The sequence below is a fragment of the Capricornis sumatraensis genome, chromosome 7 (genome assembly GCF_032405125.1).
Source record: "Capricornis sumatraensis isolate serow.1 chromosome 7, serow.2, whole genome shotgun sequence".
NCBI classification, from domain to species: domain Eukaryota; kingdom Metazoa; phylum Chordata; class Mammalia; order Artiodactyla; family Bovidae; genus Capricornis; species Capricornis sumatraensis.
In genome coordinates, this window is record NC_091075.1 from 63268014 (window position 1) to 63373984 (window position 105971).

General features: G+C 38.4%; 1 protein-coding gene across 1 annotated transcript; it reads left to right on the forward strand.

Moving 5' to 3' along the window:
• The first annotated feature begins 1427 nt into the window (after positions 1–1427).
• SLC30A9 (solute carrier family 30 member 9) lies at positions 1428–89137 on the forward strand. Its single transcript, XM_068974916.1, has 18 exons — positions 1428–1632; positions 12770–12922; positions 26977–27039; positions 29214–29313; positions 31801–31893; positions 32534–32616; positions 35470–35528; positions 39365–39432; positions 41849–41951; positions 51648–51703; positions 53887–54022; positions 57114–57153; positions 57988–58059; positions 58630–58737; positions 61157–61322; positions 76154–76283; positions 79218–79331; positions 86064–89137. The coding sequence occupies exons 1-18, from the start codon at positions 1521–1523 to the stop codon at positions 86106–86108; spliced, it is 1701 nt and encodes a 566-aa protein (XP_068831017.1). The 5' UTR covers positions 1428–1520; the 3' UTR covers positions 86109–89137.
• The last annotated feature ends 16834 nt before the right edge of the window (positions 89138–105971 follow it).

Sequence of the window (105971 nt, forward strand, 5' to 3'; positions counted from 1 at the left end):
CCAGAAAAAAGGAGAGTAGGCAGAGCCCCCCAAAGCTGTCACTTCTGCCCAAGTTTTCATGGGCTGTTAAGAAGCAAATAATTCACATGTAGACATCCAAGCAAAGTGCCACAGCAGAAGCAAGGAAGACAATTCAGTTCAGTTGCTCAGTCGTGTCCAACTCTTTGTGACCCCATGGACTGCAGCACGCCAGGTCTCCCTGTCCATCACCAACTCTTGGAGCTTACTCAAACTCATGTCCGTTGAGTCAGAACACAACTTAAGTGACTGAACCACCACAACCATGTTAGTCAGGGATGTTTTCACCTAAAAGTGTAGGCAAAATGTAGCTTCTTAGTTTAAAAGACTTATATAAATAAAAAACATGAGATAATTCAGTCTATTAATGATTTCAGTTGAGTTCAGTAGCTCAGTAGTCTCCAACTCTTTGAGATCCCATGGACTGCAGCATTTCCTGTTCATCACCAACTCCCGGAGCTTGCTGAAACTCATGTCCATCAAGCTGGTGATGCCATCCAACCATCTCATCCTCTGTTGACCCCTTTCCTCCTGTCTTCAATCTTTCCCAGCATCAGGGTCTTTTCAGATGAGCCAGTTCTTCACATCAGGTGGCCAAAGTATTAGAGTTTCAGCTTCAGCATCAGTCCTTCCTAAGAATATTCAGAACTGATTTCCTTTATGATTGAATAGTTTGATCTCCTTGCACTCCAAGGGACTCTCAACAATCTTCTCCAAAACCACAGTTTAAAAGCATCAATTTTTCGGCGCTCAGCTTTCTTTATAGTCCAACTCTCACATCCATACATGAATATTGGAAAAACTATAGCTTTGGCTAGATGGACCTTTGTTGGCAAAGTAATGTCTCTGCTTTCTAATATGCTGTCTCCATTGGTCATAGTTTTTCCTCCAAGGAGTAAGCGTCTTTTAAGTTCACAGGTGCAGTCACCATCTGCAGTGACTTTCGAGCTCCCCAAAATAAAGTCTATCACTGTTTCCATTGTTTCCCTATTTGCCATGAAGTCATGGGACCAGATGCCATGATCTTAGTTTTCTGAATGTTGAGTTTCAAGCCAACTTTTTCACTCTCCTCTTTCACTTTGATCAAGAGGCTCTTTAGCTATTCTTCGCTTTCTGCCATAAGGGTGGTGTTATTTGCATATCTGAGGTTATTGATATTTCTCCCGGCAATCTTGATTCCAGCTTGATTCCAGACATTCAAACAAAGCACCACAGTAGAAGCGCGGAAGACAAGGAAGACGCCAAACTTCCTGCGCAGCCACGCCCTCCCCCGCTGGTCAGGGTCTGGCAAGGTCTCGCGATTGGTCCTGCTCGCATACGCCACTTCCGCTGTCTCCGCGGCTAGGTGTCTAAATGATGTTACCATTTCCGGGTTTCCTGAAGCCGCCTGAGGCGGCGCAGGCGTCGGTATACGGTAGTGTCCGGTCTATGGAGTCAGTTGGTGGCGGCGGCGGCGCGGAGGCAGCAGGCGGTGTCCGAGTGGGGGCCTTTGCCCCGCCAGGATGTTACCGGGCTTGGCCGCCGCCGCTGCGGCCCACAGATGTAGCTGGTCTTCCCTGTGCCGGCTCCGTCTGCGCTGCAGGGCGGCGGCCCGGGGCTCCAGCGACCGCCAGGGTGAGTGTCCCGCGCCGACCACTGACTCCGCGGAAGCGGGGCTTGAAGACAAGGCCGGGCTTGGAGCCGGGTGCCTCGCCTCGGGCAGTACTCCGCCTTGCCCTTCCCCGACCAAAGAACCTTCCTTTTTGGCCTCCGTCTTCGCAGTTCAGGCTAACCACCCTGCGGTGGCCCCTACAGGCCTCCTTGATCTGGTGTCGCGTACATTTCTGTCGCGGCTCCCGCGGGAACTTGGGGCAGTTCGCGGTCCCGGTGGCATCCATGAAACCGACTACTTCGTTTCAGATGAAACGTTACGTGAGCATCTTAGTGCATGGCGGTGACGGCCCGCCTCCTCCCCCAGTCCGTAGGAAATTGCTGACTCCAAGTTCCAGGGTGTTTTAAGCTCACCGCCTTACCTTTATTGGGCACTTGTGACTCAGTAGATTTCCTTTTCGTGCTGCTCTTCTCATATGCCCAGCTTGTTTTATTAAATTTTCTGAGAGGAAGTTGGGAGTTGCTACTTAACATTTACGAATAATTATTTAATATGAGACTCTGACAGTCCCGCAATTAATTGAATGAACTCAGTTCGGTTGAAAACTGTTTTTGGTGAAGAAATGTTTACTGTTTTACTGTTTTTATAATTCTTTTCCAACAATCGTTTCTGACTCAAATTTCAATGGGCAGTTTACAAAATATCATTGAACTTGCAAGTCTGAGTTAGACTTACCTCCGTTTTTGCCATAGCACTAGTCTCTTGCAGGCCGAGAGGAACAATGAGGGAGAGACAGAATCAAATCCACCCCTGACTTAATCCCCCAGATTCTTGCGGGTGAAAAGAGAATTTAAAGAAACATTTCCCCAAAGTTTATGTTTGAAAAGTCTTGTGGCATGTTTGTGACTTTGCAATAAAAGTTAGAAGTGGTAGACATTCAAGTTTATAAGTAACATAAGCTTTATTAGAAGCTCTTTACTGTGCAATTATTTTGGAATATGGTCCTATTTTTGATTTGTAATAAATGTAGAAACTGGCTCTTAAAATTTCAGAAGGGTTCATTTTAACAGAACTGTTTTGGAGACTTTCTGGTAGTGATAAAAACGTGTAACTGTGGAGTTTTCCTGTAATGGGAAATACACCCGATTCTCTTGTGAACAACATGAGTCATCTAGTTGTACCATACTCCAAAATCCTCAGCTAAGCTTTCTAGCATGACTGCTTCTATTGACCAAGTAGTTTCAGCATTTTACACCTAAATTAGGTGGAGTGGCTCTTTGTTGTTGTTTGGTCGCTAAGTCATGCCCCACTCTGCAACCCAGTGGACTGTAGCCTAAATTTAGTCTAAACTGACATTAAGTGGTGGTAAAAGGAGGTGAAATACTGTAATTTGTTAATTGATTATTCTCTGTTGAAATTTATGTGCTCTTCTCTCATCCCTCTGCGGTAAGAATCACCTGTCCTCACCAGTCACAGTGACTGCAAAGTTGTTTACAGTATTTATTACCAAAAAATAAAAATGTGTTCTCATACTTAAAAATAGTAGATTGAAAAATAACCTTGTTGGTGAAAATTTAGCTTCAGTAATACCTAAACAGTTTTTAAAAGGGCAACCATAATTGTTATAAAACTTCAAAAGGATTATTTAGAAAAAGTACTTATTAAGTTGGTTGCACATAAGAAAGAAATATGGAAGAACTTTTGGGGAGAAATTTCTAAAAATAAACGTTGTTACTTTGTCAAGAAATAAAGTTTAGTTTGTGCTTCTAAAACGCCAGTGTAAATTTGAAAAGAGTAGTAGAGGAAGAATCTTAAGGGAAACAACTGCTTCTTGCTGCTGCTGCTGCTGCTAAGTTGCTTCAGTCGTGTCCAACTCTGTGCGACCCCATAGACGGCAGCCCACCAGGCTCCTCTGTCCCTGGGATTCTCCAGGCAAGAACACTGGAGTGGGTTGCCATTTCCTTTTCCGTTGCGTGCATGCATGCTTAGGCGCTTCAGTCATGTCCGACTGTTTACAACCCTGTGGACAGCAGCCCACCAGGCTTCTCTGTCCAAGGGATTCTCTAGGCAAGAATATGGGAGTGGGTTACCATTTCCTTCTCCAAACTGCTTCTTATGCATGCTCAAAGATGAGAAATGCTGGTGGGTCAAATTAACACTGTAAACATTTAAAGGCAACAAGGAAAACAATATTCGAGGGCAGTTCTGTCTGAAAGAAATATAATGTGTATCATGTATGTAATTTTGATTTGTCTGATAGCTGTATTTTAAAAAGTAAAAACAGATGAAATTAATTTTGTTAATATAGTTTATCCAGTGTATTCAATGTTATGATCAATATAAGAATTATTGAGATATTTTACTTTATCTTTTTGAACTGTTTCTGGAGTCCAGTGTGTATTTTACACTTACAGCACATGTTCAGACTATCCGCATTTAAGGTACTTAGTGAACAGCGACTACTGGACAGTGCAGTTATAGAATTAGTATTCCTAATTTATAAAGAATTTTTACAAGCCAAAGTACATTCCAGTAGAAAAATGGGCAAAAGAGATGAATGCATTCATAAGGGCATTCGAGTGACCAATAAAAATGCAAAAATGTTCCATACTTACTAATAAGTATAGAACTATAAATCTAAAGGATTTACTACGAATTGCTTGCATATTAGCTAAGTTTTTCATAGTGAAACTCCATATTGAGGGTGCAGGAAAGCAGAAACTTACTACTGACTGGGACATACAGTTAGTTGGTCAGTGTTTTGGAGGTCAGTTATTCCTTATACTAAAAACAACCTTAAAGGGTCTGTGCCTTCTCACCCAGCAGTTCTACTTAAAGGGATTTGCTTTTAAGAAATAACCAGATACTTACTAAAGTGTGCACACAAGTTTATTATTAATAGTAATAAATAGGTAACACTTATAGTTATGAAGAGTATATTACAGTTATGAAAAGTATATGGTATAATAAATATACCACATTATGGTATATTTATTAAGGGCTGGTGATAGATGCAGCCATTAAAAAAATATAATTTAGAAGAATATTTAGTGACTTGGGTAAATGTTCTTGATGTAAATGTCTCACCTGTTTTTCATGTATTGGTACCTTGCCTTGTTGACAAGGATTTGAGGTGGGGGGATACTCCCTTAAAGACTACAAATCAACAGATACAAGCTTTTGCTGAAATCCAAGATTAATAAAAGTATAGGTTTTACATGAAAAGATAGAAAGTAACCTTTGTATTTTTAAATTTTGGTTTGTAACGTGCTGGTACACCATATGAAAAGTAGAGTGGGGATTGAATCCCTTAAATAACTAACAGGAACATTGACAGTTGTAAAAGACCATTTTGGCAGAGTGACAGCAGGATTCTGTGTAGGTCAGATTAGTGATAAGGTTGCCTGTGAAGTGAGGTTAGCCACAATATGTGTTTCATGTATAGAGTTTTTGTGAGTGAGGATCATTCAGGAAGAGGTATCAGGCATTGTAGTTGCTGATTGTGTTGTACTGAACAAGACAGACTTTCCACCATTTTTGGAAATGAGGAATGAGAAAACATACATAAAGACTGTAAAAGAAAGAAGCTGAGTGGTAGTCTAGAAGCCTGCAGGGGCCATTTTATTAGTTATGCTGGCCTGGGACTCCAGCTTTTCTAAGGAGGTGGTTACTGAGCCAAGTCATGACAAATGAAAATGAGCAAGCCAGGTGAAGATCTGGGGCAAAGAGCAATCCAGGCAGAGCAAATAGAAACCCTGAAGACCAGACTTGTAGTATTCAGGAGCAGAAAGAAACATGCTGTGGCTGGAGTATGGGTTGGAAGGGGAGGGATGGGTGAAGTGAGATTTGAGAGGTATCAAGGAGACCCCGGTTCGATTTCTGGGTCAGGAAGATCCACTGGAGAAGGGATCAGCTACCTACTCCAATATTCTTGGGCGTCCCTGGTGGCTCAGCTGGTAAAGAATCCGCCTGCAATGCTGGAGATCTGGGTTCAGTGCCTGGGTTAGGAAGATCCCCTGGAGAAGGGAAAGGCTACCCACTCCAGTATTCTGGCCTGGAGAAGTCCATGGACTATAATCCATGAGGTCTCAAGAGTCGGATATGACTGAGCAGCTTTCACTTTCATAGCCTTTTGGGCTGTAGGTTTAAGGGGCCAGAAAAGGAAATGTTTTAAAAATATCATTCTGACTACTGTGTAGAGAATGGATTGGAAAGGGGAAAGTATAAATAAGGAGCTCAGAAGAGGGCTATTAGAGTTAGCCACAGAAAGAAGATTGCAGTTGGGCCATAGTACTTAGCAGTGGAGATCAGTTCAGTTCAGTCGGTCAGTATGTCCTACTCTTTGCAACCCCATGGACTGCAGCATGCCAGACTTTCCTGTACATCACCAGCTCCTGGAGCTTGCTTAAACTCATGTTCATTGAGTCAGTGATGCCATCCAACCATCTCATCCTCTGTCATCCCCTTCTCCTTCTGCCTTCAATCTTTCCAGCATCAGGGTCTTTTCCAGTGAGTCAGTTCTTCACATCAGGTAGCCAAAGTATTGGAGTTTCAGCTTTAGCATCAGTCTTTCCAAAGAATATTCTGAGAACCCCATGAACAGTATGAAAAGGCAGTGGAGATGGAGAGATGCAGATGATTTTGAGGCATACTTTGGGATATAAATTATAGTGTGATAGTACAGGTAGAGCATTTAGGACAGTGGCACTTGGTGGATCCTTAATATATTAAATATTCTCCCCTTTTCTAAGAAAATATTAAGAATTAAGCAAGGAAGTAGAGTTGTATGCCAAGATGCAGTGCAGAAAGTTGCATATTCTTTACATACTCAAAAAAAAAAAAAAAGGATTCCTGGATGCTTAGTCTATTCTGGTGAAAAATCACATCAGCAGTAGTCCTGAAGGTTGAGGCTGCCTGGTGTAAGTCACCAGACAATCTTTTTGCTTGCCTGATGATTAGGCCTGAAAGGGATTTTCCTGCATTTTATTTTGCTTGCTGAAAGTTTAAAAGTAAACTAGAGACCAGTCAGTGTGCTCCTATTAGCAGAAATAATGCTAGAAGTGATTTAACAATGGATATATTTTTAATTTAAAATTTTAGGCATTGGGGAAAATACAGAAAAGTTATTAAGCTACAGAGTAAAAATTATGCATAATCCAGATATTTTACCAGTCACATTTAATAGTTGAAATCAACCTGTATTTTGCTTGTTTTTAAAAATGCAACATCATGGTTCAGTTATACACACACACACATATATTATCAGATTCTTTTCCATTGTATGTTATTACAAGTTATTGAATATAGTTCCCTGTCCTATACGGTAGGTCCTTGTTTATCTATTTTATGTATAGAAAGTTAGTCGCTCAGGTCCGACTGTGACCCAATGGACTATAGTAGGGCTCCTCTGTCGTGGGAATCTTTATGCAGGAATACTGGAGTGGGTTGTCATTTCCAGGGGATCTTCCTGACCCAGGGATCAAACCTGGGTGAGTCTCCTGCTTTGCAGGCAGATTCTTTACTGTCTGACCCACCAGGTGTGTATGTTAATCCCAAAGTCCTAATTTACCTCCTTTTGTAACTGGAGCTTCCCTTGTGGCTCAGCTGGTAAAGAATCTGCCTGCAGTGCAGGAGACCTGGGTTCGATCCCTGGGTTGGGAAGATCCCCTGGAGAAGGGAAAGGCTACCCACTCCAGTATTCTGGCCTGGAGAATTCCATAGACTGTATAGTCCATGGGGTCACAGAGAGTTGGACACAACTGAGTGACTTTCACTTTGGTAACTACAGGTTTGTTTTCTATATCTGTGAGTCTGTTTCTGATTTGTAAAGAAGTTTATTTTCGTCATCTTTTTAGATTCTACACATAAGCAATATGATATTTGTCTTTCTCTGTTTGACTTACTTCACTCAGTTGGTAATATCTAGGTCCATCCATTTGCAGTGGTCTCACGTATAGAGACTGATCTCTGAAAGACAGGTACATGTTTATCTCTTGTCCTGAAACTAGCCTAGAGTAAAATATTTCAAACCGTTAAGAAATCTTTTTGTTTGTTTTTTAGTTATTGTTATTGCAGAAGCAACATACATAATAGATAGAATTGTCGGTTTGCCTGGCAGAAAGAGAGTCTTTTGTATTGTAGTCTGAAAAAGAAGGCCAAATTTCCTCCAAAAGCCAGAGTAAGTGGTAGGTGACAAACCAGATTGGAGAGGACAAGGGGTGATCAGTAGCAATGTCATTAGGAGCTGCAGAGACAGTAACAGTAAAATAAAAGCAGAGAAAAGTGATTGTTAGGGTTAGACTGATAAGATACCTAGCTCTGCAGTCTTGATGAAAAAACAGCCCTTGTATATACAGCAATGAGAAGTTCCTTTTCCAAGCCCATAGAGTAATGAGCACTGAACTGAAGACTAATCTGTAGCTTAAAATAGCTTATTTTAGAAGTCATCTTGAAGAGAGGGTATAAATGATGGGTGATATTTTTTTTACTATCTTTTTGCCTCCTAGAATTAACAAATTCAGTAATTTATTCAACGAACAGTTGAGTTTCTAGTGCTGTGTTTTAGGTATTCTGTGTATTTTATTGAGTCAGATGTTGTCCTATATATTCTGCAACTTCCTTGCAGTTTCGGTCTTGTATTATGCCAAATATCTACTTTGAAAGTTGCTGATATCTGAAATTCTTCTAAAGTTAAAATTTAATAACTTTTTGAAACAGTGAGCAAGGAAGCTAACAAGATTGCTAAGGTAGTATCACAAGGACACAGGAGTTGGGAATTCCGTGGTGGTCCAGAGGCTAGGATTATTCACTTTCACTATCGAGAGTGAGGGTCTGATCCCTGATGATACTAAGATCCCCATGCCTTGGAGCAAGTAAGCTGGTGAGCTCTGGAGCCTGTGTGCCCAACTAGAGAGCCCATGTATGGCAGTGAAAGATCCTGTGTAATGCAACTAAAGCCTGACACAGCCAAATAAATAAATATTTTTTAAAAACCCAGTTATGGTTCAGTTCAGTCACTCAGTCGTGTCCGACTCTGTGACCCCCTGGATTGCAGCACGCCAGGCCTCCCTGTCCATCACCAACTCCCAGAGTTTACCCACACTCATGTCCATTTAGTCGGTGATGCCATCCAACCATCTCATCCTCTGTCGACCCCTTCTCCACCTGCCTTCAATCTTCTCACCATCAGAGTCTTTTCAAATGAGTCAGCTCTTCCCATCAGGTGGCCAAAGTATTGGAGTTTCAGCTTTAGCACCAGTCCTTCCAGTGCACCCAGGACTGATCTCCTTTAGGATGGACTGGTTGGATCTCCTTGGAGTTCAAGGGACTCTCAAGAGTCTTCTCCAACACCACAGTTCAAAAGCATCAATTCTTCGGCACTTAGCTTTCTTTATAGTCCAACTCTCACATCCATACATGACTACTGGAAAAACCATAGCCTTGACTAGATGGACCTTTGTTGGCAAAGTAATGTCTCTACTTTTAAATATGCTGTCTAGGTTGGTCATAACTTTCCTTCCAAGGAGTAAGTGTCTTTTAATTTCATGGCTGCTGTCGCCATCTGCAGTGATTTTGGAGCCTAGGAAAATAGCCACTGTTTCTACTGTTTCCCCCTCTGTTTGCCATGAAGTGATGGGACCAGATACCATGATCTTAGTTTTCTGAATGTTGAGCATTAAACCAACTTTTTTACTCTCCTCTTTCACTTTCATCAAGAGGCTCTTTAGCTATTCTTCGCTTTTGCCGTAAGTGTCATGTCATCTGCATATCTGAGGTTATTGATATTTCTCCCCGCAGCCTTGATTCTAGCTTGTGCTTCATCCAGCCCAGCGTTTCTCATGATGTACTCTGCATATAAGTTAAATAAGCATGGTGACAATATACAGCCTTGACATACTCCTTTTCCTATTTGGAACTAGTCTGTTCCATGTCAAGTTCTAACTGTTGCTTCCTGACCTGCATACAGATTTTTCAAGAGGTAGATCAGGTGGTCTGGTATTCCCATCTCTTGAAGAATTTTCCACAGTTTATTGTGATCTACATAGTCAAAGGCTTTGGCATAGTGAATAAAGCAGAAATAATGTTTTTCTGGAACTCTCTTGCTTTTTCGATGATCCAGCAGATGTTGGCAATTTGATCTCTGGTTCCTCTGCCTTTTCTAAAACCAGGTTGAACATCTAGAAGTTCATGGTTCACATATTGCTGAAGCCTGGCTTGGAGAATTTTGAGCATTACTTTGCTAGCGTGTGAGATGAATGCAATTGTGCGGTAGTTTGAGCATTCTTATTGCCAAACTCAGACTTAAATTGAAGAAAGTAGGGAAAATCACTAGACCATTCAGGTATGACCTAAATCAAATCCCTTACAATTAAACAGTGGAAGTGAGAAATAGATTTAAGGGACTAGATCTGATAGAGTGCCTAATGAACTATGGACAGAGGTTTGTGACATTGTACAGGAGACAGGGATCAAGACCATCCCCAAAAAAAGAAATGCAAAAAGGTAAAATGGTTGTCTGAGGTCTTACAAACAGCTGTGAAAAGAAGAGAAGCAAAGGAGAAAAGAAAAGATAGACCCATTTGAATGCAGAGTTCCAAAGAATAGCAAGGAAAGATAAGACAACCTTCGTCAGTGATCAGTGCAAAGAAATAGAGGAAAACAATAGAATGGGAAAGATTAGAGATATCGTCAAGAAAATTAGAGATACCAAGGGAACACTTCATGGAAAGATGGGCTCAATAAAGGACAGAAATGGTATGGACCTAAGAGAAGCAGAAGATATTAAGAAGAGGTGGCAGGAATACACAGAAGAACTGTACAGAAAAGATCATCATGACCCAGATAATCATGATGGTGTGATCACTCACCTAGAGCCAGACATCCTGGAATGTGAAGAAAAGTGGGCCTTAGGAAGCATCACTATGAACAAAACTAGTGGAGGTGATGGAATTCCAGTTGAGCTATTTCAAATCCTAAAAGATGATGCTGTGAAAGTGCTGCATTCAATATGTCAGCAGATTTGGAAAACTCAGCAGTGGCCACAGGACTGGAAAAGGTCAGTTTTCATTCTAATCCCAAAGAAAGGCAATGCCAAAGAATGCTCACACTACCACACAATTGCGCTCAGTTATGGTATGTGGACTGAATCTAAAAATTATAACACTGGAAATTGAGAAAATTGAGATTATTGGAAATTGAGGCTATTTTCATGATATCAAGCTTTTTTTTTTGTTTTACTTGCAGTGGTGGTATACCTGTGTTTTAAAAAGTTCTTATCTTTTAGAATGCATACTGAAAGTTTTATGAATGAAATTATTTTATGTCTGAGATTTGCATCAAGTTAATATGTCGATGACATATTGGTGAGGTAGAGATACAACAAAGTTGTCCATGAGTTGATAGTTGTTGAAGCTATGTAATAAGTACACGTATGTTTATTGTACTGTTTTTTTCTACCTTTGTATATATTTAAAATTTTCTATAATGAAATGTTTTTAAAATTAAGGAGAACTTTGAACAAGATCGAGGAGCAAGTTACGAATATATTGACATCTTCTGAGGCAAGACTTTTAGACTGTAGTAATCCCTCTTTAAACACCTTAGCACAATGTCTATAGAGGTTATTTCATCAGTGGGTTAAAAAAATGTTAGTGATATATTGTTTTTGTTTGGTAATAATCACAAAAGATACTTTGATCAGGGCTGACAAGTCAGAACACCAGTGGTGGTGGTGAAGAAGATGCTTTCCTGGAGGGTGGTTTTCCAGGGAGAGTTTGCTTTAGCCTTTAATGATGTATTTATTTTAATATGCAAGAAGATCCGTTGATATATTTGCTTTACTCAGCCTTTAATAAGTAATGGCAAATGACCAAAAAAAAAAAAAACAAAACCAAAAAACCATACTGGGCCTTCAACAAATATTTGCCAAAAGAAAGATTTAAGTTGCCATCAGGAAGTTTTTCAAGAAGACAAGTTCTAAGCCTGAAATTTGCGTGAATACTTAAGGGTGCCTTATGTCCCTCATGCTTTTCAGATTACCTTCGGTATTCACAGTAATTGATGTCCCTGATGAATTCTCTGAGCCATTAAAAAAATATTTATTTTCTTTGATTTCACAAGGCAATCTATACATGCAAATACATGAATTAACGTCTTGGGAAGATCATTATTAAGCAGTTATAAAAGTTTGAACTCTTACATGCTTAACTTGACTGTTTCTAATGATATAATTTCACTATTTTACCTACATTTTAGAAAATGTATAAATTGCACCTAAACAAGGTTTTCAAGTTTCAGTCCTCAGCATAAAAAGTAACAGGGAGACAGGGCCACACAAGAGTAGAGACAAATATACTTTTCTACCACTTTGATGCAAATGTGGGCTACATTTTTCTATTTCAGCCCTCCAAAGCCCACAATCAACCCAGATGCAGAAGCTAAAGCGCTTTGTAATTAGATTTATATTCTTCTCTCAATTAAAATTCCCATATACTGAGGAATCTCTGTTGAGATTCCTAAATTCAACCTGAGTTTTCCAAATCTGCTGACATATTGAGTGCGGCACTTTCACAGCATCATCTTTTAGATTCTCGGAAATAAATGTTGATTTATTTATTTGGTTTAAAAAAATCAGTGACAGTATGAAGGACTGATTCATATAATTCACATATTGATTGTGAAGTGGAAGAGGACCTGGTTTCAGCTAGCAGAAGGAAGACACAATGTAATTTTGAGTAGAAAGCCCTCATGACCTTTCTCCTTTCAGACTTCTTATTCTGAAAGGTATATTATGCCATTTTCTTTTAGCATGCAACCAACATACAAAATAAAGAGTACCTTCATATGCCAGAGACCTTCAGAATAGCTGAATAATATAAATGTTCTATTTGACTTTATGTAATTAAAAAATTTCTATATAAATTTGCAAATGAGAAAAGAAGGGATATTATCTTTATATTTCCTTTATAGAATATAGATGCTGTATACCTAAGGGCCAGTGAAACACCTGTATGGAAAGGGTGGCTTAACATTGTGCATTTGGGTATCTACAGAGTGCAAATTTTACTGTTATTTTGTTCTCTTTCTAATCATAGGTAGGCTTTATTGGATATAAAAATCCTTATCACTAGTTTGTTTGAAATTTAAATTTTTTTCTTTTAGAATGGCAGAGTTTAGTGACATTTGGAAGCTTTTCAAACAGTGTTCCATGCTGTACACTGAATCAAGTAAAGTTGTATTCCACAAGTGTTCAGAAAGAAGGACAGGGATCACAAACTCAGAAAATGGAAAAAGTACCTTCATTTGATGAAGCAGGTATGTATAAATCCTTTAAAATAGTTTTTTTTCCCCTTTATACGGGAATAGTTTGCATGAGATTGTTCCTTGAATGCTTGATAGAACTTATAAGTAAAACCATCTGAACTAGTGTGTTTTTCATGAGGAGCTAACTTAATTTCTTTTAATTTTTCTATTTCTTTTTGACTCAATTTTGGTAAGTTCCATTTTTTTCCAGGAATTTATCCACTTCAACTAAAATTTTAATTTATTGATATAAAGTTTATTATATTCTCTATGTACATTTTTAAATAGCATATGTACTCTTTTTCATTCCTAGTGGTGTTTGTTTACTTGACTAATTTTGCCTGAGCTTTGTCAATTTTACTATTTTTACTAAGTGATAATTTTTTGACTCTCAATCTTTATATTGTATTTTTGTTTCCTATTTCATTAATTTTTACTCTTACCTAATTATATTCTCCTTTCTGCTTCCTTTGTATTTATTCTGTCATTCATTTAAAAAAATACATATTTACTTGGCTGGGCTGGGTCTTAGTTGTGGTGTGCGAGCTTGCTGGTTGCAACATGTGTCTTTTAGTTGTTGCATGCAAACTCTTAGTTGTAGCATGTGGATCTAGTTCTTTGACCTGGGATCAAACCTGGGCCCCTGCATTGGAGCTTGGAGTCTTAGCCACTGACCACCAGGGAAGTCCCCTGTTAATCGTTTTTTGATGACCTGTTAGCTGTTTTGCTCATTAATCTTTAATTTTTAAATTGTTTTAGATCCTCATTAGTTATCTAATATAGTATTATATGTAATACTATATGGTAATATATATATGTCAATTCCAGTCCTCCAGTTTTCCTGTCCTTTGACTTTAAGCTTTTTTGTCCTAGTTTAGTTTAGTATGATTATATTTGCTACAGTCGTTGATATATTTGGACATACTTCTGCCGTTATATCATGTGCTTCCGTGTGTGTGTGTTTAATTACTTTTTTTTGCCTCCTAATAAAATCTTATTTTTCTTATTCCATTATCCCCTTTCCGTCATATACACAAACATATACACACTTGCTTGGGAGGTATATGCTTTATGTATGTGCTAAGTCTAAGGGTAATTGGAAAGTTTACTTTCCTTCTGAAACATATAAATGGTTTGGAATGTCCACTCTGGTCGCCCATTCTGAACTTACATGTTATTTGCTGGCTGGTAACTTGTATCTGTTCTCCTCTCTTTTCGTTCTCTAAAATTTATACCATTATTTGTTTAAAGTTTTAATCTAAAATCTTTGTTAACCATCTTTTCTTATGTCTCTGCTTTTCTTTCTGATGTGTTGATACATCCTATAGAAATTTCTTTAGGTGAGACTCTTTCATGGTAAAGGCACATTTAATACATACCTTATTCCATTGTGTTTCGGCTGACACTGTTACTGCTGAGAAGTCAGATATCATGCCTTTGTTTTCATGTCTTTTCTGTTTGCTTTTAAAATTTAACTTTATTTTGAAAGTCTTTTTCTTTGGTGTAAAGTTTAGTTTTACTATGAAATGAGTAAGGTCTTACCTTGCCTGAGATTTGTTGGGCTTCCTGGATCTGAGAATTGTCATTTTTCTACAATTTTGGAATTCTGCAGTTCTCTGTCACTGTCCCTGGGCTTCCCCAGTGGCTCAGCGGTTAGGAATCTGCCTACAGTGCAAGAGCCACAGGGGGCCTGGGTTCCATTCCTGTGTCAGGAAGATCCCCTGGAGGACGGCATGGCAGCCCACTCCAGTATTCTTGCCTGGAGAATACTATGGACAGAGGAGCCTGGCGGGCTACGGTCCATAGGGTTGCAAACAGTCTGACACAAATGAACTGACTTAGCATACATCCTTTGAAGTGTGTATTATTACCACTTCTCAATTCTCTGTTCCCCTTTGGAACTCTGTTAAGAAATCTGAAATATTTACTGCATAATTTTCCGTGTCTCTAAACCTCTCTGACATACTTTGTATTTCTTTATCTTTCTGGTGTGACTCCTGGATTATTTTCTTAGGTCTACGTAGTGTGCGAATTCTCTTTTAGTAGTTGCCTCTGATCTGCTGGTTGGTACCATGCTGGGTTTTTAATTTTAATGATTATATTTTTCATTTCTAGAAACTGTATTTTTATTTTTCAGCTTGCTTGGTTGGTCTCGTGTGTTTTCAAACTTCTCTTTTATTAGACATTAAACATAGCTATTTTATATTCTATGACTGAAAATTCTGCTTTCTGAAATGTTTTGGTTTTTACTGTATTTATTACCTTTTTCCTCCATTTCCTGCTTTCATTCATGATGATCTGTTTTTAAACTAAGAATTGTTCATTTTCCATGTAGTTTAATATCTTTGAACTATTTGATGTCTCTGATTGAGGATGTGTTCCTGCATAGAGAGTTTGCATTTTCTTCTCTTAGCTGCTGGGACCACATTAAATTAAATCCTCAGCTTAGGACCACGTTAGCAGCATGAATTCATACTGTAAACTTGTGTGAGTTGCCTTATCCTTAGGATTTTCAGAGGAGTTTTTTATTCTCCACTACTTAACACAAAAGTCGGGGCAGGCTTACTTCCTTGCTGACTCCTTTTCTGTGTTTTTCATTGTTGTTGTGTAATCGCTCAGTTGTGTCCGACTCTTTGCAACCCCATGGAATGTAGCCTGCCAGCCTCCTCTGTTCATGGGATTTTCCAGGCAAGAATCCTGGAGTGGGTTGCCTTTTCCTTCTCCAGGGGATCTTCCCAACCCAGTGATCAAACCCTAGGCATCTCCTACATTGGCTGGCAGATTCTTTACCACTGAGCCATCAGGGAAGCCCCATGTGTGTTTTTTAGGTCACAGTTATGCCTTGTCTACCTTTGTTTCTGGGTATCTCCTGTTACCAGAATTCTAGAGAATTTTGCTAGAGATGGAGACTCTTAACAGGAGATACCCAGAAACAAAGCTAGACACTTGGCATAACTGTAGAAATCATCAGGGAAAAAACTGACTTTGGTGTGCTCTCTTATTCTATAGAGATCCTGCTTTCCCTTCATTTTTGCCCCCTTCAGATCATTTTGGTAGCTTAGCAATGCACTTGAAAAGATACTTTTTCAGGATATCTAGTCCACTGTGCAGCATTAAAAAGAAGTCTTTATTTATTCGTTAATTTATTGAAGAAGTATTTATTGAGGACTTTTTATATGGCAGCACATGAGAATGAGTTGATATTTTTTATTACTGAAACAGAAAATTAAGCAAAACAAGTATAGGAAGTACTCTGGTAGAAGAAGTACTATGTGCTGGAGGGACACCTGGGTCGAGTGGCTGGGAAGGCTCCCATAGGGAAATGATATCTAACTAGTGGCCTGAAAGCAGGCATTGGTGTGATGAATGGTGGGAAAAAGATAACACTGCACCAACTCCTTGTGACCAGACTCGTGAGCAGAGCACCTCATGGTGGGGTTTGTAGTTTGGAAAGGGGTGAAACTCAAGAGGTAAACAGTAGTCAGATCAGGGTTTTGTTCAGGAGTGTGGACTGTTTTGGAGGCAGTGGGAATCCGTTGGAATATTTTGAGTACAGGAAGTATTTAATCATATTTAAGATTTTAGAAAGATGACTAGATGCAGACTGGAAAATAGATTGCAAAGGGAGGGACTGAAAACGGATGTGAATGAGGCTCTAGACTAGATTCGTGGCAATGATTTTCTTAAGGGAGTAGGTGAATGCAAGGTATTTAGGAGCTGAATAACTGACTTGATTGAATTTGGTGGACTATAAAGAGTCAGTAAAGGACAATGCATGGTTATTGGATTTGACTGGCTTTTGTGTTGGTGATTTCATTGACTTCTAAAAGTAGAAATACCAGAGCTGGAATGTGTATTAATGAGAAGTTGAGGGTTCAGTCTTGGACATCTGAATTGTAGGTGCCTCTGGGGCATTTTAATAGATAACTACTAGTAGGCACTTGTCATACTACTTTTCTAGTGTGAGACATCATCTCTTTGGCTGGATTGCTGCAGTAGCCTCTCTGGGCTCCTTGCTTCCACTCTCACTTTCTCATAATATTTCAGTCAAACCATTTTCCTTTGGCTCTTAGAAAATAAGAAAATACCAAGCTTGTCCTTGTTACGGGGTGTTTGTTCTAGTTGCTTTAACTTTCCAAGATGCCCTTCATCATCTGGCTGACCCCTTTTAGTAATTTACATCTTACATGACATGTCAACTCTGCACACCCAGTCAGTCCTTGATATTACACTAATTTTAATTCTCTGTGTGGACATCACTTATTACTGACTGATATTTTCAGTATCTGTTTTATTTATTTTTTCCCTTGTTTCCAAACCTCATCATAGCAGGAACTTCAGTGCTTAGCTGCTGCTGCTGCTAAGTCGCTTCGATTGTGTCCGACTCTGTGTGACCCCATAGACAGCAGCCCACCAGGCTCCCCCATCCCTGGGATTCTCCAGGCAAGAACACTGGAGTAGGTTGCCATTTCCTTCTCCAATGCATGAAAGTGAAAAGTGAAAGTGAAGTCACTCAGTTGTGTCCGACTCTTAGTGACCCCATGGACTGCAGCCTACCAGGCTCCTCCATCCATGGGATTTTCCAGGCAAGAGTACTGGAGTGGGGTGGGGTTGCCTTCTCCATGAGTGCTTAGAGTGGTTTGCATATAGTTCAGTTCAGTTCAGTTGCTCAGTTGTGTTCGACTCTTTGCGACCGCATGAACTGCAGCATGCCAGGCCTCCCTGTCCATCACCAACTCCTGGAGTTCACCCAAACCCATGTCCACTGAGTTGGTGATGCCATCCAACCATCTCATCCTCTGTTGTCTCCTCCTCCTCCTGCCCTCAGTCTTTCCCAGCATCAAGGTCTTTTCCAGTGAGTCAGCTCTCTGCATCAGGTGGCCAAAGTATTGGAGTTTCAGCTTCAACATCAGTCCTTCCAATGAACACCCAGGACTGATCTCCTTTAGAATGGACTGGTTGGATCTCCTTGCAGTCCAAGGGACTCTCAAGAGTCTTCTCCAACACCACAGTTCAAAAGCATCAATTCTTCTGCGCTTAGCTTTCTTTATAGTCCAACTCTCACATCCATACATGACCACTGGAAAAACTATAGCCTTGACTAGACGGACCTTTGTTGGCAAAGTAATGTCTCTGCTTTTAGTAGGGGTTTAATAAATTTTGTAAATGAGTAAATGCATAGAGTTCTAACCTGGGGATAAAGATGTAGGAGTTTTTAGCTGTACCCAGGTGGTAACTGAAGTCATGAGTGTGTTTGAGACAGTACAGGGGGAGAGTTTAGATTGGGGAGATAAGAGCTGGTCTGAAATCCCCAGAGAGTAAGGGACAGGTGGAAGAGGAGAAGCTTGCAAAGAACAGTTGAGGAGGAACAGCCTGGAGAGGTAGGAGAAAAGCCAAGGAGAGGATGGTGTTAGGAGAAGAGTGTTTGAAGAATAATAAACATTTCAAGACCATCTTTCCTTTAGTTGGATGTCTTTCACAGGAAAGATTTTACAGATTGCTTGAGAAACCTGTGTTTATGTTTATCTAGGGAGAGTCGGAGAAGGCAATGGCACCCGAATCCAGTATTCTTGCCTGGAGAATCCCATGGACGGAGGAGCCTGGTGGGCTGTAGTTAGTGGGGTTGCAAAGAGTCGGACATGGCTGAGGGACTTCACTTCACTTTTCAGTTTCATGCATTGGAGAAGGAAATGGCAACCCTCCAATGTTCTTGCCTGGAGAATCCCAGGGACGGGGGAGCCTGCTGGGCGGCCGTCTATGGGGTCGCACAGAGTTAGACACGACTGAAGCGACTTAGCAGCAGCAGCAGCAGGGAAAGAGCAAATTATCCAAGATGGCAGTGGTCAGGCTTTCTCGCCCCACATCCTCTCACTCTTGCCCCACGTTTTGTAGATAATGATTGTATAACAGCTGAGATCACTTATAGCACTGTGCATGCACATGACAAGGTAACCACTTGGCCACAGGCTACCATGCTTTTGTTTTGTATGCATGTATATATAAGCTCCCGCTGAAAAAGCCCTTGGGGCTGCGTTATGGTTGCATTTTGGTGGTGAGGCTGTGTTACGGCTATGTCCGCTGGGTCAACCACGAGAGGAGAGAATGCAGCATGTCTGCTGCTACGGCTGCTGTGCCAGCCTGGAGAGAATAAACACGTCTGCAGTTTCTACGGCTCTTCTAGTTTTCTTCCAGCCTCTTAGCTCGCACTTTACCTGCCTTGGGTTCAGTGAACAGTGTGCACAGTGAGATACTGCAAGACAGTTTATCATGCCTGTTTTTCATCCTTTTCCCCAAGCCGCATCCTCTCTTTGGGCTTATTATCCACTTTTAGTGAGTCTCTTCCTTTTCCTTGTGATGGAGAACTCCTGGGGTAGATATTGAGAGTCTGATATTAGAGGATGAAGGAATGGAGAGGATCATGAGTCCCTAAGTTCCAGAAATAAGCACATTTATTTAGAACATTGAGATGGGAGAAGAAACAGGCCGTAGAATAATGTAATTAAAGGTGAAACATGTTATAATGCTATTGTGAGGTGAACATTGACTCAGGCAAAGATATTTAATGTTGGTTCCACTTTACAGAGTGCTTGAAATTGAAATCTGTGACTCATTTTCTTTTTTCTCTGCTGACTTGTGAAATTTAAATATTAGTTTATTCTATTAGATTAGGACTACATTGTTTACTGATGGTTTTGTTTTGGGCTCAATTTTTCAGAATTTTCTTAGGCCAGATTAGACCTTGTTAGGCATCAGATTGGAGAAGGAAATGGCAACCCACTCCAGTATTCTTACCTGGAGAATCCCATGGACAGAGAAGCCTGGCAGGCTACAGTCCATGGGGTTGCAAGAGTCGGACACAACTTTGTGGCTAAACCACCAGCCATCAGATAGACAGCAAGTAATTGCTTGATTGAAAGATAATTTGTATATTTAAGAGTTTGAGATTGACTTTTGAATAATTCAAATCACATGATAAAGTCAGAAACAGCTCATTAAGAGGCAGAGACTTGCTAAGGAATCGTTAAGTTTTTAAGGAGCATTCAGATGTTTTAAATTTTAGTAAAATCAGTTTTAATTTTGCTAATGACAGCAGATGTGTGGCAAACAGCCAGCGCTTGAGCTTAAAACAAAATGTCTGGAGATATTCATGGATAGCATGTCTGGTTGCTTATTGAAATCATCAAGATTCTACTCCAGTGATCCAGTGTAAATTTATTAAGATGGTGATATGTAAAAAAAGTATTCCTGTATGTGTTTGAGCTTTTTGCTAGTATTTCTTGTTTGTGAGTCTTAACACTATATATTTAGTAATATCTAGACCATTTGTGGTAAGAAGAATATCCAAAAATGTCAGTATTAGAGCACCTTATTTTATGTGATTTGTTTGAATGACTTTGATCATTGTAGAAAGAATGGCTGTCTGTGAAATTTTAGATAGTAGATTTTAGTTGGTCACACACTAGATGAGTGTTCAAAGGTTAATATTCTACCACCCCATCCCTTTACTTTTGTCTGCCCAAGACTCTATTCCCCAAAACAAAATTTTAAGTAATTAATACATAGATTCTGTAGATAAAGATGCTTTAGAATTTGTTTGCTGTATAGCCAGACAGAAATGAAATATCAGTCATTTAACTGATCAGCGTCAAATATTGGAAGCCATAGTTACTAATTAAATAGAAGTGTTTTTAGGTCTCTTTTTTGTTTGTTTTTAACCAGTGTGTCATCATAACTTACTTAGAATCTGATGAATAGTGAAAATAAAGCCTTTTTGGATTTTCTGTACATGTTTTAGTTATGAAAACATAATATACCATGTTAAGTCATTTCCCCAGTGGCTTTCCCTGAAAAATAATTGAGAAATATACTAAATATTACAGGTAAGTTTTTTTGCTTATATTTTGAAGAAAATTTTGTTTTTGTTAAGTGCCTATTCTGTTGATATTTAATTTATACATAGTAGCGTTCAGTTCAGTTCAGTTCAGTTGCTCTGTCGTGTCCGACTCTTTGCGACCCCGTGAATCGAAGCACGCCAGGCCTCCCTCTCCATCACCATCTCTCGGAGTTCATTCAAACTCACGTCCATTGAGTCGGTGATGCCATCCAGCCATCTCATCCTCTGTTGTCCCCTTCTCCTCTTGCCCCCAATCCCTCCCAGCATCAGAGTCTTTTCTAATAAGTCAACTCTTCGCGTGAGGTGGCCAAAGTACTGGAGTTTCAGCTTTAGCATCATTCCTTCCAAAGAAATCCCAGGGCTGATCTCCTTCAGAATGGACTGGTTGGATCTCCTTGCAGTCCAAGGGACTCTCAAGAGTCTTCTCCAACACCGCAGTTCAAAGGCATCAATTCTTCAGTGCTCAGCTTTCTTCACAGTCCAACTGTCACATCCATACATGACCACTGGAAAAACCATAGCCTTGACTAGATGGACCTTTGTTGGCAAAGCAATGTCTCTGCTTTTGAATATGCTAGCTGCTGCTGCTGCTGCTGCTAAGTCGCTTCAGTCGTGTCCGACTCTGTGCGACCCCATAGACAGAAGCCCACCAGGCTCCCCCGTCCCTGGGATTCTCCAGGCAAGAACACTGAAATGGGTTGCCATTTCTTCCTCCAATGCATGAAAGTAAAAAGTGAAAGTGAAGCTGCTCAGTCCTGTCTGACTCTTAGCAACCCTGTGGACTGCAGCCCACCAGGCTCCTCTGTCCATGTGATTTTCCCGGCAAGAGTACTGGAGTGGGGTGCCATTGCCTTCTCTGTTTCTTCCAAGGAGTAAGCATCTGTTAATTTCATGACTGCAGTCACCATTTGCAGTGATTTTGGAGCCCCCAAAAATAAAGTCTGACACTGTTTCCCTGTCTGTTTCCCATGAAGTGATGGGACCAGATGCCATGATCTTAGTTTTCTGAATGTTGAGCTTTAAGCCAACTTTTTCACTCTCCTCTTTCACTCTTACCAAGAGGCTTTGTAGTTCCTCTTCACTTTCTGCCATAAGGTGTTAAAAGAAGGTAAATCAATGGATTGGCAGAAATTTGGATCAGATAGCAATAGCATTGTTGAAGGAATCCTCTGAGGTAACCATTCAACTTCTCACTTACTGGTGTGATAGACTGAATATACAAAGAGAAAACTGAAGAAGTAAGTGGACTCAAAAAAAGATGTGTCCAAGAATTGAAACAGAAGGTACTGGCCTCTGGGTTTGTAAGCAGGCACTGGCAGCCAGAAGTTTGGCTCATTTGGGATAATGGATCTGTAAGTGCTACATGCATAGCCAGACTCACCGTGTGAATTTACCCATCTACCCTTCTATATGAGGCTGAAGCTAGCGTCTTCTATTTGTTATCTGGGGCTCTGTGTTATAGGAGGCTGTAGGGTAGGTGGAGGCAGCAGAAAGAACAGGAACTTAAGCGTTTCTGCTGGCTGGCATACTAAACTGGAGCATATTTATTTCACAGTGGCAGTGTGAGATCTGGTTCAGGACAGAAGGGTTGGATTGAGTTCTGGGCAATAGATCATGAAGAGAGTAAAGCAATATATCCTATTCAGAATAAGACTGCACATTCCAAAATTTAGAAGTACATGAAGAATCATATTGTAATATATAAATTAATCAAATCAATATATTATATACCTTAACCTTCTGTCAATTATATCTCAGTAAAAAATGCACAGAGAATTCTAGCACAAGAAAGCCAACAAAATCAACAATCAAATATAAATTAACTCCAGATAATTTTAAAATAACAGCCCAAATTACTTCAAGTAAGTTTAACATCCTCAAAAGAATAAATGAAGTACCCATATTATGAAATACAAACTGGCAGAAATAAAAGCATAACAAGTAGATCTGGAAGAGCCAATGAGAATGCCTAGAAATGAAAGTGTAGTCATTAAAATAAGAATATAATATATTGAATAGCTATAGTCAAGTAGAGAATTAGTAAATTGAAATTCATTCTGAATGTGCATAAGAAAGTAAAAAAGATTTTCCAAAAAAATGAAAAAGCTTTTGAAAGGCATGAAGCTTTAGCCTATATTCAACAGGCATTTCAGAGAGAGAGAGAGAGAGAGAGAGAGTATGGAGGAATTATATATAAAGAGATAACGGATGAGAATTTTTCAGAATTTGAGAAAATCAATCTTCAGATCAAAGGTACACTTTTAGTACTAAACAGGATAAATGAAAAGAAATCCATAGATTTCAAAACTGAGAAAGAAACAACCTAACTTAGCTTCCAAAAAGTCAGGCTGTTGTTAGTACAATTGTTATTATTCTTTTGAAGTAGATTTTTTATCTCCAACAATAAGCAGAAAATAAAGGAGGAATGATTTGAAATACTGTCCATGAAATGATCAGAGGAAAATAAGTGTTCTCTAGAATTTTACATGTTCTAAATAATCATTGGGGCTTTAAAAGGATTATTTCATCTAATAAGTACAACCTTACGGGCTCTTGGGCTTCCCAGGTAGCACTAGTGGTAAAGAATCTGCCTGCCAGTGCAAGAGATGAAGGTTCAGTCCCTGGGTTGGGAAGATCTCCTGGGGAAGGAAATGGTTACCCACTCCAGTATTCTTGCCTGGAGAATTCCACAGACAGAGAAGCCTGGCGGACTACAGTTCCTGCGGCCGCAAAGAGTTGGACGCAACTGAGTGCGCAAATAATCATTCCAGGGGAAAGGCAAAATAACATTTCACATGTAAAGATGATTTATCATTTACTACTAGACTACCCATATTAAAAAAAACCACAACTGTTCAAATACGTGTTTCTTACAGATTGCAGAGTAAACTCAGGGAAAGAAGGGCTGGGACAGTGAAGAGCAAGAAATAGTTCAAGTGTGTTAATAAAGTTATTGATAGTAAAAGTAAAGTTTATATTGAATGCTAAAATTTTAGAGTAGTAAGATAAAAGAAATCTGAGTGGTTAAAGATATTTTTCTTGTTCAGAGGAAGGTAGAGATGGTGAATAACCTTACAGATGATTAGAAAGATTTATAGGAAAGCATGTATGTTAAATTTCTAAATGAAATCATGAAAACAGTAGAACTTTAATCTTGTAAATTCAAAAACCAGCATGGAGGTGGGGTGAGAGGAGAATATAGAAAATTTTATCAATCTAACAGATGGCCAAAAAGGCAAAATAAAAATAAAAGCAAGAAAAAAAAGGATGGTAAACCAAAGACAGACAGTAAGGTGGCAGAAGTCTAAATCAGGTAACCAGGTTAGGTTTCATGGTGTTGCCTGTCATTTATATAGATGCATATTCTAAATATGTAGAAATAATTATTTTCCCTATTTCATTACTTCCACCTCTATAAAAATAAAATCATTATTTTATTTTTGATAAATAATGATTCCTTGATTCCATTCTCTTTTCCAGCTCTTACTGAAAGTCCAGATATTGCTTTTACTGTCTCATCTCCCTTTCTCACCTCTACCTCATCACTACTCTTTCTGCTGAAACTGCTGTTGTCAGAGGTTACCAGTGATCTCCACATTGCTGATCCAGTTTTCACTTCTATCCTCTTTTCCTGAAAACATGCAAATATCAACTTATAAACCAAATATTATTTTAAATATAGAGGCAGTGTAGGAAAGTGGTTAAAAGAATTGACTAATAAAATGTCTTGGGTTTTAATCCTGACTGTGCTTCCATATTTAAAATACTAGCTATGTGACATTGAGGGAAGTTCCAAATAAGGTGAATAAGATGAAGATAATAATAGTACTTACCTCAGAGCAGCTTTGTGAGGATTAAATGAAATAATGCATGTAAAGGACATAGTACTGTATATGGCACATGGTAAGTAGTTCGTAAATGTAAGCTATTATTAATAGGCTCAAAAATGTTATTTTATTATTGAATGAGGATATAAATTAATAAGGGAAGCTATTTTAAGGATGAGGTTTTTATTACAAAATACTTGATACGTGTATAAGAATATATGTAATCAACATCTATAATTTTCCACCTAACCTTGTAATTTACCACCTAACCTAACCTTGCATTTTTGATCACATTCTTAGTATCCTTAATACTTCTTTTCATAGTTCCTTTCACCCTTTGTATACATGTGACTGTCCTGAATTTTGTGTTTCAATCTCTTGCATTAAAAAAAAAAGAATAGATTTAGACAATTGTATATGTCCTTAATTGTTTAGCTTACTTTATTGTGATAGTTTATTGTATGTATTCTTCGGTGATTTATTTTTTCATTAAAATTTTTTGCCATGATTTATCTTAGTTGTATATGTGTCTAGTTGATTAATTTTCATTGAGATAATTACAGCATGTACTTTTGAGGGCTGTTGTGTGAATTAAATGAGTTGATGCACATTAAGTGCTTAAATAGTGCTTGCAGTTACCTTAATAGTAAAGGTGCAAAGAAAGATAGCCATTATTATGTTTTTTCTTCTTTACTGATGTACAGAATGCTGCTGAATGAATATAACATGGTTTCTTTGTCTGTTCTCATGCCTGTGGACGTTTGGGTTGTTTCCAGTTTGAAATAACAAGAACACAGTACTGCTTTGAATGCTCAACTTTTTATACCCTTGTACAAGTTTCTGTGTGCCAAGCACGTTGACCTGGAAATAGAATTGCTAAGTTGTAGGTTATGCTTGTGTTCAGCTACATTAGATAATGCCAATTTGTTTATCAAGATTATTGTACCTGTTTGTATTTCAGCCAGTAGTGTATGAGTTACCATTGTGCCATACCCTTGCCAACATTAGGTATTATCGTATTTCTCATATTTCATAATCCAGTGGTTGTTAAATGGCATCTTGTGATTTCATTTGGATCCTGTTAATAACGAGGCTATCATCTCTTCATATGTTTATTGGTTATTTGTATTTCCTTTCCTGTGCAAGTTTGTTCTTGTATTCTGCCCCGTTCTGTCTTTCTAATGGGTTATCTTTTTCTTAACACATTTGGAGGAACTCTTAAATATTCTTCATACTTATCCTTTGTTGATTGTATCTGTTGGAAATACAGTCGCCCAATTTGAAGCTTTCTTTTCTTTATATATTGTTGTCTGTTAATCATGCGTGCATGCTAAGTTGCCTCAGTCGTGTCCTATTCTTTGCGACCCTGTGGACTATAGCCCGCCAGGCTCTCTGTCCATGGGATTTCCCAGGCAAGAATACTGGAGTGGGTTGCCATTTCCTCCTTCAGGGGATCTTCCCAACCCAGAAATTGAACCTTCATCCCTTGTGTCTCCAGCATTGGCAGGTGGGTTTTTTACCACTAGTGCCACCTAATGATATAAATGCCTTAGTCTTTAATCATTAATTTTCCTGGAATTGATTGTTTATGGTATGAGGTAGATTACAGTTTTTTGAAGTGGTGAGGGTTGTACCATTGTTCCAGTAACCATTTAATAGTCATCCTTTCTTCATTGAAGGGTATCTCTGGAACAGTTTGGGGGTGGAAAAATCAACAGCATGTGCCCTTGTTTTGTTCCTTGTTTTAAAGGGATGCATCTAAATTTTTACCATTGAATACGATGTTTGTTACAGGTTTGCGTTACCCTCCATGGAAATTCCTTTTGTCCTGATTTTTCTTAAAAAGGTTTGAAACTTGCATGGGTGCTGAATTTTATTAAGTGCTTTTTGGTTAGCTCCTGAAATGATTCTACAGTTTTTTTTTCCTTCAATCTGTTAATGAGAGGAATTAATAGATTTTCTAATGTTTAACTGGGCTTCCCTGGGAGCTCAGTGGTAAAGAACCCTCCCTGCCAGCGCAGGAGATGCAGGTTCAATCCCTGGGTCAGGAAGACCCTCAGGTGAAGGAAATGGCAATCTGCTCCAGAATTCTTGCCTGGAAGATCCCCTGGACAGAGGAGCCTGGCGGGCTATAGTCCATGGAGTTGCAGAAGAATCAGACATGACTTAGCAACTAAACAACAATGTTTAACTACTCTTTCATTCCTAAGATAAATCCTCGGATTTATCTTGGTCTGTGATATATTATCTTTTTTATACATTGCCAGATTGTTTTAGCAAATGTTAATTAAGTTTATAGGGTTTCTGTGAAAACAACTACTTAAAATAACTTTTAATCTTTACAGCAGAAAATATGGGTGCAGAACTGAAAGCTCCAATTATTAAGCAAGAACCTCTCCAAGTAAGAGGTAAATATATTTTATTCTATTTTTTATTATAATGGTGCTTTGAATTAAATATAAAAATTAGTTTATATAGATATATTTATAAAAGTATATTCATTTTTACTTTAAAAAAATATATTGACCATAAGGATTTATTCTATTTATAAACTAATTTTCTCCTGAAATTTGCATTCTGGTCATAAATTTTATAGTAATCATAATTTCAAAAGCCCAAAGAAAGGAGTAAAGGCAAATAAAAATTGTTTTATCATTTTTAGAAAAGTAATGTGATTAATGAACTAGAGGCCAATACCTGTGGCATGTTGAAATCGAGATAGTTTGGACATTCTTGATTTCCATTTCTAGAAGTAATTAAGTAAGGAAGGAATTCTTGTTTGCAGTTCTTTTCTTTATAATTGGGCTATGGCTACCATGTCCAAAGTAGCATATTTCATGGAGGTACTAATTCTGTGAGTAGGATCACCATGGCTTTGGCGTCAGACAAAAGTAAATTCAGTTTGTAGCTTTAGCATGTGCCAGCTTTATGGCTTTGGGCAGTTTACTTGATTTTTCTGAGTCATAGTTTTCTCCTCTATGGTGGTGCTGAGAATGGCACTTCTTTTTTGTAGGATAACTTTGGAGATGAAACATACTGTACAGTCACAATTAAGAATACTTAATGTTGTGTTACCATCAATAATCTGGGCCGGGACAGGCCAACAGGGATTTCTTGATACTTTGAAGAAATTATTAAAAAGTAATTTAAAAAATTAATCTTTTTGAAGAGAGATGTATTTCTCCTCTCTGAGAAGCTTATTTGAATTTAATATTTTAGGGTTATTAGAATAAGGTGGTTTAGAGACTTAAACTTATGCAGAAAGAAACCTGAACTTCCTTATATACTTTTTTCAAATAAAGTTTTGATTTTTATATTGAACTTTATTTTTGAAATGTTCTTATTAACTATGATTTGTGAATTTTGACTTTCATAGTGTATGTTTTAAGAGTCTTTTTACTTTCTTCAGTGGTGGATAATTTAGTCTTAATTTATTCTTTCAATTTGTAAGTATAACAGAAGACTTAGTAGTTACTAGATATGAGAATAGAATATGAAGTAACTTGGCAACAATTGGAAACAGAACACATGAGTTTCTGCTGTTTTTCTCCTGCTTTTCCAAGATATGCTTATGTTATTTATCTATATCATGTGACTGAAAGTCTAACTTTATAAAAATGAACAGACCAATGTTGGCTGTAATTTTTAATCTACAGAGTGTAACTGATGCCAAATTGGTATTTTGTTATTGATGTCTGTCATTTTTTATGAACAGTTTGATACTTGATAATAGGGGAATAATTTAATAGAAGTCAGTGTTTTGCCTATAATCTATAATTAACTTCCTATAATTTTTAACTAATAAAAATGTTCCTTATATTTATTTCACCTGTGTTACTTTATGTGAAATCATTCAATGAATTTCAGACTTTTTTGACTGCAACCCACATAGGAAGTACTAATGATTTAGTATATATATAGAGAGATTATTATATGTAACTGAAACAAAAGTTTTCACAAAAACTGCTGATTCTTCATTATATGCAATACTCTTTGATTACTTTTTTTTTAATGCTGGTTTCACCAGTGTTTGTAAAACACTGAACCAGCATGTAATTGTTTAATTGAAACTTCAGTTCATTTTCACTTAGATTTTCCAAGCAATTTAAATTGTACTAGTACAATTTAGCAGACCAGTGATACCTTTGCAGGGTGTCCTTTAGACAAAGGGTTGATCTTTTGGCATCAGTCAGGAAGATCCCCTGGAGGAGAGCATGGCTGCCCACTACTCTAGTATTCTTGTCTGAAGAATCCCATGGACAGAGGGATCTGGTGGGCTATAGTTCATAGGGTCACAAAGACTATGTCACAGTCGGACATGACTGAAGAGACTGAGCATGCAAGCACGCACTGATGAACTATGGAGTTAAAAGCTGGGTGGTTGCCAGTTTAATTCTGTCCTATTTTGTACTTGAAGTAGACTTTATTTTCCCCTGATGCCATCCAGTGCATCAGGAAAAACCTGTTTTCTATGCAACTCACTAGTGACCCCACTTAAAAGTTAGCATTATGTTCATCTTCAAATGTGACTTCCAGTGTGCATATTTAGTATGTGTTCTTTTTTCTTTTTTTTTGGTTTTAGTCAAAGCAGTTCTTAAAAAGAGGGAATATGGACCAAAGTATACTCAGAATAATTTCATCACTGGAGTCAGAGCAATGAATGAATTCTGCCTCAAATCCAGGTATGGTAATTTTTTTTTAAATGTAATGGTTTGTTCTATCTAATCTAAATAACCAGTTACTTCTAGAATTTGTTACCTCCTCTTTTCTAGGATGCACTATATATGTGACTGTGACTCGCAAGGAAATTTGTTTGCCATTTGCTGATTTTTTTTTTTGAAGTTAATTTCTAACTTCTTTCACTGATAAATGAAGAAAAGTATTGCACCTTTTGAAATACACCAAATGGATTGAGTACATAATTAAAAAACTTCTCCCCCCCCCCCCCGGCCGGAAAAATAAATAAATAAATAAATGTAATGGTTTGTTCTATCTAATCTAAATAACCAGTTACTTCCTAGAATTTGTTACCAGCTACCATCCATGTGGAAACTTTACTATGGTTCCTTCCTAAATTGAAGAAATATTTTTATTCAGTTAAAAATATATATTTTTTAAATGTTAAAATTGTTCGCTTATTAAACTGAAGACTGCTCCAGCTTGAGCAATTTCAGTCTTTCTTGGCTCCTTTAACTCAAAAAAGCAGGTTCTTCAAAAATCTATGTGTTACACAAGAACCTTAGGAATTCTATTGTTAATATGTAGCAGAATTATCAATAAGAGTATTTGTATATTAATATAGCTTTAAAATTTGGGGTTTTTTTGGTAGAGCAATTTTATTATGTCTCTGTTCACATTCCAGCTGTGGTTTGTGTTGAGTATAAATTATTTTACTTCTTTCTGGTATCTTATTATTTTCTTCTAACTGAAGAGATTATTGAGGTATAATTTTTTATAAATTTAAATGTTTTCCCCTCTTTTTTATGTTTGTCTAGGAAAGCTATATATTTAAGTGGAAGATTTCTTGGCAATTTTTTTTTTTTTTTTTCCGGAATGAAGGTCTTTATTTTGAGGTATAAATAGGTTGATGACATAATTTAGCAGTCATTCGGGGACAGGTCTGTGGGTGGAAGGAATAAGTAATAATTGTATGGAGCACTTATCATGATTTAGGGTCTGCAAGAATGAAGGTTTACTGTTAAGTAAAACCAACCTGTCCTCACGTTAGAAAGCTATGAATATGATAATAAATTGGTATTACATAAAATAACACGTGCATGCTCAGCTGTGTCTCTTTATCAACTCATGGACTGTAGCTCACCAAGCTCCTGTGTCCATGGGATTTTTCAGGCAAGTGTGCTGGAGTGGGCTGCCATTTCCTTCTCCTTCTTGGCAATTTAGACATCAGATGATCTAGGCTCTCCCTCCACCACCCCCACCATGGTACATCTTCTAGAGTATAAAATGAAAGTCCGTTAGTCATGTCTGACTCTGCGATCCCATGGACTATACAGTCCATGGAATTCTCCAGGCCAGAATACTGGAGTGGGTAGCATATGGTATACTATCAATAAATAAGGATTCCTATAATCAGTTTTATAACTTTTGTAAATATTGAAACAACAACCAATTATAATAATGATATAAAACTATATTTTGTTTCCCATACAAAAACTTTGTGAGTAAAGTAGGTTAGGTATAGCTATCTCCATATTATAGGCCAGGAAATACAATAAAGATGTTAGCAATGACCTGGTTCATTTAGTGAGTCAGTGACAGAGTGGGAACCAGAATACATACCTTTTGCTGCCTGATCTAGACCTTTACTTTTTTATTTTTTGGCTACAGCACACGGCTTACAACATTTTAGTTCCCTGGCTAGCGATTGATCCTAGGCCACAGCAAGAAAGCCGGGATCCTGACCACTAGGCCACTAGGGAATTCCTCAGATTTTTGCTTATAGGTCTTTCATTGCTATTATAAAATTTCCTTAGGAAGACCAATGGTCAAATTTAGAATGACTGTTTAGCAGAGTGACTTGATGCATGCATGTATCAACCTTTCAGAATTTAAGAGAAAGGAAAATAATTAAATAGCATGAAATTGACATATACTCTTTATAAATTGATATCTATGAATCATGTTACCACTTAGTATTAGTCTGGACATGAGTTTGAGCAAACTCAGGGAGATAATGAAGGACAGGGAAGCCTGGCATGCTGCAGTTCATGGGCTTGCAAACAGTCGGATATGACTTAGCAACTGAACAATGACAGTTAATCTGGATATAAACAAATGACTGTAAATATTAACTTTACATTCTCAAATAGAGGAGTAATACTCTAATCTGTGTTCTTCCTACTCTTTTTTTCTTCATACATCAGATATTGCAGTGGTGTATACATAGCAGATAAAGGACAAGCACTGTTTAAGGATTTGACTCACTACATATTATATTATGGTATCTATATTGAGTCAAGAATAATTCTTAGTTTTTCAACTCTTTCTAAACCACTTTTATGTACAAAATGCCATCTTTAAACTGATTTTTACAGGCTCTCCAGCTTTAGCTCCTAAAATGAGACTTACTTAGTAGTTTTTACCTGCCCTTAATAATCCTGAACTATATGAACCTTCTCTGAATAAATTCAACATGTTTCTTTCTTCAGTGATCTGGAACAGCTTCGAAAAATCAGACGACGAAGTCCTCATGAAGATACTGAGTCCTTTACTGTATACTTGAGATCAGATGTGGAGGCAAAGTAAGAACATAGTTCTTTTGGGATTAATAAAAACCCATTTTAGACAGACTCAGAATTTTTAAAATGACATGTTTTAAAAGCAGAATATATACATATTTTTAAAGTATTTACTTTTATTTATTTTTGGCTGCACCAGGTCTTAATTGTGACACGCCAGATCTTTGATCTTTGTGGAATGTGGGATCTTTATTTGTGGCATGCAGAATCTTTAGTTGCAACATGTGAACTCTTTAGTTGCAACATGTGAACTCTTTAGTTGTGGCATATGAGCTCTTTGTTGCAGCATGAGGGATGTAGTTCCCCAACCAGGGATCAAACCCAGGCCCCCTACGTTGGGAGCACACGGACTCTTAGCCACTGGACCACCAGGAAAATCCAAAAGCAGAATATGTTTGCAGATTTGTTTGAGAGTCACTAGTATGTATTAATTAGCAAAAAAATCAGATTTTTTTTTTAGAAAATTTGCTGTTGAATTTATTCTTATTGTGTAGATTTAATTTAGAAAAGCTTCTTAAGTGCTTTATATTTTTCCTAAAGGACCTATGATTTTCATATAATTTTAGTTATCTAGATTTACATATGATTTTCATGAAGTCATTAAAATTGTATTACTGAATGGTGGCCATGTGTATGTACACAGATCTTTGGAAGTTTGGGGAAGCCCTGAAGCTCTTGCCAGAGAGAAAAAACTTCGTAAGGAAGCAGAAATAGAATATAGAGAAAGTAAGTACATTCAGTGTAAAGCTGAGTTAACTGAAAAGCAACTTGTAAATGAGACCTGTGCCTATAATAACTGTCCTCCCTCCTGGTTGTCTACCTCTTGTGTTTGGCTTTGTTGGTTCTAGCAAATGCCAGTTTTCATTTTGGGGTTTAATTATTTTATAAAAACAATATCTATTTGTTTTCCTCTCTATAGCTTTTAAAGATCATGAGAGCAAGCAAAGCTAATTTGTCGTTTCTATAAGACATATGAATATTAAAACTCAGGGTCTGATTTGAAGATTGTACCTGTTCTAAACGTGAATCCTAGTTTCTAAGGGGGTTGGCCTCTCAGAAGAAGCAAACAGCTGTTTAGTATCTTTATATTCACAGATAAGCTAAAGAGACCTGCATTTAAATCTACAGGAATGAAATGTTTACTTTCTTTTTTCTAATTAACTTTTTACTGAGGTAACGTTGGTTTACATAACATTATATGTTCTATTTCTGTTTACCCTGCAACTTGATCACCACCAAAAATTTAGTTTCCATCTGATACCACACAATTGATCCATTTTACCCATTTTTCCCTCAACCCTGCCCCTTCCCCTCCAGTAACCACTACCCTGCCTCAGATTGGTAATCAGCATTTATAGTAGGAGCCCCTTTTCCTCTTAATAGGAAATAAAATTTAGAGACATGTGGGCATTCATTCAGTTCAGTTCAGTCGCTCAGTTGTGTCCGACTCTTTGCGACCCCATGAATCGCAGCACGCCAGGCCTCCCTGTCCATCACCAACTCCTGGAGTTCACTCAAACTCATGTCCATCAAGTCGGTGATGCCATCCAGTCATCTCATCCTCTGTTGTCCCCTTTTCCTCCTGCCCCCAATTCCTCCCAGCATCAGGGTCTTTTCCAGTGAGTCAACTCTTCGCATGAGGTGGCCAAAGTATTGGAGTTTCAGCTTTAGCATCATTCCTTCCAAAGAACACCCAGGCCTGATCTCCTTTAGAATGGACTGGGGGCATTAGGGGTACTCAGTTTTTTAAAATAAGTTGATATATTTTTAAGGCATTTTCAGTGGACAGAGTTAGGAAATACTTTTTGTTTCTTTAGAGAAAATATGTAGGTTATTTTGATAAACTTACTCCTTTTCCTTTTGTATCTCTTACTCTGAAAATCTTATTTATTAATTCATTAATATCATTAATTACATTTTTTATTTGTTCTTATATGTATGTACACACATATATAGACAGAATACAGTGTTGTTTCAAACTATCAGTATCAGTATTCTTGCTAGGAAGGTGATTTAAGATTTCTATTTTTTTTTTTTTGTTTTTACTGTATATCTCACTGGGGATATACAGTCAAATGCCTATGTTTTAAAGTCACTTGTAATTTCTCACTGTATGGATAAACCATCTACTAGATATAAAAATAGGTTCGTTTGTTTCGTTTTGCTTCTGATTTTAAGAAATTTGATTTATTTTTATTTTATAATTTTGTAAAACATTTATATGGTTCCAAAGTCACCTCAAATACTTTAAAAACAAAATACTTTGGAGAAATTTAGCTTCCATCCCTCTCTTTTCCACCCTTTTCCCTCCCTCTAGCATAGGTAATTGTTTAAAAAATTAGTTTGAGTGTTATTTTTACTAAAATAGCATACATACTGGTAATTTAGACCCTCCTTTTCATAAATAAGGCATAGTCTATGTACTTTCTGTGCTTTTTTTTTTAACTTGATTATATGTCCCAGAGAACATTCCATAGCAGGAAATAGAGAGGTTTCTTCATTTCTTTTATAATACTCCATTTTGGGGGGTACACCATAGTTTATTTAGTCATTTTCACCTAAGGTCGTTTCCAGTCTTTTACTGTTAAAATAATGATGCTGTGAATAGCCTTGTACATATATTAGAGGATGTACTTAAAGTATAGAATTTGAGAAAGCACACTAATAAAATATTTTTTCCTTATTTTTAAACTTTGAGCTAAAGATAGAGAATTGGTTCTTATGTCAAGCTTAAATAACTCATCTTGCTGCACTGAAACTATACTTGTTAACAGTTCTCCTGTCCCTCTAGCCCCTGGTAGCTACTCTTTTTTTCTATGAATCTGACTTCTATAGATACCACATATAAATGGAGTCATACAGTGTTTGTCTTTTTGACTAAGTTACCTCACTTAACATAATGTCCTCAAGGTTCATCCGTGTGACAGGATTTCCATTGTATGTATATACCACATTGTTCAGCATTTATTTGTCCATGGACATTTTGGTTGCTTTCACTTCATGCCCATTGTGAATGGTGCTGCGATAAATTACGGTGTGAAAATAACCTCTTTGAGACAGTGCTTTCATTTTTTTTTTTATATATACCCAGAAGTGGTATTACTAAATCATGATAGTTTTTAATTTTTTGAGGAACCTCTATATTATTTTCCATAGCAGTTGCAATATTTTATGATCCTACCAGTATAGTCAAGATCTCCAGTTTCTCTGCATTCCTTGCCTACACTTGTTATTTCCTCTTTCTCTTTGTTTTTGTTTTGTGGTAGTAGCCATTCTAATGGCTGTGAAGTGATACCTCATTGTGGTTTTGATTTGCATTTCTCTGATGATTAGTGATCTGAGCATCTTTTCATATGCTTGTTGGCCAGCTGTATATCATCTTTGGAGAAAAGTCTGTCCACGTCCTTAACCCACTTTTTATCAAGTTGCAAATTCAGATTTCTTACCATCACCTGATATTTTTGTTTGTATCTGGGAGAAGACTGTTTAACATAGTCTTAGAATAGTTGTGTTAATCTAAAATGTGAAAGGATAAGAATATGTACGAGCTAAATGCATTGCGTAATTCTTTTTTTATAGGGCTATTTAGAAACCAAAAAATACTGAGGGAATATAGAGACTTTCTGGGAAATACCAAGGTAAGAATATTTTTCTTTTAATGTTATGTTGAGTATGTGTTTCACAGAAAATCCTGGTATCTGTCCATGATGAAAATCTAGCATGTTTGTGATCCTATTCCAAGGTAGATCTAATCTGCTAAAAAAAATACCTTATCTTTCCATCACCAAATTTACTACCTTATCTACAAGTGTGCCAGAATACTCTTCTTTTCCTTCCTACCGGAAGGAAATTAATATTGGGACCAGTATAGAAAGCTTACCTTTAGTGTCCACTTCTGATTTTCTCCTGAGTCCTTCACTGGACTTGCATTCCCACCACTCCACTGAAAGAGCTGTTGTCAAAGCCACTGACACTTTCATGATGCCAAGTAGTCATGTTCAGAGTCAGCCTTGCATTTAAATTGAGCTGGAGGTGTCTCCTGTCAAGAAGTGAGCACCATACCTGGAGAAAGGGCTAGCTTTGCAAATTGTCTCTTTTCTTCTGACTTAAATTTGAGTCATTGCTTCATTCTTGGAAAATTTAGAAATTAGCAATGATGACAACTCTAGTCATACCTTATTTGATATGCTTTTCTTTCCCATTCATCGTATTCAAAGTTAATTCCATTTCCCTTTTGAGCCCTGCATTTCTGGCGCCCCAGTGCTGCACTGAAGACCTGGATTCTCTTCGGTGGTAGGGCCTTTGTATGTCGTGTGAGTCACTTCTATGCCTTGACAGACAGCCTCTGCCCCTGCCTCTTGCTATGGAGTAATTTAGGCTGGTCCTGGGAAGAATTACTACTAGCTTTATATCTTTTTTGCATGGAGGATCATCGACACCAGATTTTTGAATAGCAGCTGTTTGACTTCTGAAATCTGTGTCACTTAGAGCCCTTTTGAAGATTAATACTCATCAGCCTTGAACTGTTACAGATTTTGAATAAAATTTCTATTATATGTTTTTTAAAAAATAGTAATAGAATAAGACTTTAGTATTGAATTTCCTACTATTTTGGTATTCTTCCTAGGAACACTCACTCTCTCACTAAAGGTGGTTGGTTTCCTTCTCTAAAACATAATAGGATTATTCATGTTTCCTGGAATAAAAGTACCTTCTTTACTTCTTTTTTTTTTTTTGGTCTTTTTATTATTTATTTATTTCTAATTGGAATATGATTGCTTCTCAATGTGTCAGCTTCTGCTGTACAACAGAGTGAATCAGCCATATGTATAAACATATCCCCTCCCTCTTGAACCTGCTCACCCCCCTACTTTGGAACCTTTTTTCTCTCTGATCCAGATACTTCCTTCTCTCTTCTATTCTTCTTCATTTTATGGGCACTCCAATAGTGAAGTATATGAACTCAATATATTTTAGGTTTGGCACATGCACTCTCTCAATGCTCAGTGTTCTAATTGATATTTTATTTCTTATCCCTTTAATATTTCTACTTTTTTGTGCCTTTCCCTCTAATCCTAATTCTCTGAACTTCTTGGGATAGTCTTTCAGCATACTGAAGTGGGTGGCCACTTGCTACTCCAGGGGCTCTTCCCGACCTAGGGACTGAACCCGAGTTTCTTGTATCTCCTGCATTGGCAAGTGAATTCATTACTACTTGCGCCACCTGGGATTGAAATGATAGTGTCACTTTGAAATTACCTGTAGCTCTTTGAGTATTTTATGCTGATTTTCCTCCTAGTCCTCTGAAATCTATCCATCTGCTATGGATCTATTGCCTTTTGAGATTTTGCTTCCCTTGGTGCTAGATTTCCTTGGACCTTGTTGCTGCTGCTACTGCTAAGTCACTTCAGTCGTGTCCGACTCTGTGCGACCCCGTAGACGGCAGCCCACCAGGCTCCTCCATCCTTGGGATTCTCCAGGCAAGAATACCGGAGTGGGCTGCCATTTCCTTCTCCAGTGCATGAAAATGAAATGTGAAAGTGAAGTCACTCAGTCATGTTTGACTCTTCGCTATCCCATGGACTGTGTAGCCCACCAGGCTCCTCCGTCCATGGGATTTTCCAGGCAAGAGTACTGGAGTGGGTTGCCATTTCCTTCTCCAGGACCTTTTTGCTGTTTCTGACCTAATTATTACCAACATTTTCACCTTTTCTACAACTTTTCTCTCTCTCTTTTTTTGGCTGTGCCGTGAGGCTTACATAATCTTAGCTCTCCAGGACTCCAGCAGTGGAAGAGCCCAGTCCTAACCACTGAACTGCCAGAGAATTCTCTCTGCAACCTTCTTTCAGAGCAATTTGAGCTCAGTGGATCTCTCTTTTTTGTTATTATAACATTCTGTTATGGTTTAAAAATCTCATTTTCCTTCCCTATCTGTCTTGTTTACTCCATAAGTTTTCAAAACTTTCTTCTAAAGAAATTTTTTTCACCTTCTACCTTAAGTAGCATGTTTTCATTTTCTACTATTCCTGTAACAATTTCATTTTTTTCCCCTGTAGTAAGCAAAGGATTTGATATATTCTCATTGTAGTAAAATGCACATACACTGGTTTTTGTTTATCAGTAAATGGCATAACTCAGAAATTTGGAACCATGGTCAGGCTTTATAAATGAATCACTTTAAAGCTTGCAGCTCCCTCTTTTGCTCTGTTGTCCACAGGAACTTAGTAGGTGCTTTTTAAATCCTAACCTGCAGACCTGACTGCAAAGCATTATCAGAGTGCAAAATAAAAAGAAAAGCATTTTGCTCCCCTAATGCCACATCAGCCTTGTTTTTATCCTTTCTTCATACAAAACTTATTTCTGTCAGAATCTTTGAATGTGCTGTATAGTCTGCCTAAAACATTCTTGCAGATTTTTCATGATTGCGTCCTTCTCATCACTGAACTCCTTTCCCTTAGTATTCTAATCAAAACAGCCCTCCCTGTCATACCCCCAACACTATTCCATCAGTCTCTGTCTTAGTCTCTTTATTTATCACTCTCAGACATGACGGATTTGTTCTCCCTCTTCCTATGCTAGACTGTGAGATCTGTGAAGGCAGGGACTCTATTTTGTTTACTCTTGTGCTCCAGCATCTAGTACTGTGCCAGGTATGTAGTACTTGCACAATAAATATTTCTTGAATAAATTACATAAGGGAGAATATATGACTTGCTTTAATAGAAAAGTAAAGTACATCGGTAAACGTGGAGCAGTGTGAGTATTCTCTGGGGGATCAAGGAAGGCTTTACATAGAAGGGTAACCCTTGGCCAGATATGGAAGAAGATGAGTAAAGCTTAGAGAGGTTACAGTGACATATGATAGCATTCCCGGGAGAGGAAGAGCAGGAAAAGAAACACAGAAAGTATAAATTCAAAGAGTAGCCAAAGAATATTTAACTGAAGAAAAATATTCTCCTTGAATACATTCTGTACTTGTTTGATTTCCTTTTGTTTTGCTCAGTTTTGGAATTAAACACAGTGTGATCATTTGAGGGCTTCAGTCTTTAGAGATAGTCAGGAGTTAAATGAGGGCAACAGACTTACTGGCTTTGGCTGTTCTTGTTTTAAAAGTTAAGAAGTTGCTCAAGAAATTGAAAATTTTAGGTTATTTCAGTTCAGTATATTTTTATCACTTTATTTCTGTTTTTTCATGTAACCAACTCAGAATTTTTCTGGGAGTAGGCAGGAAATGAATTACAAGGAAATAAACGACATTCTGGAAAAGGATCTACATGCACTTTCAATTTCCATTTTCCCACAATTTAAATAGGAAAGTCTAGAGAAAAAGAATTAAGTAAATCTTAATATACTTAATTGAAGAGGCATTGATAGAGGAGGTATTTTCTGGTGTGTCAGAGTCACATATAAATATCGTCATAGTGCCTTTTGGAAAAATGTTCGAGATTTTTTTGTTTTTGTTTTGTTTTTATAGCCACGCTCTCGAACGGCATCAATTTTTTTTAAGGGGCCAGGGAAAGTGGTGATGGTTGCCATTTGCATGTAAGTACTGAAAAATAAACCTTTAAAAACCTTTAAAAATAGATAAAGATAAAGGTGCTATCTGAAAAATTTTCTTCTATTTTCATTGGTGTTTATAGAAATCTTTTTTAAAAAGTTGAATTGGCCAAAGTTACATTTAGAGTAAACCAACCTGCATTATGACTACTGAAGAGTATCTGCCTTCTATTTTTCTGCCATTTAACCCGGTAGAACATAACCGATGCTTTTGCCTCTTTCTTTTCTCCTCTGTCTTCTTGATCTCTATTATTTTGCCTACCTTTTAATCTATTGTACTGAGTAATCTATTTTAGGATGTTTGTTTAAGAGCATTAATTCGTAGTTCATTAGTTTGTGCTTTTATTTCTCAAATACATATACTACATGTGTCAGGAATTTTGATGTGGTCTGGAAACATAAAGGTAAAATACGTAATTCTTATTTTCAAGGACTGGAGGGGCACTAGACTAAGAGTCATTTATAATAATATAACACAGATAGTGGTAGTAGGGTTGGAAAGACATGGTTAGGTTCAGAAAGTATTTAGGAGGACTGAGTAGTGATGGTGCCCAGGTTTCTGACTTGGACAATTGGATGGATACTGTACTATCGCTGAGAAAAAAGGAGCACTGGAAGGAAGAGTCAGGGTGGGGACAAAGAAAATAATGGGTTCCTTTTTGAGTCTGAGGTGTTTATAGGGCACCCAAGTAGAGCTGGTCAACAGAAATAATTGTTTTTGTCAGTAAAGTGGCATTAGCAGCTAAAGCTTTTTATATTGGAGGAATGTGATGCAGGGTATGTAAACTGCTTAGCAGAGTTTCTGTTATATGGTTGTTATGTAATATATATAATATTATATAATATACTTACTGTTTCTATTATATATACTGTTATATAATATACTTGATGGTTATTATTGTTAGTATATATTGGTTTGAAGCTCAGGAAGGAGACCTGAATTAGAGATAAAGACTAGAGAGTTATTAGTATACAGGTAATAATTAAAGCCATAGGAATAGTTAAGATCACCTGGAGAATGTATATGTATATACATTATATGTATGAGGAAGGAAAAGCACTCCTGAATAAGCCTTGAAGAATGCTCACATTTAAGAAATTGGTAGAAGACAAAAAAAAAAAGCCTATAGAAGAGACTGAGGAAGAGTAAAGAGAAAGGTGGGAAGAAAACCAGGAGTCCCGGACAGAATCACTGGACAGGTGGCAGCTGCCAACAAGAAGCATTAGAACAAATGATGCTGGGTTAATAAATTGCCTCGTTCATAAAAAAAAAAAAAGAAAAGAAAACCAGGAGTCCGGTAGAAATCAAGGAAGACACTGTTTTAAGAAGATTGTGGCAAATGTCTCTATAAGATTAAAGAAACTATTAAAAATGTTTTCAGGAATTTAATAGCAAGAAACAGGATATTGTTAAGAACAATCTTATGAGGTGTTGGTGGCGAAGCCATTGTTTAGGGATTAAAGACTGAATACAGAATGAGGAAAACTGAGATAGCAAGAGCAAATACAGTTCTTCCAAGAAATTACCTGAAGAGGAGAGGAGAAAAGGGTCGCTGGAAGGGGATGTATAGCTCCTCATTTATTTTTATTTATTTACTTAAAAATTATGTATTTATTTACTTGGCTGCACTGGATCTTAGTTGCAGCAGTGGGACCTTTTAGTCACAGCATGCAAACTCTTAGTTGCTGCATATAGGATTCTCTGACCAGGGGTCAAACCCAAGTCTCCTGCATTGGGAGTGCAGAGTCTCAGCCACTCGACCACCGGGGAAGCCCCCTGGCCCCGTTGCCTCATTTATAAAATGAGGATGTTATTACTTATTAATATTTGTATAATAGTTATAGTAAAACATAATAAGTGACTAAGTTTAGTGTCTGAGATAAATTATACTAGTTATTACTGTCAGAATCTGAGCACAACTAGCTTCCTCAGGAGATAATCATGTTTATTTTAGCATGTATGTTCTTCTAGTATGACCGAGACTACTTGGTCTAGCTTTGTTTTCACCTCTAGCATCTGCCTAATTAAACAACCTGATCTTCACCAATGTCGTGTCTCTGACAGTGACCTGCTGAACAATATCACGTGCTGATCTTCTTTCACCTACCTAAGACACAATTTCCTTTCTAATTCCATTTTGTCCAAATGTAGAACACCCTCTTTTCTCATCAGTTCTTAAGTAATTTGTTTGCACATATCATGCCTCTTTCATTTAAATATTTAGTGAAACCATAATCTATATTCTTCAAATTTGTACTCTCTTGCCTAAAGCATAGTAAACTAGAAATCTGTTTTAATTTACTTTGAACAAAATCTTATGGGTGTGTGTATGTATAAATAAGCTTTTGGTGGGAATTTTTATCTAAATCTGTGCTAAATTATCTTTTCTTTCTCTCCTAGCAATGGATTAAACTGCTTCTTCAAATTTCTTGCTTGGATTTATACGGGTTCAGCAAGCATGTTTTCAGAAGCGATACACTCTTTATCTGATACTTGCAACCAGGTGAGGGGTAAAAGCTTTCTTACTGATTTAAAGTAATATTTTTTGAGATTTTAGTCTAAAAGTTGACATTTAAAAAACTGAATGATTCCTACAGTTGGGTTGTAAAAGAAAATGGAAGGTGTTTTACTTTTGAACGATGATATACAAAGAATTATGATCATAGTATTTGAAAACTGATTGTTATGCTTTAAAAGCTTTTAACAATGAAGTATAAGATTATCAGATACTAGGTATTGGGCAGAGGCTTTTGCAAAAGTGATTCTTACATTAAATAGAAATTTGATTTAAGAATATGGGTTCTTACAACTGTAAGAGCCAGTGGATTTGTTTGAATAAACATATAAAATAGTCACATGTGATTGATGAATTAAAATGATTTTCACCATAAACTAGTATTTTGATTTTTTCCTTGAATTTACAAATGAAGAATAATTTTTATAAAACTAAAATACCTTCTTGCTGCTGCTGCTGCTGCTAAGTTGCTTCAGTCGTGTCTGACTCTGTGCGACCCCATAGATAGCAGCCCACCAGGTTCCCCCGTCCCTGGGATTCTCCAGGCAAGAACACTGGAGTGGGTTGCCATTTCCTTCTCCAATGACGAAAGTGAAGTTGCTCAGTCGTGTCCTACTCTTAGTGACCCCATGGACTGCAGCCTACCAGGCTCCTCCGTCCAGACTCCCTTTAATTCAAATTTTGAATACTACAAATCTAAGCCTTTTTTTAAGAATACAACATTTCTACTTGTATATCATTTCACATTTTATAAAACGTGGCCTGTTAAAGAAAACCCTTTTAGTTGTTATTTGTTTATCCTCCTATTATATAAGAATGATTTGGGAGAACTTATAACAAAAAACACAGGTACATACAGTAAGAATATTTAAGACAAAGTTAAAAATAATAATAAAATGGTAAGGAGCAGGGAGACCAATTTTAATAAAAATTAAATCTGAGAACTCGTAACTCACTGTGAGATAGATTAAAACCTTTTGTAAAAGTAAAGGAAAGACTCCACACTCCCAATGCATGGGGCTCAGGTTCAATCCCTGGTCAGGAAGCTAGATCCCACTTGCCACGACTAAGAGTTATCATACCACAGCTAAAGATCCCACATGCTGCAAAGAAGATCAAAGATCCCATGAGTGGCACCTAAGACCTGGTGCAGCCAAATAAATAAATATTTAAACAAATTTTTTTAAAGATAAGGAAAAAGTAGACACTTGCTATTAATACTAACAATCATTTTCTTAAATTTTTATACTCAGTAATTACTTAATAACTACTATTTATATATTGTTTTGCCTGTTGAGTGGGGGAGAGGTGGGGGAGAGAGAAATCTATAATACACAGTACCTATTTTGTTTTAAGTTTATGTGAATATGAGAAAATTAAAATGTAAAAATAGTGCATATTATTAATTTTAGTTGTTACTTAAAACATTGAAGACACTTTTTAAGTGTCCATACTCTGAAATACGATTTAAGGTTTAAAAGCAGGTGGTAGGGGACTTGCATTGCAGTCCAGTGGTTAAAACTCCATGCTTTCACTGCAGGGGGCATGGATTTGATCCCTGGTTGGGGAACCAAGATCCCGAATGCCATGTAGCACAGCCAGTAGATATATAAAAGCATATGGTAGACAGCTATGTATTGATCTGGAATAATAACCATATGAAAAATCAAGTTGCAAAACATATGTACATAATTTAATGTTTCCAGCCATGATGGACACATGGGGACTAAAGGCTCAGTCTTTTGCTATAAACCGCTAAAAAACTATACAAAGTATATTTAACAGTATTTTCAAACATTGAGCATTAACAGTGCAAGACTGTGATCGCTGAGGAAGGGGAACAGGTGAATTAAATTATGATCACTGATTTTTTGCTTGGAGGCACTTTTGGGATAGTGGAGGAGGGTGGGTTACCCATCATTGAGTTGAGAAGTTAGAAATTAGGGTTCAGTGAGTCTGAGGTGGCTAGAAATTACAAGGCAGATTACACAGAGGAGGGAGCTATGCAGACAAAAAGCTATAGAAGTCTACCTAGGGTTTTCCTTGAGTTGAATCTTTGCTGAGGTTTTGTTACACATGTGTCGGGTAAAGCACCATGAGACTAGGCAAAGAACCAGCAGGGAACATTAACCTGAGTAAACCCTAGAGTTCACAAAGGGCTTGGATTAAGTTCTGACATTCTAAGATTGAAAGTCCTGACTGATTACCCAGGCCAACAGAAGGCTTAGACTTTGGTAGTAGGGCTAAATTAACTTAGTTGTAAAGTTTTAGAACCTTTCTGACAAAAATCTAGAGGATCATGCTGATTTGCAAGTAACTTAATTACCTGCCAGAACAAATCCCTATACTTATTAAAAGGAAGACAACAAATTCCAGACATGCAGTATAACATTCATGGTGTTCAGCACCTAATTTAAGAAATTTGTAATAGACAACCAGGAAGCAGAAAATTTGACATTCAACCAGGAGAAAAATTAGTCAATAGAAACAGGCTCAATTGACATATGATGGAATTAGGAGACAAGGATAAATGGCTATTAAAGGTGCATTCATATTTATGTATCAAAAGAAAATATGAATATAATGAGAAGAGAAATGGAAGATAGAAGAACCAAATGGAAATTTTAGAGCTGAAAAATATATCTGATATGAAAAATCCAATGTATAGAATTAAGAGCAGATTAGACTTTGTGGAAAGCATGATCAGTAAACAAGTAAACATGACTGTAGAAAGCATTCATACTAACACTAGAGTGAAAAAAGACTTAAAAAAAAATGAAGGGAGCCTTAGATATGTGGGACGTTATCAAGAGAATTATATCGAACATGTAAGGAAGAAATAATAACCAGTAGTACACAGACTTTCAGATATAGAGGAGAAGGAAACACTTTTCGTTTCCTCTAATAAGGCTAGCGTAACCCTGATTGTTGTTTAATTGCTAAGTTGTATCTGACTCTTTTTAAACTCCAAGGACTATGGCCTGCCAGACTCCTCTGTTTGGGACTTTTGAGGCAAGAATACTGGAATGGGTTGCCATTTCCTTCTGAAGGAGATCTTCTCGACCCAGGGTCCAATCTCCTGCATTGGCAGGTGAATTCTTTACCACTAGGCCACTCGGGAAGACCGTCTTAACCCTGATCTAAAACCTTAAAGATAAAAAGAAAAAAATATGGACCCATATCTATCATTAACATAGATGTAGATATCCTTTCCGTTCAGTTCATTCGCTCAGTAGTGTCTGACTCTGCGACCCCGTAAACCACAGCACGCCAGGCCACCCTGTCCATTACTAACTCCTGGAGTCCACTCAAACCATGTCCATGTGTCGGTGATGCCTACCAACCGTCTCATCCTCCGTCGTCCCCTTCTCCTCCTGCCCTCAATCTTTCCCAGTATCAGGGTCTTTTCCAGTGAGTCAGCTCTCCACATCAGGTGGCCAAAGTATTGGAGTTTCAGCCTCAGCATCAGTCCTTCCAATGAATACCCAGGACTGATCTCCTTTAGGATGGATGGTTGGATCTCCTTGCAGTCCAAGGGACCCTCAAGAGTCTTCTCTAGCACCACAGTTCAAAAGCATCAATTCTTTGGCGCTCAGCCTTCTTTATAGTCCAACTCTCATATCCATACATGACCACTGCAGAAACCATAGCCTTGACTAGATGGACCTTTGTTGGCAAAGTAATGTCTCTGCTTTTTAATATGCTATCTAGGTTGGTCATAACTTTGCTTCCAAGGAGTAAGCGTCATTTAATTTCATGGCTGCAGTCACCATCTGCAGTGATTTTGGAGCCCAGAAAAATAAAGGCAACCACTGTTTCCACTGTTTCCATCTATTTGCCATGAAGTAATAGGACTAGATGCCATGATCTTAGTTTTCTGAATGTTGAGCTTTAAGCCAACTTTCTCACTTTCCTCTTTCACTTTCATCAAGAGGCTCTTTAGTTCTTCACTTTCTGCCATAAGGGTGGTGTTGTCTGCATATCTGAGGTTATTGATATTTGTCCTGGCAATCTTGATTCCAGTCTGTGCTTCCTCCAGCCCAGCATTTCTCATGATTTACTCTGCACATAAGTTAAATAAGCAGGGTGACAATATACAGCCTTGACGTACTCCTTTTCCTATTTGGCACCAGTCTGTTATTCCATGTCCAGTTCTAACTGTTGCTTCCTGACCTGTATACAGGTTTCTCAAGAGGCAGGTCAGGTGGTCTGGTATTCCCATCTCTCAGAATTTCCCACAGTTTATTGTGATCCACACAGTCAAAGGCTTTGGCATAGTCAATAAAGTAGAAATAGATGTTTTTTCTGGAACTCCCTTGCTTTTCCGATGATCCACCAGATGTAACGCTGAAGAAGCTGAAGTTGAATGGTTCTATGAAGACCTATAAGACCTTCTAGAACTAACACCCCAAAAAGATGCCCTTTTCATTATAGGGGACTGGAATGCAAAAGTAGGAACTCAAGAAACACCTGAAGTAACAGGCAAATTTGTCCTTGGAGTACAGAATGAAGCAGGGCAAAGGCTAACAGAGTTCTGCCAAGAGAACGCACTGGTCATAGCAGATACCCTCTTCCAACAACACAAGAGAAGACTCTACACATGGACATCACCAGATGGTCAACACTGAATCAGATTGATTATTTCCTTTGCAGCCAAAGATGGAAACACTATACAGTCAGCAAAAGCAAGACCAGGAGTGAACTGTGGTTCAGATCATGAACTCCTTACCGCCAAATTCAGACTTAAATTGAGGAAAGTGAGGAAAACCACTAGACCATTCAGGTATGACCTAAATCAAATCCCTTATGACTATACAGTGGAAGTGAGAAATAGATTTAAGGGACTGGATCTGATAGAGTGCCTGATGAACTATGGATGGAGGTTCGTGACATTGTTCAGGAGACAGGGAGCAAGACCATCCCCAAGAAAAATGCAAAAAAGCAAAATGGATGTCTGAGGAGGCCTTACAAATAGCTGTGGAAAGGAGAGAAGCAAAAAGCAAAGGAGAAAAGGAAAGATATACCTGTTTGAATGCAGAGTTCCAAAGAATAGCAAGGAGAGATGAGAAAGCCTGCCTCAGCGATCAGTGCAAGGAAATGGAGGAAAACAATAGAATGGGAAAGACTAGAGATCTCTTCAAGAAAATTAGAGATACCAAGGGAACATTTTATGCAAAGATGGGCTCAATAAAGGATGGAAATGGTATGGACCTAAGAGAAGCAGAAGATATTAAGAAGAGGTGGCAAGAATACACAGAAGAACTGTACAAGAAAGATCTTCACGACCCAGATAATCACGAAGGTGTGATCATTCACACTCACCTAGAGCCAGACATCCTGGAATGTGAAGTCAGGTGGCCCTTAGGAAGCATCACTATGAACAAAGCTAGTTTAGGTGATGGAATTTCAGTTGAGCTGTTTCAAATGCTAAAAGATGATGCTGTGAAAGTGCTGCACTCAATGTGCCAGCAAATTTGGAAAACTCAGCAGTGGCCACAGGACTGGAAAAGGTCAGTTTTCATTCCAATCCCAAAGGTAATACCAAAGAATGCTCAAACTACCACACAATTGCACTCATCTCACACGCTAGTAAAGTAATGCTCAAAATTCTCCAAGTCTGGCTTCAGCAGTATGTGAACCGTGAACTTCCAGCTGTTCAAGCTGGTTTTAGAAAAGGCAGAGGAACTGGAGATCAAATTGCCAACATCTGCTGGATCATCAAAAAAGCAAGATATCCTTTAGATATAATCAAATTGAATCTAGCAATATACAAAAATTATAATACATCATGATCAAGTGAATATTCTAGGAATGCAAATTTAAATTTTCAAAGTCAGTAGAAGATTAATATACAAAAATCTATTGCACTTCTACTATCAGCAAGCAAATGGAGAATGAAATTTTTAATAAATTCCATTTATAATATTAAATATATAGGAGTAAATTTAAGAAAAGATGTGTAAGACTTTAACACTGAAAACTTAAAATATAACTGGAGGAAGTTAAGACCTAAGGAAATGGATAGAGATACTATGATTATGGATTGGATTACTGCATTAATTAATATGTCTAATTTCCCTAAATTAATTTACGGATTTAATGTAATCCATCAGACTTTTTTTGTTAGAAATTGACAAACTGATTAAATTCTAAAATTTATATGCAAATATAAAGAACCTGGAATATTCAAAGCAATCTAAAAAAAATTTTTGGAGGATTTTAAGACTTATTTCAGAGCATAATAATTAAGACAGTAGGGAATTCCCTGGTGGCTCAGACCGTAAGAATCTGCCTGCAGTCAGGAGAGACAGGTTCCATCCCTAGGTGGAGAAGATCCCCTGGAGAAGGAAATAGCTACCCACTCCAGAATTCTTACCTGGAGAATTCCATGGGCAGAGGAGCCTGGCGGGCTATAGTGCATGGAATCGCAGAGTCAGACATGACTGAACAACTAACGCTTTCAAGGTATTGGCACAAGGACTGACAGGTCAGGGGAACAGAGTAGAGGGTTCAACGGTTACACAGTTGATTTTTGACAAAGGCATCAAAGCAGTTCAGTGAAGAATAGAAACTCTTCAACAAATGGTATGGGAATAATTGGATATTCACATGGGTAAAAAAACAAAGGATGTCAACTTATACAAATGCCTTTATGCCTCGTACAAATTTAAGGTGGACCCAGAAGTACCAGCTAACACTATGAAAATATTAGAAGAAAACCTAGGAGAATATCTTCTAGGCCTTTGGGTAAGCAGAGATTTCTTAAATAGGACACAGGAATAGGACCATAAAATAAGAAAAACTTCATCAGAATTAAAAATTCTTACTAAGGACACTTTTAAGACAATAAATAGACAAGTTGCAGATAGGGAGAAAATATTGGTAAAGCTTATAATCTGACAAAAGACTGTTATCCAGGATAAATAAAGAACTGTTTTGTTATTGTTATTCAGTTGCTAAGTCACATGTGACTTTGTGACCCCACCGACTGTAGGACACCAGGCTTCCCTGTCCTTCACCAACTCCTGGAGTTGCTAACATTCATGTCCATTGAGTCAGTGATGCTATTCAACCATCTCATCTGCTGCTGCCCTCTTCTTTTGCCTTTAATCTTTCCCAGCATCATGGTCTTTTCCAGTGAGTCAGCTCTTTGCATCAGGTGGCCAAAGTATTGGAGCTTCAGCTATAACTCAGTATTAAAAAGAAAATCTAAGTTTTTTAAAAAAGGCTGAAGATTTGAAAAGTTATTTCACAAAAATACATGAATGTAGTTGATGGACACAAGGAGGTGTTCAACACTGTTCATCATTAGGAAATGTATATTGAGACCCAAACAGGACCTCTCTACACATCCACTATAATGATTAAAATTTAAAAGCCTGACAGTCAAATGTTGGGTTAAGATGCAGAGCACCCAAACCTTTTAGATATTGCTGATGGAGTGTAAAATGTTATAACCACTCTTAAATTAGTCAGTTTCTTGTAAACATATGTCTATTGCTGGACTCAGCGATTCCCCTCCTAAATATTTAACCAAGAGAAATGGGGACAAAGGTCCACAAAAACTTATATAAGAATGTTTATAGCACTGTAAAGGTGCTGTAATGGACAAAAAATTGGAATCAGCACAAATGTTCATTAACAGTGGAATAAACAAATTGTGGTATATTCATAGTGGAATATTGTCTAGCAATAAAAAGAAAAAATGAAGTTCTTCTCTGTAACAGCATATATGCATCTCCAACAGTATGTTAAATAAAAGATGGCAAATACCAAAGAGTAGTAATTGCATGATTTCCATTTACATTAAATTCTAGAACTTTGACTTTAATCTTTGGAGAACAGCATTAGTGATATCTTATTTTTATAAGAATAAATATGGCCCATATTAAATTTATAGAACTTGTGATATCTCACACTTCATTGCACAGCCAGCCTGAACATTAAGTATTTTAAAAATGATTGAACACTCATTGACTATTTTGTAAACATTATAAACACACACATATATAGTGTGAATTAATAATGAGTATTTCAATTTTAGTATGCCAGTTTTAAAATTATATGTTCTTAATTTACTCTCATTCTCTTAGTTTAATTTATTGAAAAGCCATCATCCATTTTGGGTATTTTGACCCTCTTTTCCTTTGGAATCAAGTAGGAAAAAAAGTTGTAATATTCTTGGTTTTTAGGATAGAATTTCCAATATCAAAACTTAAGTCTGGTATTTATTTGTTTTAGTCATTTACAGGGTGGTATAATCTCCATATATTTTACAAAAGAAAATGTTTTCTATTAAATGCATGGTAACCTACAGAGAAACCTCAACTGTGAAGAATTTGGTTATCTTGAAAGTTTACCTATTTGATACCATGCTGAAAAAATGGAAAACCCCCGGCTTAGTCGAATAAAATTACATAGGATATTCACTCAGAGGCTTTGTATTTTTATTAGATAAATAATTTTAATAAGGTAATCTTTTTCAGATTTCTAAATTTACATGAAATTAATAGAAAAGATACTTAGTGCAAACATAATGCTGAGCAGTTCCAGTGAATCAGTCTTTTTTAACAAAAGATATGATCAATATCAAACAAACAGAAACAAAGGAAGAAAAGAGGAAGGCAAAGGAGGAAGGAAAGGAAGATGGTAACCAATATAAAAGACATTTTTGCATTTTTGTCATGCAAAATTTTGTCATTTTGTCATGACTTTTTTCCCTAAAGGAATAAAAGTTTTGTTGTAATTAGTCTTCCATCTTTATTTCTTCCTCCCACACTCCACATAGTCACTACTCTATATACATTGATATGTATACTTCATGCACATCGTTTTGGAGTTTTACTAAAAATGTTAATGTGTCATAGAATAGAATAGTCGCTCAGTCATGTCCGATTCTTTGCAACCCCGTATCTGTAGCCTGCCAGGCTTCTCTGCCCATGAAATTCTCCAGGCAAGAAAATGAGTGAGTAGCCATTCCCTTCTCCAGGGGATCTTCCTGACCCAGAGATCAAACCCAGGTCTCCTGCATTGCTGACAGATTCTTTACCTTCCAAGCCACTAGAGAAGCCCAAATATATCATGTGTATATACAATTTGTACTCTTTAAATCTTATATTTGTTCAGTTTATACAAGCTATTCTTCCTGTAAAAAATTAGGTATTACAGGCTACCCTAATCCTACTTTTCTCCTTAGAGGTTAAATGTGAGTTCTTCCAGGCTTTTTCCTATGACTTACATTATATGTTGTTTACAAAAACTACAAAACACAAGTTCTTTTGTATCATACATACTGTTTCTAAACTTGCTTTTTTCCCTTTCACTGAATGTTATGTCTTGGAGCTTTCACCATGTCAGCATAGAGAGCTGTATCCCAACTCTATTCTTTTACACTGAGGTAGAGGACACTTATTATTTGGTTGTACCATGATTTATTCTGCCATTCCTCATTGAAGAAGCTTTAGGTAGCTCTTATTTCTCAGCTTAATAAGCAGTGTTTTATAAAGCCCTTTCTGGCCGTCTTTATGTCTCGATGGCAAGTACTAGAAACGAGAATTGCTGGGTTATTGGACATACATGTGTTAAGTGTTTCTTTGTTGTTGTCAGGTTGTGCCCTCTAGACTGGCTTTGCCTCATTATACTCCCTGTCTTGCTAATGATGATTTACTTTTTTTTCTTCCATAGGCCTTATTAGCATTGGGCATCAGTAAGTCTGTTCAGACACCAGATCCTACTCATCCGTAAGGACTCTGTCTATTATGTTTTCATTTGTTTTGGCAGTAAGTCGTCGAATTATAGATATGTCCTGAAGTTTTATATACCTGCAGCTTTGTGTTAAAGAGTTGGTCCGTCCTTCTGCTGTAGTATCTAAAATGCAGGATTCAACTGCTTTGTCAAAGTAAATTCAAGGTCTAATTTGAAAATGGAGTTCAAATTATTTTTATTCTTTGTAATGTAACATAAAGATCTTGTCCTCTTTGTATTTGATAATTAATAACAAAGCACATATTTTGATCTTGGAGTTGTTTTATTTGGTCAAAGGAAATACATATATTTCACGTTTGGACTAATAGGCCACTCTTAAATTTTAATGATAATATTCTATTAAATTCATGCTTAATATATTTTAATCCCCTTATTGTCATTTGGAGATAGTATTCTGTTAATGTGTCAAAATGACTTATTTTTAAAAGAAATGTGCTCTTTAGCACATATTGTTTTGAATTATATTAGTTATTTGATACAAAGACTTGCTACTGGTTCTATTAATATAACCAGGTAAAATTTTTGGATTCTACGTGTATTTTTTTCTTTTTTTAACAAGCTTCGGTAATAGAATTTGAGCAATCAAATTTCCCTTAAGGCAAAAGAAGTACACTTTTATTTCTGTATAGGAGTCGGCCTCTGTGCTTTATATATCTTGAAATCCAGACACTCCTGATTTCTTATAAAAGCATATTTTGAGTATCCTGTAACTGTCAGTAAGCTTTTATATGGCCAAAATTTTAAAACAGGGTGAAATTGAAAATTTTTAGGTGTGTAGCTTTCATAAGATATTTTCAACAATCTACTTTAGTGCTGCCTGATAGACTTTTTTATAATAATAGGAGTATTTATGTATATCTATTCAGTATGCTAGTCACTAGCTACATGTGGCTGTTGAGCACTGGAAATGTGGCAGGTGCAATTGAAGAATTATGTTAAAATTTTATTTAGTTTTACTTAATTTACATTTAAATAGTCTTTATGTAGCTAGTGACATATTGGATAATGCAGATCTACATAATTTAAAATTTCGGTAAGAATATACAAATTCCTTGAAAACACATAAAATGAAAGTAATGCTATTTACTTTAGATCTTAAGTTATCTTAAATATATATAGTCTATCTATGTGGGAAAAACTTTAGAAGAATGTTAATTTTTCTAAATCAAGCTTATAGAACACTGTCACATCTATAAACTGATAATTTCCTATGGTAAGATTACATATTTGCAAAGGAATTAAAAAAACAATTTTAATTAAGATTCCAAGCAAGAATACTGGAGTGGGTTACCATATCCTACTCTAGAGGATCTCCCCAACTCAGGTATTGAACCTGTGTCTCTTGCATCTCCTGTATTGACAGGCAGATCCTTTACCACTGTACCACCTGGGAAGCCCTTTTAAATTAAGAACTCTTATTTAAATTTGCATCTACTCTAGGGGTACCGTGTTTGAATTTGGGGGTTAATCTCCCAGAAACTTTTGTATGAATGAGTGATTCTTTCCCTCTCATATTATCTCATATTTTTAAATTTATTACTCACTATTTTATTGGTACATACAGTACTACAAAGTAATGCACATGTTGACCAAAGACTCTTAAAGAATAATTGTGACTTAACAAAAAAATTGTCACCAAAACTCCCAGAAAACTGAAGCTCTTAGTCTTTTAATAATAGTAGTGAGTTACTGTGTGTTAAATTCTACAGAATCCACAAAAAATATCTAACATCAAATTATAGGTAATGTAAATTATGTAAGACAGTATTTAATTAGAAACTTCATTATAAGGAAATTGAAATGTTACCCTGTTCATTAAACATTTGACTACATTAAAAAAAATAAAATGTATCTGTTTGTGGTATTTAAGAGTAAAGTTGCTGTAGTAAATCAAAGCAAATTATAAGAAAGAGGGATTAGCCAAAACCTGAATTAAATCATATTCACTTTACTTTTATATAGTTTCAAAGATCTTGCAGTTTTTTCCACTTTATATGTTATTTTCTGATTAGATTTCAGTTTGGCACTTACCTTTTACTTAACTATAAAATCATAACATCTTGATGTTGTAAGAGGCTTTTTTTCATTGAACTATTAAACATATTTTGGAAGGAAATAATTTGTATTTCTTGTAAACTATTTGTTTTTAATTTTTCAGGTATGGATTTTCAAATATGCGCTATATTGCTTCACTAATTAGTGGTGTTGGTATATTCATGATGGGTGCAGGATTATCTTGGTACCATGGAATCATGGGATTGCTCAATCCTCAACCAATAGAATCTCTTCTATGGGTAATTTTCTCCTTCCCTCCCCCTCAATGTTAAAGTAATATGAAATAACAATTAAGTACAGTAGAATACCTTTGTTATATTAATGTTAAAGATTGGGACCAATATACCTTCTTGACTGTAATATAGGATTATATTACACATACACACACCTGTATGTGTTTTTTAGGATGTGACTGAACCTGACCTCCAAATCCATATGATTCAATGATGTTGAGCAAGAGTATCTCTTTAGGTACAGTTGTTAAGCACTGTATCCTTGGTTAAAATTTTGGACAGTTCTATTAATTTCTGCTGTTACTAAACGCAGAAAGGCCAGAAGACCTCTGTTCAGTTTTAGTACTAAGAATAACCTGTCAGTAGTTAAAATATCCATTCCCTCGTAACAGTCATATGTTAGAATTTTTCTTAAAATTAAAGCCTCCTCTTTCCCACGTTCTGGTTGGAACCCTACATGGGAGAATGGGAGTGTGGTTCCCTTCTGTGTTTTTTCACCCAAGGGCCTGTACTCTTCTCTCCTGCTCCCTAGGCTGCCTCTGGCAGCACTGAAGGTAGAGATAGGGGACAGAAAAGTACCACGCTGTGGGTACCAGCACCACCTTGCACTGGTGTCTGCTGGCCTTTGTAGGTACCTAAAGCTGTCTTTTTTCTTCTCATGGGAACTTGCTGGAGATTACCCTGCTCGGCAGCTGTGACCATAGCTCCCCTGACGAGTGCAGGTTGGTCATGTGGCAGCCCTGTCAGCTTTTGTATCTCATGGTGTAGTTCCAGACTATTTCTGCTGATGTTGCCAGTAAGATTCAGTGGCAGGAGCCTAAAACTGAGATAGGAAAACCTGTATTCTAGTTCTTATTTCAGTATTCTCTCCATATACTCAAGCAAATCACGTAGTTTGGGAAATCTTACTTTCCTTAACAGGATGAGGAGAACATTTAAAGTGGGTTCAGAATTTTTAAACCTTTATTTCAGGGAAGGCTGGGGTTCCAAAAATTCTATATTTGAATTTTTAAATTTTATATAAAATTTATCATTTGAATTTCATATAAAACTTTAAAAAAATCTTTGTTATTTCTTTCTGTATGTCTTGGACTAATGCACAAAGCTGTTTTTGATAGTTCAGTTCAGTTGCTCAGTTGTGTCCAACTTTTTGTGACTGCATGAACTGCAGCACACCAGGCTTCCCTGTCGATCACCAACTCCCGGATTTTACCCAAACTCATGTTCATTGAGTTGGTGATGCCATCCAACCGTCTCAACATCTATTGTCCCCTTCTCCTCCTGCCCCCAATCCCCCACAGCATCAGGGTCTTTTCAAATGAGTCAGCTCTTCACATCAGGTGGCCACAATATTGGAGTTTCAGCTTCAACATCAGGTTGGATCTCCTTGCAGTCCAAGGGACCCTCAAGAGTCTTCACCAGCACCACAGTTCAAAAGCATCAATTCTTTGGCGCTCAGCTTTCTTTTATAGTCCAACTCTCACATCCATACATGACTGCTGGAAAAAACATGGCTTTGACTAGACAGACCTTTGTTGGCAAAGTAATGTCTCTGCTTTTGAATATGCTGTCTAGGTTGGTCATAACTTCCCTTCCAAGGAGTAAGTGTCTTTTTAATTTCATGGCTGCAGTCACCATCTGCAGTGATTTTGGAGCCCCCGAAAATAAAGTCTGTCAGTGTTTCCATTGTTTCCCCATCTATTTCCCATGAAGTGATGGGACCAGATGCCATGATCTTAGTTTTCCAAATGTTGAGTTTCAAGCCAACTTTTTCACTCTCTTCCTTCACTTTCATCAAGAGGCTCTTTAGTTCTTCTTCACTTTCTGCCATAAGGGTGGTGTCCTCTCCATATCTGAGGTTATAGATATTTCTCCTGGCAATCTTGATACCAGCTTGTGCTTCATCCAGTTCTGCATTTCTCATGATGTACTCTGCACATAAGTTAAATAAACAGGGTAATAATATACAGCCTTGATGTACTCCTTTTCCTATTCGGAACCAGTCTGTTGTTCCATGTCCAGTTCTAACTGTTGCTTCCTGACCTGCATACAGATTTCTAAGGAAACAGTTCGGGTGATCTGGTATTCCTATCTCTTTCAGAATTTTCCACAGTTTATTGTGATCCACACAGTTAAAGGCTTTGCCATAGTCAATAAAGCAGAAATAGATGTTTTTCTGGAACTCTCTTGCTTTTTCGATACAGTGGATGTTGGTAATTTGATCTCTGGTTCCTCTGCCTTTTCTAAAATCAGCTTGAATATTTGGAATTTCACGGTTCACATATGGCTGAAGCCTGGCTTGGAGAATTTTGAGCATTACTTGACTAGCGTGTGAGATGAGTGCAATTGTGCGGTGGTTTGAGCATTCTTTGGCACTACCTTTCTTTGGGATTGGAATGAAAACTGACCTTTTCTAGTCCTGTGGCCACTGCTGAGTTTTCCAAATTTGCTGGCATATTGAGTGCAGCACTTTTATAGCATCATCTTTTAGGATTTAAAATAGCTCAACTGAAAATTCCATCATCTCCACTAGCTTTGGTCTTAGTGATGCTTCTTGATATCTTTATCTAATTCAAGAGTGTCTGGGATTGTAGGGAAAATGGTATTATCTTCCTCCCCCAAATTGATTACTGTGTATAACTGCTGATCCATCTGAATCAGGACTGAGAAAGAATTCTCTTGGTACTGGGCGTGGAAACAAAATTAAGAAATAACTGGGTATGGTTGTGGACCATACCATATCGACAGCCCTAGATTTCAAATGTTTGTGTTCATTTTGAAGTTCAAAAGCTTTTTTTTTTACCAGTTAAGTAATAATTCTTTTGTATCATGAATGAACTTAGGTCATGGTATAACATTCTACTGTGTGTGTATATTATTGCTCTTCCAGGTATTAGAAAATGAGATAGTCATCAAATTTTAACTCGTTTCTTCTTATGAAGACACCATGTGTCTCATTGTCCTCATTTGAACTATTTCCCATCAAAATTCTTATCTGATTAGGATTGATGTTTCCTTCCATTAAGCTTATGCATGGACTGTTATAATTCTTTAGTGAAATATTAACTTATGCTTTATTTTAATATTTATTTCCTAGGCATACTGTATTTTAGCGGGATCATTAGTATCTGAAGGAGGTACGTACTATCCCAGGATTTTATTGTTAATAATCTATAGTCCATTTTTATAGTTTGCCATTAATAATAAGTTCTCTTGTTTAAAGAAAACTGTAGAAATAGGAATAAAGTTTTGTCTCCTTTGAGGGAGGAAATTCTTTGTATAATGTACTATGTTGATTCCTGTAATGGATGGGGCCAAATTTGGAAAAGCTTTTTTGTTCTTGTTCTTAAGTATCATATCATAATGCTCAGAACATTTGAAATGGAGTATAAATGCATAACTGTGTAGTGAGTTTTTAAGAATCAGGCTTTAGTAATGTTAACCTGGGAAGACTGTCCCTTTTTGCAGAACAAGTATTTTTTAAGTTTTTGAAAGTTTCAGCTATAGCAGTAATATGACAGAGAAGTGCTAATACCATGCATGAAACTGGCTTATCTGCTGCTCTACTTATAGTATGTTTACTTCTGAAACATTGTCGTTTTCTATGCATTATCCCTTCATCTTTGACAGTCTTGTGAAATGTTGATAATACCACCTGCCTCAAAAGGTTGGGAGTCTCAAAAGTAATTGTGCTTAGTGTGGTACCTGACAACTAATAGTTGTCTAATAAATTAAGGCTGTTGTGACGGTAATGATATTTAAATTATGGTAGCTAAAAATATGGGATTCATTTTATTATAATGATTAACTGGAGTTCTTGATAATGGCTAGTTTAATATAGAACTTTTCCTTATTGACAGCTCTTAGATAGCATTAAAGCATTGTGCCTATTTATCTATCTTTTGAGATGCCATCTTTAAAGTTTGGAGGCATGAAGTTTCTTCCATCTGATATGAGTGCTTTTCTTTCAGCAACACTTCTTGTTGCTGTAAATGAGCTTCGTAGGAGTGCTCGGGCCAAAGGAATGTCATTTTACAAGTATGGTATGTACTTTAGAAACGTAGATGTATTATATCATCATCTTTATTTGCCTAAAGTCACCAAGTACTGTTGCTTTGTTCCACATAGATGTCTACAAAATATATCTCAGTGTCTTCCCTATATGGCTCTTACTTATGTATTAGCTCTTTTAAAAAGAAAAATGTAGTGTAATTTGATTAGGAGTGCTTTATGTTTGGATATAACTTATGTGGACTTCAGTATTTCTGTGTATGCTTATGTAACTTGAGAAAGTAAACTGACTTTAAATATCAGTTATTGTTAACATTTAAATCAAGTAACTATGTTTATATTGAACAGTTTTAAAAGTCAGGATCTCATACATTTTTTTTTTTTTTTTTTATGGCCATTGGGCACAACTTGTGGGATTTCAGTTCCCCAGGAAGGGATTTAATCTGGGCCATAGCAGTGAAAGCCTATAATCCTAGCCACTAGGGAACTCCCTTTTAATTCAAATTAAATTAAGTTATATTAATGGACATTTTATGTTACCTGATAATATCAAATTAAGATTTCAAAAGTTTTCTTTTCTTGTCTCTACCCCAATGACTAAGTAATGGAAAGTCGTGATCCTAGTACAAATGTTATATTACTGGAGGATACTGCAGCAGTGTTGGGAGTGACAATAGCAGCCACTTGTATGGGCCTAACCTCCATAACAGGTAAATATTTCTCGGATTACAGGTGATTTATTTGTACTACTTAAATAATCCTTTCATATGTGGGAGTTTTCCTTTATATCATTGAAAAAATTTAAACCAATAATAGATTGTTAAATGTGAATTTCATACTAACCATTTGTATAGGACAAATAAGACAATAAAAGTGTTCAGATTTCTGAGTTAGAAATTTCTCTTAGAAGTAAAGAAAGCTGCTAATAGAGCATTTCTGTAATGCTCTGAACCTTTCTAGCTGTGACTTAGAAATAATTACACAACTGTTCAGAGCTTTTAAGTTCTTTATGTGTAGAGACATTGATAATACTTGTCCTAGTGACCTTACAGGTTTGAGATAATATATGAGAGAGAACTTTAATAAACTCTAAAGTTTAAAGTAAATATACATTGTGGCTCATCCATTTGTCTTTTTCCACTATTAGTGCCAATAATAACTGCTCTTGCTTTCCTGTTTCCTTGATTCTTTAGTTGCTTCCATCCTCATTCTGGCAGCTAGTTAAATGTTTTGAAGGCCAGTGCAGCACAGATGAATAAGAAGACAGAAAAACCATTTTATTTTTATTTTCCAAAATAAACAAACCAATTATTATGAAGAAACTCAATTTGTGAGGTTGGAGTTCTCTTGGAACGGTATTTCCATTCTTCCCTGTTTGTCCTAGCATATTTAAAATAATTTTTGGTAATGAGTTTCCACCGTTTGCAGTATTAACATAGTCTGAAGTATGAATAGATTTTTCTCATTTTGAATGTGTGTATTGAGACTAAACCATCATTTTCTGATGTATACTATAATCCAAAATACTCCTAAATGTTTTGATTGTTTTTCTAGTTGACCTTACCATTTTAGACACTTTTTAGACATAAATAATTTCTTAGCAAAATGTAAGGCTTAAGGAAAGTATGACTTGATGAACAGGTCAACTTTTAATAGAGGGGTAGGATGGGATCAAGGGTGGGAGGGAGGTTCCTAGGGAAGGGCATATATATACTTATGGCTAATTCGTGTTGTATGGCAGAAACCAATACAACATTGTAAAGCAATTTTCCTCCAGTTAAAAATAAATTAAAAAAAAAAACAAGATTGAAAAAAAACAAGATAAAGAAAGATCTCTATCAAGTCTGTTTTATTACATCCTTCATTAAAAAGTTTCACCTTAATTTTTATTTAATTACTTAAGTCATTTACATTAAATGACATGCCAGGAAATAAGATATTTTCCAGCTAATAATTCTGTTCATTACTATTGTAATTCAGTTATTAATAATGTATATTTGAAAATAAAAATAATTAAGTTTAGATTTCTAAAGAATAGCAGTATTTGGTTTGAAACTCTGTAATTACAAATTTCCTAATGGATTATGTTGTACAAGTGGATCATATTTGTATACTTTAGTAGTACAAAATAAGTCATCCCTTTTTAGTGTTGTATTTTGACTACATGTTAATAAAACTAATGTAAATTGAGGTTTTTTTTTAGTAAAACATGTATACTTTATCAAGCATTAAGGTAATTTAATACTGACATTTGATCTATGGAATAAAAGGCTTAATTATGAAAACCTTGTGTGTAAAATTTATTATAAAGATTTAAAGTATAATATTTATTGATACATTCATAGATAATAAGTCAACTCTAACTGGTTCTGGAAGAGAATATAGCCCTAATAACCTAAAGGCAAACTTTACAATCAGAATCATCTGGAGGTATTGGGAAGGCATAGAATGCTAGACCCCTGCTGCAGATTTCTCATTTAGAAGGTCTTGAGCGAGACCTGAGAATTTGCATTATTACCCACATTATCTAGTGATGCTGATGCTGCTACTGGTCATAGGACTGCATTTTGAGAACCACTGCTTTAAGGTAGCCATTAGATGCAAATGAACTTCCATTTTCTTTCTGCTTTCTTTTTATATATCTAAGAATGTTACCACCTATGTATCATTCTTGGTTGAAAGAGATAAAAGTGCCTCGTACATATTTTTTTATATGGCTTAAATCTTTCACAGAACCTTTGTGAGACAAAACACAAATTTTTTTTTTAGCTGTTGATCCTACAATTATTTTGTCAACTAGGAAAAGTGCTACTGACATAACAAAAAAGAAGTGGACCCTTTATTACTTTAGTATATATACCATGTCTCTAATTTGAAAATGCTCTGAACCCTACCCCATGTAACCAGGTGCAAGTAATGGATCATAAGTAATTAAACTGCATAATACTCCCATGCAGCAAGTTGTAGCATTCTTATTTTGTAGAATAGTAAAACTATTAGGGAAAAGTAATTAAAGGAATTAGGAATGAATTTCAAGTCCCTTGATTTACTAATTCAGCTTCTTTGCTCCCTAAAGCTCACTGAAATAGAACATGTTAATTTACTGACTTCTTATGTGCTTTTATTTAGGGAACCCATTGTATGACAGCCTGGGTTCTTTGGGTGTGGGCACCCTATTAGGCGTGGTCTCAGCATTCCTCATCTACACTAACACAGAAGCACTCTTAGGGCGATCCATCCAGCCAGAACAAGTACAACGGCTTACTGAACTCCTGGAGAACGACCCATCAGTAAGGTCAGTTTATTCCAGTGATGCTGTTAAAGTTTAGAGAAATAAATTAAGAAATAGAAATGCTTGTTTTAGAAGTTCTTCCAAAAGAGGTTTTGAATCCCTAGCCGTCAGAACTTTTTACTCTTACTTTGCAGCATTGCAACCTTATAAGAAAGCAAGTGAAAGCATTTAGCAAACTCCTTGAATTTCCTTTTAAATTTTGTATATTTTTAATTTTTCTAAAAATAAGGAACAGTTATATCATATAATGGGAACAGAAGTTTGCTAAGTATTTGCCTCTTCAGTGTGGAACCACTTATATGAAATCTTCATATTTATATTTGCCTTATATTTGGATTATAATTACAAATTGAATATGTATTTTTTAAAATTTATTTGACTGGACTGGGTCTTACTTACAGCATGTGAGGTCTAGTTCCCAGACCAGGACTGAACTTGGGACCCCTGCATTGGGAGCTTGGAGTCTTAGCCACTGGACCACCAGGGAAGTCCCCACAAATTGAATATATTGAACTTAAAAGATTTTTATTCATTGGGATATGACTACCAAATTGAATATAATTTATACTTTTTTTTTAGTGTAGACATCTTATTTTAGCTTATTTTAAATATTTTTTCTTATAATCTTTATCATTAAATGATAAAGAGTTGAAGATTTAAGAGATAATCAGAAGAGATAAAGTGTTCTAATAGAACTTAGTGAACTTAAGCAGTAGTGTAGTTTCAGAGTGAAGGGGAAGGAACAGTCCTTTAAAATTCTAATTTTCTACTAACCTATACACACACACACATATTTAAGAATGTGTTTGTCTTGTGTTATAATTAAAATTTTTAAGTTCAGTCTTTTAACAATGACCTCTGTATCTGTATTACTAAAACAAATGAGTATGTGATTACTATATTTATATTCTAAGCCCTACATGTTTATTCTTAAAAAGTAGTTACCTACTAGATCAAATTAGAAGTTGAGCATTTTTAGAATCAATACTAGGCTTAGTGACTTCATGTTATATTCTCCATATTAATATCCTTTTCTTGTGATATCTTTTGTCTACTTTTAGTATCATGGTAATACTGACTTTATAAAATGAGTTGGGAAGTGTTTCCTCTTCTCTTCTAATTTTTTTTAATAAGTTTGTAAAAAAAAATTTGTTATAATTTCTTCTTTAAATTTTTGGTGCAATTCAGCAGTGATGCCATCTGGGGATGGGCTTTCTGCTTGGTTAGGTTTTTGATTACTTGCTCTATCTCTTATTACACGTTTATTCGATTGTATGTTTCATCTTGTGTCAGTTTCAGCAGTTTGTTTCTTTCTAGAAATTTGTCCATTACTTATCTAATTTGTTGGTACAGCTATTCCTGGTTTCCTTTGTATTTCCTTTTATTTCTTTAGGATTGGTAGTAATGTCTCCTCTTTCATTTCTGATTCTGGTAAGTTAAGTGTTGTTTATTTTTTTTTCTTGGTCAGTCCAGCTAAAGATTAATCAATTTTCTTGGTCTTTTCAGAGGACTAACTTTTGGTGTAATTGATTTTCTGTCACTTTTTCTATTTCTTGAATCCTGCTCAAATCTGTATTATTTCCGTCCTTCTGTTTGATTTACGTTTAGTATTGATTTAGATTTCCTCTTTTTTCAATGTCTCAAGATGGTACGTTAAGTTTTTTATCTGATATCCATCTTCTTTATTTAATATAGGCTTTTACAGTTACAAATTTCCTTCTAAGTACTGCTTTTACTTCATCCTATAAATTTTATTATATTGTGTTTTTACTTCAAAGTATTTTCTAATTTCAGTTTAGATTTCTTCTTTGACCATTGGTTGGTTAGTAGTGTGTGGTTTAATTTCTCAAATGTCTTTGTTACTTCTTATTTCATTCCATTGTGGTTGTCAAGCACTCTTTTTTATTATTTCTGTCCTTTTGAATTTACTCAGCTTTATTTTATAGGCTAACATATGATCTGTCTTGGATAATGTTCTGTGTGTACTTGAGGATGTTTATTCTACTATTGTAAGGAGTGTTATGTAGATGTCTGTAAGATTTGGTTGGTTTATACTGCTCAAGTTTTCTGTTTCCCTATTGATCCTCTTGCCTTTGTTGTTTTCTCCATTATTGAAAGTAGGATATTGAAGTCCCCTATTATTGTTTTTGAATTACCTATTTCTCCTTTCATTTCTGTCAATTTTTACTTCATGTATTTTGACACCCATTTGTTAGGAATAATGTATGTTATGCTCCGAGCCCGTATCTCCGAACCGACCGAGAGAGCAAGTCCACCACAGTATTGCAAACGCAAGAAGGGAGTTTGTTTATTCCTAGCGCGCTAGGGCCCAAGTCTCATCCCACACAAGGGAATCTGACAAGAGCCGCGAACAAAGGAGTATGGCGGCTTATATACAGGCAGTTCTTTGTCTCAGTACAGGAGTAGCTGGTGTTACATGATTGGCCAGGCAGGATGAGCGCATATCCTGTCTCTTTTTGGTAAACATGACTCAGGTCCTAGAGCCCGTCGTTTGGTCCCTAACATTCCCCCCTGTCCTTAGATCATATAGAGGAATCTTCCTCTCGGTCTTGAGACACAGTTTGATATTGTTGTCGAAGCACAAACAGCTGTACTGTATTTATGTGTTCCTTTACAAAGGCTACAAGTCTATTGATAATGCATGGGCCGAAGGTAAGCATTAGTAAAAGTACTAGCAGGGGTCCCAGCAAGGTGGAGATTAAGGTAGTCAGCCAAGGGGATTGTTGAAACCAAGACTCAAACCATCCCTGCTGAGCCTCACGTTCTCGTTTACGTTGGGCTGGTCCTTCTCTCACTTTGGCCATAGATTCTCTAACTATTCCTGTATGATCCGCATAGAAACAGCACTCTTCTCCTAGCGCAGCACAGAGTCCCCCTTGTTGCAGAAAGAGCAGATCTAATCCCCTCCTGTTTTGCAGAACTACTTCAGATAGAGAAGTTAGAGACGATTCTAAATGACTAATAGATTGCTCTATACGGGTAATGTCTTCATCTGTGGCCGCTCTCAGCGAGTTAAATCCTTGGCCTTGCAGGGACAGAGCTGTTATTCCGGTTCCAGCCCCGGCTATTTCAAGACTGAACATAGTTGCTATGGTTATGGTGGTAAGAGGTTCCCTCTTAACTTTATAAGTTCTTTTTGGAGGATTTAGAGTTAATTTCTGGGCCCAATAATCATATATTGCTTTTTCTGGTTGGTACAGAATCTTTGGCATGACAGCCACCATAACACAGAATTTTTTTGGGGGGTCAAAGATTGAGCTATGCAGGCATGGAGTTAGCCCCGTGTGTGAACAGACCCACCATCCCCCTATTTGAGGTATTAACCATTTAGCTACAGGCAAATCATCAGGCTCGACGACATGCACACAAAGTGGAGACTTTGCTGGTAACACCGTGCCCATGCATAAGCCCTTTCCCCATACCTCTTTTATCGTCAGACCCACCTTTCGGTCCCCCCAGTGACACTGAGGAGGATCGGTGCTGTTGGCCAAGTCATAAGAGGCATTGAGGCCTACTGCTTCGTAATAAGGGGGAATTAAGTTGTAACATAACCAACAAGATTTAGTTGCCTCAGGATGGGTCTGATTCAGGGTGGCATAAGCTGCCCTAATCAGCTTCCATAGGGGATCTATTTCAGCAAGCGCTTCTGCTTCGGGACTCACTGCCAAAGATGTTGGCATGGGGGGTTACAGCCAGCTTTTCTACTTTGTTGGGCCCAATACTGTGTACAAGAATTGGCTCTGAGACCTGGCTCACTACTAGAATCCCTTTTCCATCAACCCCAAACCCTCCTGATTCCCTCGTCTGTAGCCCCCAAGATAGGCCAGAGATCCAGGTCCCCTCTTTTTTGCTTTTTTCTGGATTGAACCTTATTCTGACTTGTGCATAATTGCAACTTTCACAGCTAAAAGTTGGATCTCCGAGGACCCTAGGGAGGGGCTGGGCGAATGAAAAATTAAGTAAATCTCGATTTCCTACTTCCCAGCACCGAGGTCCATCATTAGAAGTAACACAATCCCAAGTTTTACAATAAGAGTCTTGTGTCCCCCACAGGTCTTCCAGTCATGCCTGGGTGCGCCTGGGCATGCCCAGAACCCTTGTTCTCGGAGATAACCCCTAGCCCAAGGCACATTTACCATCGGCTTAAGGTCAAAGTACAAGTCTGGCCACCCTGTGTTTGGTGGATGTATTGCGGTAGTGGAGTTTAGCACCTCTCGTGTTAGTCCATTTTGCAGCTTCCAGGTGATTTTGACGGGTTGATGCAGGTTCACGCTGGCAACTCCGGAGCAGAGTAACTGGGTCATCCACAAGAGGGCCCAGCCGAGTTGTCCTGGTCCTGTTGGCACCTTTGAAGCTTTAGCCTCAAGAGGTTGGACGGGTGCAGAGATGCTTCCCATTTTTTCTTAGCGTCTTCTTGCTCTGCTGAAGCAGCTGGGCGTATGTGGTTGCAATGCACCCAAAGCCCGATACCATCAACCTTTAGGGCAGTTGGGGTGGTAAGAAGAACAACATAAGGACCCTTCCATTTGGGTTCTAGTGCCTTGGTTTGGTGCCTTTTGACCCACACCCAGTCTCCTGTGCCAATGTCATGTGAGGGAATAGTTCCCTTATTTTGACCCACATGTATTTTCCGGAGCAGTTTCTAGACACGAGAGTGCACCTTGCTTAAGGCCATCAAGGCCTCTTGGAGTTGCCCCAACGTGGGAGGCGGTAGTTTTTTCCCTTCAAATATTGGACATACAGGGGGAGGTCTCCCATACAGAATCTCAAATGGGGTCAGATTAAGTTGATAAGGAGTATTACGTGCACGGAAGAGGGTGAAGGGAAGGAGGGTCACCCAGTCCCCGCCAGTCTCTATAGCCAATTTAGTTAAAGTTTCTTTTAGAGTCCGATTCATTCTTTCTACTTGCCCTGAGCTCTGTGGACTGTATTCACAATGTAACTTCCATTTAGTCCCCAGGGCTAGGGCAAGGCTCTGAACTATTTGACTCACAAAGGCAGGTCCATTATCAGAGCCGATGGTCACTGGCAGGCCAAACCTGGGAAGTATTTCTTCTAAAATCTTTTTTGCCACTATCATCGCGGTTTCTCCCTTTATAGGAAAAGCTTCTACCCACCCTGAGAAGGTATCCACCAACACTAACAAGTACTGGTAACCATACTTGCCTGGCCTTACCTCGGTGAAATCTATTTCCCAGTGTTGCCCTGGTCCTTCTCCCCAATACCTCAGTCCTGCATGTTGTCCTTTTCCTGGCCTCATCTGTTGACACGCCTTACAAGGATGCACTATGTTCTTTACAGTTGTCTGGTGCCGGGGAAATGGCAGGCGCGCAGTTTGAAAGAGCATCAGAGTCTTTTTTTCTCCCAGATGAGTAGACAAGTGCAAATGCTCACATAGTTGCCGTCCCAACTGAGCAGGGAGTATCAAGTAGCCGTCTGAGTCTCGGTACCATCCATCTTTATCTTTTTGAAGGTTGGTGTGTTTTTGGATCCAAGCAAAGTCTGTGGATGAATACTCAGGGGTTGGGGGCAGAGTTCCCATACCTGGAGGTGGAAGTCCGATCGCCAACACAGGGGTGATGAAATCTTCATCAGCTACTTTTCGAGCTGCCAGGTCTGCGGCACGATTCCCTCGTGCCGTGGGGCTGTCACCCTTCTGATGTCCAGGTACGTGTACTGTTGACACAGCCCGAGGCATCTGTACAGCCTCTAAAAGTCTACGGATTTCAGGCAAGTTTTTAATTTCTTTTCCTTCAGCTGTCAAAAACCCCCGTTCCCGATATATCGGGCCCTGGATGTGTACCGTGCCAAAAGCATAGCGACTATCAGTGAAATTAGTTATTCTTTTTTCTTTGGCTCTCTCTAATGCTTGAATCAGGGCAATTAACTGCCTTTTGTGCTGAGGTATCCGGGGGAAGGGCCTCTGCCCATATCGTCTGTCCAGAGTCATCTACTACTGCGGCTCCCGCCCGTCTCTGTCCATCTTTAACATAACTGCTGCCGTCTGTGAACCATTTTAGCTCACTGTTATCCAGTGGAGTATCGGTTAAGTCCTTTTGCATTGCTGTTACCCCGGCCAGTATCTCATCACAATCATGGAGGGGGCTATTTTCCCCCAGATTGGGCAAAAGAGTGGCCGGATTTAGAGTGCAGGGCGTTTGGAAATGAATCCGTGGGGTGTCAAGTAGCAAGGCCTGGTAGTGCGTCAAGTGGGCATTAGAAATCCATTTACCTGGGGGTTGCTTTAAAACTCTCTCTATGGCATGAGGAGTGTAGACCAAGAGTCTCTGTCCATAAGTCAGTTTATCAGCATCGTGGACTAAGAGCACGGTGGCCGCGATGATACGGAGGCAAGGTGGTCATCCGGCTGCCACTGGGTCCAGTCTCTTGGAAAGGTAAGCTACAGGTCGCTTCCATGGTCCCCATCTCTGTGTTAGTACCCCTTTTCCTATCCCCCGGTTTTCATCTACAAATAATTGGAAAGGCTTAGATGGATCAGGGAGGGCAAGGGCAGGAGCTTCTAGCAAGGCTCACCTGAGCTCTTGGAAGTCCTCTTTCATTGGCTCAGTCCATTTCCAGTCCTTGTTTTCTTTGGTCCCCTCATATAGGGGCCTGGCCTTTTCTGCAAACCCCAAGATCCATAACCAGCAACATCCCACAGTTCCCAGAAATTCTCTCACTTGTCTAGGGTTAGCCAGCTCAGGGATCTGGAGGATGGTTTCTTTTATAGCCTGTGTTAGCCACCTCTGGCCCTGTTTTATCTTATAACCGAGGTATGTAACCTCTTGCTTGGTAATCTGGGCCTTTTTGGCACTAGCCCTGTAACCTAAAGTCCCCAAGGTTTGGAGAAGGTCACCTGTTGCCTCTTGGCACTCTTTTTCTGTAGCCGCCGCCAGCATAAGGTCATCAACATATTGTAATAAAACAATGGTAGGGTGTTCAACCCGATACTCATGGAGGTCTTCGTCCAGGGCCTCATTAAATAACGTGGAGGAGTTTTTGAAACCCTGCGGTAAGCGAGTCCATGTCAGCTGCACAGGGGTCTGACCACCGTCTTCCTGCCATTCGAAGGCAAAGATCTCTTGGCTTGCGGGGGCAAGAGGCAAACTGAAAAAGGCATCTTTTAAATCTAAAACAGTGTACCAAATGTAGTTTGGAGGCAAGTTGCTTAGCAATGTATAAGGGTTAGGAACCATAGGATGAATATCATTCACCCGTTTGTTGACTTCTCGTAGATCTTGAACCGGTCTAAAATCAGTTCCCCCAGGCTTTTTCACAGGCAACAGGGGAGTGTTCCATGGGGACCGGCACCTTTTCAGGACCCCAGCGTCTATGAGGCGTTGTATATGAGGAGTAATTCCTTGTCGAGCCTCTTGACTCATGGGATACTGTCGTACCCTCACCGGGGAAGCACTGACTTTCAGTTCCACAATGATAGGGGGCCTCTGTTTGGCTAGTCCCATTCCTGCAGTTTCAGCCCAGGTCTGAGGGTATCTTTGAACCCATGGTTGTACTTCAGGGCTTATTGTCGCTGGGGCCTCTGGCAAGTAGAGTCTGTATTCATCTTTTAATGCCAGAGACAAGACCTGAAGAGGATGCCCGGTCCCATCTAAAACCGACACTTGTCCGTGGTCGAAATGAATTTGGGCATTTACTTTAGACAGTAAATCCCTTCCCAACAAGGGCGCCGGACACTCAGGTATCACCAGAAAAGAATGGGTCACCTGGTGGGCCCCCAAGTTCACGTGCCGTTTTGTAGTCCATCCATATCGTTTAGTCCCGGTTGCTCCCTGCACCCAGCTACTTTTCTTAGACATGGGTCCATCTTTTTGGTTTAAGACTGAGTATTGGGCTCCCGTGTCCACCATGAAGCCAACTGGTTTCCCCTCCACATTTATAGTTACCCAGGACTCGGGGAGGGGCTTCGAGCCCTGACCCCCCCTAGTCGCTATCCTCACCCGCATAGAGGATATGACTGTCTGGAGAGGGAGTCTCGTTTTTGGGGTTCTTGGGCCCCTCTTTTAGATTTTTCTTGGGGCATTTATCTTTTTAATGTCCAAACTTTTTACAAAATGCACATTGGTTTTTTTCAAGCTTACGCCTTGTCGTTTTTTCTTCAGTTTTTGAGTCCAATCTTTTCCCTTTCTGGAACCTGTTTTTGTATTCAACCCCAGTAAAAAATATCTGGGCCAGCTCTTTTTGATTTTTACGGTTTTCTTCAGCTCTAAATTCTCCTTCTTCTCTTCTAATGCGGTCCTCTCTCTCCTCTGGGGTCTCTCTATGATTAAAAACTCTCTCGGCTGCCCTCACTAGATCTTGCAAGGATTGTTCGTTTAACCTCTCTATCTTTTGTAACTTTTTTCTAATATCGGGGGTTGCTTGATTTACAAATGCTAACATAACTGCCGCTCGTGACTCATTTGCCTGTGGGTCCATAGGGGTATACTGTCTAAAAGCTTTCATTATCCTTTCAAGGAAGGCTGCTGGGCTCTCATTTGGTTCCTGCCTCACTGAATTTATTTTGGCCAAATTAGTTGGCTTCCTGGCGGCCGCTCTAAGGCCGGCCGTAAGAGTCTGACGGTATACCCGGAGACGCTCCCTACCTTCAGCGCGTTCGAAGTCCCAGTTGGGTCGCACCAAGGGGAACCCCTCCTCAATGAGGTTAGGCTGTATTGTGGGCCTCCCATCCACCCCTGGCACATTCTTCCGAGCTTCTGACAGGATCTGCTCGCACTCTTCTGTAGTGAAAAGCACCTGTAACAGTTGCTGACAATCATCCCAAGTGGGATTGTGAGTAAAAAGGATAGACTCTAAAAGATCAATAAGACCCTGTGGTTTTTCAGAGAAGGAGGGAGTCTGGGTTTTCCAATTGTACAAATCACTAGTGGAGAAGGGCCAATACTGATATGTCCGCTCTCCACCCTCTCTGGCTGGTCCCGCCCGGACCGGAAACACGTGAACAGTGGAGGAGGGGACTTCTGGGTCTTCTTCCGCTACGCTGGCCATTTCTCTTGTTTTTCCCCGAGTTCCCTGGGCGGGGCCCCCTTCTCTGGGATGAGCTGAAGGCTCGGTTTTCCTCCTGGCTTCTCCCGATGAAACCTGTGAAAGCAAGGGCGGATGTGGATCCGCATACCGGGGTGGGAACAATTCGGTCTCCAGATCTATCAGATTAGGATACAGAGAAGATTCCTGGAATACCGGCTTTGGTTGATTTTCGTCCTTTTTTTTTCTTTTTCTTCGGAAGCCTTCATTACTAACACCTGTGGGCTTGGTGAGGTTGGAGTTGGGGAAGAGGGACGGGGAGGTTTAGGAGGAGCGAGAACAAAGGGTTTAAGCCATTCCGGCAGGTTCCTCACTAGATCCTGCCAGACCAGAATGTAGGGAGTCTGATCTGGGTGCCCGGCAGGACTAGGAGTAAGCACCCTCTCTTTAACTGCCTGGATAATTTGGGGATTGAAGGTTCCCTCTTGTGGCCATCCAACGTCAAAGGTGGGCCACTCGACAGAACAGAAAGTCACCAGTTTGCTCTTCTTTACCAGTAACGAAAGATTCTGAGCTCTAGACTTGAAATCAGAGAAGTGGTTAATCATAAGAGATAAAGGAGTAGAAGTTGTTTGTCCCATGATCACAGAAAAGTACACTGGGAGCCAACAGAGCACACAAAGAGCAGCACAGACACCACAAATAGACAAACAGATAACAAACACAAGGTGGCCACCGACAATGCACTCAATCTTACCTGCAGGATGTTCACAGAGCCAGCTGCCTCCCCAGCATGAAACCAGGCCCCGGCCTTACGCTGACTTAATCCAGTAACCAGAGCCAGCTGCCTCCCCAGCACGAAACTAGGCCCCGGCCTTACGCTGACTTAATCCAGTATCAGAGCCAGCTGCCTCCCCAGCATGAAACCAGGCCCCGGCCTTACGCTGACTTGCCTCTGCACTTTACAGCCAGATGCCTCCCCAGTAAGATACTAGGCCCCGGACTTAATCTGGGTTTCTGCAACGGTAGCACTGGTGCTCAGAGCTCTTACCTCCTAACGACGTTACTCCTTCTACCAGGAGAGTTGTCCTCCCCGGCGGGACGGAGATCCCGGACGAGCCCCCAGATGTTATGCTCCGAGCCCGTATCTCCAAACCGACCGAGAGAGCAAGTCCACCACAGTATTGCAAACGCAAGAAGGGAGTTTGTTTATTCCTAGCGCGCTAGGGCCCAGGTCTCATCCCACACAAGGGAATCTGACAAGAGCCGCGAACAAAGGAGTATGGCGGCTTATATACAGGCAGTTCTTTGTCTCAGTTACAGGAGTAGCTGGCGTTACATGATTGGCCAGGCAGGATGAGCGCATATCCTGTCTCTTTCTGGTAAACATGACTCAGGTCCTAGAGACCGTCGTTTGGTCCCTAACAATGTGTTTATAATTTGCATATGTTTTTTATAATTAAACTCTAGGAAAGAACTGTAAATGGAAAAATTGTGACCAATTTGAAATTTCCTGAAAAGTGCTGCACTCAACATGTCACCAAATTTAGAAAACTCAGCAGTGGCCACAGGACGGGAAAAGGTCCATTTTCATGCCAATCCCAAAGAAAGGCAATTCCAAAGAACACTCAAACTACCACACAATGGCATCACCTACACAATGGACATGGGTTTGGGTGGACTCCGGGAATTGGTGATGGACAGGGAGGCCCGGTGTGCTGCAGTTCATGGGGTCACAAAGAGTTGGACACGACTGAGTGACTGAACTGAACTGAAGTAGTGAAGATCAATAGATTAAATTGCTGGAAAAATAAATGTCAGTATTTCAGAAAGTTTATATGGTTTTTAAAGCAGTGTATTAGTTATCTCTATTGGTCTGTGACAAATTACCCCACAACTTTGTGATTTAATACACCATTTATTGCCTCACAGCTTCTATGGATCAGGAATCTGAACACAGTTGGAATCTGAGTCTCTAGGGTTTCTCACATGTTACAGTTAAGGTGTTGACTGAGACTTGTCGTCTCCTGGGGAAGGATCAGCTTCTAAGCTTACTCCTACAGTTATTAACAGAATTTAGTTCCCTTGCCATGTGGAACTCTCTAACATGGCAGTTTGCTTAATCAAAGTATGCAAATAGAGAAGACAATAGATATTGAGTGTGGACAAGATAAAAGTCACAGATCAGTCATCTGATCTTGAAATGACACCTCATCATCTTGCCATATTCTTTTGGTTAGGAGCAAATCACCAGGGATAGCTTGCATTAAAGAGACAGGGTTATACAAGGGCCTGAGCACAGGGGGAGAGGATCGCTGGAACCATAATAAACATTGCCTATCACAGTTTTCTATCTGCAGTTAAGATATATAAATAACTAAGAATATAAGGAAAAGTATATCAGAATATTTTTACTAACTGCTGTTTAATTTTAGTCACGTCATGAGTATTTTAAATTGTTTGTTAAGACTGAGTTAGATATGCTTTTCTAAAATGAATAAATTGTATAGCCTCTTACAAATCTGGACAAGTTCTGTTTCAATTTGGACATATATAATGTTATAAATATTCAGCCATTAATTCTTATTTTCAAATATACATCTTTATTCATATGGATGAAGAATTTTAGACTCCGTGGTATCTTGCCTAAGATCTCTCAGGCAGATGTTTTAAGAGTTCTTGGTGCCCCATTTAGGCTTGTTTTCCCAGTAGAAAATCTCAATGTCCTTAGAATTCAGAGGGTTTTTCTTTTCTTATGTATCCTGTAAACAAAAGATATTATAGTGATTACCATAGAAAGAAGGAATTTATCAATAGTGTTCTAGGGAAGATTGATGCCTAGGATTAGGGCAAGAAGGATAAAAATCAGTTACGCTTGAGCATCTGCTTCCTTTTCTGGAAGGCAGAATGGTATAATGGAAAGGCCACTAGGTTTGGATATCTAAAGGTCTGGGGTGAGGCCTGGCTCTACTGTTGACAAGATAAATTACCTTAGACAGGTCTCATATCCCTCTGGGACTCTTTTATCTAGAAATTAAACATGCCACCTTAATCTACTTTATAAATGTCATTGATTAAATGCCTGCTGTGTAATTGGTACCATATTAAACATTTTATATATCTTGGTTCATTATTTCCCACATCCATCCTGTTCAGTACAGTTCAGTCGCTCAGTTGAGTCTCACTCTTTGTGACTCCATGAACCGCAGCACGCCAGGCCTCCCTGTCCATCACCAATTCCCGGAGTTTACCCAAACTCATGTCCATTGAGTCAGTGATGCCATCCAACCATCTCATCCTCTGTTGTCCCCTTCTCCTCTTGCCCCCAATCTTTCCCAGAATCAGGGTCTTTTCAAATGAGTCAGCTCTTCGCATCAGATGGCCAAAGTATTGGAGTTTCAGCTTCAACATCAGTCCTTCCAATGAACACCCAGGACTGAACTCCTTTAGGGTGGACTGGTTGGATCTCCTTGCAGTCCAAGGAACTCTCAAGAGTCTTCTCCAACACCACAGTTCAAAAGCATCAATTCCTTGGCACTCAGCTTTCTTTATAGTCCAACTCTCACATCCATACATGACTCCTGGGAAAACCACGGCTTTGACTAGACCTTTGTTGGCAAAGTAACGTCTCTACTTTTTAATATGCTGTCTAGGTTGGTCTAACTTTCCTTCCAAGGAGTCAGCATCTTTTAATTTCATGGCTGCAGTCACCGTCTGCAGTGATTTTGGAGCCCAGAAAAACAAAGTCAGCCACTGTTTCCCCATCTATTTGCCATGAAGTGGTGGGACTGGATGCCATTATCTTAGTTTTCTGAATGTTGAGCTTTAAGCCAACTTTTTCACTCTCCTCTTTCACTTTGATGAAGAGCCTCTTTAGTTCTTCTTCACTTTCTGCAATAAGGTGGTGTCATTGCATATCTGAGGTTATTAATATTTCTCCCAGCAGTCTTGATTCCAGCATGTGCTTCTTCCAGCCCAGTGTTTCTCATGATGTACTCTGCATACAAGTTAAATAAGCAGGGTGACAGTATACAGCCTTGACATACTCCTTTTCCTATTTGGAACCACTCTGTTGTTCCATATCTAGTTCTAACTGTTGCTTCCTGACCTGCATACAGGTTTCTCAAGAGGCAGGTCAGGTGGTCTGGTATTCCCATCTCTTTCAGAATTGTCCACAGTTTATTGTGATCCACACAGTCAAAAGCTTTGGCATAGTCAATAAAGCAGAAATAGATGATTTTCTGGAACTCTCTTGCTTTTGCCATGATCCAGCGGATGTTGGCAATTTGATCTCTGGTTCCTCTGCCTTTCTAAAACCACCTTGAACATCTGGAAGTTCACGGTTCACATGTTGCTGAAGCCTGGGTTGGAGAATTTTGAGCATTACTTCACTAGCATGTGAGATGAGTGCAATTGTACGGTAGTTTGAGCATTCTTTGGCACTGCCTTTCTTTGGGATTGGAATGAAAACTGACCTTTTCCCGTCCTGTGGCCACTGCTGAGTTTTCTAAATTTGCTGGCATATTGAGTGCAGCACTTTCACAGCATCATATTTTAGGATTTGAAATAGCTCAACTGGAATTCCATCACCTCCACTAGCTTTGTTCGTAGTGATGCTTCCTAAGGTCCACTTGACTTCACATTCCAGGATGTCTGGCTCTAGGTGAGTGATCACACCATCAGTTCTTCTGTGTATTCTTGCCACCTCTTCTTAATATCTTAATATCTTCTGCTTCTGTTAAGTCCTTACCATTTCTGTCCTTTATTGAGCCCATCTTTGCATGAAACATTCCCTTGGTATCTCTAATTATCTTGTCGAGATCTCTAGTCTTTCCCATTCTATTGTTTTCCTCTATTTCTTTGCGTTGATCGCTGAGGAAGGCTTTCTTATCTCTCCTTGCTATTCTTTGGAACTCTGCATTCAAACAGGTATATCGTTCCTTTCCTCCTTTGCTTTTCGCTTCTCTTCTTTCCACAGCTATTTGTAAGGACTCCTCAGACAGCCATTTTGCTTTTTTGCATTTCTTTTCCATGTGGATGGTCTTGATCCCTGTCTCCTGTAGAACGTCATGAACCTCCATCCATAGTTCATCAGGCACTCTATCAGATCTAGTCCCTTGAATCTATTCCTCATTTCCAGTGTATAATCGTAAGGGATTTAATTTAGGTCATACCTGAATGGTCTAGTGGTTTTCTCCACTTTCTTCAATTTAAATGAGTTTGGCAATAAGGAGTTCATGATCTGAGCCACAGTCAGCTCCTGGTCTTGTTTTTGCTGACTGTATAGAGCTTCTCCATCTTTGGCTGCAAAGAATATAATCAATCTGATTTTGGTGTTGGCCATCTGGTGATGTCCCTGTGTAGAGTCTTCCCTTGTGTTGTTGGAAGAGGGTGTTTGCTATGACCAGTGCATTCTTCTGGCAAAACTCTATAATCCGTCCTGTTAGGTAGTTATTATTAACCTCATTCTAATACAGTACTCTGAGCATCGTGTGAAAAAAGAAGCTATTGAAAAAAAGATTATGAGATAAAATGACAGTATTGTAAAAAGCAATTTAGAGTTGATTTTTTAATCCACAAACTATGTAATTAATGTATATAAAAATTACCATAAAATACTAGTGTTTGCACTTTTGTATGGCATTATACTAAAAAAGAAAAAGCTTAACGAGCAAGTTTTTGGAAAATGGTAGGTAGTGCTTAATGGTGAACACTCTGGAAGCTATCTTAATCCATTTTCATACTGCTGGGAAAAAATAAAAATTCTAGACTTTTGCCACTATAATGTGTATATGTGTATATAAATTTGTATGTGTTGTTATTAATTGCAGGGCAATTCATGATGTTAAAGCCACAGACCTGGGGTTAGGGAAAGTGAGATTTAAGGCAGAAGTGGATTTTGATGGACGAGTTGTCACAAGATCGTATTTGGAAAAACAAGATTTTGACCAAATGCTACAAGTAAGTTTGTGTATTTTTTTTTTTTTTCTTATATAGTCAAGAGTTGAAGAATTACTTCCTGAGTAAATAAAATAAAAGCTTTTCTTTGTAAGTCTTAAAGTCAGTTCAGGTTTCAGCTTCTTAGGGCTCTAAAAATTTGGCAAAGACCTCTTTGTTTAGTGTAAGAGTGAGTCAAAGGAGACAGCAGAAAAGGTAATTTATTATTAAAGTGCTTGTTAGTGCCAGACATTTTATATATGCTATTTTATTTACTCTCAACAACCTGTGAGGTGAAGAAATAATATTTTCATTTTTATTTTATTTATTTTTGATAATTTTTATTGATCTAGTGTTGGCTGTACTGGGTCTTCATTGCTCTGTGGGCTTTCCTCTAGTTGCAGCATCAGGGTCTACTCTAGTTGTGGTGCACGGGCTTCTCATTGTGGTGGCTTCTCTTACGGAGCACGGGCTCTAAGGTCTGTGGTCTTTGGCTGTTGGAGCACGTGGCTCAGGAATTGCAGCTCCTGGGCTCCAAAGTGAAGTGAAGTCACTCAGTCGTGTCTGACTCCTTGTGACCCCGTGGACTGTAGCCTACCAGGCTCCTCCGTGCATGGGATTCTCCAGGCAAGCATAGTGGAGTAGGTTGCCATTTCCTTTTCCAGGGGATCTTCCCAACCCAGGGATTGAACCCGGGTCTCCGCATTGCAGGCAGACGCTTTAACCTTTGAGCCACCAGGGAAGCCCAAAGCACAGGCTTAATAGTTGTGGCCCAAGGGCCTAGTTGTTCCATGTCATGTGGGATCCTCCTGGGCCAGGGATCAAACCCATATCTCCTGCTTTGGCAGGCAGATTCTTTACCACTGAGCCACAAAGGGAGCCCCTTAATTTTTATATATAGGCAAATACAGACACAGAAAGATTAGATAACTTGCCTAAATTTCAGAGCCATAATACGGAATCAGATATTAATTTAGATATCTGTAATTCCAGAATCCATGCTTTTTTATAAAGAGTACTTTAAAGGAAGATTTATAGGTAATAGTATAATGAGTAGAGCAGAGGTTACCACTTGCCTTTATCTAATATTAACATTTACCATACTGTATTTGCTTCAGTTTAGTTCAGTAGCTCACTCGTGTCTGACTCTTTGCAACCTCACGAGCTGTCCATCACCAGCTCCCAGAGTTTACTCAAACTCATGTCCATCGAGTCGGTGATGCCATCCAGCCATCTCATCCTCTGTTGTCCCCTTCTCCTCCTGCCCCCAATCCCTCCCAGCATCAGAGTCTTTTCCAGTGAGTCAGTTCTCTGCATGAGGTGGCCAAGGTATTGGAGTTTCAGCTTTAGCATCAGTCCTTCCAAAGAACACCCAGGACTGTAAGATCTTAAAAAACGAAAAGAAGTCATTTCAGAAATAGTTATAGCCCTTGTTTCTCCTTCTAGATCTCATTCTTTTTTTCCCATCCCAAGAAGTAACAATTGTCTTGAATTTAGTACTTCTCATTTCCATTCAGATTTTTATACTTTTCAACATATTTTTCTTAGCACAAGATAGAATAACACTTCAGGTGTTTGAAAATTGTTATAAATGATATAATATGATTATCTCTATAATTTGTTTAGCAGTGTGTTTTATGTTAATATTATACCCTAATTAATTTACTTTGACTTGCTATATAATATGTCATCTTATAAATGAACATACTGCAGTTTATTTATCCAGTCCCCATTTGATGAAAAGTTATATTGGCCCCAGTGTTAAACTATTGGAAACAACACCACGATGGCATTTTTATACACGTTTCCTTGTTTGCATGTGCAAACTTTAGGGCACATGTGCAAGAAATTTAGGGCACTATTATATAACTCGATTTAAAATAGGTGAGCAATTGGTTGAACATATCTTCAGCTTCGTTAGTTATTGGCAAGTTCAGTTCAGTTCAGTTCAGTTGCTCAGTCACGTCTGACTCTTTGCGACCCCATGAATCGCAGCACGCCAGGCCTCCCTGTCCATCACCAACTCCCGGAGTTCACTCAGATTCACGCCCATAGAGTCAGTGATGCCATTCAGCCATCTCATCTTCTGTTGTCCCCTTAGATATTGGCAAATTGTTCTCCAAAGTATGTCAGTTTAACTTCCATCATCAATGTAGCAAAGTTTCTATTGCTTCACATTTTCGGTAGACTGTATTGACAGTTTAAAAAATTTAAAAAATTTTGTCATTATGATAGATATAAATAGTATCCTGTTGATTTAGTTGATATTTCCGTGATAGTAGTAAGGATAATCAGCATAGAAATTTATTGACCATTGGAATTTCCTCTATTTACTTCATTGTTCATTTACTTTCTCTTATTTTGACAGATTTGTATATGTTTTATTTTTAATATGCTGAGTACTAATCCTTCCTCAGTTACGTATATGCAGCTAACTTCCTAGTTTGTAATTTATCATTCCACTTTGTTGTTTTACAGAAGATTTAATGCAGTTTTTAATTGTATGTCAAATTTGAAATGCTTTTTATTATCTTGATTGAGAAACCCTTCTGTATCCCATTATCATAAAATATTCTTTTCTTCTAAAAAGTTTATGTTTTGCTTTTATACCTATGGTTTTCAGTCCACTTGGAATTATTTATTAGTCTAAGGTAGGGATTTAGGTTTTTTTCCCTATTAAAAAATAATTTTCTCAGCACTACTTACTGATTTGTCCATTCTTTTCTCACTGGTTTTGCAGTGTTACCTCTGTGGAGCATTGTACTCAATTTTTCTGAAATTGATTTTTTTTTTTTTTTATTTTAGAAATAGGTGGTCCATGGCTTATGGCTTGAAAGGTTTCCATATTTCATAAAACTCAATGGTATTTGTTATAATTTTTTTAAAGAAATCATCAATGTGTGACTGATTTTTTTAAAAGAATTTATTTTGTTTTTATGTTATCGTTTTCTTTTATAGGAAATTCAAGAAGTGAAGACTCCTGAAGAACTAGAGACCTTTATGCTTAAACATGGAGAAAATATTATTGATACTTTAGGAGCTGAAGTAGATAGACTTGAGAAGGAACTGAAAGTAAGATATATTTATAAGAATAATATGCTAACAGTGTCACCTATTGTTTGAATATTTATCTGTGTCAGGCACTTTGCTAATTGCATTACTTGTGTGCTTTTATCTTCTCAGTAAACTCATAACGTATCGGTAGTTATGGTCAACAAAATGACCATGTTAGAGAAGTTAGATAATATACTCAAGGAAACAGGGGACTTGGGATTTGAACCTTTATTATTTAGTTTAAGATTCAGTATTTTTAACCCCTGTTCTATACTGATTGCTTAGTTTCTAAAATAGTCAGAGGTTTGTCTTTAAGTAAAAAGTGGCCTCTAATATTTTTAGAGAAAGGTAAAGGGGAAACTTTAGATTCTGTTCAGAAGTTAAAAAAAATGACTTTAAATATGTACATCTTTCGTTAATCTGACATTAATTTATATTTTCTGTTTGTTTCTGTTCAGTTGATAGCATTAGAAGCTATCTTTTTTTTATACTAAAATATTACGTAACCAGACTGCCTTTAAAAATACCTCTGTGTTCTGAAATTGTCATTTGTTGACATTTGAGTTCTAATCATTTGCAGTGATGAAAACTTGTAAATGATTTTTAACATCTATAGTTTGTTGAAGGCAGTGAATTTTCTTTAGTTGATGTTGATGCGTATTTAGTATTGTTAAAAATTGATGAGAAACGACAAATTGAAGGGAAACATTTTTATCACTATTTTACTATCTTTTAGAATCTACGTACGTAATCAGATTAACAGAAGCACTTCAAAAAAAGATGATTTTGTTAATGTATTTGTTTTAATTTTGATTTTGTTATTGTTAATATTACAGTTCATGAGGTTTATCAGGCATGATTTTTAGAACTTCTAGATGAGTAACTGTCACATATTGTGATATTAGGATTCTACTGTCTTAAATATTATTGAGGACTTGAGCTTTTTTGGCAGGTTATATTTATTGATACTTACCAAATTATAAATTACAATTGAGAAATTTAAGAATATTTATTCATATAAAAAGATAAATTTTTATATTCTCTTTTAATGTTATATCAAAACCTGGCAATTGGTAACCTCTTAAAGCTCAGTTGTGATGCAAAATATGAAACCATTCAGTGAACTTTTCATACAATGTTTGAAGTTAAAGGGCACAGTCCACAAGACCATCTTCATTTGTGACACCAGTTGCAAAGTTCAAGGAGTTTCTACGACTATCCTCAGGTTTGATAATTCACTAGGAGGACTCACAGAACTCACTGAATGGTTTGTTACAGTGAAAGGATACAGATTAAAGCTAGCCAAAGGAAGAGGTGTATAGAGCAGAGTTCTGAACCTGGAGTTTCACAGTGTTACATTCATGATAATGTTGTGTGACATTTTGCATGGAGTGCTGCCAACCAGAGAAGCTCAGCTGAGCTTTGGTATCCAGGAGTTTTCTCAGGGCTCTGTAGTTGACTGCTTGAGTAGCCGATCTCTCATCTCCAGCCTCTGTAAGGAAGAGCTGACACCTTTAGTCTCCACCCCTTTCTGGAGATACAGCAGCCACCATGTGGCCAAAGATAAACAAAAACATAATTATTAGGCAGGATTTCCAAGGTCCTGAAGATGACCTCCCAGTAGCCAAGAGCAACTGTCAGACCTCTCTTTGGATACAATAAGTTCTCTCCTATACACTACTATATTAAAATCTGTTAGCTTATCTTTGTTCTCTGTCTGATGGCATCTTTTAGCCCATGCGTGATTCTTTAGCATTATGAATTGGTCATTTGGAAGATACTGTCTCATTGAATTTATGCACATCACTCAAATGTTGATACATTTCTAAATATTGGGAAGCTGTCAGACTCATCATGGTGAATATGAGTTTTTCAGCATCCTAATTTTGACCTGAAAGCTTGCATTTTATTATTAGCAGCAAAATACTATTAGTTGTTTTTCTTGCAGTAGACTTATTTTGTTTATTTCCTAAGAGGGTGCCTACCAAATAACCAGATTTTAACAACCATGGTTTGTTAGTTATTCTTTCAAGTAAAAATGGTGTTCAGATAAAAAGCATCTGATTGCGCTCATTCAAGCACTCATGGGGGTTCCTTTCCTTGTGACATCAGACTTCAGTGTGGAACTAGAGGGCTTTATACATACTTCCCATTTTGTCACAAAACATTTTTTAAAAATTGTATGCAAGGATTTCAGTTTAATGATTTTTAACATCTATAGTTTGTTGAAGACAGTGAATTTTCTTTAGTTGATGTTGATCAGTATTTAGTATTGTTAAAAATTGATGAGAAATGACAAATTGAAGGGAAACATTTTTATCACTATTTTACTATCTTTTAGAATCTACGTATGTAATCAGATTAACAGAAGCACTTCAAAAAAATGATTTTGTTAATGTATTTGTTTTAATTTTGATGATTTTGTTATTGTTAACATTATAGTTCATGAGCTTCATCAGGCATGATTTTCAGAACTTCTAGATGAGTAACTGTCACATATTGTGATATTAGGATTCTACTGTCTTAAATATTATTGAGGTCACAAAGAGTTGGATGCAACTGACCATTCATGTGATTTAATTAGAAGCCATTAAATCGTTAATTATAGTCTTTTCAGCCAAAGATGGAGAAGCTCTATACAGTCAGCAGAAACAAGACCAGGAGCTGACTGTGGCTCAGATCATGAACTCCTTATTGCCAAATTCAGACTTAAATTGACGAAAGTAGGGAAAACCACTAAACTATTCGGGACCTAAATAAAATCCCTTACAGTGGAAGTGACAAATAGATTCAAGGGATTAGATCTGATAGACAGAGTGCCTGAAGAACTATAGATGGAGGTTCATGACATTGTACAGGAGGCAGTGATCAAGACCATCCCCAAGAAAAAGAAATGCAAGAAGGCAAAATGGTTGTCTGAGAAGGCTTTCCAAATAGCTGAGAAAAGAAGAGAAGCTAAAGGCAAAGCAGAAAAGGAAAGATATACCCATCTGAATGCAGAGTTCCAAAGAATAGCAAGGAGAGATAAGAAAGCCTTCCTCAGCGATCAGTGCCAAAAGTAGAGGGAAACAATAGAATGGGAAAGACTAGAGATCTCGTCAAGAAAATTAGAGACACCAAGGGAATGTTTCATGCAAAGATGGGCACAATAAAGGACAGAAATGGTGTGGACCTAAGAGAAGCAGAAGATATTAAGGAGAGGTGGCAAGAATATACAGAAGAACTATACAAAAAAGATCTTTATGACCCAGATAACCACAATGGTGTGATCACTCACCTAGAGCCAGACATCCTGGAATGTAAAGTTAAGTGGGCCTTAGGAAGTATCACTATGAACAAAGCTAGTGGAATGGAATTCCAGTTGAGCTATTTCAAACCCTCAAAGATGATGCTGTGAAAGTGCTGCACTCAGTATGTCAGCAAATTTGGAAAACTCAGCAGTGGCTGTAGGACTGGAAAAGGTTTTCATTCCAGTCCCAAAGAAGGGCAGTTCCAAAGAATGCTCAAACTACTGCACAATTGCACTCATCTCACACGCTAGCAAAGTAATGCTCAAAATTCTCCAAGCCAGACTTCAACAATACGTGAACGATGAACTTCCAGATGTTCAAGCTGGATTTAGAAAAGGCAGAGGAACCAGAGATCAAATTGCCAACATCCGTTGGATCATCGAAAAAGCAAGAGAGTTCCAGAAAAACATCTTCTTCTGCTTTATTGACTACACCAAAGCCTTTGACTGTGTGGATCACAACAAATTGTGGAAAATTCTGAAAGAGATAGGAATACCAGACCACCTGACCTGCCTCCTTAGAAATCTGTATGCAGGTCAGGAAGCAGCAGTTAGAACTGGACATGGAACAACAGACTGGTTCCAAATCAGGAAAAGAGTATGTCAAGGCTGTATATTATTACGCTGCTTATTTAACTTATATGCAGAGTACATCATGCAAAATGCAGGACTGGATGAAGCACAAGCTGGTATCAAGATTGCCAGGAGAAATATCTATAACCTCAGATATGCAGATGGCACCACCCTTATGGCAGAAAGTGAAGAAGAGCTAAAGATAAAGAGCCTCTTGATGAAAGTGAAAGAGGAGAGTGAAAAAGTTGGCTTGAAACTCAACATTTGGAAAACTAAGATCATGGCATCTGGTCCCATCACTTCATGGCAAATTGTGAAGACTTTATTTTTCTGGGCTCCAAAATCACTGCAGATGGTGACTGCAGCCATGAAAATAAAAGACCCTTGCTCCTTGGAGGAAAAACTATGCCCAACCTAGACAGCATGTTAAAAAGTAGAGACATTACTTTGCCGACAAAGGTCCATGTAGTCACAGCTATGGTTTTTCCAGTAGTCATGTGTGAATGTGAAAGTTGGACTATAGAGAAAGCTGAGCAGCAAAGAATTGATGCTTTTGAACTATGATATTGGAGAAGACTCTTGAGAACCCCTTGGAATGCAAGGATAACAAACCATTCAATCCTGAAGGAAATTAGTCCTTAATATTCTTTGGAAGGACTGATGGTGAAGCTGAAACTCTAATACTTGGCTACCTGATGCAGAGAACTGACTCATTTGAAAAGACCCTGATGTGGGAAAGATTGAGGGTAGGAGGAGAAGGGGACAACAGAGGATAAGATGGTTGGATGGCATCACCAGCTCAATGAACATGAGTTTGAGCAAGCTCCGGGAGTTGGTGATGAATAAGGAAGCCTGGCATGCTGCAGTCCATGGGGTCTCAAAGAGTTGGACACTCTGAGCGACTGAACCGAACTGAAATCATTAATAGACTGAATTATCTCATGTTTTTGAGTTATATAAGTCTTTCAAACCAAGAAGCCACATTTTGCCTACACTTTCAGGTGAAAATATCCCTGACTAATGTGGTTGTGGTGGTTTAGTTCCTTAAATTGTGTCCAACTCTTGCCAACCCATGGACTGTAGCCTCCTAGGCTCCTTTGTCCATGGGATTCTCCAGGCAAGAATACTGGAGTGGGTTGCCATTTCCTTCTCCAGGGGATCTTCCTGACCCAGAAACCAAACCCAGGTCTCCTGCAGTGCAGGCAGATTCTTTACAGACTGAGCTATGAGGGAAGCATAGCTAAGGTGGTCATCAGTTCAGTTCAGTCGCTCAGTCGTGTCCGACTCTTTGCAACACCATGGACAGCAGCATGCCAGGCCTCCCTGTCCATCACCAACTCTTGGAGTCTACTTAAACTCATGTCCATTGAGTTGGTGGTGCCATCCAACCATTTCATCCTCTGTCGTCCCCTTCTCCTCCTGCAGGAGGAGAGGAGGAGAAGGTGGTCATAAGGTACAATTAATCTCAAGTCAAAGGAAGGTTCTTGTGTTATGTATCATATCCATAGTGGGAAAATCCTCCCGAATCTTACCTTGCTCTGTAGTAGCATAACGTTACAATGTCTGCTTATTTAACGTGTGTTTCCTCACTAAAGATAAGTTCTTTCAGGTCAAGCGCTGTTTGTTTCTTGTTCATTGTTGTATGCTTCAGTGCTTGCTACAGTCTAGGCCTATAATAATTTTTGTTGTTGAAATTTCTTTAGATTTTTCCACAATCTGACTTCTGCTTATCTTTCCAGTCTTATCACTAACCCTCCCTTTTTGCAGTTTCTGTGCTGATCATAGCATAGAGTCAGCAGGCTCTCTGACTTAGTTCGTGTTGTTTCTTCTGTCTAGACCCTTTTCCTCATCTGTCTGGAAAATTCACTGTATTCAAACCTAGGTTAGATAGTACATCCTCAGTGAATTCCTTCTGGATCTCATGAATGAACGTAATAGATCTCATGTTATTGTAACCAGAATCATTATTTAGTACATGAAAATAGTTAGGAGCTTTGGGGTCTGGAGTCCGGCCTGGAATCTGTCTTGCCTCCATCACTTACTAGCTGTGTGACTTTGGATGGTTAGTTAATTTCTTTAACCTTCAGTTTTCCCATATGTAAAATGGAAATAATTTGGTTATTATAAAATAGTTTTAAAGCGCGTATTATTCCATGAAGCCTCTTGCACAGTGTTTGAGACAAGAGTAACTGCTCATTAAATGTTAACTGATTATTATTACTAGTTATAATGCATTAACTCATAAAGGTTATTCATATACTTGCCTCTGACTAAACTAAGTCGCTCAGAGTCAGAAGCAGAGTCTTACTTACTAACCATAGCTCTACTTTCTAGAACAGTCTTAGATCAAGACTATGTGGACTGTTACTGGAATATGTAAAATAAGTTAATATCAGCTTAATTCTGATTATTATTGTTCTGCAGTGATTTTCACCACAAATGAGAGTATTTGTCCTGCTTTGCAATACTTTGCATGTACTAGATTCTTAATTCATTATTGTGTTAATGAACATACGGACAAAACTCAGGGAGGTTGGACTACTTACTGTTAGTGTTTATAGTGTATAATTGGTCATTGTTGATCTTGTGTTTTTCCCTATGTAAATATTTCTGTTGATACTATGCTACAGCGGAATAGTTTGACCAGATGTTTTCATTGGCTTTAGGGAGCAAAAGAAATAAAAAGAGCGACTCTCCTGGCAGTCCAGTGTCTCAGACTCTGAGCTTCCAATGCTGGAGGCACATGGGTAATGATCCCTGGTTGGGGAACTAAGATCCCACATGCCATATGGTGCATCTAAGTAAATAAAATTGATAAAAAGGAATAAAGGAAATAGAAGATTGTCTTTTGCTATTAATAATGTAACGGTGATTTTTTTTCCTTCCAGAAACGAAATCCTGAAGTTAGACATGTAGATTTAGAGATACTATAGACTTGATGGGATGAATCACCTTGGAACCAAGTTTGCGAAGACTACTTTCCCACCCTGAGGGAGTCATTGCCATTCAGAAGCCGTTTATTTGAAGATGGAGGAAGTATTTATATGAAAAGGGCAATTCAACAGTCCATAGAACTAAAACAGCTTCTTCTAAGAGACATATTACAAGTTGAATCAATTTGGAAATCATGTTTTTATGTTTCAATGGGAAACGTTTTAGTTACTTAAATTGTTCATAATTTCTTATTTTAGCCTGTCAGTGTGTGTTGTACCTGCAGTCATGTTTCCTTCCTTCACATGGGTAAAAATAAGCAGCATCCATAAGATTCAGATTTTTTATTTTGTTGCCAGTGAAGATTTCACTCCATCAAAACCTGTCAGTCTTGAACATTCTGGCTAAATCTTGTATTCTGGTTTTTAAAACAGTCACTCCGTTTTCAAAGTGTGTCTTTCCTTATAGAATGTAGAAATTATTTCGACATAGCTTGTATTTTTGCCCTGAGCACTAAGAGGAACACTGTCCTAATAACTTAGTTATCCATAAATGTTCATTCCAGTAGGACTTTGTTACTAAATTGAAGGAAGATAACTTCAGTACACTCTTGTAGGTCATGCTAGTTGCCATTTTGTAAAATTTCTTTTCTCTCCTTTGTTTTTTTTCCTTATTTAGTTCAATTTTTCTAATGGTAGGAAGTATAACTCTAGATGTTTCCATGGGCCAGTGTGATGACTGGTTTTTAGTGTTTGTTTTTGACTGGCTCCAGTGCTGCTGTGTGCATTTACTAGGAGATAATGCATTTATAAGCATTTTGACATTCTGTAAAGTGGACTAGAAATATTTATAATTTTACAGACACCACAGCATTTTATTTTTAATTTATTTTAAAAGAGGCACTACTTATGTACATCTGAACTGTGTGATATTTCTTGCTTTCCGAGATAGAGATGTAAACCTCTAATACAGAAACTTGTGACCATGACTTTATTTAATGTCATAGTCAATAGTATAACAGGAGTTTCTTGCAGTTACAAATGGGCATTTAGCATAAAGTATGATTACAAATTATGTAAGTAGCTTTCTAATGATCATAAAGTATCAAGGTGAAAAAACATGCAATTCGGTAATTAAAAACTTAGTGCAAAACTACAGCTGTGTCTCTCCATTCATCAAACCAGTTCACATGCACTTTAAATTGTTCAGGGACCGATAAGCATTGTCCATGCAAGAGTGATGGCTGGATGAATACTCTCTCTGCTAGGTACGGGGGTGTTTAAGGACCTAGGTCAGTGTCTATAAACTTATTTAGATTGAAGTTTATCAATTATAGCAAATTGTAATGCCAGAAGCAAAAAATAAACATTTGATTAAAGGGTTTGTAGTGGTAATTTTTTGACCCAGAACTGTCATTTACTGGAAAATTGTGAAAATCTAGTTTGCTGTACATTTTTTACCATTACAAAGCATTTTGCATGCTGTACATTTTAAGTGAAATAACATTCCAATTTTATTTTTTAAGATATAAAACTCTTTTATACATATATCTGTGTACACCCACAATTTGTTCTTACAGTTTCAAATTCTTCACCCTTTTTAAGAAACTTTTTTTTACCCATTATAATTCACTCTATATTTTCTATGTCTGCCTTCCTCCCCTTTCCCACCTGCCATTTTGTTATCCATGTCACATTATATCCAATTTCCTCCTAGTAAAATTACTCTGAAAAATATCACATAGCTAGACAAGAATATTAACTTATTGAAAAAAATCTCAAGTTGATGTGCAATAGTTATTCCAAATGGTAGATTTTGTTTAAAGGACTCCCTGAAAGAAGCCAATCCCTGATACTTCTTTCACTTTTCTAATCTGATCTTGACTGAAGTAATACCTAATTGAAGGTTATGTTTCTGTCCTTTCTTCCTGGTCTTGTCCTGCACTGATACTTTAAAGTTTAAGTGAAATTTGACATAAAGAAGTACAGCCTGTCTAGGAATTTAAGGTATAACAACACTGGTCTTTGTTTTCTTTTAAATGAGAGTCAAATTTGAATTTTGAAATCAGTAAATTTTATCCTCTTTCTTTAAGATAATATCTAATGTTGGACAGAGAAGAGGTCAGTTAAGGCCATTACTTCTCTTTGTATTAAGCTGAAATCTGGAAACTAGCAAAGACGAAGTATACTTGTTTTCAGTCCTGGTTGTAAGTAACAGGCCCCAGACTATGGAAGGTGGCATGTCTCTCAGACCACAGCAGAGGATGAGGAGTAGAGATCTATTTTTAAGTGGACTATGTTAGTGGCCAGTAATATTCAGTTCCAAAGAGGGAGATTCCTGAACATATACTTAGGAAACTGTAAGATAGAATCAGATTGGAAAACCTTCAAGTTTATTAAAAAATAAATTTATATCTGCATACATCCTCCTACACACCAAATAACCCAGAACAACAAAATGGCATTAGATTTGAATTTTGGGTATATGACTTCAGTGTGTTACCTTAATTATCCTGTACTTTGGGTAATGCTTTTTGGTAAAATTACACCATCTAGAGGAAATGGCTTAAGTTTTAAATCTGATAACTTTTTGAGAATGCTGGAAACTACAGAAGATTGCACAGGCATTTGGAATTTATACTATTTTTCTTAGATTGCATTTGTCAAGCTTTGGCATTTCTTTTAAATATGATGACCCCCAATTTGCCAAACTGTCAGAAGTCAGTGAAGCAAAGAATTGAAGGTAAAATGTTGATTCAGAGATTGTCCCCCCTAAATCCCTCATCTTTGTCTCTGAAATGGAACTTTGGAAAGCATTTATGTAGAAGATTGGTCTGGCAGCCTTTATATTTGCATTTAAGTTTACTAGCATCTCTAGACTTGGTTTTATGGAAAAGAAAATTTTTGTTTCTATTACATTGTATTTCATCTGTCTGATCTCTGTGGCAGGTTAGATTTCCCTGGTCTCAGGATGTGTTCTTCCCTAATAAATGTTGTATGTAAATAAGAATGTTTTACTTCTTAGTTTGGGATTTCTGCCCCCTGGTGAATAAATGTTTGTTAAATATTTCTTTACCTCATGTGCTAACCTTAAATATGCCTTTGTTTCCAAACAATTTATTATTTCTTGAGCATGGTTGTTAATTTGTGGGTGTCCTCAGTTTTACAAAACTAAGATATAAAAACCCTTGTTTTATAATCCATTTACAGTATAAAGAGAACTATTACTATACTGTTAGGATATCATGTGCTTGGTAAAGTGAAAATTTAAAAATTTATATTCCTTAGTGACACATACCATGCTGTATCACTGCATTTTGACAAAGTAAGATTATTGGAACATGTTAGTTGGTTTATGTCTTTTGAGATATACCTATATAGTATATTTAGGGGGAAAAAGTATAAAAATTAAAACAATGAAAGATTGAGCCTAGAGCCAGCCTGTAGTGGGGTCCAGGTTGAATTCTGTACTAATCCTGCAGGAAGCCCAACTATGTTTCCTTTTTCACAAGAAACTGAGCCACATTAGTTATTCGAAGTAATTCAGTGTTTTGAGAGCACATGAAGTGAAGTGAAGTCGCTCAGTCGTGTCCGACTCTTTGTGACCCCATGGACGGTAGCCTATCAGGCTCCGCCGTCCATGGGATTTTCCAGGCAACAATACTGGAGTGGGCTGCCATTTCCTTCTCCAGGGGATCTTCCCAACCCAGGGATCGAACCTGTGTCTCCTGCATTGCAGACAGACACTTTACCGTCTGAGCCACCAGGGAAACCCTTGAGAGGGCATATCTCCCTCCAAATCAAAACATGCTGAAAATAAAAGCAGTACAGTTTAGAATTTGTGAAGCAAAATCCAAAATATGTGTGTGTCTTTAAGAGCTTGTAGATGTTTTAAAATAGACAAAAGTAAAATAAAAAATCCGTTGTATATAATGGCTGTCTTTGAACTGTTTATGCCAAGTACAATTTTTGATGTACACGCATCCCTCAGAGGTTGCAGGTTCTGCCCCAGACCACTGCGATAAAGCAAACATTAAAGCAAGTCATACAAATTTTTTGGCTTCCTATTGCATATAAAAGTTACGTTGGACTTCCCTGGTGGTTCAGTGGCTGACTCCATGTTCCCAGTGCAGGGGGCCTGGGTTTGATTCCTGTTCAGGGAGCTAGATCCCACATGCCACAACTTAAGAGTCTGCATGCTGCAACGAAAATTATCCAATGCTGCAGCTAAAATTAAAAAAAATTTTTTTAATTAAAAAATTTTAAGAAAGGATTGCACATGCCAAAAATGAAAACCTAGCACAGCCAAATAAATGTTTAGAAGTTATGTTTAGAGTATACTGTAGTCTGTTAAGTGTGCAATAGCATTATGCCTGAAAGCATGATGTAAATACCTTAATTTAAAAGTACTTTATTGCCAAAAAATGCTAGCCATCATCTGGGCCTTTTGAGAGGCTTAATGCTGATGGAGAGTCTTGTCTTGATGTTGATGGCTGCTGACTGACCAGGGTAGTGGTAGTTGCTGAAGACTGAGAGTTGCTGTGCCAATTTCTCAAGATAATAAAGTTTCCCTATGTCATTGGACTTGCTTTCTTGAACAGTTTCTCTGTAGCATGCTATGTCATTTGATAGCATTTTACCCACAGTAGAACTTTGTAGATTGTCCTCCAATTTTCTATACAGTAGAAAATTGAAGTTAATCTTCCCAAACCCTGCCCTGCTTTATCAATTAAATTTACATTATATTTTCAGTACTTTGTTTTCATTTCAATATTCTTCACAGCATCTTCACCAGGAGTCAGTCCACCCCAAGAAACCACTTTCTTTGCTCATTCATAAAAAGCAGTTTCTCATCTATTACAGTTTTATCATGAGATTGAAGTAATTCAGTCACATCTTTAGGCACCACTTCAAATTCCAATTTCCCTGCTATTTCTACCGCTTCTGCAGTTATTCCCTCCACTGAAGTTCTTGAATGCCTCAGTCATCTGTGAGGGTTGGAAGCTTCCAACCTGCTGTTAATGTTGATAATTTGTCCTCTTTCTGTGAACCACTTCTGCTCTTAATAACATCTACAATGGTGAATCCTTTCCAGGTTTTCAATTGACTTTACCTAGATCCATCAGAGGAATCACTACAGCTTTATGGAATATATTTCTTAAATAATTAGATTTGTAAGTCTTGGTCCATGGGCTCCAGAATGGATGTTGTGTTAGCAAGCATGAAAATATTAGTTTTGTGGTACATCTCCATCAGAGCTCTGGGGTGACCAAGTAGTTGTCAATAATGGAGAAGCTCCATACAGTCAGCAAAAACAAGTCCTATATCTGACTGTGGCTCATATTGTGAGCTCGTTGCAATATTCAGACTTAAATTTGAAGAAAGTAGGGAAAACTACTAGGCCATTTAGGTATGGCCTAAATCAAATCCCTTAACGATTATACAGTAGAAGTGACAAATAGATTCAAGAGATTAGATCTGATAGAGTGCGTGAAGAACTATGGACGGAGGTTTGTAACACTGTACAGGAGGAGGTAACCAAAATCATCCCAAAGAAAGAAATGCAAGAAGGCAAAATGGTTGTCTGAGGAGGCCTTACAAATAGCTGAGAGAAGAGAAGTGAAAGGCAAAGTATAGAGGGAAAGATATGTAGTGTTCCAAAGAATAGCAAGGAGAGATAAGAAAGCCTTCTTAAGTGAACAGTGCAAAGAAATAGAGAAAAACAATAGGCAAGACCAGAGGTCTCTTAAAATTAGAGATACCAAGGAAACACTTCATGTAAAGATGGGCTCGATAAAGGACAGAAACCGTAAGAACCTAACAGAAGCAGAAGAGATTAAGATGAGGTGGCAAAAATATACAGAACTGTACGAAAAAGATCTTAATGACCCAGATAACCATAATGGTGTGATCACTTACCAAGATCCAGACATTCTGGAGTGTGAAGTCAGGTAGGCCTTAGGAAGTATTACTTCGAACAAAGCTAATGGAGGTGATGGAATTCCAACTGAGCTATCTCAAATCCTAAAAACAATGCTGTTAAAATGCTGCGTTCAACATGCCATCAAATTTGGAAAACTCAGCAGTGGCCATTGGACTGGAAAAAGTCAGTTTTCATTCCATTTGCAAAGAAAGGCAATGCCAAAGAATGCTCAAACTACTGCACAATTGTGCTCATTTCATATGCTAGAAAAGTAATGGTCAAAATCCTTCAAACTAGGTGTCAGCAATACGTGAACTGAGAACTTCCAGATACAAAAGCTGGATTTAGAAAAGGTGGAGGAACCAGAGATCAAATTGCCAACATCCATTGGATCATAGAAAGAGCAAGAGCAATATTTTGAAAGGAATTTTTTTTTTGAGCTGTGTGTTTCAACAGTTGTCTTAAAATATTCAGTAAACCTTGTAAACATATGTTGCCTTCTGAAGGCTTTGTTCTTCCACTCATAGAGCACAGGTAGAGTAAATTGAGCCTAACTTTCAAGGGCCCTAGGATTTTTGGAATGGTAAAAGCGTTGGCTTCAAGTCATCAGCTGCCTTAGCCCCTAACAAAAGAATCAGTCTGCCCCTTGAAGCTTCGAAGCCAGGCATTGACTTCTCTTTAGCCATGACGGTCCTAGAGGCCGTCTTCCAATGTAAGGCTGTTTTGTCAACACTGAAAATCTGTTACATAGTGTAGCCACTTTCATTTGTTATCTGAGCTAGGTCTTCTAGATAACTTGTGGCAGCTTCTCCATTAGCACTTGCAGCTTCTCCATTACACTTGCTAATATAAAGTTCTATATTAGCACTTTTATAGTATGGAAATGGCTCTTACCTTAAACTTCATGAACCAACCTTTGCTAGCTTCAAACTTTTCTTCTGCAGCTGCCTCATCTCTCTCAGCCTTCACAGAGTTGGAGAGAGTTAGGTAGGGCCATGCACTGGATTAGGCTTAAGGAATGTTGTGACTTGTTTGTCTTCCAGCCAGACTACTAAAACTCTCCATATAAGCAATGAGACTTGTTATCATTCATCTGTTCATTGGAGTAGCACTTAAAATTTCCTTCAAGAACTTTTCTTTTGCATTCACAACCTGGCTAGTCAGTGCAAACTTTTGGCCAGTCTTGCTAAGTTTGACAATGTATGAAATCTTCACAAAATTTCTGGATTTTTATCAATATGCTCTTATGTCTCCCATCATAGAAAATGAACTAAAACAAACATCAATCACACACACTCATGAATTCCTAAAAACAAAAAACCTTCAACTACTTTCCCAATGTTCTGTTCCCCTTTACAGGAAAAAAGCTCAAAGGAGTCGTCTATGTCTGCTACTCTTCTGTTTTTCCCATTTTCATTCTCTCTCTGCTAACCCTGCCCTTAACTTCCATGATCATTTGACTTGACCTACTAGCAACACGTGATGCTGAATCTTTGACTTTCTGAACCCCACTCTCTTGAGTTCTCCTACCTCAGTGGCCTCTTTTCCAGTCTCTTCTGCAAGTTATTCCTCATTTCCCTTACCTCCAAGAATTGGCATGTCCCAGGGTTACATCTTTTCTCCGGCCACACTCATTCACTGGGTGACTCAACTCTATGCCTTCAAAAACCACTATTTATTGAAATCTGAATTTTCTATCTTGAACCCTAGGTTCATACACCCAGTTGCCAACTTGACATTCCACTTGGGTAAATTAGGTGATTGGTCCTGATTATTCACTGCCCTTACGAAAGAACATTACACGTCTCTGTTGAATAATTATCCCATGGTCATAAGACCTACAGTCTTTATTAACCTCAGGCTTTGTCATGCAACAGGCTTTGGCTAATATATTGTGAGCATGAGTGGTATATGCCATGTCTTAACAGATGTCTATTTTTTTAAACCGAAGTATAGTTGATTTACAGTGTTGTGTTAATCGAGCAGATGTTTTAAGAGCTATTGCATGATTCTACCATAGCTTTTCTCCCTCTTTCTTGAGAATGACATGTTCCAGATAGGGGCTGTTTTATTTTAATGTGGTTTCCTGAATAAAAAAGGCACATGGAACAGAAAGACAACCAACCCATAACCATTGCAATGTGAGCATTACTGAGATTTGGGAGATCACTAATACCTCAAATTCAACATATCAAAAAAGAAAACTCCCAGTTTCTTCATCTCACCTTCAAAACAATTTTCTTGCAGTCTTTTCCTCCTCATTAAGTGACATCTTTATCCTTTCAGTTGCCCTAAATTTTGGCTTTATGCCTGGCTCCTCTTTATTTTTCATATAATGAACATTCAATCCCTTAGCAAGATCTACGGGCTCTAGCTCCAAAAGATACTTAGAATCTACTTCTCAGCATCTCAATTATTACCTTCATGTCAGCCATCATCATATCTTGCTTGAATTTTCAAAATAGACTCTTCATTGATTTCCTCCTAATCCTAGCCCTCACATTGCTTCAACACAGAGCTTGTGATTTTTTGAAAATATATTAGATCATGTCACTTCTCGAAGCCCTCCCTGTAGTTTCTCATCTCACACAGACTAACAAAGTCTGTTCGGACGAAGCTTACAAGTCCTCCATGATGAGTTTCTCCACCATCTTTCAGATGCCATTTTCTACTATTTTCTCCCTCCCTGTTCCAGCTAGACTGACCTCCTTTCTGATTTTTATACATCCTAAGTATGCTCTCCACCTAGGGCCTTTGTACTCCCTGAAATACTCTTTCCACCACATGCCTGCACAGTATGTTGCTTTGCTTCTTCAAATATCTGTTCAAAGGCTACCTTAACAGGGACTTCCCTGGTGGTCCATTGGCTAAGACTCTGTGCTCCCAATGTAGGGGGCCGGGGTTCAATCCCTGGTCAGGGAACTAGATCCCACATGCCACAGCTAAGAGTTTGCACATACTGCAACAAAGATTAAAGATTCCACAAGTGGCAAATAAGACTGGATGCAGCCAAATAAATATTTTTTTTTTAAAGCATAGATTAAAGTTTACTTTATCAGTGAGGCCTTTCCTCACCACCCTTTATAAAGTAGCAAACCCTCTCCATTTCTCTCCCCACACCTCTAATTTTTCCTTATTTTTGATAATAGCATTTATTACCTGCATACTATAATTTTATTTTGTTTATTGTCATTCTTTACTAACATAACATCCATGAGAGCTGGATCTCCAGAAACTAGATGGGCATCTAGATTGGCATAGTAGGCACTCAATAAATATATGTTGACAAGGGAATATTTCATGTATGATGCTATCTCTAGAGGTATAAAAATTAAAAAAAAAATAGACTCACAGTCTAGTTAAATGACTAGCGCAGTGCAGCTGCACGGCACTGCAGCGACTGTGAGGAGATCCCCACACCCAAGGGCAGAGAAGCCCCAGCAAGATGATAGCTGCTGGAGCACTGGCTAGGCGGCACTGGAGCGACTTTGAGGAGATATCCCATGTCCAAGGGCAAAGGAGAAGCCCCAGCAAGATGGTAGAAGGGGAAAGATTGTGTTTAGAATCAAACCCCATACCTGCCAGAGACTTTCAGAGGACTCAAATATACTTTGTGCGCAACAGGACCCAAAGACCCCACAGAGGCTGAGACAGAACTGCGTTTGGTGTCTCCTGAGGAGGCTCGGGTCAGCAGTGGACAGCTGCAGGGGCAGGGGCTCTGGGTGCAGCAGGCCTGGGTGTGGCATAAGCCCCCTTGGAGGAGGTCACCATTACCCCACCACAGAGCTGCCAGAACTTACACAGGACTGGGAAATAGACTCTTGGAGGGCACAAACAGAACCTTGTGCACCAGGACCCAGGAGAAAGGAGCAGTGACCCCACAAGCCACTGATCCGGACTTGCCTGTGAGTGTCCAGGAGCCTCTGGTGGAGGCGTGGGTCGGTGGTGGCCTGCTGCAGGGTTGGGGGCACTGAGTGTAGCATTGCCTGCATGGGACCTTTTGAAGGAGGTCAGCATTATCTTCATTACCTCCACCATAGTTTGGCCTCAGGTCAAATAACAGGGAGGGAGACACAGCCCCACCCTTCAACAGAAAATTGGAGTAAAGATTTACTGAGAACAAGCCCTGCCCATCAGAACAAGACCCAGTTTCCCCCTCAGTCAGTCTCTCCCATCAGGAAGTTTCCATAAACCTCTTATCCTTCCCCATCAGAGGACAGACAGACTGAAAACCACAATCACAGAAAACTAACCAGTCTCATCACATGGACCACAGCCTTGTCTAACTCACTGAAACTATGAGCCATGCTGTGTAGGGCCACCCAAGACAGACAGGTCATGGTGGAGAGTTCTGACAAAATGTCATCCACTGGAGAAGGGAATGGCAAACCACTTCAGTATTCTTGCCTTGAGAACCCCATGAACAGTATGAAAAGGCAAAAAGATAGGACACTGAAAGATGAGCTCCCCAGGTCAGTAGGTGCCCTATATGCTACTGGAGATCAGTGGAGAAATAACTCCAGAAAGAATGAAGAGATGAACCAAAGCAAAAACAACATCCAGCTGTGGATGTGACTGCTGATGGAAGTCCGATGCTGTAAAGAGCAATATTGCATAGGAACCTGGAATGTTACCTCCAAGAATCAAGGAAAATTGAAAGTGGCCCACAGGAGATGACAAGAGTGGACACTGACAATTTAGGAATCACTGAACTAAAATGGACTGAAATGGGTGAATTTACCATTATATCTACTACTGTGGGCAAGAATCCCTTAGAAGAAAAGGAGTAGCCATCATAGTCAACAAAAGTCTGAAATGCAGTACTTGGATGCAATCTCAAAAATTACAGAATGATCTCTGTTCATTTCCAAGGCAAACCATTCAATATCACTGTAATCCAACTCTATGCCCCGACCAGTAATGCTGAAGAAGCTGAAGTTGAATGGTTCTATAAAGACCTACAAGAACTTCTAGAACTAACACCCCCCAAAAATGTCCTTTTTATTATAGGGGACGGGAATGCCAAAGTAGGAAGTCAAGAAACACCCAGAGTAACAGGCAAATTTGGCCGTGGAGTACAGAATGAAGCAGGGAAAAGGCTAATAGAGTTTTGCCAAGAGAACGCACTGGTCATAGCAAACACTCTCTTCCAACAACACAAGAGAAGATTCTACACATGGACATCACCAGATGGTCAATATAGAAATCAGATTGATTATATTCTTTGCAGCCAAAGATGGAGAAGCTCTATACAGTCAGCAAAAACAAGACAGGGAGCTGACTGTGGCTCAGATCATGAATTCCTTATTACCAAATTCAGATGTAAAGTGAAGAAATGTAGAAGTGACAAATAGATTAAATAGATTAGATCTGATAGACAGAGTGCCTGAAGAACTATGGACAGAGGCTCGTGACATTGTACAGGAGACAGGGATCAAGACCATCCACAAGAAAAAGAAATGCAAAAAAGGCAAAATGGTTGACTGAATAGGTCTTACAAACAGCTATGAAAAGAAGAGGTGTGCAAAGCAAAGGAGAAAACGAAAGATATACCAATTTAAATGCAGAGTTCCAAAGAATAGCAAGGAGAGATAAGAAAGCCTTCCTCAGCGATCAATGCAAAGAAATAGAGGAAAACAATAGAATGGGAAAGACTAGAGATCTCTTCAAGAAAATTAGAGATACCAAGGGTACATTTCATGCAAAGATGGGCACAATAAAGGGCAGAAATGGTATGGACCTAACAGAAACAGAAGATATTAAGAAGAGGTGGCAGGAATACACAGAAGAACTATACAAAAAAGATCTTATGACCCAGATAACCACAATGATGTGATCACTCACCTAGAGCCAGACATCCTGGAATGCAAAGTCAAGTGGGCCTTAGGAAGCATCACTATGAACAAAGCTAGTGGAGGTGATGGAGTTCCAGTTGAGCTATTTCAAATCCTGACAGATGACGCTGTGAAAGTGCTGCACTCAATATGCCAGCAAGTTTGGAAAACTCAGCAGTGGCCACAGGACTGGAAATGTCCATTTTCATTCCAATCCCAAAGAAAGGCAATTCCAAAGAATGCTCAAACTACTGCACAATTGCACTCATCTCACACGCGAGCAAAGTAATGCTCAAAATTCTCCAACCCAGGCTTCAGAAATATATGAACCATGAACTTCCTGATATTCAAGCTGGTTTTAGAAAAGGCAGAGGAACCAGAGAGCAAATTGCCAAAATCTGCTGGATCATCGAAAAAGCAAGAGAGTTCCAGAAAAACATCTATTTCTGCTTTATTGACTATGCCAAAGCCTTTGACTGTGTGGATCACAATAAACTGTGGAAAATTCTGAAAGAGATGGGAATACCAGACCACCTAACCTGCCTCTTGAGAAACATGTATACAGGTCAGAAAGCAACAGTTAGAACTGGACATGGAACAACAGACTGGTTCCCAATAGGAAAAGGAGTATGTCAAGGCTGTATGTTGTCACCCTGCTTATTTAACTTCTATGCAGAGTACATCATGAGAAATGGTGGGCTGGAAGAAGCACAGGCTGGAATCAAGATTGCTGGGAGAAATATCAATAACCTCAGATATGCAGATGACACCACCCTTATGGCAGAAAGTGAAGAAGAACTAAAGAGCCTCTTGATGAAAGTGAAAGAGGAGAGTGAAAAAGTTGGCTTAAAGCTTGACATTCAGAAAACTAAGATCATGGCATCCAGTCCCATCACTTCATGGCAAATAGATGGGGAAACAGTGGAACCAGTGTCAGATTTTATTTTGGGGGGCTCCAAAATCACTGCAGATAGTGATCACAGCCATCAAATTAAAAGACACTTACAGCTTGGAAGGAAAGTTAGGACCAACCTAGACAGTGGCAAAGAATTGATGCTTTTGAACTGTGGTGTTGGAAAAGACTTTTCAGAGTCCCTTGGACAGCAAGGAGATCCAACCAGTCCATCTAAAGGAGATCAATCCTGGGTGTTTATTGGAAGGACTGATGTTGAAGCTGAAACTCCAATACTTTGGCCACCTGATGCAAAGAGCTGACTCTTTTGAGAAGACCCTGATGCTCGGAAAGTTTGAGGGTGGGAGTAGAAGGGGACGACAGAGGATGAGATGGTTGGATGACATCACTGACTCAATGGACATGAGTTTGGGTAAACTCCAGGAATTGGTGATAGACAGGGAGGCCTGGCGTGCTGCGGTTCTCGGGGTCACAAGGAGTCGGACTGAGTGAGTGAACTGAACTGAACTGAACTGAACATGAGGTACCCACTTTAAGAGCTTTTTCACCTTTCTAAAATCCTTCAAATACCAAACGACCGTAAAATGGTCGATGTTGAGTTCTTGGGTAACTTCTCATGTAAGTGGACCAGCTTCAGTGATGGCTCTCGATTGGTCGTTGTCAGCTTCCAGTGGCTGGCCATTGAGCTCCTCATCTTCAAGGTTCTAGTCTCATTTTCACAACATCTTGAACCACCACTGCCCTATACATTCATTAGCAGTTCCTGGGCCAAGTGAGTTGTTGATTTTGCAAGTTGTCTCGGATGCTTTCTGACACATTTTGAACTGGAATAAGAATATTGCTCAAATTTGCTTCTGTTTAGCATCATTTTCATAACTAAAACACAAGTAAAATAAATAGCAAGTAATAATTCACTAGCAGAAAACATAAAGAAAGAAATGTGCATTAAAATGTTTATAACATAACCACATTTATTTAAGAATATTCCAATATCAAATGGCAAATTTCAACAATGCAAAACTTGCACCAACCTAATACACACACTAAGCAGTAACAATGTTCAATATGACTTTTCTCTTTTTTGTCACTTAGAGATTTCCAGTGATCAACGTGTCTTTTATTGGGTTGATCAAAAAGCTTGTTCAGGTTTTTCCATAAGATGTTATAGAATATAACAAAAAGATAATTGAAAAGGACCGACAACTCTTCAACTGTCCTGATATAATTGAAAACATTATAGAGTACCATAAAACTAAGATGTGAGAATTTCTGAATTAGAATTCTAACTTTAATACTCCCTTTCAAAAGGAAATAAGAACCAAAAATTTTAAAGGGAAAAGGCTGAAGATAAGCTGGTTTCTTTCAATTATTTTTAAACTTGAGTTTAATACCATTAGATTTCAACTTTCCCATAGGAACTTCCAGCCCTAATAATAGGGGTATATGGTGCTATATAACAGAGGATGCCCAGCCTGGTGCTTTCTGAAGACCTAGAGAGTGAGATGGGTGGATGGGAGGGAGATGCAAGAGGGAGGGGGTATAAATCAGTTATGACTGATTTGCATTGTTGTACAGCAGAAACCAACACCACATTGTAAAGTAATTATCCTCCAATTTAAAAATAAATTTAAAAAAACAGTTGTATTTCGAACTCAACATGGCCGTGTGCTTAATTATTCATTTATATAATCTGTCATGCTCTTGGATCTCACTATGGGTTATTGTAAAAACAGATACTTCTCTGTCAGGGAAGCCTAGAGAAATTGTCTTATAAAATTGGAAAACTGAAAGAGAAATTTAAAAAACCGAGACTTCAATTGTTGCATTCACTCAACAGATATTTTGTGAGCACCCTGTGTCACTAGTCACTGTATACCTCATTCCTACCTAGGCGGTAGGGATAGGAAAGCCTCCTCCAGGCTGTGCCCTTTGAGGTCAGACATAGAGAGCGCGGGGTGGTGTGTTTCAGGAAAGAGGAAAGGAATGTGTACAAAAATATGGTATTGATCTTCAAGTGATAGCTCTGTCTAATTAGGCTCATGCAACCTCATCCTAACAGGAATATCAGAGTGCATTTTCATTCCTGAGAACCTGTTCCTCGAGTGTTCACGCAGACTGTCTCTAGCTGTCAATCCTGAATGAATTCCACTCTGCTGGATCTGGAGAGGCATAAAGGATGAGAGCCTCACGCTTATTTTGAAATGGTAGATAGTGTCTCTGGTGGTTCAGTAGATTTAACTTGTTTCCTCATAAGTGTAGCTTCAAGGTATTCTTTCTTGCTGGAGTTCTGAACTGTGATTTATTTGTTCTCAGTAGAAATATTGAATAAATCTGCGAAAACACGAAAACCCATTTTTCTTGTAGTTTTTCCTATTGAATTCTAGATGTAGCTTTAAGATGATTTAGTAAGAGGTGAAGGGAGAGGTGGCTGTTAAACTCAGATTGAAGCAGTTTAAAATTTTACAGGCAGTTGTATTTGGTATAAACTTTCTCAGCTTATTCTAAATGGGGAAAAGTTTGGACCTCCAGAAGGATGAAATGGATGTCACAGCTCTTTCCTTTGTTGCCTGGGACTTCTTTCCTGCCCCAGCCTGCAAGGTTCCTCCTAGGTCTCCTAGCTCTGCCTTCATATATCCGAAGCCCAAGGCCTTGCTGTGTCCTGAAGATGGGCTTAGTGTTGCAGTAGGACCACCCCTCAAGCTTGGCAGTGTTTTCAGACTAAGGCACTTCAATTTTCTTACAAGTTATTTACTTACTTAATTTTACTGAGGTATAACTGACATATTACATTATATAAGTTTCAGGTACACAGGATTATGAGTCAGTATGTGTATGCATTGTAAACTGATCACCGCAAGTTTAGTTAACATCCATCACCAGTCATAGTTACAAACTTTTTTTCTTGTAATGAGAACTTTTAAGAACTACTCTTAGCAATTTTCAAACACGCAATATAGTATTGTTAAGTGGTGCATGGGTGGTTCAGTAGTAGAATTCTTGCCTGCCAGGCAGGAGGCATGGGTTTGATTCCTGGCCCATGCAGCCACAGTGTCCCCTCTGGGGCTTCCCTGGTAGCTCAGATGTTAAAGAATCTGCCTGCAGTGCAGAGACCAGGGTTCGATCCCTGGGTCAGGAAGATCCCCTGGAAAAGGGTATGGCAACCCACTCCAGTATTCTTGGGCTTCCCTAGTGGCTTGTTGCTCAGACGGTAAAGGATCTATCCACAATGTGGGACACCTGGGTTCAATGCCTGGGTTGGGAAGATCCCCTGGTGAAAGGAATGGCAACCCACACCAGTATTCTTGCCTGGAGAATCCCGTGGACAGAGGAGCTTGGCGGGTACAGTCCATGGGGTCTCAAAGAGTCGGACACGACTGAGCGACTTGACACTTTTTTTTCTACTATAGTCACTGTGATGCATGTCACACCCTCGTGACACTTTTTATAACAGGAAGGATTGCACTTTTCAACTCCCTTCACCAGTTTCATCCATTTCACAGCCCCTCCACCAATCTGCTCTCTGTTTCTGTAAGTTTTTTCTTTTTTTTAAAGACTCCACATAGAAGTGATAGCATATAGTATTTGTGTTTCTCTGACTTACTCCACTTAGCATAATGCCCTTGAACATGGTTCATCCATGTTGCTGCAAATGGCAGGATTTCTTTTCTAATGGCAGAATCAGTTCAGTTCAGTTGCTCAGTCGCTCAGTCATGTCCGACTCCTTGCGACCCCATGAACTGCAGTACTTTCGGCCTACCTGTCCATCACCAACTCCCGGAGTCCACCCAAACCCATGTCCACTGAGTCGGTGATGCCATCCAACCATCTCATCCTCTGTTGTCCCCTTCTCCTCCTACCCTCAATCTTTCCCACATCAGGGTCTTTTCAAATGAGTCAGCTCTTGGTATCAGGTGGCCCAAGTATTAGAGCTTCAGCTTCAACATCAGTTCATCCAATGAACAACCAGGACTGATCTCCTCCAGGATGGACTGGTTGGGTCTCCTTGCAGACCAAGGAACTCTCAAGAGTCTTCTCCAACACCACAGTTCAAAAGCATCAATTCTTCAGCACTCAGCTTTCCTTATAGTCCAACTCTCATATCCATACATGACCACTGGAAAAATCATAGCCTTGACTAGATGGACCTTTGTTGGCAAAGTAATGTCTCTGCTTTTTAATATGCTGTCTAGGTTGGTCATAACTTTCCTTCCAAGGAGTAAGCGTCTTTTAATTTCATGGCTGCAGTCACCATCTGCAGTGATTTTGGAGCCCCCCAAAATAAAGTCAGTCACTGTTTCCACTGCTTCCCCATCTATTTGCCATGAAGTGACGTGACCAGATGCCATGATCTTAGTTTTCTGAACGGTGAGCTTTAAGCCAAAATTTTCACTCTCCTCTTTCACTGTCATCAAAAGGCTCTTTAGTTCTTCTTCACTTTCTGCCATAAGGGTAGTGTCATCTGCATATCTGAGGTTATCGATATTTCTCCCAGCAATCTTGATTCCAGCTTGTGCTTCATCCAGCCCAGCGTTTCTCAGGATGTACTCTGCTTATAAGTTAAATAAGCAGGGTGAAAATATACAGCCATGAAGTACTCCTTTTCCTATTGGGAACGAGTCTGTTGTTCCATGTCCAGTTTTAACTGTTGCTTCCTGACCTGCATACAGGTTTCTCAAGAGGCAGGTCAGGTGGTCTGGTATTCCCATCTCTTTCAGAATTTTCCATAGCTTATTGTGATCCACACAGTCAAAGGCTTTGGCATAGTCAATAAAGCAGAAATAGATGTTTTTCTGGAACTCTCTTGCTTTTTCAGTGATCCAGTGGATGTTGGCAACTTGATCTCTGGTTCCTCTGCCTTTTCTAAAACCAGCTTGAACATCAGGAAGTTCACGATTCACATATTGCTGAAGCCTGGCTTGGAGAACTTTGATCATTACTTTGCTAGCGTGTGAGATGAGTGCAATTGTGCAGTAGTTTGAGCATTCTTTGGAATTGCCTTTCTTTGGGATTGGAATGAAAATGGACCTTTTCCAGTTCTGTGGCCACTGCTGAGTTTTCCAAATTTGCTGGCATATTGAGTGCAGCACTTTCACAGCATCATCTATCAGGATTTGAAATAGCTCAACTGGAACTCCATCACCTCCACTAGCTTTGTTCGTAGTGATGCTTCCTAAGGCCCACTTGACTTCACATTCCAGGATGTCTGGCTCTAGGTGAGTCATCACACCATCCTGGTTATCTGGGTCATAAGATCTTTTTTGTATAGTTCGTCTGTGTATTCTTGCCACCTCTTAATATCTTCTGCTTCTGTTAGGTCCATACCATTTCTGCCCTTTATTGTGCCCATCTTTGCATGAAATGTTCCCTTGGTGTCTCTAATTTTCTTGAAGAGATCTCTAGTCTTTCCCATTCTATTGTTTTCCTCTATTTCTTTGCATTGATCGCTGAGGAAGGCTTTCTTATCTCTGCTTGCTATTCTTTGGAACTCTTACATATGCATTCTTACATAATTAGTACATATATATTCTTACATAATTCTTACATAATTAATACATATGCCTTCTTATATAATTAATTATTGGGAGTAAATCTGGAATTGTATCCAAAGTATGATAATAAAATAATGTCAACATATTTTTAATAAACATTAAAGTGCAAGAGAAACCTGTATGCAGGTCAGGAAGCAACAGTTAGAACTGAACATGGAACAACAGACTGGTTCCAAATAGGAAAAGGAGTATGTTAAGGCTGTATATTGTCACCCTGCTTATTATTCTGTGCAGAGTACATCGTGAGAAATGATCGGCTGGATGAAGCACAAGCTGGAATCAAGATTGCTGGGAGAAATATCAATAACCTCAGATATGCAGATGACACCACCCTTGTGGCAGAAAGTGAAGAGGAACTAAGAAGCCTCTTGATGAAAGTGAAAGTGGAGAGTGAAAAATTTGGCTTAAAGCTCAATATTCAGAAAACTAAAATCATGGCATCTGGTCCCATCACTTCGTGGGAAATCAATGGGGAAACAGTGGAAACAGTGTCAGACTTTATTTTGGGGGGCTCCAAAATCACGGCAGATGGTGATTGCAGCCATGAAATTAAGACAGTTACTCCTTGGAAGGAAAGTTATGGCCAACCTAGATAGCATATTCAAAAGCAGAGACATTACTTTGCCAACAAAAGTCCATCTAGTCAAGGCTATGGTTTTTCCAGTAGTCATGTATGGATGTGAGAGTTGGACTGTGAAGAAGGCTGAGCGCTGAAGAATTGATGCTTTTGAACTGTGGTGTTGGAGAAGACTCTTGAGAGTCCCTTGGACTGCAAGGACATCCAACTAGTCCATTCTAAAGGAGATCAGTCCTGAGTGTTCATTGGAAGGAATGATGCTAAAGCTGAAACTCCAGTACTTTGGCCACCTCATGTGAATAGTTGACTCACTGGAAAAGACTCTGATGCTGGGAGGGATTGGGGGCAGGAGGAGAAGGGGACGACAGAGGATGAGATGGCTGGATGGCATCACTGACTCGATGGATGTGAGTCTGAGTGCACTTCAGGAGTTGGTGATGGACAGGGAGGCCTGGCGTGCTGTGATTCATGGGGTTGCAAAGAGTCGGACATGACTGAGCAACTGAACTGAACTGAACTGAACTGAAAGCGCAAGTAAATTTTCCTTTAAAAATAGTCCCTTGTGAGACTCTTGTCTTATTCTAACAATGCTGCCATCTTTAGGATATGTTTGGAACACCTGCTTGGGAGTTAACTTTGGTATTTGTAACTCGTTTGTAAAATTAGGCTGATGAAGTGATAGATATCTTCACCTTTTGAGGATAAATGGAATTTGGGGTGAAGCTGTGAAAACCACTTGGATCCAAGACTTATGAATGTGAATGGGTAAGCTAGTTATCATTATTTGGGGGTGATTAATAAGCAGCAGTATAATGAAATTTGGTTTGTGTTTGTGGTTCATCATTTCATTTTGTAGGAGGAGCCCCACAAACAACATGAATATTGTTATTATATAATGAGTTCAAGTCTTTTCAAGGTAATTACTGATTTGAAGAATAATGTTTACCTGAAGATATAAATTCTGGTTTCTTGATTAAAGAAATCAGCCTCATTATCTAACAGAGTTTCAAAATGTGTGAGGCAAAAGCTGATAGGACTGGAAGAGAAATCGATAAATCCACACAATGCTC

Excerpts from the sequence above, each read along its gene's own strand:
- SLC30A9 (XM_068974916.1), top strand. The coding sequence starts at position 1,521 with ATGTTACCGGGCTTGGCCGCCGCCGCTGCGGCCCACAGATGTAGCTGG. Across the intron at positions 35,529-39,364 it reads ACTTTCTGGGAAATACCAAG|CCACGCTCTCGAACGGCATC; the intron begins GTAAGAATATTT and ends TTGTTTTTATAG. Across the intron at positions 79,332-86,063 it reads GACTTGAGAAGGAACTGAAA|AAACGAAATCCTGAAGTTAG; the intron begins GTAAGATATATT and ends TTTTCCTTCCAG.